Genomic DNA, 130,055 nt, shown 5'->3' with positions numbered 1-130,055 from the left:
GACTCGGAGAAATGCGGTGTGAGTCGAAGAGATCGGGAAGACGCGCTGTCTGTTCGCACGATCCTCTTCGTGAGTTCCTCGACACTTCGCGGCTGGATCCGGAGCGTGATTTGGCCTTCACGTGGATGCCTTTGCAGTCCGATCCTTTGGATTTCGCATGCATAGTTTTGCTTGCTTGGAGCAAAGGCACTGTTGCAATTTATATGCAATATAGAGCATCGTGCAACAAGGCAAGGTCAATTATATGACTGCTCACCAGGATGGCTCGGTTTCATCCCGCAGACGACGGCATCGTACGAGTGATGGTACGCAGCTTGAAGATGATCCGGCGAAAGGAATCGTCTGACAACCTGTCCATCAAGGTACTCAAATCGGCTGATAATTTGTAAGACCTAATATTGTCACTTATTTTTTTACCTCATTAATTATATCACATTGTTACAATGCAATTTCGTTCAAATTATAACACTCATTGTATCATAATTACCTACACTATATTATTTATTATAATACGTTAATGAGATTTATTCATTAAATGCATTAAGTGTATTAAATACCAATATATTTTCATCTGCGAATTTTATTAACAAATTAATTGTTATTATAACAAACGCATTTACATTAATCCTATATAGATCAAAACTGTAGATCATAATTAAAACTAAAAACAAAATTGTCATATTTTGCCAACAATTAATGTAGATATTACATTTTCTATATCTCTGCAAAAGTTGTAATAGTAAGATTAAAAATTACATAAAATACGAGAAATGACGAAGATAGATAAACATAAAAATAAAATTAAAATCAAATAATTGTAATTAATTCGGAACAAACAATTCATATACTTCGTCTGTACAGAAAGTTGATGTTAAGTTCATAAAATCGTCTTATTTTATAAATTTATAAATATGATTCATAAATTGAAAGCAGCACATTATAAGTGTTACGTCCTGATCAGACTTCACGATTCTTTTCTTTTTATTAAATACCAGACCTAGTAAACACGGGACCAACAAAAAACTCTTAAAGAATATTATAACGCCAGAGCTGTTTTTCTCACGAGACACCATGAGCTCGAACTTTCTCACAGAGAAAAATAGCAAGGGGAATAGATATTTGAAAATACCTTGGTCGGTCAGCATGTCTATCGTCGTCAGAAAAATCATAAAAGTCAAAACTTGCGGTAACCGGAGTCTTTAGTCGACTCCAGATGTTTAAAGTAAGAAATAAAAACTGGCACCAGCTAGCCATATACTTGGATTCCGCCTACGGGAACCCTAGTAGATAGGGTTTTACCGAGTGACGATCGAGCAATGACCACAGTCGCACGCCTAGAAGGCATGACACCTGATACGGTGCACGTGTTCAGTAGGTCTGGGAAACCGAGATGCATTAATCGTACTCTTCACGCGACCCCAGGGCCACGCGACAGTCGTAAACTGTCAAATTTATTAGATCAGTGACCCAAGGCCTCGCGAACTCATATACCGATTCTCAACCCTCCAATCCGAAAGCCGGGAATCGGGGCAAGCACTTCTATAGACCACCCTTTATTCCGTCGTACGGTCTAAAGACTACGCCCACTTAGATCTTAAGACACTGAGATGCACCCCACCTATACTAATTAACACTAACCGGGTTACGCCACCTCAAAAACCTACCCCCATCGCATATGGATCCGAAACGACGCTATTCCTTATTCGTTAGGGCCCCTTTCTTCCTACCTCCATTCCAAGTAACTTAATTACCTAAGCCTAATCCTATTAGCTAAAAATGACGCCACCCTCCCCCACATTAAAAATCTTCTTACAAGACTAATTCCTATTCGATCCCCGCTTCAAAAACCTAAGATTTTCCAAATAGATCCACCCCAAGGAAAGGGTATAAAAACCCATGTTTTGGTGGCTCCAAAGGCAATTATACACAATTAGTCACTCAGTTCATCAAGCAAGTTTTGTCAAGTCCTTCAGACAGTTTTTCGAGTAGTTCGGGCCGCGAAATAAAAAAAGTCGATACTTTGTCGCGACCAAGTGGTGCATCTCAAGTAGAGGGTCCATCACCCTGACGACACCATCCCGCAGCAGGGTGCCCGCACGTTTACAAAAGGGTCCACAACATCATCCCTCAACGGGGCGCCTGCTCAGAACCACCGAACATATTCAACCCGATCCGAAACTATCCTGCAACGAGTAAGTCGGTTCATTCCTCTTTATTTTATTATTTCTTCTTTCCTCCCTCCAGAAAAATGAAACATTCACACACACACACACACACACACACACACACACACACACACTATTGTAAAGAATACACAAATAAAATTACAAACACATGTGATTAAGAATTAAGTTTTGTATCCTAATTATAAATTCAATCAAATTAAAATGTCGTTTTTAGTAAATTAAACTTTTGTTCTTTTTCATTTATCCACACCCTCCTCGTTCGTCACCCCTTTACACCTTCCCTCTCAAATTGCGCACAAAGGTTCCGTCCCGGGTAAAAGGGATTCAATTCTTTGACCCAAAAAGGGAACCACGAGCGGTTGACCTGTCGACGGAATAAAAACGACTCTTCCAGTCGCTGACCCGTCGCAAGTCCTAAACCTGCCGCTCGGCTCGTGCGGTCAGGCCCGTTTACGTCGATCGCCGAGCCCAATGAAAAAATTCTACATCTATCAGGACGTAACATAAGTATATCTAATAAATTTTGAAAATGTTACTTTATATTTATAAATGATAGATTTATAAACGTATTTATAATTTTATAAACGTATAATTCTATGAATAAGGAAAGAATTGCGCAATAATATTATGTGTGCAATGTGTATGTGTGCAATAATGTCATGTGTGCAATGTGTATGTGCGAAATAATGTCATGTGTGCAATGTGAATGTGTGCAATAATGTCTTGTGTGTAAACGTACGTTTGTATTTTAAGTTTTTAAATGTGCGTAATAATGCTTGTAGGCAATCGCTCTGTAGGCAATCGGGAATGTCGGCAATTGAAGCTGTTGGCAAAATGTTGTGGGCAAACAAAGCTGTTGGCAAATGGGAATGTAGGCAGTTGAACCCCTCTCCTTTTTATAATTTTGTATTAATGAAGAAAAAAAAAAAGAAAAATACGTGAAGAGTAAGTTCCATTTTTTGAATGAGGTAAAAAAAAAGGAACGTGACATTAATAATGTCGTTTGGTGATTTTTTGCTCCCATGTCCATTGACTGAACGAACGAAGATCGGAGAGTGTGCGTGAGAGTGCTATTAAGTTTAATAAGGACTTTTAGAACTGACAAATCTCCGAATCGAAGTTTGTATTGATCATAATCTCGATCGTCTTGAAGATTTGCCACGGAAGCTTAGACCTAAGTTTATTTATGTCAAGTAAACTTCAGCGAAAAATTATACATTTAAGACCTTTATATATTCAGTCAAATATAATATACAATTCATGTTTTTCGTATACTACGGCTGCTCACTCTTTTTTGTTTTATAAAAATGTATCCAATAGCTGTAACACGATTAACATTTAACTATCTGTTTATTTTACGTGCACATTTTCCAGGAAGCTTTAAATGTTGCAGTAATAATTTGCATCTGACAGTTTTCCCGTTAAATATCAACATATAATAGCTGAGTTATCTTTTTATCGTTTCATCAATGTACTAACGGACAAAAAATGATGTTCGCAACGTGTAATCACCAGTTCATATGTTTCGTTTGCATTATGACATCACGCAAGGAATTATTGATGAAATGCTTTTGCATTACATTAGTTATGCCATGTGATAACGTATCGACACGCCATCGAGACGCCCAGCAGCCTGAATGGAAAAATAGTATGATTGCATTCTGCAAATCGTGATAACAACTAAAATTGATTTGCTACGAATAAACGACGCAGAAAACAATGTGTTGGAAGATGATCTTCGATTCGATCTACGTTATAGCCATTAAAAAACGGATATGTTGGAATGCATCTCTACGGCAATCCATAACAGGAATTTGCCTTCCATTAATAGGAAGGTTTTACGAATCAAAATTGTAAACAATTAATGGATATCATTCATTGATGTAATATTGGTGCTACACATTAGCATATATCAATTTTCTCAGCTAAATTAATACTTTAAGGAATAAGTCGGTATGTGCATAAGATTTTATATAGAGATTGCAAATGCTTTATCCTCTTATTTGTGTTAGCTCGAACAATACGCAATCAAAGATTTATGATAATTATTTCTCTACAAAAAAACTACATAAAAATAATATAAAAGTTATGAAAACGTGTAGAGACGTCTTTTTGAGATGATTGTTACTCCTGGCTACATTGTCATAGTCCAAGATGAATGGCGTGATTTCAAAGAAAATGCAAGGAACTTTTGTGCCAATTTAGAGTATACCGTTATATGCCATGATGCAATAAGAACGTTTTAGACAAAGTCGAGAACAGGAAACCCATAATTTTCAACTGCAAAACTTAACCTTAACATCTTTCGAGGTATGCTTTCATAAATCATACATATTCGATGTTTAGTCTCGAACATTCTTCGAGTTTATGCAATGTTTATATTTTTCGTTAAAATTAATTTGTTTAATTAATAACATGATAACTGCTCTTCAGAAATCGATAAGGGAAGATTTGAATATTCAAAGTAGTAGTATCGTATGCGTATATAATAATCCTAAATTAGCAATCTATTACGTATTTTAAATTTAAAGAAATAAATTAGCAAATAATTAAATAATAATTTTGTTGTGATTGCATATTTTTAGGAAAAAAATTTCCTCGAATTCTATGACAATGATACAAAAGCTTGCTTTCGCAATCGCTGAATTTTACGTAAAGTTGCATTGTTCAAATTGCTATTGTATTAGAAAATTAACTGTTGACAAAGATAAGAACATACAGTAATCAAAAAACACTTTTCTTATTTCTAGATTACAGCCAATCAGATCAAATACAAGCAGCCTGGGTTTACTGGAAAATCAGACTTATCGGCATGGGTTATTAAGCATAATTTTTCGTAATGAGACTACTGTAATACCAAAAGTCGAAACATACAGGGTGTCCGATAATTGCTGAATTATCTTTCGGGTGTAGGTAGAGCGGGTTAAACCGAGTAGAAAAATCTTTTACCATTTTGCGTTTTTCACAATAATTAATAGGGAATTAGTTAAAAAATGTCGGTCAATTCGCGCGAGTTTAAGTGCGCAGCGAGAAGAGAAACCCACTGTTACTGCCGATGTTTTAACGCTCGCAAAATAAACTGGGTGAAAACAGCAATCCTCGCTGTCGCGCTGCATTAAGATCGCTCCGAACCCTTGACTTGACGCGTCGGTATGCAGTTTGGTATCTGCATTCGGAGAATATATTCGCAATACGGGCTCACTACACAGAATCTCTTTTAGTCTATTAAACGCTTTTATTTCTTTATCGCTAAACAAAAAATGCACATTCTTTTTAATTAAATCAGTCAGGGGACGAGTAATCGTAGCATATCCCGACACAAATTTTCTAAAGTAGCCTGTAAGGCCTAAAAAGCTCTGCACTGATTTCACATCGTTCGGTATCGGATAATTTTTTATCACTTTAGTCTTATCTTCGCTAGGCGCGACAACACCACCTTCTATAACGTAGCCTAAATAATTAACTTTCGTCCGCAAAAAGTGACACTTTTTCCAATTTGCCGCTAATCCATATTCGCTCGCTACAGACAAGACCGTTTTCAGCCGCGCTAAACCTTCTTGACAATCACTTGAGGGTATTGTTAAGTCGTCCATATAAACTGAAACGATTCCTTTCGCTATTAACTCTCTAAATATGGCGTTTATATATCTTTGGAAATACGCGGGTGAAGTACTTAATCCAAACGGCATTCGCAATAATTCGTAATGCCCGTTGGGCACTATGAATGCTGTATATTTACGACTATCTTCCTCTACTGCAACGTGGAAAAATCCGTTTTCCAAATCTAGCGTCGTAAAAACTCGGGCACCATGAAGTCTGTCTATCTGGTCTTCAATTATGGGTAATGGATAGCGTACTTTCGTTATTTTATCATTCAACTTACGATAATCTACACACAATCGCGTTGTGCCATCTTTTTTCTTAACAAGTACAATGGGGCTAGCATAATTCGAACAAGACGACTGAATAATGCCTTGTTCTAACCATTCTTGTATCTGTGAGTCAACTATCTTTAGTTCCTGCGGCGCTAATCGCCGGGCGCGTTGAATCATCGGAACGTCATTCTTTACTACTATTTGCAACTTAATTCCTACGTCTTTGGTTTTTTCCGGCTTATAATCTAATATCATCTGTCGAAATTGTTTCTTGTAATCCGAATCTTTCACATGCTCGACTTCTACTTTGTTTGCTTCAGTTACAACATTGATTTTATTGACAAATAAAGACTCATTTGCTTCATTCTCAACTTTCGTAATACTTATTATTTTACCACCTCTTATTCGCATATCGACATTTTCTAAAAAGTCTGAACCAACAAGAACGTCATCATTCAAGAGCGCGTCTGCGACCACATGAAAGTCAATTTCGAAATACTCGCCGTTCGTCTCTATTTTCACATAAGTTCGTCCCAATGTGACGTTTTCAGCTGCACCCACGCCACAAAATTTAATCGTCTGCTTAACTAGACTCGGGGCTCCTATCTTAACATAAAATCCCGCACGCATGAGACTTATGTTGCTACCTGAATCAAACAAAGCGTTTACTTCATTATTATAAGTCTTAACAAGTTTATAAATTTTTTTAGACTTATCGCGTATTACCTTCAGATTGTTCTCTACCTTACTCTGAGCCGCGTTACAGTTTTTTTCCTTCGTGCTCTGTGTACAATTCGCTGCAATGTGTCCATGTCCGTTGCACTTGAAACACAGCACCCCCTTTTCCTTCAAAGGACATGCAGAACTAACATGACTTTTCCCACCACAGTTGTAACAGCGCTTGATTTTCGCATTTTCGTCCGTCTTACTAGCCTGCAACTGTCTTTTCCTAAAATCATCTGACCTAACCTTAACATTATTCGCGTTTTTATTTTTAGCTTTTATTAATTCATACGTGTCTAATCTCGCTTTTAATTGAGAAATAGTTTTAGCGCCATACAAAATTGTTTTACTTATCTCATCATCTACAATACCGTCAATTATATATTGTATTACCGCGGAAGTTTCCATATTTATCGGCGACACTATGTCTAACAATTTGTAACAATACTGATGGTATGTTTCGTCCGTCTTCTTCTTTCTTTTTTGCAGCTTCATATGCACCGCATGACTGTCTGTTTTGGGGGCGAACTCAGATTTCAATGCCGTCTTAATGTTCTTCCAAGTTCCCCCTCGTACCTCATGATTCACAAATAGTCGCGCCGATCCGATCAATAACCGTCTTGCATATATTGTTTGATGCACCGCCGACCACTCACATAGCTTCGCTAGCTCGTCGAATTCCTTTATCCATTGGTTAATATTTCTGCCGTCATCGCCGCTGAATTAGTCGATGGCGTCTTCAATGTCCTTGAAGGTTAAGATGCACCCTCTGCGCCTCATCGGTTTATCGTCGTCCTTGTCTTCGTCTCTCTCATTTGCGTTTATCACTGTTTCGTCAAATTCATCATTGCTTTCGTCGCTTTTATTGCTACTTTCAACGTCGTTATCGTCGTCTTCGTCGTATCGTCTTAATCGCCTTATCAGCTCGGCTTTTGCGCCTGACGTCTTTAACTTATGCGTCTTTAACTCACTTTTCAATTGTGGTATCGTCATATCGTCGTACGTCTTACTGCTCATTGCCGTCGTTATCGATGGGCCGTCTTGTCCTTTATTCGCCATCTTTTCTTACACACGCTTTTTCCTCTGATCCCGGACGCGAGCTCCCACTTGTAAGGTTTGGGATTACTGAATATAATAATCCGATCAGTTTTATTAAAGTTATGATGATAATGTATTTTTTTTAATACCGGAAATACAAATAAAAGAAAAAGGTGACTTGCAAGAAAAGAAAACACAAAAGGTATCACGTCTTTACGTCGCTTGTCGTGGTCTCGCACTGACTCGTCGCGTTTGCTCGCGTTTTTTGTTTGTTTATGCGTGCGCCGCTGCGCGTATTGTCTTTGCGTATGTTGCCTAATTCTATCTCGCGCGCTATTTGAAAGTCTTAACTGCACCGCATCCTACATAAATAATTATAATAATCACAATATTTATAATTTATTAATATGTAATTTATTAACTTAGATTTAAAATTTCCTGTTTCGAATATATTTGTTCTAATTTATAGGTAAGTTCTCAGGAAACTTTCGTACGAGTTAGAGGGGCAAAACGCAATATCGCTGTATCAACAGTCGAGGAAATGTTTAAAATGGCGTGTTCCACGAAAGGAAAACGTTACATTCTACTCCAAGGTGAAGATGAGTCTAAAGTAAGAGGAGATATTATATGCCGCCTGAGGTTGAAAGGCTCTACTTGCAAATGTGGATAGTTGCCGGCGTCGCAAAGAATTTCAAATATAAAAGAACCATTGATCTTGAGTAACAAAAATGTCGACAGGAATTATAATATAATCATGATAATTGATTACATATAAATAAATAATTTTCATGAATAAGATACTCAAATTGATGGAAGTTGGACTTTTGGATGCAGATAATAGAACGTCGGCTGCCACAGACAATGCAAAACGAAATTAATGTCAATAAAACGGAAGCGATCAGAATGGATCAAGTTTCTGTAGTAATTGAAGTGATGTGATGTGGAATAATAATAGCTTTCATTATTCTTGTAATCGAGAAAATCGTGTATGCTTATAAACTCAAGCAATCTTGACTACATTTTTACGCGATGTCTGAGATCGAGGATCGATTTATGGTATTGAACAGCTACTCGCTTCAATCTATGGGCAATTACATTCAGACCTGGATAACGTTTGCACTTAAGAAGGACTTTCGCTACAGAAAAACCATTGACTCAGCGTAAGTGTCGCGCATATAAAATAGTCATTATTTATATGTCCAATATTAAAAAAATTATTATATGAGTTAAATTTTGTTTTCACTGTTATTCTTTATTTTTCAAACTTATCAAGTTCAACGAAGTCGTATAATGAACGCTCTTAAGGATCGGTGGCTAAATATCAGGCTAGAGAATAAAGAACAGAACAAGTTCAAAACGATCGATTTGCATCAATTGCACTTGATTTTCCTAATACTCTGTTGCGGAACACTCATCTCATTTACAATACTCATTCTAGAGAATATAAAATATTATTATGATACGAAGAACGTTCGACGCAGACGTAGACGTTAAGAAATAAGCTTTGGATATATTTAGAGAAAACTGTACATGAATCTATATATGTAGAAAACCGAATAATAATTATTTTAGCGAATATCCCTCTCTGTTTCTTCACAATTTATTTCTATTGCCTTTCTAATATATACTAATTATTTTTCTATTATATACACAATTTATATTGCAGTTGTATCGAAAAATTATAGCACATGACCTTATAGAGTTGACCTTCACTATTCCAACGGATGCACTAGTTTTGCCATGACAATGTATCAATGTGCTATTAAAGCATAACATTTCGCAGATCGTGATAACAAATAAAATTAATTAATTTATAAATTTAAAACATAAGAACATAATAAAATTTATAATTATAGTTAATATATTAAAAAATAATTATGTTTACAATAAAATATAGATATATAGATACATAAATATACAGATATACATAGATATATAGATACATAGATTTATAATCATATTCATAATTTTATAACACAAAACAAATAATTATACGTCAGATCTATATTACTTTTCTTGGATATATCTTTTAGTAAACAAAAATAGTCAAAATTAAAACTGCCATTATTGCTGATTGGTACTTGGACGCCATTATCATCATACTCATTTCTATCATGTCATCTTCTGGGGGAGGATGAATCTATATAAACAATTATAACATTCACATGAGAAAAGAAATTGTCTAATTTTGTTGTGATCATTATATTGTATATTTTTAATAAATTAAACGCAATTTGAAAAGGGTGAAAAATTAATTATATATACTAATATTAAAAATAATATCAATAAAACTTACACAATTTTTTTCAGTTTATTTGGCTTGCCAAATGATGTTCATTTTTAATATGGTCATTGAAATGCGTTCTAATAGCAACAGAGATGCTTCTATGACAAATATTACATTTTACTTCAATCGTGACTTTTGGTATGTACCTTCGTATATAGTCAACTCTAAAATGTATGTTTTTTAATTGTTCTTTAGAATGCGAGCGTAAATAATCTTCTAAATTTTTAGATAAAAATAAAATGTTCTCATCACAAATAATGCATTTCGCGCAAATGAGTTGAAATATGAATATTTTTCAAGACTAAAATTTTTTATGTATTTTTTATATGTAAAGATTATAAGGTGGACATCTCTTTAACAATACGTAACAAACCTTTAGTGACATAAACGTTGTGTCCGTTTCATGTGATGAAATGCGATCTGATGAACCAACTAGGTCATGTGTTTTTTGCGTATTTTTTAATTTGTCCGAGTGCGTCTCATTTATATGAGAATCTAGACATTCCTGAATAGAAAGAGGTAAATTGTCGTAACAAATATTACACTTCACCACAAAATCATTTCTTTGTATCCAATATTTTTCTGTCCAACTTTGAAATGTATGGCTGTTCTGTTGTTCTTTAGAATGCAAATTCAAGTGATCTCCTACAAATTTAGATGTAGATAGAACTTTTGAATCACAGATAATACATTGTGAAAATAATTGGTTTGAATACTTGAAATACATTCATGACCGTTTTCTTAGTTTTCCCTCTACTTCGTATTTCCAAATTTCTTCATGGAGTTTTGCTATATGACGTATAAAGTTTCCATTATCTATATAATTGATTAATTAAACGAACTTACGTGAAGTTCGATTACAATTATGCTGTCTCGTCCGGATGGATAATCGTAGTAGCGTTCAGCTGCGCTATCCTCAGGTTTTTAACACCAAATTCAAAAAAGGCGCCGCTTTCTTACACTGAGGCGCGCCTATCTGCACTCACGGTTCTTCATCAGTTCAAAGCGAACAAATCTGAAAATATGGTGTGGGTGGGAGGGACTCTCCATCCGGACGAGACAGCATAATTGTAATCGAACTTCACGTAAGTTCGTTTAATTAATCAATTATGCAATGTCTCGTCCGGATGGATAATCGTAGATGTTTAAAGCTCAGATTTGTAAGGAGTCAAAAGTAAATAAAGTACAACTTTATTTGCCTTTTGAACGTTCTTATTCATTTTATCAGAAATAAACCTATAACCAAATCTACACATATAAGACCCGAACACCAAATAGTCAAATCTATATATATGTCCCGTTAACCGAGAGCTAATAAATAGGCTTACGAAATATTCGGGATTGTAGCCTGAAAAGAAGAGTCTGTAATTATTGGCCAATTATAAAATCAAGCAAAAACATCCAAAGACTTGCCCCAGCCAGCAGTCCGTCTAATTTTGACTAAACTACACTCCTACTTGCTGCGAGAGATGTCGAAGTATGGCGAGTAGAATGTACTGAAAAAATATTTATATCAACTCCCGATGCGTCTAGTTCTGTTTTGGCCCCACGATCTAGTGTCTGGGAAAAAACTGAATCGAGTGAAACACGACCAGCGAGAAAGAAAGAGTCGCGACTCCTCTGACGGAGGTCGCAAGTGATCTGAAGATAAAATTTTATCAAGGAAACAACACAGAATTCTGATTTGTCCAGGAAAGGTTTGAATGCGAATAAAGACTGAGCTTTCCCAACGTCGGAGGTTTTGAGTTTAGCCGGGATTTTTAAGATTACGGAATCTGATGTAATAATGTTCGATAGTTGTATAGCTGCAAGCGTTTGCATTTTTTGCGCAGTTGGAAAAGCGAGAGGTGTTATCAACTGCCGCAATATCAATTCCAGCCCGAGATCCTCCTGCGAATATAAAGTGGCTAAATGATTAATTACTGGAGATGGATCTAAGATGTAATCACAACTAGGGCGTTGTGGTTTTAAAATCGCAACACCCTTGAAACAACTTTTTACTAACAGGGTGCAATCCTCTTTCTTTTGAAGAAATAGGAGATATGGCCAAGCGATATGTATTTAAAGCATAAAAGCCTACATCTGAAAAGGAGGAAGATAAGGATTTTAGAAAAACAGGGACCGACGGGGCAAAACAGCTGATCCTTTCGTTTACAGAAAGACCACCATAATCTACGGGGTTCTAAATATTGCGCTATTGTAGCGTCCGACCTTGATACGAACAGTGCAGTCAGTGCTAAGGACTGTGTCCTCCTAAGCAAACAAGCTTGCCGGAAAATTTCGCGGCTACTAGGGAAATCTTGTTCTATTTTAATGGAAACGTATCAACTGTTTGTGCTAAGAAATCCGAATGCCAAGAGCCGAATCGCTGGCACTTATTATTAATTGATGTGGCAAACCATTCAGTATCAAAACGACCAAGATAAAAATTAATTCTGTCGAAATACTCCTGACCCAGGGCGCACTCTGTTTCTTCCAACACGAGCGAAAAATGTGGAACGCTTCACGATTTTGCGTGTCATCTTTGCGCAGGGGCCATGCTAATCTTCTCTGTATCGTTCCAATTTTAATATATGTACTGCCAAAGCAAGTACTGATTCAGTGCCTACCTCAATATTTTGAGCCGATGGAATATATGAGGCATAAACGAATATATCCCGTTCTGCGCACCAATACCAGATTTTACTGGCAAGTTCAGCTAACATAAAAAATTTTATCAAATCCACACAATTAATTAACAACGAAAGAGCTGTGGAATTATCTACCCTTAAAAGATTCTTGTAAGCAAGCCTCAACGCATCTCAGTGCGTGAAATACGCTAAAAGTTCCACTTAATTAATACAATGTTGTTTATAAATACAGCTTTCCACCATAGAAGGCCCTCTCCGAGCAAAGCTGGAAAGGACATCTGGAAGGGGCTTTGATGTTATCGTTTGTTGCCCTAAGAGTTATAAACTTTACTCTTTCGAGGATCTTAGTATGCAGCATACCATACCCCACGGCTGGGCAAACCGATATCAGAAACCATTCTAACCTGCCAAAAGACAAATCTTGCATTTATTTTTACTTAATATGATAACAGTCATTTGTAGGAGATTATCTCTTCTGTCTGGCGGAATCGAGACCGCCAAATCTTGGTTATTAAAAATAAAACCCAGCAATTCGGCAAGACTTCGTTGACATGAGTATACTCTTATCTTTGTTAATAATAAATCCTAAAGAGGATAAAAAACTCATCGTTGTAGCGACACCTTCCGCACATTGGTCCTATGTTGGTGCAATGGGGAGAAGGTCGTCCAAGTAAACCACCGAGAAGAGACCATTCTTACTAAAGTATAAGACTGATTGTAAGCTCTTCGTGAAGATATCAGGAGCTGATGCCAGTCCAAATGGTGAAACTTTAAACTGAAAAAGTTGATTTTAAAAACAAAAGCGCAAAAACTTCTTATCATCCTATATGGATTAGTAAAAGGAAGAATGCGTCCTCTAAATCAATTAAGTCAAAAGATTATTTATGGAGAGCAGGTGAATTACCGTTTTCTAGTCCTCTAGCTTGCACTGCGAAGCTATAATAAACTAATTGAGGCGATTTATATTAATCATAAATAACCCTCCTTCCGATTGATTTCTTAATAACCAAGAACGGAGATAAAAATTAGACCTTACAATCCGCTACAATCTTGATTGTTCCTCTATCGAGAAGTCTGGAAATCTCCTGGGAGCAGATCTGTTCCTCCAACTTGGATAAGTGTTATGTGACCGGTGGCCTATAGCCAGCAATAGGCTGAAAGATTATCCGGTCTGATATAATTTCCTTCCACCGGGAAGAAAATAAGACAACCTGCCAGCAATATTTACTTCCTCTCTGTCTAGTATCTCCTCGACTGGGATCTGGAGCGGTATGATGATCGGCGACTGTTGTTCGCTGCCCCTGTTGTCCTCGTTGCTAATCTCAAGTATCTCACAGGGGCGCGGGCGTTACCCGATCTAACGGGGGCTACTTACGATGGTTGCTTAATTGGTTGCTGAATCTTCCAAGATATTGTTAGCGGCGTTTTAATAATGTCCCCGGATGATTTCTCCATAGAGGCCGCTGTTCTCATCCGCTCTCTAAAGAAAGAGCCAAAAAGAAGGTTGTCAGCTGGAATGGCATCCACTGTATTTTTGGCGATCAATTTAAGGGCGGGTGTAATCTGCGCTCTTTTACTCAAAGAGAGTCGATAAAAAGGGCCACGAGAATCCTTGTTTCGTGTTCGGTCAACTCCGCGCGAGCGGAGAGACTCACACGAGCGTCCGAAGACGCCGTACTTTATCTAGCGACCGAATCGTCGCGCGTGTCCTTATTGCCGCCGGTATCTTTTGATCCGGTCAGCGACACTCGCTCCTTCGTTGACCTTTGTTACAGCCACTAGGGGATCCTGATGTCGATAATTGGGGAGGGGGGGGAAAGGGTTTTGACCTGCTTTAATGCATTCTTTATCAAGATTTTTGAAACAGATTTAGCAAAATTGCTTTTTGACTTGGAAGGGGGGGAGGTTTAACTCCAAGCCCTCCCTCAGGATCCTCCAATGGTTACAGCTATGCGAGCCTCAGGACCGAAAGTATTCTGCGTAGCTGGCCTGAGAAAATCCGAGATGGCTTCGCCTAAAGCGCACAGCACCATGCCCACCTGAGCCTGATTCAAGGTGGGGGCCTGAGAAATGTTACCTCAGGAAGGGAGAATTTTCTTAGTAAAAGCTCCCGTTGATCTGCGAGAAGCCCGTTACGCGTTAGATCACGCCACCTCTGTGTCACTAGCTCGTTCCAGGATAAGATTTTCTCTCCCTCCAGATCGGAACCAAACAATTGTTCAGTAAGAGAATCCGCAGTATCCTCTTTTAAGGCCAAGATTATGGACAAGGAGTCTTCTATTAGCGTGTTTCGCTTAGATGGTCTAGGGGACGTATCACCCTCGCCTAAGATCTCACCTGCCACTGCCAAGATCCATTGGATGTTCCGAGTATTCGGACAAAAAAGGTTGTGTCGTCATGCCGCCTGTATTTCGCAAATACAGATCCAGCAATATCATAGACACCTGAATTGCGGGTCCGTTGGTCTCACTTGTCTCGCAAGAAATACCAGAATATTCGAATCAGATCTCTGATAGATTCTGACTCGATACGTGACCCATGGTCCGCCTGTTGCACAGGGAAAAAAGACGCAGGCAAAGACGAAGGGGGGGGGGGGGAGGGGAAGGCGACTGGGCACCTAACCTAACTTTGCGTCAAAATGTCATTTAAGCGGGACATTTTCTTCCGAGCCCGCCAAACGTTTGTTGATGACGATCTCTTACTCTTCCTCGACCTATGAGGAAACCTACCCACACCTGAAAAAATTAAAAACCAAAAAATCAAAAGGAAAAACTACACCTAACGTGTTGAGGAATCGCACAACAGGAAAACAATGGAGAACCGTGAGTGCAGATAGGCGCGCCTCAGTGTAAGAGAGCGGCGCCTTTTTTGAATTTGGTGTTAAAAACCTGAGGATAGCGCAGCTGAACGCTACTACGATTATCCATCCGGACGAGACATTGCATAATTATATTTATTTTCACAAAACTTGCACTGTGCTTCAAAATCCATCAGCATTATATAATATTCCCATATATTTTGTTTAGTTGCAACATTTAGTGGCATAAAAGTTATATTCGTTTCAAGTGATGAAACACGTTCTGATGAATCAACTGGATCATGTGTTTCTTGCGTATATTTTAATTTGTCCGAATGTGTCTTTCTTATATGAGAATCCAGATGATGGTGAATATAAAAATTTATCTCGGCGTGACAAATATTACATTTCACCACAAAATCATTTTGTTGTGTCCAATATTTCATGTCCAACTAAAAAGTATATCATTTTTCCGTTCTTTTTAGAATGCGTTTTTAAGTGATCTTCTAAATCTTCAGATTTAGTTGTGGACAGAATATTTGCATCACAGATAATACAATATAAAAGTAATTGGTTTGAATACTTGAAATACATCCATGGCCATTTACTTAGTTTTCTCTCTTCTTCGTATTCCCAAATTTTTTCATGGTGCTGTTTTTACATGTTTTTTAAATCGTTTATCATCTATATAATTATATTTAATTTTACAATACTTGCACTGTGTTAGCGACGCTTTTAGTTCATAAACCGCGCTCGAAAACAAACGAGGATCGCGCGGACGTGTAACACGGAGTGTATGTGTGAACATGTACTGTAAGTAGGAGAGGAGTAAGTGTGAGAAGTATTATTAATAAAAGAAAGGTTTAACTTCATGCAAGTATCAATCATTATCAAATTAACATTGGTCCTTCGAGCCGGATCAGAGGATCTGGTGCACAAATTTATAAAATTTGCAAGATAATATAACGAGATACAAGTAACGATGTCAGAAATCGCAAATTTACGCAAAGCACGAGTCTACATAAAGGCAAAATTGACGAGGTTAACTTCACAAGTATCGCAAATAGTTAACGAAATTGACGTCGAGGTCAACAAAGAGCAAGTGGAGACGAGGCTAGAAAAACTAGAAGAAATATATCGAGATTTTGAGGTCAATCAAAGGAAATTGCTAGAGGCATTGGGCGATTTCACCTCAGAGGATGTAACGGAGGAAGAGCGCTTCGAGGAGAAATATTTCGAGGTAAAATCTTTATTAAAACAATTAATAAAGCAGACGTCCACGGATGGCACGGCATCGCGGAATACAGACGCGATTATGCAATTATTGCAACAGCAATCAGAAATAATACAACAAATAGGGCGTGGCAATCCAAGCGACGCTTCTACCGCCATGGCGCCACCATGGGCGGCGGGAGAGAACGAGACGTTAGCCGCAATTCTTTCTCGACAAACAGAAATTCTTGATCGCGTGGCTAATGCGTCAGGATCCAACAATATAGAGGCTAGAATTAAACTACCTACTATTAAGCTTCCGCAGTTCGATGGAAAAATAGAGGAGTGGAAATGCTTTTCGGACAGTTTTCGCTCTATTATACACAACAAACTACACTTATCTAATATCGAGAAATTCCAATATTTAGTTTCGTCGCTCGCAGGAGACGCCGCGAAGATTATCGAATCTATTGAGTTAACTGATCAAAATTATGTGGCGGCATGGGAATTATTGCAACAAAGATACGACGATCCTAGGTCACTTAAGAAAAAACATATTCAATGTCTATTTACAATGCCGACGGTGGTTAGAGAGTCTCCAAAGGCTCTCCGAGATTTGATTGACTATACTTTAAAACATTTGCGAATGTTAAAGGTTTTAGGTTTACCTACAGACACATGGGATGAACTTATCATGCACATGATGGAAACCAGATTCGATGTAAGAACTCTTCGAACATGGGAAGAGGAAATAGAAAGGAACAATGATGCAAAGTTGGTTGATATGTTGGAATTTCTGAAAAAAAGATGTCAAACTCTAGAGCGCATTGAGGCGAGATCCGCTGACAAAAATGAAAAATCTTATAAAGAAGGTGAATCTCGTGGTAAGGGATTCTCAGCAACAGGATCAAACCAGCATTTTATAGCAAAGGGTGCTACAAATCAAAGAACAGCTTCTTTAACCGCTTCTTTGAATTCAGGTAAGTGTTATTTCTGTAACGGAGATCACTACATATATTTTTGTGAGAAATTTCTAGCTCTGCCGATATCCAGCCGAATCAAAGAGGTGCAACGATTAAAGTTGTGCATAAATTGCCTAAAAAACGATCATTACGTGAGAGCATGCAAAATGGGCTCATGCAAGGAGTGTGCAGCAAGACACAATACGTTATGTCATCAATCAACAGATGGCAAAGTCTCAGCAAAATTAGAAGGCTCAGAACATCAGAATAAAGCTAACGACGTTCAGTCAAGCAGTAATGTAACGCTTTATCACGCATCAAATAATGTTAAGAGACGTCAAGTTCTTATGGCCACAGCAATTGTTGAAGCGACTCAGCGCAACGGTTCAAGTACACCGATTCGCGTGCTTCTTGATAGTGCGAGCGAAGCAAATTTTATTACGCAAGTGGCGCATAATAAGCTAGGTTTAAAGAGAGATAGAGCCACAGAAATAGTCACCGGTCTAAATGAAATAGAAAACAAAATTTACAATAGTTGCGATGTTCATGTCAAGTCAAAATGTTCCAATTTCGAGATTAACGCACAATGTTTGATCATACCCAAGATTACTAAAAATTTGCCAGCTGTAAAACTAGATTTTAATAAATTGCAAATACCAGGCAATCTTCAATTAGCCGATTCTGAGTTCTACAAGATAGGTCCAATAGACATGCTGATAGGCGCAGAATTTTTCTTTGACTTATTGGAAACAGGCAAAATTGAACTTAGCAAAAATCAATTAATTTTGCAAAATACTAAATTAGGATGGATAGTAGCAGGATCGATGCCGTCAATTGCTCTAGAAGGCTTAACTCACAAACAAGGTGCGATAAGTGCACTAGCAAGTTCACTGAAATCATGCGAAATATTAAATGACAACTTAGAAAGGTTCTGGAAATTGGAAAATTATGACAATGAAAAAGTACAAGCGCTATCAATAGATGAAAGAAAATGCGAGCAACATTTTGAGCGAACCACCACGCGTACCAGCGACGGTAGATTTGTAGTAAGATTACCGTTCCGCGAGAATAATTTGCCTATTGGAAATAATAAAGAAATAGCATTTAAAAGATTGATTCATTTGGAACGCACACTAAAGAGCAATGATATAATTCGTGATCGTTACATTAAATTTAGGCGCGAATACATTGAGTTAGGACATATGTCGATTGTAAACGAATCTATTAACAATTTTGCAAACGCGGTTTACCTACCACATCACGGAGTTCTCAAGGAGTCTAGCAGCAGTACTAAGCTGCGAGTCGTATTTGACGCTTCTGCTAAAAACAATCGTGGCGTGTCTTTGAACGATGCACTCCTTGTAGGGCCGGTATTGCAAGACAATTTAGTCGATATAATTGTACGCTTTCGATTTTGTAAGATTGCTTTGACGGCTGATTTACAGAAAATGTATCGTCAGGTGTTAGTTCAATCTGACGACTGTGATTTCCAACGCATTTTATGGCGATTTTCTTTCAATGAACCAATAAAGGAGTATCGTTTAAATACCGTCACATATGGACAAGCATGCGCTTTGTATTTAGCAGTCCGATGCTTGAGACAATTAGCAGTAGAAGGAAGTGAACGTTATCCGCAAGCAGCATACGCCTTATTAAATGATACCTATGTCGATGATATAATTTCTGGAGCGAATACAATAGAAGAAGCATGTATGCTACAAGAGCAACTATCTGATCTATTGCGTGAAGGAGGATTCAAGGCTCATAAATGGTGCTCGAATTCGAAGGATGCTTTAACGAAAGTGCCGATAGATCTGCGAGAATCAAATTCAAACTTGAACATTGATGCGAACGATATCATTAGAACACTAGGAATCGAATGGAATCCGATCTCAGACGAATTTCAGTTTAATGTACAAATAACTGCGCATGCATCTACTAAGCGTAAAATGTTATCAGCGATTAGCAAACTATTTGATCCTCTAGGATTAATAGGTCCTGTTCTAACGGTAGCCAAAATTTTAATGCAAGGGCTTTGGGAAACCAAAATTGACTGGGACGATCCACTTCCAGAAGCGATTTTAGACAATTGGAAGGATTTCCAAGAGAATTTGAAGGAAGTGAATACCTTTCAAATACCTCGATTAATTATTAGTTCACTAGAAGATAGTCGATTTTATATACAAGGTTTTTGCGATGCGTCCGAGAGCGCATATGGCGCGTGTCTCTACATACAATCGGTAAACAAGATTCATGGCGAGATAACGGTCAAACTATTATGTTCAAAGGCAAGAGAAGCCCCTCTAAAGAAGCAGTCAATACCCCGGCTAGAATTATGCAGTGCATTATTATTGGCAAGATTAATTGATAAGATTCGACAAGCGATTCATGTAAAAATTGAAGGAATATACGGGTGGACGGACTCCATGGTTGTATTGTACTGGCTTCGTGGAGACACTTCTCGATGGAAACCCTTTGTATCCCATCGCATAGCTGAAATTATCGAGATTTTGCCTGCCATTCATTGGAAGCATGTTAAGGGTTCTGAGAATCCTGCGGATTTAATATCAAGAGGAACTACGCCTTCTCGACTCAAGGATAGTCATTTGTGGTGGCAAGGCCCCGAGTGGTTAACCAATCCACACCTACTGGCAAGAAACAAAGAACTTTATTGGGAACTCACGGAAGATGAGCTTTCTGAAGCAGAAGTGGAAGTTAAAAAGGAATCACGAGTTTGCAATCTAAATATGTATCAACCATCTGCGATTAGAATGTTAAATGAGATAACTGAAAGTTTAACTAAGGATTGTTCCACATTAACAAAGATTGAGCGTTCTTTCGCTTATTGTCTTAGATTTATATCTAATATTTGCAAGAAGAAGAAGAATAGGATCTTAGGCAGATTATCATTGTTAGAACTAAATAAGGCCAGACAGGAGTTAATTAAATATTTTCAGCGCATATACTTCGGAGAGAAATTAAAGAGTTTGCAAGATAAACGTCAATTGAGTCAATCAAGCCAATTACATCAACTACAAGCATTTTTGGATGAAGATGGTATTCTCAGGGTGGGCGGCCGACTTCAAGAGGCACCATGGAAATTCGAAAGAAAGCACCCAAGTTACCTCTTGTTACCTGCACAATACAAAATTACACGTTTGCTGATTGAAAGAGAGCATCGTACTTTGTTACATGCCAGTCAACAATTGTTATTAGCTTCAATACGCCAACAATATTGGCCATTAAACGCGAGAAACTTGGTGCGACGGATTTGCCGTTCTTGTGTCTGGTGCATCAGAAACAATCCAAAGGGATTAACGCAAGCAATGGGATCTTTACCTGTCGACAGAATTAAGCCTACGCGAGCATTCACTATTACTAGAGTGGATTTTGCCGGTCCAATAGTCACACTTGTCAACAAGGGACGAGATCGGAGAACGTGTAAATCTTACATGGCATTATTTATATGCTTCTCCACAAGAGCTATTCATTTAGAAGCGACAAGTGAATTAACAACGGCAGCGTTTCTAGCTGCTTTGCGCAGATTCATAGGTCGTCGAGGTTTACCAAGCAAAATTTGCAGCGATAATGCTACAAATTTTATAGGCGCTAAGCGAGAGCTAAGTGAACTCTACGTATTCATACGTTCATCAATTAATGGAAGTGTTGGTGATGCCTTACAAGAAAGGGGTATAGAGTGGAGCTTCATCCCACCTTACTCACCTCATCTTGGTGGCTTATGGGAAGCAGGAGTAAAATCTTGCAAATATCATTTGAAACGAGTAATGGGCAACACTTTATTCACGTTCGAGGAATTAACTACGTCTCTAGTGCAAATTGAGGCATGCTTAAATTCAAGACCACTATCGCCTCTGTCTTCGGATCCATCAGATTTGCAACCTTTAACTCCGGGACATTTCCTCATAGGAGAGCCGTTGAATAGTCTTCCTGAGAACGACTTAATTGACGTTGGGATCAATTGCCTCGATAGATGGGAAAAAATTCAGCGTTCCGTCCAAGATTTTTGGAAACGGTGGGCGGCCGAGTACGTGTCCAATCTACAAAGTCGTGTTAAATGGAAATCAAGACAGGAAAATGTGAAGATCAACGATCTTGTTCTTCTGAAGGATGAAAATCTTCCGCCCTTAAAATGGAAAACGGGTCGCATAACCGAGCTTCATGCTGGCAAGGATAATTTAGTGCGAGTCGTGACCGTACGCACAGCAAATGGTATTTGTAAACGAGCTATAGCCAAACTTTGTAAACTACATGTAAGCGATGATACCGATAAAAAAGATTAGTAATCTAATCTTGGTGGGCGGTGTGTTAGCGACGCTTTTAGTTCATAAACCGCGCTCGAAAACAAACGAGGATCGCGCGGACGTGTAACACGGAGTGTGTGTGTGAACATGTACTGTAAGTAGGAAAGAAGTAAGTGTGAGAAGTATTATTAATAAAAGAAAGGTTTAACTTCATGCAAGTATCATTCATTAACAAAATAACACACTGTGCTTTAAAATCCGTTAGCTTTATATAGTGTTTCCACATATTTTTTTTAGTTGCAATATTTAGTGGCATAAAAGTTATGTTTGTTTCAAATGATGAAACACGTTCTGACGAATCAACTGGATCATGTGTTTCTTGCATATTTTTTAATTTGTCCGAATGTGTTTTTCTTATATGAAAATCCAGATAGTTTCGAATACAAAAACTTATCATGGCATGACAAATATTACATTCCACCACAAAATCATTTTGCTGTGTCCAATTTTGAAGAAAATGATTCTTTTGTTGTTGTCCAGAATGCGAATTCAAGTGATCTTCTAAATCTTCAGATTTAGATGTAGACAGAAATTTTGCATGACAGATAATACATTGTGAAAATAATTGGTTTAAATACTTGAAATACATCCATGGCCCTTTTATTAGTTTTTTTTCTTCTTCGTATTCTCGAATTTTTTCATGGTCTCTTTCAATGTGACGTTTAAAGTTTGTATCTTCTATATAATTATATTTAATTTCACAATACTTGCACTGTGCTTTAAAATCTGTCAGATTTATATAATATTCCCATGTATGTTCTTTAGTCATGAGTGACATTGTGTCCGTTTGAAGTGACTGGACGCGTATAATTGAATACGATACAAGAACCTTTCTGTCGAAAAGTAGAAAACAGGACGAAAAGAAGACGCATGATTTTTCATTTGAATGTAAATACTGATACGTCAGTCAAATCTAGCTAACAATTATGAAAACACGCGGTAACATCTCATGCCAAGTATGTATAGTAATAACATCTCAGCAAAAGAGACGTTACAGCATATACACGAATATACGGTTTTGTGAGAATAAATGCACAAATAATATATTATTTATGTATATAAAATAAAACTATTTTCAAATTATGGCTATATCAAGAAAAACGCGTATTTTTTCGAATTCTTTAACTGCGTTAAATGCAATTAATATGTTGATTGCAGAAATAAATAGATGTAATTGACTTAATTGATATGAGTGCATAAACAAATTATTATGTGTTTGCATTTATTTTGATTTATTTTTAATATTTTCAATATTTAAATGTTTTAAATAGGTGTTAATCATTTAAATATGTTTAAATATTTTTGTTAAAACGCATTTTGACACAGTTATTTGTCTGCGTACAAAAATAATTTCGGCGTTTCTACATAATGTAGGATATGTTGAGTAAAGATAAGGGTATTAATAAATTTCGATAGGCTTTGATAGAGAAATGGACTTCTTTTCTCTTAAGTAATTTTGTTAAACTAGGGACCAGGGTTGGCATGTTTTAAACAATATGTTTAAAACTGTATGATTAAAACTTGTTTAAAACAGTGGGCATTGTTTTAAACACTTTTGTTTTAAACAGTTTTAAATTACTGTTTAAAATTGTTTAAAACATTACTATTAATATTTGATAATTTGGAAAAGGCACTATAAAAAAAAACTAAAAACTTGGAGTATATGTTGCAGAAAAAGTTCTTGTTTTTATTTATATTGATATAACATAGATATAAAAATATAAATAAAATAGAATTAATGAGTTATATTATATATTTTAAATAAAAAAAAATATTTTCGGTTATTAATTTTTCAATTTTCAATTTTAATACACAAATAAAAATAAAATAACAAAAAATACACATAAAAACTATTTAATAAATATTGACTGGCATTTTAAATTAATAATACATAACACATAACTCATAGTTCTCATAACAGATCAGTAGTCTAGTTACAGTAGTCATAGTCTCTTTCTTTGGTTATTATTCTTATTAACAATAATGCTTAACTCTCAACATAAATTGTAAATTAAAAAAACTTTAATTTTTCTTTTATTTAAAAACTAAAAATTAAAAAAAAAGAAACATTGAATTTTAGCGCTCATTATAAATAATAAATAAAATATAATGCCAATCCTACAACTAAAAAATAAAAATTACAAAAAGTGGACGGTGACATATTGCAATTGCAATTATTGCATAAAGTTTTTAATATCTACTTTTAAATTTATTAATCAAAAATAAAATATTAAGAAAGAAATAGTTTTTTTTCTATTATTGAAAATACTTTTTAAAAGATTACAAAGACTACTCACAATCAGCCTCAATCTCATACTCAGTTTGATCAATTTCATTCTTTTTGTTGAGTGCCTTCAAAATTGTTACTAATTTTGCAGCTTTTTTTACACTTAATCTGTTTCTTAGTTTTGTGTGCACTAAACCAAAAGCTGAAAACAGCCTTTCTATGCCAGCAGAAGAAGCAACTGCTGTATGAAGTTGTGTTACTAAATCAAACGTTACAGTATTGACATTATTTTTTAACGCAAGCCACCATGTTATGGGCTTAATATTTTTAATGGATTCCTCAGAAAAAAGATAATTTTTAAACGGAGAAGTTCTTGCTCGGTAAAAAATAATGTCAGGTATAGCTGCAGGGTGGTACGAATTAACATATTCCATAGCTTCTTCTACTTGTTCTTGGTTTAATTGAAGTCCTCTAAATCGATGATCTAGTAAATTTGCTAAATAATGTGCAGGTGTCATTGCCATTTTGAAACGTTGCAAAACACAATTAAGATCAGACTCCAAGCAATTGTTTTCTTGAAGTTTAAAATGGTTTATTATTTCAATCCATATTTCTGTAGCTTCACCAATTGTACAGCAATCTCGTTGAACTTTGTCTAAAGCAACTAAAATTACTTTTAATTTTTCCAAATAATTAGTTGCACTGATTTTTAAGTTCATATCATTAACTTTGGATGAAATATCCGAATTTATTGCTACTCGATTATCAGTGCAAACTTTGGACAAAATATGCCAATTATCAATGTATGATTCCAGACAATCGGCCAAAGTATTCCATCGCACATCTTGTGGCATCACTAAAGCTTTTCCACCTGCTTGTTTATACTTAGCAGCGGCAAAATGCGTGTTTCGAAAGTATTTCATAATTTTTTTAATGTGATTTTTTATTCCTGGAATTTCAATGTCGTGCGCAAGAAGATTTAAAATATGTGCCGAGCATCCATAAGTAATAATATCAGGCATGCCAAGTTCTTCACACCTTGCTAATAGTTCTCTCATTTTATGCATGTTTGCTGCATTATCAGTCACAAAGCTTCTAACTTTACAACCATGTTTTTGACAGCTTTTGATTGAAGTTACTGCCAAATTTAGCAAGTATTCCGCGGTATGGCTATTGTCTTCAATATCAATAGTATTATGACTATAAACTCATGACTATAAACATGACTATAAACATTAATAGATTAAATTGGAGAAAAACTTAATAATAATACATTTTAACAGTTTAGCTTACCAATAATAAAATTTCATCACTTCCAATATTAATTCAGAAGAAATTTGTGTTATTGACGTACTTTTGTTTGTTAGTTATAATATAATTGATTATTAATTATTTATAATTATTAACTAAATTTATTTATTTATTTATTTCATTTAGAAAGAAATATAAGTAATTAACAAATTGACGTTATGAATGGAAATTCAGAAAATAGTTGAACAAAGATGCAGATACTTTGTTTCACATTCAAAATATGACATGAAGAAAATAGTTAACGGATAATTTGTTTATGTCTGATGTAAACACACATACTACACACACAATTATGAGCTGGTTGAAGTTTGGAACGTTCCTGGAACGATTTTTTAAAAATGATTTGTCGCTCTTGTCCTTTTGCAGGGAGAAAGTTTTGAGACCCACAAACAAAGTACAAAGAGACCGATCCGATACATGCGTCGAAAGACACCCTTATACCCGAAAAACAACCCCCAAAATCACTTAAACAATTCTAGCCAAGCTAAAAATGACTTGTCGCTCTTTTCCTTCTGCACAGAGAAAGTTCCGAGGCCCTCACACGACATGCAAAAAAGACCGATTTGACACATGCGTCGGAAGACACCCTTATACCCGAAAAACCACCCCCAAAATAACTTAAACCATTCTAGCCAAGCTAAAAATGACTTGTCGCTCTTTTTCTTCTGCATGGAGAAAGTTCCGAAGCCCTCACACGACATGCAAAAGAGACCGATTCGATACATGCGTCGGAAGACACCCTTATATTCAAAAAACTACCCCAGAGCGTCTAAAAAATCCTCGCCTAACAAAAAATAACTTGTCGCTCTTCTCCTTTAGCATAGAGAAAGTTCTGAGGCCCTCACATAACATATAAAACAGACCGATCCGATACATGCGTCGGAAGACACTTTTATACCCGAAAAACCACCCCCAAAATTACTTAAACAATTCTAGCCAAGCTAAAAATGACTTGTCGCTTTTTTCCTTCTGCACAGAGAAAGTTCCGAGGCCCTCACACGACATGCAAAAAAGACCGATTTGATACATGCGTCGGAAGACACCCTTATACCCAAAAAACCACCCCCAAAATCACTTAAACAATTCTAGCCAAGCTAAAAATGACTTGTCGCTCTTTTCCTTCTGCATGGAGAAAGTCCCGAAGCCCTCACACAACATGCAAAAAAGACCGATTCGATACATGCGTCGGAAGACATTTTTATACCCGAAAAACCACCCCCAAAATTACTTAAACAATTCTAGCCAAGCTAAAAATGACTTGTCGCTCTTCTCCTTTTGCATAGGGGAAGTTCTGAAGCCCTCACACGACATGCAAAAGAGGCCAAACTGATACATGCGTCGGAAGACACTCTTTTATCCGAAAAACCACTCCCAAAATCACTTAAACAATTCTAGCCATGTTAAAAATGATTTATCGCTCTTTTCCTTCTGCCCGGAAAAAGTTCCGAGGCCCTCACGCGACATGCAAAAGAGACCGATTTGATACATGCGTCGGAAACACCCTTACACTCAAAAAACCACTCCAAAGTCTAAAAAATTCTTGCTTAGCAAAAAATAACTTGTCGCTTAGAATGGTTTAAGTGATTTTGGGAGTGGTTTTTTGGGTATAAGGGTGTCTTTTGACGCATGTATCAAATCGGTCTTTTTTGCATGTCGTGTGAGGGCCTCGGAACTTTCTCCGTGCAGAAGGAAAAGAGCGACAAGTCATTTTTAGCTTGGCTAGAATGGTTTAAGTAATTTTGGGGGTGGTTTTTCGGGTATAAGGGTGTCTTCCGACGCATGTATCAAATCGGTCTTTTTTGCATGTCGTGTGAGGGCCTCGGAACTTTCTCCGTGCAGAAGGAAAAGAGCGACAAGTCATTTTTAGCTTGGCTAGAATTGTTTAAGTGATTTTGGGGGTGGTTTTTCGGGTATAAGAGTGTCTTCCGACGCATGTATCGGATCGGTCTTTTTTGCATGTCGTGTGAGGGCCTCGGAACTTTCTCCGTGCAGAAGGAAAAGAGCGACAAGTCATTTTTAGCTTGGCTAGAATTGTTTAAGTGATTTTGGGGGTGGTTTTTCGGGTATAAGGGTGTCTTCCGACGCACGTATCGGATCGGTCTCTTTTGTACTTTGTTTGTGGGTCTCAAAACTTCCTCCCTGCAAAAGGACAAGAGCGACAAATCATTTTTAAAAAATCGTTCCAGGAACGTTCCAAACTTCAACCAGCTCAATTATGTGATTACCACAAATTAGAGGCGTAAAACCCATAATCCAATATATGCATGGTATATGATTCATCGTTAGATTTTATATAATCTCTTTCTTTTTAAAAATAAAAAAATTAAGGTTAATTTTTCTTAATTTTTATTTACTTATTCTTAAAGCTATCATTATTGCAATGTTATTTGAAATCAACGATGAAGAAGTATTAAATTTATGCAAAGTAATAAAAGAGATTAATTTTTGTTTCTTTGTAAATAAGAAATCAATATAGCGCCGACTTGCGCGCAAAAGAAAAAATAAAATATTTTTGATATATGTATTAGTTGATACAAAAAATCGTATGGCTACTAACAGACGTTAAATGTTTCCATTAGTAATCTGTATTAATAACATTTTTCACATTAAATTTTACACATTAAATTAAATTATTTAATAACAGAATAAATGTGAAATTGTTTTATACACATTCGTTACACATATAATTCATAATTAATATTGCGAACAAAATTAAACATAATATTTATCCTTTTAGCACAGGATAGTTGGTTCCGAATCTTGTGAATAATAAATGTTTGTCAAATCTTATTCTGATGTACAAAGTGATATATTATTTAACAATACTTAATTTGGAACGATATGTAATAGTTGCCGTACAAATGATTGTGAATGGCGACGAGAGGATCGAAAGAAAGATATAAAATTCTAAAGAAATTCGACAGAATATGTTGTCATGTCGGCAGTGATTACAATATAAATTTATCAATTAACATAAAATATTCAAATATTGAAAATTCTCGACATTAATTAATAGCAAAGCCTTATTTACCCAATTTAATATAACAAGTATTAGCATTATAATATCACTATGTTTTCATCTTACCAGTTCCAAACTTTCGAACGTCTGTGTTTTCTGAACGATACCGTGACAATAAGGAGCAATCGGCTCATTACATACATATATATATATAATACTTGACTTTGATTTGTCCATTTGCGTCAAACTTATCGACTTTGGCCAATATATATATGTTTATCCTTATAGTTTCATGATTTTCATAATATCACATTATTAACTCACTTGTACTGTCTTTTTTGAGAGAAATCTTAAAGTAAAAGGTTTCTACGAATCTATTTCTTTCAATTATCAGATTCAGTTTGCAGATTTTTATGTAATTAAAGATTGTAAAATATAATACACAAAAAGATTTCCGTTCATGTGTAATTAGATGTAGCACATAACACTGTGTTTGTTATAAATGTTTTCATACTGATTGTTGAACTGGCCTATACAAAAGAAGACATTAAAAAAATTTATAATTTAAAGAAATATTTAAAAAATTTTAAATAAGCTTTTATATATATTTGTTTTATATCACGAACTTTTCGCATTGTAAGATTTTTTTTATTTAGTAATAATAGGGGATTAAAATTTAAATATTTAGTGGATTAAATTCCAAAAATTTTAGTTTTATAAAATTTTTAAAAACAATATTGTACGTTATATGATTTCTATAGGAAAGAATTACCTTTCGTGAAAGAAGATATCAAATTAGTAAGATAATTAAAAACAGATAAAAATTTATGAAATTATCTAAAAATAAATGAATTTAGTCACGCATGCGTGGAAAAATGGATGAGAATCGCAATTAAAATACGAAAAATTTGATTGGATGATATAAATTTTGGCCTTTTCTTATAGAGAACTTAAAATCATTAGAACTTAAAAAACCTAAAATCATAAAACTTTATTGAAAAATGTTATTTTTATTGAATGTATGAAATATTATAGTTTTAATTTTTATTTTACATTTATAAATAATATAATTGTATAAAAGAGGTTGAAATAAAGTATATCGCTATACTAGATCCAAATTCACGATATTTTTATATAAAATCGATGAGTTTGAACTGAATTAAATACTTATTATACAATACGCCCAACGCACAAACAAAAATTATTAAAATATAAGTAAATATAAATATAATATAGTATAAATGTACCTGGCTGTGAACTAAATATACTGCATGCGTAGCTGCATCTTTAAGGCCTAAATGGCAAAATATATACACATATTGTATGTATATATGTATTAATATAAAATATTTAAAAAATATTTATATATGCATATATATACACTTATTGCTCATATATTTATATATATAAATTTATATATATTATATGTCATGTATATATAATTTATCATGTGTTACATTTATATATATGATTATTATATTTATATATATGAATATGAAACTGCTTCTATAAAAGTAACTCCAATTTTTTCATTTTATGAACAGGCACATTCTATAGTAGAAACAGAAAATTTTCGCAAATGGAATGACTTCAATAATAAATATCTACGATTAAAATGTGTTCCAAAAATTTGTAACTTAATAAATCTATTTTTTAGCAAAATAAAATGCAAGATTTATTTAAAAGTATTTGAGTTTATATTTACATAATAAAAATATTTATTATTAAAGCCTTTTTCTCATTTATTTAGCTGTTACTTACAATATTAAAAGTAATATATGTATTAATTTTGTTTTAGTCTAATTATATAAGAAATTTTAAAATTGTTTTAATTATTTGTATAAAGATTATGGATATACTGTCATTTTTATAAAACATGGTTATAAAAAGTGAAAAATTATAAAAAAAGTAAAAAGTCGATATAAATGTGTGCTTCTTTTTAGAATTGGAGTCAACATTGTTTTTAATAAAGATTAATTTTTAAATCAGTTGCCACTGATTAAAAATTAAGTTATATGTGAGAAGGCTATTTAACATCTTTTATACAATGTTATTAAAATATTTTTTTTACAGTTAGTATTATCGATTACTATATTTTGAAAACTTTAGCAATTAAGAAATAATGCCAAATTTAATATTTTATCATATTATAAACAAGCTTAACTATTGCATGTTAGTCAGTCATTTTGTAATGCATATGATAATGGTCGGAGTTAATAAAATAATTAAATTAATTTTAATTAATAATTAAAATAGCAATTCAAACTTTATAATATTAATATAAAATATTAATTTTGACACTATATTTTTCAAAATTTACAAAAATTTTGTTGACATTAAATTTTTGTAGATTACTTAATTAATGGCTAAATTGTTACACTAATATAATATAGTAATCCGGTATACTTAAAATTAACACTCGAGGGATATAAAAATTTTATCCTGTTGTCATATTGATGATGTTCAGTAATCAATGTTAGATTCATTCAATTTTTTTTATCTTTGTTACGTCGTAAGTTTGTCAAATGTATTGTTTGACGCATAATTTAGGATGCAATATATTGCAACAAATGCACTGTCTAGATTGAATTACGTTCTCAGTCAAATTAAATACAGCTTTTGTTCATTCTACGAGTGTCACAAATAAATGAAATTATGCATTTTGAAGTAACGTTAAGAAAAAGTCAGAGAATTATCCATATGTATAATTTCCTCGTCATTCTCATTTTCTTCCTGAAAAAAGTAAACTGACCGTAATTTTCGAAAACAATATTTTTTTGTTTAAAAATTTAGATTATGCCTTTGTTACGTCCTGATCAGACTTCACGATTCTTTTCTTCTTATTAAATACCAGACCTAGTAAACACGGGACCAACAAAAACTCTTAAAGAATATTATAACGCCAGAGCTGTTTTTCTCACGAGACACCATGAGCTCGAACTTTCTCACAGAGAAAAATAGCAAGGGGGATAGATATTTGAAAATACTTTGGTCGGTCAGCGTGCCTATCGTCGTCAGAAAAATCATAAAAATCATCGGTAACCGGAGTCCTTAGTCGACTCCAGATGTTTAAAGTAAGAAATAAAAACTGGCACCAGCTAGCCATATATTTGGATTCCGCCTACGGGAACCCTAGTAGATAGGGTTTTACCGAGTGACGATCGGGCAATGACCACAGTCGCACGCCTAGAAGGCATGACACCTGATACGGTGCACGTGTTCAGTAGGTCTGGGAAACCAAGATGCATTAATCGCACTCTCCACGCGACTCCAGGGCCACGCGACAGTCGTAAACTGTCAAATTTATTAGATCAGTGACCCAAGGTCTCGCGAATTCATATACCGATTCTCAACCCTCCAATCCGAAAGCCTGGAATCGGGGCAAGCACCTCTATAGACCACCCTTCGTTCCGTCGTACGGTCTAAAGACTACGCCCACCTAGATCTTAAGACACTGAGATGCACCCCACTTATACTAATTAACACCAACCGGGTTACGCCACCTCAAAAACCTACCCCCATCGCTTATGGACCCGAAACGACGCTATTTCTTATTCGTTAAGGCCCCTTTCTTCCTACCCCCATTCCAAGTAACTTAATTACCTAAACCTAATCCTATTAGCTAAAAATGACGCCACCCTCCCCCACATTAAAAATCTTCTCACAAGACTAATTTCTATTCGATCCCCGCTTCAAAAACCTAAGATTTTCCAAATGGATCCACCCCAAGGAAAGGGTATAAAAACCCGTGTTTTGGTGGCTCCAACCGCAATTATACACAATTAGTCACTCAGTTCATCAAGCAAGTTTTGCCAAGTTCTTCAGACAGTTTTTCGAATAGTTCGGGCCGCGAATTAAACAAGTCGATACTTTGTCGCGACCAAGTGGTGCATCTCAAGTAGAGGGTCCATCACCCTGACGACACCATCCCGCAGCAGGGTGCCCACACGTTTACAAAAGAGTCCGACGCCTATACAACACCATCCCTCAACGGGGCGCCTGCTCAGAACCACCAAACATATTCAACCCGATCCAAAACTATCCTGCAACGAGTAAGTCAGTTCATTCCTCTTTATTTTATTATTTCTTCTGTCCTCCCTCCGGAAAAATGAAACACTCACACACACACACACACACACACACACACACACACACACACACACACACACACACACACACACATTATTGTAAAGAATACACAAATAAAATTATTAACATATGCGATTAAGAATTAAGTTTTTGTATCCTAATTATAAATTGAGTCAAATTAAAATGTTGTCTTTAGTAAATTAAACTTTTGTTCTTTTTCATTTAACCACACCCTCCTCGTTCGTCACCCCCTCACACCTCCCCTCTCAAATTGCGCACAAAGGTTCCGTCCCGGGTAATAGGGATTCAATTCCTTGACCCAAAAAGGGAACCACGAGCGGATGACTTGTTGACGGAGTAAAAACGACTCTTCCAGTCGCTGACCCGTCGCAAGTCCTAAACGTGCCGCTCGGCTCGTGCGGTCAAGCCCGTTTACGTCGATCGCCGAGCCCAACAAAAAAAAATTCTACATCTATCAGGACGTAACACCTTAATAATATAACAAATTCGTTATGTGCACCTATATGTATTAAAATGCTTATTTAGTCAATGATCAACTTGTTCTATAAAATATGTGATTATTCAATAATTATTTTATATTATAACGATTTTGTATTATAAGTTTTTATATTTGGTTTTGTCACTATTACAAAATGCGTATGAATAATAGCAATTTATTGAAAAAAATAAAAATGACTTTCGGGATTGCGGTGCAATCCGTGACAATTGTCATTTATTGTTCTATGCGAAATATCGTGCTGGTGCTTACTTGCCAATTGTGTGCTACACATTGGAACGCATCGGAGCTAACAAGGAGCTTGAAACTAGCTCCTCTTTTAATCTATAAATAATTTTAGTGATTTTTTTAACATGAAAATATGTAGAATTCAGAAAGAATTAAGATCGTTAGATTTCAATTTGATAGTTGGATCAGCTTGTTTCGGGCTTGTTGTTTATTGACTAGATACATGGAGAGAAATAGAGAGAGGGCAGTCAGGACGCTGAGCGAGGCAGTCTTAAAAGAAGCGCCGAGTGAGAACGACGAAACATTCTGTGACTAATTGTACCTTTTTATTTTAAATTTTAATATACTGAATTTATCAAAATCAAAAGACGTGAGCTTATCCTTTATAAACCCACAAATTTTGGGGGCTCGTCCGGGATATGCCAAAACGAGTTAAACGTTGTTGAAAAGTACTTGAGAAGAAGGTATTAAGAAGTGCCTAAACGAGGTTCGAAAAGACGAGAAAAACGACGAGTGAAAGAAGAACGACAGCGCTCGAGTATTCAAGAGCCATAAGGAAGAACGAAGACGGACGAACGACGTGTGAGCAAGAGCATTTAAGAACTGTAGCAGGAAGACAAAGTGGTGGACAAAATAATGGAAAAATTAGGACAAATACCCGTCATAAAACAAAAAATTGACGTAGCTTCTAGAGCGGTGATTGTGGCTATGCACAAACTTGTTTTTGAGGAAGACGGCGACAGGAACAATCGACGGCAACTGCGCGAGTTTCAAGGGTTCAAATTTAACGACGACTCGCCCGATTTTAGGGCCAAGCTTCAATATGCCGTAATGTTTCCCATTAGTGATTTAATATCAATTTGTAATATTCTCGGTATTACATACACAGGAAACGCTGAACAATTAAGAGAACGAATAGTGAGAGCTTTGATGGACGTAGAGGCTCTACGATCGATGCGTGACGAGGACGAGTACGATGATGACGAAAGAGATAACAAAAATGATGACGAAAGCGATGACGAGAATGCCGATGGTGACGAAGGGAATGAAAACATGAACCACTCAGAACCACAGGAGCGTAACAATCGACCGAAAGGAGGTAGGAAGCAAAGAGATACAAATAAAAACGCTAATCAATTCGTTTTAAATTATAGAGATATTGAAGATTCAGTTCGCGCATTCAATGGAACTGATTCATATCCAATTGAGCGATGGATTAACGATTTTGAAGAAGCCGCTGCTATGTTCGGCTGGAATAATTTACAAAAAGTAGTCCTTGCAAAAAAATCTCTGAAAGGCGTGGCAAATTATTTATACAAAGTGAATGAATTATCGGAACGTGGAAGAAGTTAAAAGACGTTTTGACGGAAGAATTCTCCAAAAAAATCACCAGTGCACAGTTGCACAGAATGTTAGAAAGACATAAGATGAAGAAAGAAGAGACTGTGCAAGAGTATTTTTTAGCAATGAGAGAGTTGGCGTCAAGGGACGCCGTGAAATCGGACGCGCTGTTCGATTATGTAATTAGTGTATCAACGATGAATCCAGTAGTAAAATGATTCTTTACGGAGCAAAAACAGTTTGTGAGTTTAAGGATAAGCTTGAGATCTATGAAAAAATGACAAAAACTCACTCGGAAAAAACGACAAAGCAAATGAGGAATCGAGAGGAACTGACGAGGAGCGCGGGAAGGAGATCCTCGTGTGGAGACACGAGAACGAGGACGACGAATAATCAGGAAGGCGGGGCGCAGATGCGTTGTTTTAATTGTGGCACGATCGGACATCACGCTAGGGATTGCGATAAAAAAGCATTAGGAAAAAAATGTTTTAATTGTAATAAGTATGGACACGAAGCGAGAAATTGCAATGAGAAAAGAGTAAACTCTGACGCGAGTAGAAAACGGGTGAATCTCGTGAGCGCATCACTGACTAGCGTGGTAAAGAATATTATTATTAATAATAAAAATTTGCAAGCGTTTATAGACACCGGTAGTCCAGCTAGTTTAATTCGAAAAGACGCATTCAAAAAGTTAAATAAATATGAGTTGGTACAGTCGACACGTGTTTTTTCCGGTTTCGGAGGCGGTAAATCAAAGGCTTTAGGCTATTTTCAAACTATTGTTTATACAAATGATGATGATTTTCCTTTCCGTTGTATGTCGTACCGTGCGAAACGGTAAACGTAGAAGTAGTTATCGGCAGAGATATTTTAAAGCAAGCTAATTTAAGTTTTAATGAACATGGCGTGACAATTTATAAAAAATTAACGACAGACTTTCTTGCGCATATTACTGTCGAAAAAGAACAGCAAATAGATATTGAAACTACGTCGGACGCAACAATAAAGAATAAAGTAGAAGAATTGATAGCTGCGTATAAGTCTAAAAAATGTAAAACGACAGGAGTTAAACTAAAAATAACACTTAAAGACAAAAAATTGATTTTCCAGAGACCGCGTAGATTAGCAATGCCAGAAAAGAAAATAGTTGAAAAGCAAGTAAGAGAATGGATACGAAAAGGCATAATAGAACCATGTTCTTCGGAATACGCAAGCCCAGTAGTAATAGTTAAAAAGAAAGATAGATTTCCTAGAGTATGCATTGATTATCGACCACTTAATCGCATTATAGATCGTGATAGGCATCCCTTGCCATTAATTGAAGATCAAATAAACAAATTAAAAGACGCACGAGTATTTAGCACACTCGATCTTAAGAATGGGTTCTTTCATGTAGAGGTAGATGAAGAAAGTCGTAAATATACTGCGTTTATCACACACAAAGGCCAGTATCAATCTTTAAAAGCGCCGTTTGGCTTGTCTAATTCTCCACCAGTATTCCAGAGATTTATAAGTCAAGTTTTTCGACCGCTAGTGAATGACGGAATAATGACGCTATACTTGCACGATGTAATAATTTTGGCGATTGATTGTAATCAAGCAATAGAAAGATTAGAAGTTGTATTAAGAGTAGCGAGCCAATATGGCTTAGAATTGAACATAAAAAAATGTAAATTTATGAAGACGCGTATAGAATATTTAGGACAGATAATAGAAAATGGGACGGTATCACCATCCCCAGAGAAAATAAGAGCTGTAATACGATTTCCAGAACCGACAACAGCTAAGCAGGTCCAAAGCTTTTTGGGCCTCACAGGATTTTTTCGCAAATTTATAGGTGGATATTCGATGACGGCGAAACCTTTAAGTGCTTGTTGCATAAAGATAGGGTATTCCGATTTGAGGAGGCAGAAAGAGAAGCTTTTAATAGATTAAAACAAATATTGAGCGAGGAGCCTGTGTTGTGTATCTTTGATCCGACACTAAAGACAGAACTACATACCGACGCTAGTCAGGACGGAATAGGCGCGATATTGTTGCAACGATCGCAAATAGACGATAAGTTACATCAGGCAATATATGAGTCGCAAATCGCGGCCAGTCAAAAAAAATTATTGAAGTTACGCATTAGAAGTGATAGCTATAATAGAGGCACTTGAGAAATTCCGTGTATATCTACTTGGAATAAAATTTAAGATAACGGATTGTGTGGCGTTCACGCAAACGATGCGTAAAAAGGAAGTTTCTCCGAAGATCTGGCGGTGGGCCAAAAAATTAGAAGAGTTTGAGTATATACTGGAACACAGATCAGGTACCCGAATGAAACATGTCGATGCATTAAGTAGGAACGCAGTTATGACGGTGGTAGAAAACGGTATAGTGGCAAGAGTAAAAGCGGCTCAAGCAGATGATTCCGAAATAAAAACGTTAATAGAGACAATGGAATTAAAGCTTGATGATGATTATACGTTGGTCGGAGGTGTGCTCTATAAATTTGTCGATGGCAGAGATTTTCTGATAGTTTCGGAGCGTATGTAGAACGAGATCATACAAGTGATTCACCATAAAGGTCATTTGGCAGCAAAAAGAACAGAAGATGCAATACGAAAAGAATCAAGAGACACGGTAGTGTCTCGCGCCAAGTTCACGCGCAGCGCGCAACGCAAGCGCAAGACCGACCGTGTCTTTTTACGCGAGCCCGAAAGTTGAGACAAGCCGAGATTATCGGATCTCAATAACGGCTGGGCCGATTGAGTTGATAATAGGCTCAATCGATAGCGCATACCCAAATTACATAAGAAAAGTATGCTTGTTTTTACTGTAGGTGCTGTAGAAAAAAAGTTATAATAATCCAAAGTCGAAATGTTGAAATAATTGTCGTTTTCCTAGGATGTCCAGCTAAAATGTCCAGTTTCCGATTTCTGACGTTAGATGCGCTGATGGCGCTGAGAAGCCGCACGGCGCGCGCTTACGATTTGACATTTTTACATAACCTTTCAGATCAGAAGGTGTTATAAAAAAGTAATAATAATGAATTCGGTCTAACAAATTTGGTCACTCGCACTACATTGCTTTGTTACCTTGGTGCACACTCAAGACTGCTTATTAATCCAGAGCAGTGTGGTGCAAGTGACCAAATTTGTTAGAAATTCGTATTAAATGAAATAAGTGATATGTTGGTGAATGTGAATGTCTTAGTAAGTATCTACTACACCTTTGAAAATTTTTTATTTTGCAAGTTATTATTTATACATGATTCGAGACTTTAGTGGATGATTTGTCTAAAATAAATAAAATTGAATAGCTCAAAGTTTAATATTTCTGTTCTGAATATCCTAGATTAGTTTCAACAATATTTATAATTCTCAGTCAATTTTATATTTAAAAAAATATAGCATAAGTCGCTTTCTGTAATCAACGCTATGGTTGACAACAAAATTATCCACATCACAATGTGGGCAGAGAATTAAGTGTAAGAAAATGTTTATATCATATTTTAGGTATATTACTAAATTTTATTTATCCATAAAAAAAAAGATTATAAACACAAACTAAACAAAAAATCTTGTAAAATCTTGTAAAAACACAAAATGAAATTGACTGGAAATGATAAATATTGTTAGAACTAATTTAGTATACATAGAACAGAAATATTAAACCTTGATATTTAATTTTATTTATTTTAGACAAATCATACACTAAAGTCTCGAATCATGTGCTTTTTTGACAGAATGTATGGTAAAATTAAAATTTATACAATCATACCAATTATTACTATGCCTTATGTGACAATTGTTTAGAGACTTTAGTGTATGATTTGTTTAAAATAAATAAAATTAATGAGCTTAAAGTTTAATATTTCTGTTTTATGTATACTAAATTAGTTCTAACAATATTTATCATTTCCAATCAATTTTATTTTGTGTATTACAAGATTTCTTGTCGAGTTTGTGTTTATTTTTCTATGGATAAATAAAATTTAATAATATATCTAAAATATGATCTAAACATTCTCTTACACTTAATTCTCTACCCACACTATGAAGTGAATAATTGTTGTCAACCATAGTGTTAACTACAGAAGGCGACTTATGCTATATTTTTATAAATATAAGATTGACTGGAAATTATAAATATTGTTGAAACTAATTTAGGATACTTAGAACAGAAATATTAAACTTTGAGCTATTTAATTTTATTTATTTTAGACAAATCATACACTAAAGTCTCGAAACATGTACTTTTTTGACAGAATGTATATGGTAAAATTTAAATTTATACAATCATACCATTTATCACTATGTCTTATGTGACAATTGCTTAGAGACTTTAGTGTATGATTTGTCTAAAATAAATAAAATTAAATAGCTCAAAGTTTAATATTTCTGTTCTATGTATACTAAATTAGTTCCAACAATATTTATAATTTTTAGTCAATTTTATTACAATCAAAACAACACAGTGTTTTATCTTTCAAAAAAATTGTATATATTAAATTTAAAAAAACTGTCGTATATATATTATTAAAAAAAAAAAAATATCTATCAAAAAATTACCTTTTTTAAAAAAAGGTAAAAAAAGGCGCCAAGTACACGCTCTTGTCATAACTAAAACAAAACAGTATTGTTTTATTTTTTAAAAAAATTGTCGTATATATTAAACCTTTCAAAAAAACCTGTCGTATATATTAAAATTTTCAAAAAAAGCTATTCTATATATTTCTTACAAAAAAATATGATATCAGGAAATGGAACCAAGTGGGACTAAAGAACTATGAAAAAACTTGTACACTATTTCTATAAAACTCTTCTATAAAACTCTTGTACATAAAGCTGTCGTATATATAATTAATTATATAATATACTATATTTTATCATATTTTACATATACTATACTATATATACTATATATATTATAAAAAAATAAAAAAAAATATTTAAAAAATAAAAATATTTATTAAAAAACGCAAAAAAACTTGGCGCTGCTACACCTCAAAGTAATAAAATTAACATGTAGTTTACTGTAGCAGCGCCAAGTTTTTTTGCGTTTTTTAATAAATATTTTTATTTTTTAAATATTTTTTTTATTTTTTTATAATATATATAGTATATATAGTATAGTATATGTAAAATATGATAAAATATAGTATATAATATAATTAATTATATATACGACAGCTTTATGTACAAGAGTTTTATAGAAGAGTTTTATAGAAATAGTGTACAAGTTTTTTCATAGTTCTTTAGTCCTATTTGGTTTCCATTTCCTAATATCATATTTTTTTTGTAAGAAATATATAGGATAGCTTTTTTTGAAAATTTTAATATATATGACAGGTTTTTTTGAAAGGTTTAATATATACGACAATTTTTTTGAAAAGTAAAACAATACTGTTTAGTAATGACAAGAGCGTGTACTTGGTGCCTTTTTTTTTACCTTTTTTTAAAAGGTAATTTTTTGATAGTATTTTATACCAGATTTAAAAAGAAAAGTCGAAGGATTTATAGCAAACTACATCCCATGCATACTTGCCAATCGAAAACAGGGTAAACAAAAGGGACAACTTCATCCGCTACCTAAGTATGACGTGCCTTCGCACACGTACCATATAGATCATTTAGACCCTTTGGAATCCACGAGCAAGAAGTACAAACACATTTTGGTCGTGATTGACAGCTTTACAAAATTCACTTGGTTATATCCAACGAAGAGCACGACATCGCAAGAAGTAATTAAGAAGTTAAAGCTGCAACAACAAATATTTGGCAATCCAGCGTGTATTATTTCCGATAGGGGCACGGCCTTTTCATCGAAGGAGTTTCAAGACTACTGCGAAAATGAAAGAATTAAACATATCTTGATTACCACCGGTTTGCCAAGAGCAAATAGACAAGTAGAAAAAATAAATCGGACAATAATTCCAATACTTACTAAATTATCATTAAAAGATCCTACTAAATGGTATTGTTATGTGAGACAGTTGCAAAACATCTTAAATTCCATTTACCAAAGAAGCATTAACACGAGCTCATTCGAACTACTGACGGGAGTAAAAATGCGATGCAAAGAGGACTTACGCCTAAAACAGATCTTAGAGCAAGAACTACGAGAGTAGTTCAATGAAACACGTTCCACTCTTAGGGTGAAAGCCAAGGAGCAAATATTAAAGACGCAACGAGAGAACTGCAAGACATTTAATAAACACCGGAAGGCACCACAAAAATATAAAATTGGAGAGCTAGTTGCGATCAAACGCACGCAAATGTGTCCGGGGCGAAAGCTGCGCGCAAAGTATTTAGGGCCGTACCGCGTAACAAAAATAAAGTGTAATGATACATATGATGTAAAGCGAGTGAATCCAGGAGAAGGTCCGAATAGTACTAGTACATGCGCCAAATTTATGAAGCCTTGGTTCAATATGTAGCAATCATTCGAGGCGAATAATTGGTCAGGTAGGCCAAATGTAGGATTTAGAAAGAATTAAGAGTTAGATTTCAATTTGATAGTTGGATCAGCTTGTTTCGGGCTTGTTGTGTTTATTGACTAGATCAGCGCTCGGAATTAGTTACACATTTTGGGCCGATTTCCGAGACGACGCCTCCTGTTCCCCCACTACCGCCCAGCCGCTGGCGGCCGAGCCGCCGATAGCTCTGGCTCAGGAACGTTTTATATTAGAAATAGGCTGGATTGTTTAGGCATCTTTCAGGAAATCGTAATATTTTCTTCACTACATAAATAATGTTTCTTTTTATTAATACATAATATATATATATTTAATTATTAATGAAAATAAACATTATTTATGTAGCAAAGAAAATATTACTATTTTCTGAGAGGTGCCTCAACAACCCAGCCTATTTCTTATATAAAACGCTCCTGAGCCAGAGCTATCGGCGGCTCGGCCGCCAGCGGCCGGGCGGTAGTGAGGGAACAGGAGGCGTCGTCTCGGAAATCGGCCAGAAATGTGCAACTAATTCCGAGCGCTGGACTAGATACATGGAGAGAAACAGAGAGAGGGCAGTGAGGACACTGAGCGAGGCAGTCTTAAGCGAGACTTCTTAAAAGAAGCGCCGAGTGAGAACAACGAAACATTCCGTGATTAATTGTACCTTTTTATTTTAAATTTTAATATACTGAACTTATCAAAATCAAAAGACGTGAGCTTATCCTTTATAAACCCACAAATATATTCCAGAAACTGATAATTATAAATTTTGTCGTTACCGTGTGCTCCTCGATCGACGGCATTCTCTTCGTTCGTTTCTCTTCATTCACACAAGATCCGCAAGATTTTTTGTCCGCTAGTGATCCGATAGAATCGTTTGAATTTTGTCGTCTAAATGTAGGTTTAATGGTGTCCGGAATTGGATTAACGCTCCTCAGCTGATCCTGGGAAGGTGTCGCTGACATGCTATTGGCTTCGCTCTTTAAAGGAAGAATCTGCTGTTGGAATTTCATGGCAGTGTTCTCGCGATTCATCTCCGCCTAATGAATAATGTTAACGATTAACATTATTTAGCGATCAAGCTAATTTCGTATGGAAGCAGTTGTTTTCTTTTATTTGTCCATTTTATTTTAATAAACGACAGATATTTTTATGTTTGCAACGATTCTAAGCCGTTTTCTAAATATTGTTGTTAGATACTGACTAACTACTGTTTCTATAATATTCTCTCATGTTATAAATACCATGGAAATTACTTATAATAATGATTTGCATGAAATAGCTTCAATAAAAGGCTAATTTGACGCTCTCTTTTAGAGCGATGCGTTTTACGCATAGCACACAGTTCACGGCGAATGAGCGACAGCGTAATATTTCGCGTGGAGCTACAAACAATAAAATGTAATTAATTGTCTCGGATTTTCAATGCCATTCCGAACATGATTTTTAAATCTCGGAAATAACTTTATTGAACAAAAAAATATATTGCATTATATACAAGTCTACTTATTATAATACAATAATTTGAAAAATATCGAGAATATTATAGAATATTATAGAATAGAATAGTTATTGGATTACCCTATGAATTCCATCACGTATATTTGACTGGATATTTTACTTACATCGCCTGCTTCAAATATGACGCCGCGAGACTGCCCGTTTTCGTGCTCCCTTATTTCAGGCCGTCTGATTATGTTGTATCTTTTCCTACATTAATAATTGCTAAGAATTATTTTTATTCTAATTGAGCGCAATGAATTATTTATATGCATTTATAATACATATGTATATAATCTGCTGACTTGAACATACTGTAATACAACAATGGTTTTTAAATAATTAACACAAAAAAGGACTATCTGTTATCTTTGATATCAATATAAAAAGACAATAGGCATTTGCAATCTAATATTTATTCGTGCACTTTAAAAAGATTAATATCGTTTTATGAAATTTTACTAAAATTACCATGTTGTATTTTAATTTATAAGATTATTTATTTTTATAACAATTATAAACATTATTTAGTTTTCTAATGTAATAAAATTCATTAGCAAGAAATGTACAGAATAAGTAGTTAGTATTATTTTGTCAAAATTCTAATTTTTTTATGAAATATATTTATGACTTGTTTAAGTAATTGTTATGAAAGTAAATAAAAAAAAAATAGATGTAAAATTATTTGTATATATACTATACATATATACAGGATGATTCTCGTACACGTACTCATTGAATATTTTGGAAAGGACGCACTATTTGTTTCGAGGAGAAAATATATACAGTGTATATCGATACCGTAGATAATGATAAAACTATGTTCAATCTCCAAAAATTGCCTCTTGGGTTTTTTTTATAAGGTGCTATTCCTATCTCGATATTTTTAAATGGGAAGAGTATATTTTGACTTAAGATTTAAATTTTACGCAAAAAATAAGGCTTTTTTGCTCGTGTTAAGTTTTTCCGATATTTTTAGTTATAGAGGGTTTCTCCAAATGTTGAGTTTCACAAAATGCGGTGTAGCTCCAGCACAAACTGAGATAATTAAATTCTGAAAAAAGATTCAAAAAGTGCATGTGAAGAGCTTTCTAATGGTGGATCACAACAGTCAATTACGCCAAAATGGGAGAGAAGCGTTTACATTTTTAAAGTCTTGACGGAAGCCTGTAGTTCCAAGTTTTCCTTAGTTAGTGAAACACATTCAAACTATGACTTGATAATGGAAAATGGTCTGTTGTGACCAATCATTAGAAAGCTCTTAACATGCGCCTTTTGAATTTTTTTTCAGAATTTAATTTTCTCAATTAGTGCCCGAATTACATTGCATTTTGTGAAGTTCATAATTTGGGAAAAACTGTATCTAAAAAATTTGGGGAAATTAAAAAAATGATAAGAATAAAAAAGTCTTATTTTTTGCATAGAATTTGAATCCTAAGTCAAAACATACACTTCCCAGTTGAAAATATCGAAATAGAGGTAGCATGCCCCCCAGAAAACCCGCAAAGGGCAATTTTTGGAGGTTAAAAATATTTTCATCGTAATCTACGGTATCTATGTACATAGTGTAATTTTTTTGCCCTGAAGCAAAATAATGCATTCTTTCCGAGATATTCAATGAGTACGTTTACGACAATCACTTTGTATATTAAAAAAAAGTGAACTTACATAACTCAAATTATAGCAACAGTCACAAATATTGACATTAAAAAGATAAGTATTTGATATATTTCGATTTTTATGTCGATTTTTCCTTCTGTGTTTAATGAGTTCGATGTAATTTTCTGAGTGTGTCCTGAATATATATTTTCATCGTATGTTTCATTTTGTATATGGGCTAACATATATTGCATTACAATACCTGAAAAAATAAATTGAATAAATAATCAATTATTTTATTTATATCTAATAGATAGTTCGTTAACACAAATTTTTTCTGAATTAATATTGGAAATAACAAAATTTTAGAAAGAACTTTTTTTACGTGATAGAAAGAATCACATTGTTATTTGAATAAAGTGAGCTTCTAAATTATTAAAATATATTTTTATTAAGTTTCTTCCTAATTAGGTCTATTAATATTTAAAGTCAGTATTAGTGAATCATTTAGAAAGAAATATAAGTAATTAACAAATGTATGTTTTGAATAGAAACACAGAAAATAATTCAACAAAAATGTAGATATTATATTTCACACTTAAAATATGTGACATGGAGAAAATAATTAACGTATAATTTGCTTATGTATGATGTAAACACACAATGTGTGATGTACATTATATCATATACAATCGCGTCATTACCAGCAATTATATATGAAAAGATCCATATTAATTCCATATTAATTGTAGGAAGCATTGTGAAATCCTATATGGTCTTTTCCTGCTAAAAAAAAAAAAATTTAATCTACAATTTTTTTAATTCTTCTTTATTTATACTTAGAATTATCATTATTGCAATACTTTATTGATTGTTTAAAATCAGTGATGTAGATATGTTAAATTTATGTAAAATAATGAGAAAGATTAATTTTTGTTTCGTCGCAAGTAAGAAATTTAGCGTCGAAATGCACGCAAAAGGAAAAATAAAGAATTTATAATATATATATGTATATACATATATGTTAATTAAGAAAACAAAATCGCGTGACCACCAACAAACGTTAATTGTTTCCATTAGTAATTTGTTATTAGTAACACTTCCATTAGTTATTAGTAACACTTTTCACGTTAAATTTTATTACACATTAAATTTAATTATTTAATAACGGGAACAATGTGAAATAGTTTTATATATATACGTTACACATATGATTCATAATTAATATTGTACACAAAATAAAACAGTACGTTTACCCTCTAGCAAAGGATAACTCTTTCCAGTATTAATCTTAATAATAAATGTCTTTTAAATTTTATTCTAATATACAAAGTGACATGATATTATTTAACATTACTTAATTTGAAACAATATGTAATAATTATCATATAAATGCTTGTTAATGTCGACGCGAGAGGATCGAAAGAAAGGTATAAAATTCTAAAGAAATTCGACAGAATATATTGTCATGTCGGCAGTGATTGCAATATAAATTTATCAATTAACATAATATATTCCAATATTGAAAACTCTCGACATAAATTAATAGCAAAGCCTTATTTAACCAATTTAATATAACAAGTATTAGCATTATAATATTACTATGTTCATCTTACCAGTTGTAAACTTTCGAACGTCTGTGTTTTCTGAAAGACAGCGTGACAATGAGAAGCAATCAGCTCATTACGTGCATACATATAATACTTGACTTTGATTTGTCCATTCACGTCAATCTTATTGGCTTCGGCAACAAATACGTTTCTCGTCATTCGCTATGTCTCTATAGCTCGCCGTATCTTCGTCGTTCACCTGTCTCGTTGCTTTATTCGCTTGACCACCATGTGTGCAAACGTTTTGCAATCTCATCTTTAATTGGGATTTATTGCCGGTAGTCGGGCCATCTTCCCGCCCTACGTCATCTTTATCGTTATGCTGCGACCCGTATTCAGACATCTTCGCCTTTGCAACTGTTCAACTTTTAATCCGCTATTGACAACTAAACTGTAACACTCACAATCTCGCGATTTCGACAACTGTTCAACTGTTCAACTTAACTACTTTGCTTCGCGGATTCGGAAATAGCAAGATTATGTACACGTGTCGATCCGGCTTACTTCGTATAATTTGCAGATAACTGTTTCGCCGATCCCGGCTGAGCCTCCAAAAAGTTCTGTAGGGTCATTGATGGAAACGCTATCATGCAATTAAAGAATACTTTATTATAAAAAATGAAATAAACATAAGGCGCGTTCTTTTACCGCGAGATCTCACACGAGATCTTATTACTACTACTACGACAAAGACTAAACTAAACTAACTTATCGTTATTATAATCGCTGCTAGGCGCGGGCGCGCAGCGTGCGCACGGCAACCGGATTTCCGATTCCTACATACATTTAAGACCTTTATATATTCAGTCAAATATAATATACAATTCATGTTTTTCGTATACTACGGCTGCTCACTCTTTTTTGTTTTATAAAAATGTATCTAATAGCTGTAACACGATCAACATTTAACTATCTGTTTATTTTACGTGCACATTTTCCAGGAAGCTTTAAATATTGCAATAATAATTTGCATCTGACAGTTTTCCCGTTAAATATCAACATATAATAGCTGAGTTATCTTTTTATCGTTTCATCAATGTACTAACGGATAAAAGATGATGTTCGCAACGTGTAATCACCAGTTCATATGTTTCGTTTGCATTATGAAATCACGCAAGGAATTATTGATGAAATGCTTTTGCACTACATTAGTTTTGCCATGTGATAACGTATCGACACGCCATCGAGACGCCCAGCAGCTTGAATGGAAAAATAGTATGATTGCATTCTGCAAATCGTGATAACGACTAGAATTGATTTGCTACGAATAATCGACGTAGAAAAAAATGTGTTGGAAGATGATCTTCGATTCGATCTACGTTAAAACCATTAAAAAACGGATATGCTGGAATGCATCTCTACGGCAGACCATAACAGGTATTTGCCTTCTATTAATAGGAAGGTTTTACGAATCAAAATTATAAATAATTGATGGACATTATTCATTGATATAATATTGGTGCTACACATTAGCATGTATTAATTTTCTCAGCTAAATTAATACTTTAAGGAATAAGTCGGTATGTGCATAAGATTTTATAAAGAGATTGCAAATGCTTTGTCTATTTATTTGCGTTATCTCGAACAATACGCAATCAGAGATTCATGATAATTATTTCTCTACAAAAAAACTACAAAAAAAATAGTATAAAAGTTATGAAAACGTGTAGAGATGTCTTTTTGGAGTGATTGTTATTCCTGGCTATATTGTCACAGTCCAAGATGAATGGCGTGATTTGGAAGAAAATGCAAGGAACTTTTGTGCCAATTTCGAGTATACCGATATATGCCATGATGCAACAAGAACGTTTTAGACAAAGTCGAGAACAGGAAACTCATAATTTTCAACTGCAAAACTTGACTTTAACATCTTTCGAGGTATGCTTCCATAAATCATACATATCCGATGTTTAGTCTCGAACATTTTTCGAGTTTACGCAATGTTCATATTTTTCGTTAAAATTAATTTGTTTAATTAATAACATGATAACTGCTTTTCAGAAATCGATAAGAGAAGATTTGAATATTTAAAGTAGTATTATCGTATGCGTATATAATAATCCTAAATTAGCAATCTATTACGTATTTTACGTATTTTAAATTCAAAAAAATAAATCGGCAAAAAATTAAATAATAATTTTGTTGTGATTGCATATTTTTAGGAAAAGAATTTCCTCGAATTCTATGACAATGATACAAAAGTAACAGGACTCTGCGATGATTTATGAACCTTGCTTTCGCTATTGCTGAATTTTACGTAAAGTTGCATTGATTAAATTGCTATTGTATTAGAAAATTAACTGTTGACAAAGATAAGAACATACAGTAATCAAAAAACACTTTTCTTATTTCTAGATTACAGCCAATTAGATCAATTAAAAGCAGCTTGGGTTTACTGAAAAATTAGAATTATCAGCATGGGTTATTAAGCATAATTTTTTGTAATGAGACTACTGTAAAGGTCCGTTTATACATATCCGTACTGTATCCGTACCGTGTCCGTACCGTACCGGCAAGATTCGATATGAGTATTTACACATATCCGGCTCGCATCCGTGAATATTTTGAAACATCAGTCTTGAGACATACATCTGAACTGTGAACATGGCAGAGCTATCGATAAACGAATTAGCGGTAATAATATTAATTTTAGACGAAGAGAAATCTTAAAAAAAAAAAAAAAAAACGGATTTTATGGGTTGATAAAGCATGGACAAAACGAAAAACGAAAGGTGAATTTTTTACATTTTACATATAAAGAATTGGTTGATGATGCAACTAAATTTTATCAATATTTTAGAATGTCAGAACATGCTTTTAATGTGTTACTCAATTTAATTGATAATAAAATACGAAAACAATATACAAAATGGAGAGAACCGGCTAGCGAAAACACGTTCCTACATATGTATAAATTTTTGAAGATAATTGTGTATTTTTTTTTCAAATAAAATAATGTTTAATGAATATAAAAATTTATTTGTAAAATAATATTTATCATGAGTAAAATTACCTGGTTGGTCAAGTTCTTGAGAAATACTCTGCCACAGTTTTTCTTTATAAATTCCATCAAGATATTTTGGATGGGAAAGATTGTATAATTCGATGTGTTGTTGCACTAATTCTATCAATTTTGTTGAAATAATTTTATCTTAATCCATTTCTTAATTTTAAAAGAATGCTCTCGATATCGCAGATTGATACAAAATGAGACTCAAAAATCTGAATGCTACACTGAAGCCTATTTACATTTGTCAGTACGTTCAGTGCCGTCCGATCCGTGAAAATATCGTCGTCAACGACATCTGCGGTGCCGGTACGGACACGGACGGCACGAATACGGAATAGTGTAAATACTTACATTTAATCATATGGAATCGAATCTAGCATCCGTGCACGGACGTGTACGGTACGGACACGGTACGGATACGGTACGGATATGTATAAACGGACCTTAATACCAAAAGTCGAAACATACAGTGCGCGACTTGTAGCTGTTGATTTTTCAATGCTTTTGTGGATGAACAGGTATATTTAAGTACTTAATTTTACGAACACATTTCTATCTTTTGAAACAATAAATAGAGAAAAAAATATGTAAATTTCTCAAAAGAGGGACATTTTATAAAATTTATTCTTGGCGACTCAATAAAAATTTAACTATGCTAAAAATTGCCATAATGATCTTGAATTTCGCAGCCAGCGATTGTAAATTCGTTAAGAAGGGATACACGATAGCACATGGATAGCAAAAGTGTTCTCTTGGCAAATATGGTGCATTATATTAACTATACATGTGTTGCTGAGTGTGTGCAGCTTTTGCTAACAAATTGTCATTGCACGACTCGAAGATAAATGTAAAAGCACAACTTTCGGCGATCACTTCTTCTATAACTTTGGAATGCTCTGCAAACAAAGCATGAATCATAAGTTTGGACATTTTATTCCCATTCATCAAGCTTATGTGTAATTTTCTTACGTGTATCTTTTTCTGAAGATTTATTAAGTTTCGAATCGCGTACGTTTTAGAACTCAGATTTTAATTATTACCAATACATATAATAATAATATCATTTTGGAAATACATAAAAACAACACATTGCTTGCCATTATCGAAACTTGTTTCCGCAGAAAATAGTATTTTACCATAATGAAAGATTCTAGTTTGAGTAATAATTATAATAGGCTACATTCCCGGCATTCTTGAGAAAAGATCAAGGATATTAGAAACCTCGCTGGGCCTTTTTTGTTCTGTATTGCACATGGCGTTTGGTGCTGTGCTGTTTATTTATATGGCAAAACGTATTTTTATACCACCATTCGATTGTCTCAATTCTATGGTAACTTATTCTAAATACAGTGTTGTGAATCTAAAGGGTTCAATTGCAGATATTGCGCTTTAGGTAAATAATAATTATAATTATTGATATATAATTATAATAATCACAATATTTATAATTCATTAATATATAATTTATTAACTTAGATTTCAAATTTTCTTCGAATATATTTGTTCTAATTTATAGGTAAGTACTCACGAAACTTTCGTACGAGTTAGAGGGGCAAAACGAGATATCGCTGTATCAACAGTCAAGGCAATGTTTAAATGTTCCACGAAAGGAGAATGTAACATTTTACTTCAAAGTGAAAAAATGAGTCTGAAGTAAGAGGAGATATGCCGTCTGACTCTGGTTGGAAGGCCCTACTTGCAAATGTGGATAGCTGCCAGTGTCGCAAAGAATTTCAAATATAAAAGAACTATTAATCTTGGATAACAAAAATGTCGACAGGAATTATAATATAATCATGATAATTGATTACATATGAATAAATGATTTTCATGAATAGGATACTTGAATTGATGGAAGTTGGATTTTTGAATGCATTGATAGAACGTCGGCTGCCAGTGCAAAACAGACAGTGCAAAACGATATTAATGTCTATAAAACGGAAGCGATCAGAATGGATCAAGTTTCTTTCGTAATTGAAGTGATGTGCTGTGGAATAATGATAGCTTTCATTATTCTCGTAATCAAAAAATCGTGTATGCTTATAAACTCAAGCAATCTTGACTACATTTTTACGCGTTGTTTAAGATCAAGGATCGATTTTTGGCATTGAACAGGTACCTACGGCTGCTCGCTTCAATCTATGGGCAATTATTGCACATTCAGACTTGGATAACGTTTGCACTTAAGAAGGACTTCCGCTACAGGAAAACTATTGACTCAGCGTAAGTGTCGCGCAAATAAATTAGTCATTATTTATATGTCCAATATTAAAAAAATTATTATATGAGTTAAATTTTGTTTTTACTGTTATTCTTCATTTTTCAAACATATCAAGTTCAACAAAATCGTATAATGGACGCTTTAAGGATCGTTGGCTAAATATCAGGCTAGAGAATAAAGAACAGGACAAGTTTAAAACGATCGATCTGCATCAAGTGCACTTGATTTTCCTAATACTCTGTTGCGGAACACTCATCTCATTTACAAAACTCATTCTAGAGAATATAAAATATTATTATGATACAAAGAATATAATTATGATTCGAAAATATTATTATGATTCGACGCAGATGTAGACGTTAAGAAATAAGCTTTGGATATATTTAGAGAAAACTGTACATGAAACTGAGAGAGGTTCAACTGCCTACATTTCCATTTGCCAACAGCTTCGTTTGCCCACAACATTTTGCCGACAGCTTCAATTGCCGACATTCCCGATTGCCTAGAGAGCGATTGCCTATAAGCATTATTGCGTACATTTAAAAATTAAAAATACAAACGTACGTTTGCACACAAGACATTATTGCACACATACACATTGCGCACATGACATTATCGTGCACATGACATTATTGCGCTTTGTGTAGAAACTCGTAAACCCATGTTGAACCTCGCTTTGTTTGAAATTTCACGCGTAGGCGGCGGAGGACTTTGCCCCTACGGGGCGAAGCCTCTCCCCCGCGTAAAACAAATTCGAAACATAATAAAATCATATATGGTTGAATTCAGCGTAAAAAATGCTACAACTTTTGTCATTACAAAAATTTTGAAATTTGAAAAAATAATAACAAGGGGTGGGGGTAAATTAAAAAAAATTTCATTTTTTGAAAATTTAACTACACAGTTATAAAGTCCATTACAAGCCATACAACTTCTATTTGAAATATTTTTTTATCTCCTACGGTTTTGGCGATAGTTACACACAAAGAAAAAAATCGTTTTTTTTTCAAAGGAGTGTTTGATCCCTTAAATTTGAGTTAGGGCCGCTATAAAAAAATACGTGTCTCCTCAAATTGTATGTTTTACAACATATTTCAAGGAAAATCAAATCGGGGGAGGGGACACTTGTGAACGTTCCCTTGTTAGTATTCTGTAGTTAGTGGACAGAAAGTGTACTTTGTGCACATTGGTGGAATCGGCAGGTATGTAATGTTTATAGAGAAGAAATGTCTAACACTTGGATTGAAGCTGACGATACGCTAATTAAAAAAAGACAATGGCCTAGAGGTGCTAAAGATGTTTTTGTCATTCTTACAGAAATTTGATCAAAAGTAATCTGTTTTTATATATGAAAAAACGCAATAACTTAGAAATACAAATGGTTTTTTATACCCTTTTTATGATCACTAATAATTTTCTTATAAAACATGTTGTAAAATATAAAAAAAAATTATTAGGTTTGTATATAAATTAAGATTTCTATAATCAAAAAGAGGATTGTCGTATTGAAAATATGACGGGAGTGATGGTGGGATATTATTACCATTATTTTTACTAAAAAAAAAGAATCATATTTATTAAAATTATTTTTACTAAAAAAAAGAAATGATATCTCACAAAAAAACCTTTTTTTTTAAAAAAGGTAAAAAAAGGGCGTCAAGTACACGCCTTGTTATATTAAAAAAAAGTTTTCCTCATAAAAAAACCTTTCCAAAAAATTGTTTTTTTTTTAAAAAGTTTTCCTCATAAAAAACCTTTTCAAAGAACTGTACTTTCAAAAATATATTATATTAAAAAAAAGTTTTTCTCACAAAAAACCTTTCCAAAAAAAGTTGTATATATCATAAAAAACTTTTCAAAAAGATTGTATTTCCAAAAATATATTATAAAAAAATCTTTTTAAACAAATTATATATATTTATTATAAAAAACCTTTCCAAAAAAATTGTACTTTTAAAAAAAGTTGTATATATTAAATAAAAAATTAAAATAAAAATAAATAAAAATAAAAATATATATTAAATAAAAATTTGCTACATATTCTATCTATAAAAGAGGTGATATCAGAAAATGACGCCAAGTTTAAATAAAGAACCTTTCAAAAAAAGTTGCATGTATATCTAATTATTTATTTAAAAATGATATTTATGTTTATATCTAGTTAATTCTTTTTAAGTATACTTTTTAAAATAATTGCATTTGTATCTAGTTATTTTTTTTATATCTGTATCTAGTTAAATAAAAAAATTTTTCAAATTTAATCAAAATAAAAAAATATTACAAAATTTCGCAAAAAACTTGGCGCTGCTATAAAATAGCCTTCATTGCTCTATAATATTTTAAGATGTATAATAATATTTTAAGGCTATTTTATAGCAGCGCCAAGTTTTTTGCGAAATTTTGTAATATTTTTTTATTTTGATTAAATTTAAAAAATTTTTTTATTTAACTAGATACAGATATAAAAAAAATAACTAGATACAAATGCAATTATTTTAAAAAGTATACTTAAAAAGAATTAACTAGATATAAACATAAATATCATTTTTAAATAAATAATTAGATATACATGCAACTTTTTTTGAAAGGTTCTTTATTTAAACTTGGCGTCATTTTCTGATATCACCTCTTTTATAGATAGAATATGTAGCAAATTTTTATTTAATATATACAACTTTTTTTAAAAGTACAATTTTTTTGGAAAGGTTTTTTATAATAAATATATATAATTTGTTTAAAAAGATTTTTTTATAATATATTTTTGGAAATACAATCTTTTTGAAAAGTTTTTTATGATATATACAACTTTTTTTGGAAAGGTTTTTTGTGAGAAAAACTTTTTTTTAATATAATATATTTTTGAAAGTACAGTTCTTTGAAAAGGTTTTTTATGAGGAAAACTTTTTAAAAAAAAAACAATTTTTTGGAAAGGTTTTTTTATGAGGAAAACTTTTTTTTAATATAACAAGGCGTGTACTTGGCGCCCTTTTTTTACCTTTTTTAAAAAAAAAGGTTTTTTTGTGAGATATCATTTCTTTTTTTTAGTAAAAATAATTTTAATAAATATGATTCTTTTTTTTTAGTAAAAATAATGGTAATAATATCCCACCATCACTCCCGTCATATTTTCAATACGACAATCCTCTTTTTGATTATAGAAATCTTAATTTATACAAACCTAATAATTTTTTTTTATATTTTACAACATGTTTTATAAGAAAATTATTAGTGATCATAAAAAGGGTATAAAAAACCATTTGTATTTCTAAGTTATTGCGTTTTTTCATATATAAAAACAGATTACTTTTGATCAAATTTCTGTAAGAATGACAAAAACATCTTTAGCACCTCTAGGCCATTGTCTTTTTTTAATTAGCGTATCGTCAGCTTCAATCCAAGTGTTAGACATTTCTTCTCTATAAACATTACATACCTGCCGATTCCACCAATGTGCACAAAGTACACTTTCTGTCCACTAACTACAGAATACTAACAAGGGAACGTTCACAAGTGTCCCCTCCCCCGATTTGATTTTCCTTGAAATATGTTGTAAAACATACAATTTGAGGAGACACGTATTTTTTTATAGCGGCCCTAACTCAAATTTAAGGGATCAAACACTCCTTTGAAAAAAAAACGATTTTTTTCTTTGTGTGTAACTATCGCCAAAACCGTAGGAGATAAAAAAATATTTCAAATAGAAGTTGTATGGCTTGTAATGGACTTTATAACTGTGTAGTTAAATTTTCAAAAAATGAAATTTTTTTTAATTTACCCCCACCCCTTGTTATTATTTTTTCAAATTTCAAAATTTTTGTAATGACAAAAGTTGTAGCATTTTTTACGCTGAATTCAACCATATATGATTTTATTATGTTTCGAAATCACATCTTTCAAAAATGAGTCATCAGTATCACATTATATGCGTCGCGCTGCATGACCGTTTATACCGCACTTGTGTTGTGCATAGTCGCAAAACAAATATAAAAATGACATGTTATTATATATTTGAGAAAGAAAAGTTAACTAAAATTGTTGCTAAAGCATCTCTTTCACATTACACTCTTATAGATAATCGCTGCATTTCGTGCGCAGCGCGTTGTCATATGCAAGTTAGCTATCAGCGCATATTACACTTTGAAGTTTTGCTTGCAGTGACCACGGGAAAATAATTTATGAAACGAAAACAGTGAATGAATCAATCTATTCAACATATATCTACCCTGACTCTACCTTCTTGGCCCGACTTGACTGAGAATGAAATAAAATATAAAATTCTGTACAGTTTACTCTTTTTCAATAATTTTAATATACTGTGATTCTACATGCTATTACATTCCACTAAATTACTACGATTTTTTTAAACTATGGTATATAAAATGTATATTATAAGTATAATTATAATATATATAAATAAGCTTATATATATATAAAAGCTTATTTATTGTATCAATATATTATAATTATACTTATAATATACATTTTATATTTCAAGATTTTATATACCATAGTTTAAAAAAATCGTAATAATTTAATAGAATGTAATAGTATGTAGAATATATCGCAGTATATTAAAATTATTGAAAAAGAGTATGTACAGAATTTTATTCATTGTCAGTCAAGTCGGGCCAAGAGAGTAGAGTCAGGGTGGATATATGTTGAATAGATTGATTCATTCACTGTTTTCGTTTCATAAATTATTTTCCCGTGGTCACTGCAAGCAAAACTTCAAAGTGTAATATGCGCTGATAGCTAACTTGTATATGACAACGCGCTGCATACGAAATGCAGCGATTATCTATAAGAGTGTAATGTGGAAGGGATGCTTTAGCAACAATTTTAGTTAACTTTTCTTCCTTAAATATATGATAACATGTCATTTTTATATTTATTTAACGACTATTGCGCAACACAAGTGCGGTATAAACAATGCGTCATGCAGCGCGACGCATATAATATGATACTGATGACTTATTTTTGAAAGATGCGATTTCGGAACATAATAAAATCATATATGGTTGAATTTAGCGTAAAAAATGCTACAACTTTTGTCATTACAAAAATTTTGAAATTCGAAAAAATAATACCAAGGGGTAAGAGTAAATTAAAAAAAATTACATTTTTGAAAATCCAACTACACAGTTATAAAGCTCATTACAAGCCATACAACTTCTACTTGAAACATTTTTTTATATCTCCTACGGTTTTGGCGATAGTTACACACAAAGAAAAAACTCGTTTTTTTCAAAAGGGTGTTTCACCCTTTAAATTTGAGTTAGGGCCGCTATAAAAAAATACGTGTCTTCTCAAATTGTATGTTTTACAACATATTTCAAGGAGAATCAAATCGGGAGGGGACACTTGTGAACGTTCCCTTTAAGAGTGTTGTCAGCATGTGTGTTGCTACACTTCTGCACTTCAAGACGAGAAAAATTTTTTTTATAAAGAATACTATTATTTTGATATACACTATCTCTATTTGTCTCCACAACACGTTACATATACATTTTACGACCGATATTAATTATATCAATGTGATTAGTGTCATCAAAGCTGCGAGCTGACAGGTCTGAGCGCCGCCATGTTGAAAAAGGATAGACATCTTTTAGAAAAAGAAAGGAAAGAAAAAAGACGCTCTTATGCGGGAATTGACATTTCACGGGATGTAGAAAAGGACAACCATGTCGCATTTTGATGCTTCTAGTTGACAAAGGAAAAACTTATATATTAGAGAAGGATGACGAACAGACGACGACGACCAAGACTTACATAGATTTCGGCATATTTTGACTTTGGCAAACTTTGGCAAACTTTGGCAATTAATATAGTTTTTTAGAAAGCATGTACAAAAAAAGTAAAGATACTTTTATTATGTAAATCGCATGTGCTCTATCGATTGAGCCTATTATAAATTCGATCGGTCCACGCATTATTGAGATATGAAAATCTCGACTCCTATCAGCTCATGTGCTCGCGTAAAGATACACGGTCGGTCTTGCGCTGCGCGTGAACTTGGCGCGAGACACTACCGTGTCTCTTGATAAATAAATGCAAATGCCAACGAAAGCGCGCGCCGCGCGGCTTCTCAGCGCCATCAGCGCACCTAACGTCAGAAATCGGAACATGGACATTTTAGCTGGACATTTTTATCGTACTATTTTAGACATTTCGACTTTGGACTATTATAACTTTTTTTCTACAGCACCTACAGTAAAAACAAGCATACTTTTCTTATGTAATTTGGGTATGCGCTATCGATTGAGCCTAACAACAACTCAATCGGCCCAGCCGTTATTGAGATCCGATAATCTCGGCTCGTCTCAACTTTCGGGCTCGCGTAAAGATACACGGTCGGTCTTGCGCTGCGCGTGAACTTGGCGCGAGACACTACCGTGTCTCTTGATAACAAATCTCTTGATAACAAATCCTACTCAGGTTATACCTAACAAGGTAAATCTAACAAGGTTAACCAAGATTCACAAACAAAGTTATAAACCCATGTTGAACCTCGTTTTGCATGGAAAAATATGCGCAATAATATTACGTGTGCAATGTGTATGTGTCAATAATGTCTTGTGTGCAAACGTACGTTTGTATTTTTAATTTTTAAATGTGCGCAATAATGCTTGTAGGCAATCGCTCTGTAGGCAATCGGGAATGTCGGCAATTGAAGCTGTCGGCAAAATGTTGTGGGCAAAAAAAGCTGTTGGCAAATGGGAATGTAGGCAGTTGAGACCCTCCCCATGAAACTATATATGTAGAAAACCGAATATTAATTTTTTTAGCGAATTTCTTTCTCTGTTTCTTCATAATTTATTTCGAGAGGGGTTCAACTGCCTACATTCCCATTTGCCAACAGCTTCGTTTGCCCACAACATTTTGCCGACAGCTTCAATTGCCGACATTCCCGATTGCCTACAGAGCGATTGCCTACAAGCATTATTGCGCACATTTAAAAATTAAAAATACAAACGTACGTTTGCACACAAGACATTATTGCACACATACACATTGCACACATGATATTATTGCGCACATACACATTGCACACATGACATTATTGCGCACATACACATTGCACACATGACATTATTGCGCACATACACATTGCACACATAATATTATTGCGCACATTTAAAAATTAAAAATACAAATGTACGTTTGCACACAAGACATTATTGCACACATACACATTGCGCACATGACATTATTGCGTTTTGTGTAGAAACTCGTAAACCCATGTTGAACCTCGCTTTGTTTGAAATTTCACGCGTAGGCGGCGGAGGACTTCGCCCCTACGGGGCGAAGCCTCTCCCCCGTGTAAAACAAATAACAAATCCTACTCAGGTTATACCTAACAAGGTAAACCTAACAAGGTTAACCAAGGTTCACAAACAAAGTTGTAAACCCATGTTGAACCTCGTTTCGCATGAAAAGAATATGCGCAATAATATTATGTGTGCAATGTGTATGTGCGCAATAATGTCATTTGTGCAATGTGTATGTGTGCAATAATGTCTTGTGTGAAACGTACGTTTGTATTTTTAATTTTTAAATGTGCGCAATAATATTATGTGTGCAATGTGTATGTGCGCAATAATATTATGTGTGCAATGTGTATGTGCGCAATAATGTCATGTGTGCAATGTGTATGTGCGCAATAATGTCATGTGTGCAATGTGTATGTGCGCAATAATGTCATGTGTGCAATGTGTATGTGTGCAATAATGTCTTGTGTGCAAACGTACGTTTGTATTTTTAATTTTTAAATGTGCGCAATAATGCTTGTAGGCAATCGGGAATGTCGGCAATTGAAGCTGTCGGCAAAATGTTGTGGGCAAACGAAGCTGTTGGCAAATGGGAATGTAGGCAGTTGAGACCCTCCCATTTATTTCTATTTCCTTTTTAATATATACTAATTATTTTTCTATTAGATACACAATTTATATTACAGTTGTATCGAAAAATTGTAGCACATAACCTTATAGAATTGACCTTCACTATTCCAACGCACGCATTAGTTTTGCCATGACAATGTATCAATGTGCTATTAAATCATGACATTTCGCAGATCGTGATAACAAATAAAAGTAATTAGTTTATAAATTTAAAACATAAGAACATAATAAAATTTATAATTATAGTGAATATGTTAAAAAATGTAATTTTGTTTACTATAAAATATAGATAATAGATACATAAATATATATAATAGATACATGAATGAATAGATATACATAGATATATAGATATGTATATAGATACATAGATTTATAATCATATTCATAATTTTATAACACAAAACAAATAATTATACGTCAGATCTATATTACGCCACTTTTCTTGGATATATCTTTTAGTAAACTAAAATAGTCAAAATTAAGACTGCCATTATTGTTGATTGGTACTTGAACGCCATTATCATCATACTCATTTCTATCATGTCACCTTCTGGGGGAGGATGAATCTATATAAACAATTATAACATTCACATGAGAAAAGAAATTGTCTAGTTTTGCTGTGATCATTATATTGTATATTTTTAATAAATTAAACGCAATTTGAAAACGGTGAAAAATTAATTATATATACTAATACTAAAAATAATATCAATAAAACTTACACTATTTTTTTCAGTTTAGTTGACTTGTCAAATGATGTTCATCTTTAATATGGTCATTGAAATACGTTCTAATAGCAACAGAAATGCTTCGATGACAAATTTTACATTTTACTTCAATCGTGACTTTTGGTATGTTTCTTGGTACATAGTCAACTCTAAAATGTATGTTTTTAATTGTTTTTTAGAATGCGAGCGTAAATAATCTTCTAAATTTTTAAATAAAAATAAAACATTCTTATCATAAATAATGCATTTCACGCAAATGAGTTAAAATATGAATATTTTTCTTCAAAAATAAAATTTTTTTGTATTTTTTATATGTAAAGATTATAAGGTGGACATCTCTTTAACAATACGTAACAATCTTTTAGTGACACAAACGTTGTGACAGTTTCAAGCGATAAAATGCGATCTGATGAACCAACTGGGTCATGTGTTTCTTGCGTATTTTTTAATTTGTCGGAGTGTGTCTTTCTTATATGAACATCCAGATACTTCTAAATAGAAAGAAGAAAGTTGTCGTGACAAATATTACACTCCACCACAAAATCATTTCGTTGTGTCCAATATTTCCGTGCCCAACTATGAAGTATATGATTTTTCAATTCTTCTTTAGAATGCGAATTTAAGTGATCTTTTAAATTTTCACATTTAGATGTTGACAAAAATTTTGCATGACAGATTATACTGTTGCGTCCTCGCCGTTTTGATTTTCATCGCCCGATATTGCGTTTGACAGCTGATAGAACCGCGATCAATATATTGATTTGCGGAGTTAATAAAAGAGGATAGTTGCTAAGAAATAGTAAATGTTTAACAGTTACTAGGATATTGTAAATAAACAAGTTGTTGCTAAGAGAATGTAAACAAGGAGACAGATGTCAGATTTTCGGGAGCTGCAGAAAAGTGCGGACGTGTTTCTGCTAGCTCAGCGGTGTACCATTTTAACGAGCTTGTTCTGTGTTTTACCCTTCAGTGGTTGAGTGAAATAAAGTTCTGTTGTGTTCGTAAAAGTGTTCTTTCTTTCGTGCGTGCCGTTTGTAACGGAAAGACCGTTCGCGGGCGCAACAATACATTGTAAAAATAATTGGTCTGAATACTTGAAATACATCTATGGCCATTTTTTTAGTTTTCTCTCTTCTTCGTGATTCCAAATTTTTTTATGCAGTTGTTCTATATGACGTTTAAAGCTTCCATTATTTACATAATAATATTTAATTTCACAAAACTTGCACTGTGCTTCAAAATCCGTCAATTTTATATAATATTCCCATATATGTTTTTTAGTTGCAATATCTAGTGGCATAAAAGTTATGTTTGTTTCAAGTGATGAAACACGTTCTGACGAATCAACAGGGTCATGTGTTTCTTGCATATTTGTCAATTTGTCCAAATGTTTCTTTCTTATATGAGAATCGAGATATCTTCGAATAGCAAGAGACACGTTGTTGTTACAAATATTACACTCCACCATAAAATCATTTCGTTGTGTCCAATATTTCCATGTCCAATTTTGAAGTATATGATTCTTCCGTTGTTCTTCACACTGTAAAAAATTGCCTAAAAATTCAGACATATTTTTGTCTGAATTTTCAGATCTGGGTGCCTGAAAGTAATTTCAGATAATTTGTCTTAATTATCAGAGTAGTTTCTCTGAAAGTTCAGAATAGTGGCGCGTCTGTCCGAAAAATTTAGAATTAGTGTCCAAAAAATTAGACAACATATTTGAAAGCAGCATCTGTCTAAAATTTCAGACATGCTGTGGTTTTATAACCCGATGCGTGGATGTTCGCGCAGTAGCGAAGACGCAGTAGCAGTGTAACAAATGCAGTTGAAGCAGTCTCAACTGACATCGCGTCGTGGAATCCATTACGGAATATTAGTTAGGTTGATAGCAGAGAACGAGATGTAAGTCGTAGTCGTGGACGTATGGTAAGGCAGAGAAAAACGTAAGTCGTGAAAAGTTATTGTGTGGATACGTTTCACGACTTACGTTTTTCTCTGCCTTACCATACATCATCCACGACTACGACTTACATCTCGTTTTCTGTCATTAGTCTTACATCCGAAAAGTTTTATGATTACGTGGTGTTTGTGTTTTTTAATGAAATATATGTATACCAGTAAGAAACAAGTTTGAATAAGTATGATTTTTTTAAAATACTAACAATATATTTTGGTTTAAAGTATACTCAATGATGCTATGTTTCCTACCGAGCTCCCGACTCCCGAGCCCCACGCAAGCGAGAACATGTACGCGCTTCTCGCTTGCGTGGGGCTCGGGAGTCGGGAGCTCGGTAGGAAACATAGCATCATTGAGTATACTTTAAACCAAAATATATTGTTAGTATTTTAAAAAAACCACATCTAAATTCTGACAAAAGTGTTTGAATATTCAGGCATTGAGATCAGAAATATTCAGACAACTGTAGCTAGAAATTCAGACAACTGTAGCTAGAAATTTAGACAACTGTAGCTAGAAATTCAGACAACTGTGATCAGAAATTCAGACAATTGTGGCTAAAAATTCAGACAACTGTGGCTAGAAATTTAGACAACTGTGACTAGAAATTCAGACAACTGTGGCTAGAAATTCAGACAATATTTTGTCCGAAAATTCAGACAATGTGACTGTAAGAAAACTTCAAACACTTTTGTCTGAATTGTCAGTCAGTAATTTTTTACAGTGCAGAATGCGAATTCAAGTGATCTTCTAAATCTTCAGATTTCGATGTAGACGGAACATTTGCATCACAGATAATACATTGTGAAAATAATTGATTTGAATACTTGAAATACATTCATGGCCGTTTTATTAGTTTTCTCTTTTCTTCGTATTCCCGAATTTTTTCATGATGTTTTTTTATATGTTTTTTAAAGTTTGCATCTTCCACATACATAAATTTAGTTTTACAAAACTTGCACTGTGCTTCAAAATCTGTCAACTTTATATAATATTATTCCCATATATGTTTCTTAGTTGCAATATCTAGTGGCTGAAATATTACGTTCGTTTCAAGTGATGAAACACGTTCTGACGAATCAACTGGGTTATGTGTTTCTTGCATATTTTTCAATTTGTCCAAATGTTTATTTGTTATATGAAACGTCAGATATTTTACAATAAAAAGAGTTACTTTGGCGTGACAAATATTACACTGTACCACAAAATCATTTTTTTGTGCCAAATATTTCCGTTTCCAATTTTGAAATATATGATTCTTCCGTTGTTCTTCAGAATGCGAATTCAAGTAATTTTCTAAAACTTCAGATTTAGATGTAGACAAATAATTTTGATTACAGATAATACATTGTGAAAATAATTGGTTTGAATATTTGAAATACATCCATGGCCATTTTTTTAATTTTCTCTCTACTTCGTATTTCCAAATTTTTTCATGGTGTTTTTCTTTATGATGTTTAAACCTTGTATCCATTATATAAATATATTTTATTTCACAAAACTTGCACTGTGCTTCAAAATCCGTCAGTTTTATATAATATTCCCATATATGTTTCTTAGTTGCAATGTCTACACTGTAAAAAATTACTGACTGAAAATTCAGACAAAAGTGTTTGAAGTTTTTTTACAGTCACATTGTCTAAATTTTCAGACAGAATATTGTCTTAATTTCTAGCCACAGTTGTCTGAATTTCTGGCCACAGTTGTCTGAATTTCTAGCCACAGTTGTCTAAATTTTTGGCCACAGTTGTCTGAATTTATAGCCACAGTTGTCTAAATTTTTGGCCATGCTTGTCTGAATTTCTGGACACAGTTGTCTAAATTTTTGACCACAGTTGTCTGAATTTATAGCCACAGTTGTCTAAATTTTTGGCCATGGTTGTCTGAATTTTTGGACACAGTTGTCTGAATTTCTAGCCACAGTTGTCTGAATTTCTGGACACAGTTGTGTGAATTTCTAGCCACAGTTGTCTGAATTTCTAGCCACAGTTGTCTGAATTTCTAGCCACAATTGTCTGAATATTTCTGATCTCAATGCCTGAATATTCAGACAATTTTGTCATAATTTTTAACCAGTTGTCTGAATATTTTAAATTTTAATATCTGAACATTTAAACACTTTTGTCTGAATTTCTAACCAGTTGTATAAATATTTCTTGATCTCGTCTATATATTTAGTTATTTTTGTCTTAATTTCTAGTTAATAGTCTAAATATATCTGTTTTAAATGTCTAAATATTTAAATTTGAATTTCTATCCACCTGTTATTGGGTCTGACTTTTTATTGCTAAACTGCTGCACTAGTTCAAACGTTCAGAGTTTATTTTTTTTCCTTTGTGGAGGAAAAAAGATAAACTTTAAACTAGTGCAGCCAGTTCAGCAATAAGAAACAGATTTAATGACAAGTAGACAAAAATTCAAATTTAAGTGTCCGAATATTTAAACATTTAAAACAGATATATTTAGACTATTAACTAGAAATTAAGACAAAAATAACTAAATATATAGACAAGATAAAGAAATATTTATACAACTGGTTAGAAATTCAGACAAAAGTGTTTAAATGTTCAAATATTAAAATTAGAAATATTCAGATTTAATGACAGGTGGATAAAAATTCAAATTTAAGTGTCCGAATATTTAAACATTTAAAAACAGATATATTTTGATTACTAACTAGATCTATAATCTTAAGATAAGTGCTAAGTTACAGCTGCCTAAATTTTGCTTATTTTTTTAAGAAAAATTAAGTGTTTCTTTAATCTTTGTAAATAGCATATATATTTAGATTTGAAACATATATATTAATAACACAGTGTATTTACAGTAGAGCCCATATATATATTAATAACATATATATTAATAACACAGTGTAATTACAGTAGAGCCCATCTGGAACGCCGCGATTCATAAACCTGGAGCGCATTGGATAATTTAACAGCTTTATTATTAATTCCATTGTTTTTCCTGGTGGATTCCATTGCTTTACTCCCTTTCTGAGGGTTTATGCCAAGGAAACATCTGAAATACAAATATCACACATGCCTATGTCATTCAAGATACATAAACACTAATACAGTGAAATATTTATTCACTGAGAAAAATGGTTTTATTATATTAACAAAATTCTTCTGGTTGACCGTATTTTAGTCAAACAAAACAAAATTTCTGGTTATCGTCACAAAATTTTACATCTTATATCAACACCGTTTGGTTAACTTTATTATAATGATCTGAATAAGTGTTTTCTTGATGGATCTACAAAACTTCTTGTTATATTTACATAAATCGTAGCGCTCTGCAACAGTTTCGTCATCACTCACTAAACGATTGATCAACTGTTCGCCGCATTCATTTGTTACACTACTACTGCGCCCTGTTACGTGCCGCAACTTATAGTTTCTTATATTACTCTTTTTTATTCGAACCTTTGAACCTTTTTTATCTTTACTCCTTCTTGATCCTAAACACATGACCCTTCGATGACTGCAATAAACATAAACGCTGTCCCTATGCCTAACGCATATTTTCCTTTTGACAAAACCGCTTCCTTCCAATAAACATTCCGCCGCTACGATTTTCCTACAGCATCTTAAACGAAGATCATTCTCGCCAGTTCAGTTCTCGATCAAAGCTCAAACCAGCAACATCAAATAAAGACTTTTTCCACAAACGTGTCCCGACTTATTCTAAATAATCTATTACGTAGCTATACGCTCGTAACAATTGGTGGCAGCGGTGGGATTGTTTGTGTGTAAAAGTGCGGAAATTTTTACTATAATTGAGCTGATTGCTGTTAATTAATATTAAGTGAAAGAAAGTTAAAGACCCGGAATTCGAGAAAACTTCGTAGCCAAGCAAGACTATCAAGTAGAAGAACCGAGGTCAATCATAACTTGGTGCTATCCTGACGAAATTAACGGGAGCACATTTCGATCAACCTGCTGAGATCCTGTCTGTTAGCCGATAAAACCACGACGTGTAGTTTACAACCTACCCCGAGGAAAAAGGCATCAGGACGCTCCTGGACGAGCACAGCAGCTAACGAAGGAAAAGGACAGCAACAACGAGACTCCGTGGACGGCCAGCACGAAAAAAGGTCAACCCTCATCATCATCTCATCTACGTCATCATCATCAATTCATCTATATCTACCAGCGGCGTGAAACCATCTCGTCATAGATATGCTGCGCATCGTACTTCTGTAAGTCTATGAATTTTGTAAACTTTAGAGACACTAAAGCGCATTATAATACAGACAGTTCGGAAAGTAGTTCGTCGATTAGTTATATTAGCGATAATAATTCTAAACATAATCACGTAATCTCAAATCTAGAAACAATCAATATGAACGATCGAACAGAAACGGTAGAGTCAGCGCAAGGCGTAGATCATTTTGGCACAAATCTAGAAAGTAGAAGATCCTCGACGAGTAACAGTAGCTATTTTCCCGTCCGTAATAGTTTATCGCTCATACCTGTTTTTAATGGAAAAAATATTCCAGTGACGCAATTTACAGCAGATTGTAAAGGAGTTAATGACTTAGTCGAGCCAGACGATAGGTTATTTTTCTTTAGATCGGTCTTACAAGTTAAATTAACGGGAGATGCCGCGTTAGTGAGAACAATCTATACAATAAATAATCTTGATGATTTATGCAAAGCATTAGAAAAGGAATTTGGAAATTCCAAAAGTTTTGACCATTGGGAAGTGGAAATTAATAAACTTCAGCAAAAAAGAAATGAATCCATTGAAGATTATGCTACTAGAACCAGAAAATTAAACTCTGAAATGATCCTTGCAATTTCTAATTACCCTGATCCAACAGCAAGAGCAGGACTAAGAATCTTTGCAATGAATAAATTAATTACTCATTTCTTAGGCGGATTACACAATCAAACGGCACAACTTCTTTTATCACAAAAATTTAACACGTTAGAAGACGCAATAGAAAGTGCAACTAGGTACATTACAACATCTAATTATCATTCAGAAAGATTTAGACAAAATAGATTCAACGATACATCGAGAATAACTTGTAATTACTGCAGAAAAATAGGACACACAGAAAACGAATGTAGGAAAAAACGTTACGATTCACAAAATGCCTCTCGTGAAAATCAAAATTCTTGGCAAAATAACCAATATAATAACGTCAGACGCGAGCAAAATTTTTCGCGGAATAATAACCCGAACGGAAGCAGATTTAACAGTAACCAAAATTTTTCTAACACTAACTATCAATCCAACCGGTTTAACCAACCCAATCAATATAATCAAGCGAATTATCAACGTAATAATAATTTATCTAACAACCTACCTAATAATTCAACTAATAATTCACATTTAAACTACCATGGCCAAGCGAAAAGCGCGCAACGTCAAGGCCAAATATCGAGTCGCGCACATCCGATTCAATCACTAGAACAAGAGCAAGAACATATACAATCAGAACAACCTCAAGAAATCTTATATCAATCCCATTCGAAGAGCTTAGAAATTCAGGAGACAGATTCTTGTTAGATACAGGCGCTGATATTAACATCATTAAAGCTAACGCATTAGAGCGCGATACACTTGTGTATGTCGATGAAAAAGTAGAAATTCAAGGCATAACCGAAGAAAAGCAACAAACTCTCGGAACTGCATACTTACATTCAAATACGGGAGTTCACGAATTTCATGTAGTGTCCAGTAAATTCCCTTTGAAGGAACAAGGAATTATAGGTTCTACATATCTGCGTCAAGAAAACGCGAAAATTGACTTCAAAACGCGAACGGTAACAATTAGTAATAATCAAAGATACCCATTAGAATTTAGTAATCGAATAACGTTACCGAGTAGAAGTATTTGCCCTGTGATGTTACAAACGAAACATTATAACATTGATAATGCATTCATAGATCACAAAGAGTTAGAACGTGGTGTTTTTCTAATGAATAGCATAGTAAAAGTGAATCACGCGGGAGAAACGTATACATACGTGACAAACACGACTGAAAAAGAAGTAGAACTAGAGTTACCTGAGATCGATGTAGAGCCAGTGGATATTACCACGAGCCCGAGGGACAGCCCTACATATAAGATAGACTCGGTAATCTCAAATAATGTAACAAAAAGATTAAAATTATTAAAACAGAATTTAAGATTAGATCATTTAAATGAAGAAGAAAAACAGTCAATACAACCTATAATCGAAAATTTTAATGATATATTCTATTTACCGGGAGATCAATTAAAAGGTACTAATAAAATTACACACTCTATAAATACGACAGATAACATCCCTATAAACGTAAAACAATATAGATATCCACCGATCCATAAAAACGAAATTAAAAATCAGGTAAATAAATTATTAGATCAGGATATTATTCAACCGTCTGTTTCACCGTATAACTCACCGTTATGGGTAGTGCCGAAAAAACCCGACGTTGATGGTAACAAACGATGGCGGTTAGTAATAGATTTCCGTAAACTAAATGAAAAAACAGTTGGAGATGCATACCCTTTACCTAACATATCAGATATCTTAGATCAATTAGGCAAAGCCAGGTATTTTTCGTGTTTCGATTTAGCCTCAGGCTTTCATCAAATTCCCATGGATCCGCAAGACACCGTAAAAACAGCCTTTAACACGCCTAACGGTCATTTCGAGTATAAAAAAATGCCATTCGGTTTAAAGAACGCCCCCGCGACGTTTCAACGCCTGATGGATAACGTTTTAACCGGACTACAAGGAAATGTTTGCTTTGTTTATTTAGACGATATCGTTATATACGCACAAACTTTAGAAGAACATAAACAAAAATTACACCAAATTTTTGAACGAATCAAAGAAGCTGGTCTTAGCTTACAGCCAGACAAGTGTGAATTTTTCAAGCGCGAATTAACATATTTAGGCCATATAATATCAGATAAGGGAGTTAAACCTAACCCAGAAAAAATAAAAGCAATCGAGCAATATCCAGTCCCTAAAAATCATAAACAAGTAAAACAATTTTTAGGACTTGTAGGGTACTATCGTAGGTTTATTAAAAATTTCAGCAAAATTACAGAACCATTTACCTCGCTCCTCAGAAAAAATGTACCATTTAAATGGGAAATGAGGCAACAAATTAATTATGAAAAACTAAAACAGTTACTATCGAGAGAACCTATTTTACAATATCCAGATTTTGATAAAGAATTTTTATTAACTACTGATGCAAGCGATGAAGGAATCGGTGCAATCTTATCACAAGGTGAAATAGGCAGCGATCTTCCCATTGGTTACGCTTCACGAACATTAAATAAAGCAGAAAAAAATTACGATACAACAGAAAAAGAACTTTTAGCTATTGTCTGGGCAGTGAAACATTTTCGACCTTACTTGTACGGTAAACCATTTAAAATTATCACGGATCACAAGCCGTTAACTTGGCTCTTTAATGTTAAAGATCCATCATCCCGACTAATGCGCTGGCGATTAAAATTAGAAGAATATAATTATAAAGTCGTATACAAAGAAGGAAAACTAAATACAAATGCAGATGCACTCTCTAGAAATCCGCAAATAATGACCTTTCAGATACAAGCTTCAGGTAGTAGCGATGCGAATTTGAGCTATAGCTTATTTTTACAACACGCACTAAATGATTCATTGTGGGAAACAGATAATATAATCCCTCAAATTTCAGGTAGCATAAAAGGTCTTTTAGTGAAAGAAATAAACTCTTCTCCTAAAATTAAAATTTCTCTTTCTAAAAACGGTAATAAAGCAGAAGACATAACGCTCGCACCGGGAAATATTAAAATTAAGAAAAAGAAGCATCTAACTGAAATAAATCTCGTTACACGCGAAAATAAAAATACCCCAATAAATATGGAAGATATTTTTAATTGCTTAATTAAACTAAAAGAATATGTAATTGCACATAACCAAACGATAATTTCGATAGCACCTATAGGAGACGCTAACAATAAAATAAAAATAACTCAAATGATAAAATATATATTTAAAGATACACCAATTAAAGTATATCTATTAGAATCGTTAACACAAGAAATTGTTGATCCAATAATAAAACAAAATATTTTAACAGAACTACATAATTCAGCGATCGGAGGTCACAAAGGCGTAACAAAAACTTTAAAACGAATACAACAATACTTCTCATGGGATGGTATGAAACAAGACGTAAAAAATTATATAAAAGCTTGCCATGATTGTCAAAAACGAAAATTAGTTAGAGTAAAAACAAGAGCACCCATGTTAATTACTGACACTCCAAGTGAGGCATTTGAAAAGGTAGCGATCGACATTGTGGGTCCCTTGCCGGAAACAGAGGAAGGACATAAATACATCTTAACCACACAGGATCAATTAACGAAATTCTGCACGGCTTATCCATTGCTAGACACAAACAGTACGACTATAGCTGATAAAATCGTCAATAAATATATTTATACCTATGGTTCACCTAAAGAATTGTTGTCCGATCAAGGTAGTAACATTTCAGGAGAGTTAATGAAAGGAATTGCAAAGATCTTTAAAATCAAACAGGTAAAAACAAGCGTTTACCACCCTCAGTCAAATGGAGCATTAGAGCGCTCACATCACGTATTAGCTGAATACCTTAAACCATATATTAATCAAAATCAAAATAATTGGGATTCATTTCTAGATGCCGCTATGTTCTCTTATAATACCGCTTATCACGAAGGAACAAAAATATCTCCGTACGAACTAGTATTTGGACGAAAACCGCGACTTCCTTCCGTACTTGTAGAACCGAGACAAGGAATCACTCACGAGGAATTTCTCGCAGATTTAACGAATAGATTGAATTACTTAAGAAAAAACGCTAAGAATAATTTACAAAAGGCTAAAGAGTCAGCAAAAGAATATTACGATAAGAAAATGAAACCATTAGTTTTAGATCCGGGAGAATACGTTTATGTATTACACGAAACGGTCAGAACAGGCAGTAAAAAATTGTCTGATCAATACGACGGACCATTCCAAATTACACGTAGACTGAACGATGTAAATTATGAAATTAAAAGAGGCAAACGCAATCAAATCTTGCATGTCAATAAATTAAAACGCGCATATTTTCCTTTACAGAATGTTGATGTCGATGATGACTAGTTCAGAGTCTTTTGAGGCCTTTACTAACCAACCACTAACGAGACTGGCAGGAGTCTATTTTGAAAACTTAGGCGACCTTCTTATTTTTAGAGACCACTGGAAGTTTATTAGTTATGTAAATCTTGCGCCATTGGAAGAAAAAGAAAAAATATTGAAATTTTACGCGGAGAAAATCGAAATCTTATGTTACAGCAGATACCATATGTACGGAAACAATATAACATGTTCAGGACTACAAGAATTAGAACGTATTAAACGAAGATTAATAACATTAAAAACAGAGCGAGAAACTATCAACGACATGGTAGGACGATTCGATGACGAAATCCGTTTCAACAACCGCGGAGCGAGAGTCAAACGTGGTGTATTTGACTTTGTAGGACAAATTTCGAAAATTTTATTTGGCACACTAGATTCATCCGATGCTAATTACTATAATGAACAAATAGATCTCGTCTATAACAATTCAAAACAGCTAACAGAATTATACAAAAAACAAATCAGCATTATGCGATCCACGATTAATCAGTTTAGTCTTGCCTTTGCAGAAAATAAACATAAATTTGAGGAAATTGATTTTAATTTGTATAAACTTAACGACGAAATTTACAAAAACACGGGAAAATTAAACGCATTACAATTAAACACCGAAACAAATTCATATTTGTTAGAATGTGCCGAATTGATGTTAGAATATGAACTAGATTTAACAATACTTACCGATGCTATATTACTAGCGCGCCGAGGATTACTCCATCCGAAAATACTTACACCTAGAGAATTATTTAATAATTTAAAAGATTCACATTATATGACAAACAACAAAAGATTACCTGTAACTTTAGACCCTAGCCAACTTAATAACCTAATCGATGCTAGCGATTTAAGTATATTTTATAAAAATCATAGGTTAGTTTACATTTTCGAAATTTCATTAATCGAACAAAATGATTTCATATTATACCATATGATTCCATTACCGATCAAACAGAACGAAGAAAACGTTTACGCATTCATAAACCCGCTACACTCGTACATAGGACTCAGAACTGACAAACAATTGTATACACACTTAACCGATCGAGATATCACAAAATGTAAAAAGATTAACGACGCAATGATTTGCAAACAAACGGACCTATTGTACCAGATTTCGACCGTCCATACTTGCGAATCGGAACTACTGAAATCCGCTAGATTAGAAAACATATTGAAAGAATGCGATATCCGTGTAATGAAAATTCATAATACTGTCTGGTATCAATTACAATCTGCAAACTCGTGGCTTTATACTGCGCCGCGGGAGGAGACCCTTCACATTTTATGTAAAGACGACAAGCCGCGTCAAACACAACTACTTTTAACTGGTTTAGTTAAACTATCCCCGGAATGTGATGCCATTTCGGATAATGTATTATTACATACCCAAACTATAAGTATAATCGATACCATTGACAAAGATTTTATTCCTAACGTTAATCTTAGTACAAACAAATTATGCGAAGATATCAAAGAAAGTAATGTTAATATTTCAGAGCTTCAATTGTTAAACATTGGTAAAACACCTCACTTAGATATTAATTTGTTAAAAACAGCTAGTTCTAGTTTGGACGAATTATATAAAGAAGCAAATGAGATAGGCAAACATCACCGAACTAAAACCTTATATGAAAAAACCTTGAGTTGGTTTTATTATATATTATATACTATGATAGGATTAGTTATTATCTATATAACGGTAAAATGTTCATTGATTAGTAAGTTCGTTCATATTTTTAAATTATGTTGTATACCTAAGGAAGGCTGCGTTCAGTATTTTAACAACTGTTTTAATAATAATATAACCACTCGTAGTGCTCATCCGACAGCTACGCAACGCGAAGTTACCTTTATATCTGTACCGACCGACAGCGAAGAATCCCTTCGTATCGAAAGAGAGGGACATGGAACAAATAACGAGATCCGACGTTCTCGCTCTCGTAATAATCGATTGTCAAGACTTGAACGCGTGTGAGACAAAGCACAACTATTGTATCGTTTTAAGGAAATTTAACATTGCGAATTAATGACATAGTATAAGAGCCTATACATGTGTATGTTAGAGTATAAGACTACGTTATACCTCATTGTTTAGAACATCGTTGAATATTAATTTTTCTGATCATTGTAATACTAGATTAAGTTACTGCGTTAATTTAGAAATAAGATCTTAAATGTATTTTTCTACTTCGAGAAAGATCTTCATTCCTAAGGGGGGAGATGTTACGTGCCGCAACTTATAGTTTCTTATATTACTCTTTTTTATTCGAACCTTTGAACCTTTTTTATCTTTACTCCTTCTTGATCCTAAACACATGACCCTTCGATGACTGCAATAAACATAAACGCTGTCCCTATGCCTAACGCATATTTTCCTTTTGACAAAACCGCTTCCTTCCAATAAACATTCCGCCGCTACGATTTTCCTACAGCATCTTAAACGAAGATCATTCTCGCCAGTTCAGTTCTCGATCAAAGCTCAAACCAGCAACATCAAATAAAGACTTTTTCCACAAACGTGTCCCGACTTATTCTAAATAATCTATTACGTAGCTATACGCTCGTAACAGCCCTCGCTACTCGCGGCGTGAATCGCACGCATTAGATCTTTCGCGAAGCAATAGCGCTGAGCAGTCAGAACAGTCTCAATTGAGCTTGCTAAAGTTTTATGTCGCGTAGATCCATCACGGAATATTAGTTAGGCTGATGGCAGAGAACGAGAAGTAAATAATTTAAGGTAATTATACAGTATCGCTACCTCCACTCCGATTTTGATCCATTTACGCTTATTCGATGCGTTTTTGCGTTAAATGAAATTTTTCTATTTGGAAAAAGTGTCGCTCTGCCCCGCGAAGCGAGATATTAGTCGTTAAAGTTGACCACTTTTCAGGTTACGAAACCTGTCATACCGACAAAATATGGTGACATGGGTATGCGCAGCGGTTACGCGCGCATGTTCTGCGACCACATACGCATGCGTTGTAGTAACTTTAAATTACTGTACACAAAATTTAAAGAAATGAAGTGCGCTAATACAATTGTGTATTAGCGCACTTCATTGTATTAAAATCCTAAACAACAGAGCAATGCTGAGCTTACTAGAGTTTGCTCATTTAACATATTCGAAGGAAAGATTAGTAGATTTTTTAATTCAACACGGTATTTTAGCATGTATAATTACGTGTAGTAAATGTGGTAATAATGTTAATATTGATAAAGAAACATTATCGTATCAATGTAGAAAACGATACTTCGTAAAGAATGTACACAAGAAATGTGTCCGTGAACAGTGCCAATTCTATAAAAGTGCAAAATGTGGTACTTGATTCGACAAAACTAATCTTGACGTGGGCACCGTTTGTAAAATCGTTGCATGTTTTTTAATGCTACGATACCCACGTCAAGATGACACGCAGGATGAAAATGGTGTATCATCACCGAACACGATTGTTGACTGGTTCAGTTTTTGCCGAGAGGTAATTATTTTAATATTAATATTTTCGATGATGTACAAGGGTAAATATTCACATAGATCAGCGCGTTCAAAGTCAATGATCTTGACATATGCTATGAAGAACACATCCCCGAGAAATAATCAAAAGATTTTAGCCGTCGCTCGTTGTTTATAAAAAAGTTATTAAAAAAAATTTATTAAACTATACACATATGTGTAGAATTTTGCGGCAAAATTCAATCCGCACCCTATGTGTATAGTTTAATAAATTTTTTAAAATAATTTTTTTATAAACAACGAACGACGGCTAAAATCTTTTAATTATTTCTCGGGGATGTGTTCTTCATAGCATATGTCAAGGTCATTGACTTTTGAACGCGCTGACCTATGTGAATATTTACGAAATAAAATATGTGCTATTAAATATTACACACTAATATATACAAAATGTTAATAATACTATTTCTAATTACAGGTCTGTGTGTTCTGGGCTGATAAGCATAGTCAAAAGCTTGGTGGTTCAGGACGCACAGTCGAAATCGATGAAGCAAAAATTGGCCGACGAAAATACAATCGTGGACGGCTGATAAAAGGTCAGTGGATTTTTGGAGAATACGAGCGAGACTCAAAAAAAGATGTTCATCGTTCCAGTAGAGGATCGTACGGAAGAAACACTCCTGGCATGTATCAAGGAGTGGATCTTGCCAGGAACAACAGTGATATCAGATTGTTGGAAGTCTTATAATTGTTTGAACAATGAAGGCTTCCAACATCTGACAGTAAATCACTCCTACAACTTTGTCAATCCTCAAACAGGTAAGAAGTGTTTAAAATTAATACATACTTTTTAATGTTCCACTGTATTATGTTGCAATATATATACATTTTTTTAATTTACAGGTGCGCACACACAGCACATAGAGCGTGTTTGGAGAGAGGTTCGGGGAAATATTCCACGATATGAAAGAATATCCAATCATATGATTGGATATTTATCCAAATTTCTCTTCAAACACGCCTATACCCGACTGAAACGTATTGAAATCTTTTTTGATGTCATCGCTGAAATGTATCCTCCAATGTCTACATCCGAAGACCAACCAGTAACATCCTGCAACGAACCGAGCACGAGCGCTACTTAGACACGTTTCTTGCGTACATTCTGTACAGTCTATACACTATTTTGTCAATATTAACATTATTAACACTTACTACACTTAATTATATAGGCTAAAACACCGTGTTAAATTAAAAAGTCTAATAATCCTTCCTTCGAATATGTATTAATCTTTTGTGAAATATATAGTTATATAAATGTACATATTTTGTAATATATAATATAATATAGTAATATACACTCACCCGAAAAAAAAGCGGTACACTGAAAATGTGGGAAAAATTCATCAAATTTCAACTGACGATAACTTCGTAAATAATAAAGATAGAAAGTTCTATAAAATATGGAAATGAAGCTAAAAATCTCTACTTTAAGAATCAATTTATTTCAATGTTGCAAAATAAATTTATTGAAAATGGCGGATGACAAAGCGCGAGCATGCAAAATTGAAAAATAATGGTTCGAGTTTGCGACGGTGCACGGTATAAACAAAAAATTGTAGCTTATTGGGATCAAAAGCGTACGAAAGTACAGAGTCTCCTCTTTAAAATGCTTTTTTATGCATCTCGATACGATGATTTTTCGCCGAGAGATTCGCATTTGAAGAAAAAGGCAGATTCTTACTTCAAATGCGAATCTCTCAGCGAAAAATCATCGTATCGAGATGCATAAAAAAGCATTTTAAAGAGGAGACTCTGTACTTTCGTACGCTTTTGATCCCAATAAGCTACAATTTTTTGTTTATACCGTGCACCGTCGCAAACTCGAACCATTATTTTTCAATCAATTGTTTTGCATCCGAAGGAGATGTCTGCAGATCTTTTGTGATTTCTCCGCCCTGACTTTTTGTTTATGCTCGACCGCACATTGCGAGAAGAGTGCTTGATTTCTCTTGATCTTTTTCTTTCGAGACGCGTTACTTATTCGTACGACTTCGTCAAAGTAAACAATAATTAATCTTTTCGCATTGAAATTATTGGTCAATTATGGCGACGATAAGTCCTGAAAAAGCTGCTCAAGTTGTAGCGTTAATTGAAGATGGGAGAAGTCGAAGGTACGTTGCTGAGGCACTTGATTTATCAGTGTCAACCGTGCAACGTGCTTATGCTAGGTACTTGGAGACTAATTCTGTCCAAAGAAGACCTGGTTCGGGACGTCCTCGTTGTACGAATGAAAACGATGACCGATTTATTGTTTTAAATTCATTAAGAGACAGACATCGAACGGCTGTTCAAATTCGAAACAATTTAAGAGATGTCCGCGAATGTAATGTATCCGTTGACACTATTCGAAACAGATTAGCGGAACACGGTCTTTTTCCGCGCAGGCCAGCAAATGTACCTTCGCTTATGCGTCGCCATCGCGTAACTCGACTCAATTTTGCTGTCGAGCATGCAGGCTGGACATATGCAGAATGGAGTACCGTTCTTTTTAGCGACGAATCTCGTTTTTGTCTGTATTCTTCAGACGGACGAGAACGAGTATACCGTCGCGTTGGAGAACGATTTGCAGACTGTACTGTAAGTGAGAGGCCTAGCTACAATGGTGGCTCTGTAATGGTTTGGGCAGGAATTTCTGCGAATGCTCACACAGATCTCCACTTTTTTGACGCAAACATGAACGCAGATGTATACGTGGAAGACGTACTCATACCGTACGTTGTTCCGTATGCGCACTTCATCGGAGAGGACTTTTTGTTTATGCAAGACAATGCTCGACCGCACGTTGCGAGAAAAGTGCTTGATTTCTGCGATGAAGTTGGCATAAATCGACTCGAATGGCCAGCAATGAGTCCAGATTTAAATCCCATTGAACACCTATGGGACAATATTAACAGAAAAGTACGAAATCATATACCTGCTCCTCAGTCATTGTCAGAACTTCGAAGAGTTCTTGAAATAGAGTGGAATGACATTACGCAGACTGAAATTAGAACACTAATAAGAAGTATGCCTCGTCGCATGAATGAGGTAATACGCGCACGAGGAGGTCATACCCATTATTAATATACGCGCGCGCACACACAATTGTACACGCACCACCGGGAGAGTTTGGAGTCGTAAAATATCGTGGATCTAACGAGCCATGAGGTCCTTATCCCAGTGGTGCACGCGCACACACACGCATGCACGCGCGCGCACGCACGCACGCACGCGCACGCACACACACATACACACACACGGACGCACGGACACACGCACGCACACACACACACACACACACATACACACGTGCCAACATGTGCACACGGGATCAGATTTCTGCCACGTCCACGCCGTTGATCCTGGGTAACGCCAAGAGCAGAATTGACACTTATAACCGTAAGGAGAGTTTGGAGTTTTAAAATACCGCGGAGCTGATAACCACAGAATTCTTATTCTTGCAATTCGGTCTGGTTCAAAATTGAATATCTCGGCACGTAATACAGCTAGCAGGATTTTTTAAAAACCATTTTAAAAGTTTGGATGTCTAGTGTTCGAAAATTCATAACGCAATAATGTGTGATAACTTTCTCCAAAATGGCGGATGACAAAGCAAAAGCATGCGAAATTGAAAAATAATGGTTCGAGTTTGCGACGGTGCACGGTATAAACAAAAAATTGTAGCTTATTGGGATCAAAAGCGTACGAAAGTACAGAGTCTCCTCTTTAAAATGCTTTTTTATGCATCTTGATACGATGATTTTTCGCCGAGAGATTCGCATTTGAAGTAAGAATCTGCCTTTTTCTTCAAATGCGAATCTCTCGGCGAAAAATCATCGTATCAAGATGCATAAAAAAGCATTTTAAAGAGGAGACTCTGTACTTTCGTACGCTTTTGATCCCAATAAGCTACAATTTTTTGTTTATACCGTGCACCGTCGCAAACTCGAACCATTATTTTTCAATTTTGCATGCTCGCGCTTTGTCATCCGCCATTTTCAATAAATTTATTTTGCAACATTGAAATAAATTGATTCTTAAAGTAGAGATTTTTAGCTTCATTTCCATATTTTATAGAACTTTCTATCTTTATTATTTACGAAGTTATCGTCAGTTGAAATTTGATGAATTTTTCCCACATTTTCAGTGTACCGCTTTTTTTTCGGGTGAGTGTATATTTTTAAACATACTATTTTTAATGATTTGGCATCCCATTTTTTTTCAATCATTAATATGTTTGTTAAAAAAATAATGTATATTTTATAGTTCGTACGCATTTTTATTGACAACGCATGCGCGCGTGACCGCAGCGCATACTCAGTATCGCTACACTTCGTCGGTATGACAGGTTTCGTAACCTGAAAACTGGTCAACTTTAACGATTAATATCTCGCTTCGCGAGGCAGAGCGACACTTTTTCCAAATAGAAAAGTTTTATTTAACGCAAAAACGTATCGAATAAGCGTGGTTGGATCAAAATCGGAGTGGAGGTAGCGATACTGTATAATTACCTGGAATTTAACTGAATTTTTTGGTAATTCCAACAACAAATTTGTTTCGTCTATTTTTGAACAAACGTACCAGTAGAATCAATCAGAATTTCTTATAATACAATAAAATTTTTTCCAGTGTTGGTTTTCTAAATTACTGCACATACCTCTGCATAAACTGCAAGGTGGCATCAATGGATTTAGGATAGCGGAATCCAAAAACATAATAACATAGGAAGACCGTTAGGAATCCCTCCAAAATATTTGCCACTTTGATTTGAAATTCTTCTCGAATCACAACATCACACTTAGCGGCATAATCAAATAAGGATTGACTTGCAGGAGGAATGCAAGAGGAATGCAGAGGAATGCAGAACAATTAATAAAAGTGGACAAAATTATGTATGTAAAAACACTATCACTCTTTACCTCTTATAATCATGATACAGCCCATGCAGTATTCTTGGGCAGCCTCCAAGACCTCGTTTTCAGAGCATATCTTCTGCAAAATATAAAGTAACTATCAAAAAATGTTTTTCAATATATTAATCATGCTCAAAAATTATTTTAAGTAAAGTTGCTAAATAAAATTTTAAGAGTTTACGTACATTCAATAGAACAAACAGATCAGTGGACTTCTCTTTTATGTACATTACGAGAAGAGGAACTACTGCTTTTGCACTTGGTTCATTGGAACGCTCAGTTTGTGCTGCAATATTCATTTCTTCTAACAAATTCTGCATTTGCATATACTGAGAGCCTTTTGATGGTTTTTTTTCTCATCAGCGCAGTACGAGGCCATGAATTCTACAAAGAAATTGGCGCCTTCAAGTGCCTTAAACCATACTGAATGTACATTTTTTCCAAGGAGCAGCGAAGCATGCTCATAAACAAATAAGGTAGTGAGCATAACTGGCCATGAAGTAAAAAAATCAGTCCACTGTTCCTTGGTCTTTGTTCTATTAATGGAGTGTCTCTGTAAAGCGTAGATATCACGGAGTAGAGTCTTGACTTGCTCTGCCATTTTATCAATGATGTAATGCTCCATAATAGTTTTCTTCTTCTCTTCTTGACTAATAGGATTCTCTATTTCAGGCTCCCACATGCCTTGCGCATACCCATACTCATCAAAGAGCATGAGAGGATCGTCAACAGTAGCATCATCTCTCACAAGTTTTCTTCTATTGGCTGCTGCCTGTTTTTTTTTGTCCTTCTCAGTGTTATCCTTCTTGTAATTAATCATGTTATATACTGATTTGACAAAAGCATTAAAATTGTCTCCAGCAACATTTCCTCCCATGCACACTTGAAAGGCGTATTCATTCACCTTGTCACGAATAGAGCAGTAATATCGTCGAATAATCCCAGTGTCGATTTGCTTATTATTATAGCGTGTTGCCAATAATTTACAAACAGCCAACTTTGATTTAGCTAGCTGCTTGATCTTCTTTGCTTTATCATCACATTTGAGGGCATCATCGATCATGGTGGCAAGCCTTGTGATAGGAGGCTGGACTCTCTGAGACATATCTAGACTGAGTTCTGAACAGTTAAAAGTAAATGCAGTGATAAGCAAGGAAATACATAATTGAGGATATCTAGATACATAATCATTTGCATACGTACTACGTAAGAGAGAGCTGAAAAGAGAAAGTAATACTGTAAATCTCACCTAAAGTTGTTTGCTGATGGTCGATTTCTTGACTATTTGGGGTAACAGGAAACCTAACCACTTGTCGAAGACTGACTGTTGATCACAGTTGAAGGACCAGCATCAATTCTGGTTTTCTCAGGCCACTCACTTCCTAGTGGGAGTACCATCACACATAAGTACGTGCCTACTGGTGTATTGTTTGTTATGTCCAGCAGCACATCATCGTCATCAATTTCAGCCCCATCTGTGTCATCGTAAATCTGAGGCGTGATGAACACATGATACAATTTGTACAATTAATTTCTTTTGACAATGCATAAGTTAAAAATTACTATAACTAACACTCACAGATGTCAATTCAGGAACTTCCTCCAAAAGCAGTTTAAGTATAGCTTTTTCTTTTAATTCAAACACATTGTTAGCTGAGATAGTGTATCGCTGTGTGCTATCTTTGGTCACTAACTTGAAAATGGGCATACTATTAAAATAAAGAATGAAAATAGATAGGATGGGTTCTAAATCCTCTTCTATTAATAAGCAATCTTTATCTATCTAAATACCAGTTCTTGCGGAAAGCACTTTAATATGGTTAGATTAGATTAGGTGGTATATATATTCAGATGATATAAATTACCTGATATTTGTGAAATTTATTGATGAAACCCTTTGTAACTCGTAAATTCTTCGTTCACTTTCACTCATGTCACATCATCGGCAAGGAAACAAATCGCTACACGTTCAGCGTTTCACGAAAACATTAACTAGTCCATGGAAAAACAAAAAACTAACAATATAGCTGTCAATGTGTGAGAAGGAAAGCCAATGTCACTATCACTTTATTTCCGTATTGTACAGGGTGTCGCATATACATATTGGGCAGTACGACGGGTTGCGCGGCATACTTTGCAGGGATAGGCGAAGTTCAATGGGTAATGACAGCATATATACGTACCATCATAACATATTGATCGAATTGATTGCGCACATTTTTACTAATTTTGAGTTTACAGCGTTTCAATTATGACGGACTTGAATAATCGTTGCGATTATTACTAGAGAAGCTAAAACACATTAAAGATGAAAAATTAAATTTTAGAAAGTTAACACGTTAAAAGAAACAAATATGATACAACAAAATTTCTTTCTTTACCGCTCTATCAAAATTTACAACGCTAACAGTAAAGAAAAATAAAGCGGTAAAGAAAGAAATTTTGTTGTATCATATTTGTTTCTTTTAACGTGTTAACTTCCTAAAATTCAATTTTTTATCTTTAATGTGTTTTAGCTTCTTTAGTAATAATCGCAACGATTATTCAAGTCCGGTATAATTGAAACGCTGTAAACTCAAAATTAGTAAAAATGCGCACGATGATCAATTCGATCAATAAGTTATGATGCTACGTATATATGCTGTCATTACCCACTAAACCGCGCCTATCCCTGCAAAGTATGCCGCGCAACCCGTCGTACTGCCCAATATGTATATGCAACACCCTGTACCTACGCGAGAACTGATTAAAATATACGAATCGCGTTAAATATAAAATATGAAGAAATGAATTATGAAAATATTTACATATTCCACTGCATGCACGTCACATCATAATATTACAACTCACAGCTTTGTGCATACGAAGCCATGTTTTATCCTCACAAATATTTTTAAATTTATAGTATATACATGGAGAGGGTAGTAACTCAGAAGTTTAATGAAATACATTCATATCCTGTAGGTTGACTCAACTCATATGCTCTTATATGTGGTCGGAATTTTGTTTCTACAGTTTCAACTACAAAGTATATGTTTTGTTTAGTATCACAAAGCATAATTCTTATTTGACCCATGATCACATTTTGTTGGTAGCTATCTTGCCGTACAGCCACAACATTCCTTTTTTTATATAACGTTCCTTTCACAGTTGCTGTTACACATTCCTGCATATTAGCTTCAAGATGTGCTCTTAATACTGCATATTGCAAACTCTTTGAGTACATGTGCGCAAGGAAGTCTGTCATTTCAGATGTATTAACAACATTCCTCAGGCCACATCCTGATCTACAGAGACACTACAGAAATTCGTGCTTTGTGCTGAGCGTGTAGGTTATATTCTTGAAATTACGACATGATTTCAAGGCACGCTTGAAAAATGTATGTTTGCTCTCAAATCTCATCGTCCATACTTTTATAAGTGGTCCATAAATAGTAATAAGTTCTGGATAGTGTGACATGTAGTGATGCTTAGGACGGAGTGGTACATCAGGGAAAAGTTCCCTTCTCGTTATGAGATAGTTTTGAATTAATGTCTGCAAATATGGTAAATGTGAGACATGTAAAACTGGTGCACATACAATTTCAACGATCTCTGTCAATAGAAGTAGGCATTGCCACACTTCGTTGTCCTTATCTTCTATATGATTAATTATTATCAAAGGAAACAATCTCAGAAATGTCCAGATCTGCCATGCACCACCCCTTACTTTTTCAGCATTTGATTTCAAGTGGGGTGGTTTATCCCTTCGATCTTCACTTGAGTACGGGAAGTTGTCAATCAATTCATTTAACTCACTGAGTGTAAACCAACCATGATTAATCAAGTAGTTAATAAAAAGTGCTACATCATATGTGATTACACCTTCCATCAAATCATGTCCTAAGCAAGGTGGGAGACCAGCATTACATACGTGGTAGTATAGCAGATCATTAAAGACAGAATTGAATTTAATACCATGGTAGAGGGTAATTTCCTTCGTTTCAGCATTAACTTTTACTTTTGTTAGACAGTTTCTGTACGAATCAACCGTCCTCCTTTCAAAAGTTTTGCATTCACCATCTTCATCAAAAAATGCATATCTGTTCAAATCACAGTATCGGCAGAAGTAAATTGATCTACTAAAGTTGTCGACAAACCCGCCTAATGTGTGACTTCCTAAGTTGTCTCCTGTAATAAAGACAAGTAAACCCTTGACAGTGTCATGGCCAGGAACATTTATCCCAACACTCTCAATTATTTTTAAATCCTCCACTATTTCACCATATACAGCTTGATGATCAAAATTTTTCTTTTTGCACAATGCCACAAGGTAGATGGAATTCTTTTGAAATCGAACATAATCAGAAAGGTTTCCAATGGCAAGATACACACCTACAAGTTTGTGATGGCCCTTTGCAGGCCCAATAGGTGTCACAACTTCAAAGCCATCTTGATATAGTATTAGACGCAATCCATTTGGATTCTCTTTGAAAAATTTACTAGTTCTAAAAGCACTACCATCTGTAAAGTCTTTGAACAGACCATCCTCATATTGTACAGGTGCACTAATATTGAAATCCAGAGACTTATCATGAAATAATGCCTTTAAAGTCTCTGAAATAGGCACAAAATGGAAGAATTCACCTTTTGATAGGGACTTCTTCTTAGGCCACACAAAATAAAAATGTGACTTGTAAAACTCTTTTCGCGAGTAAATAGTTTGCAGTTCTTTAAAGTTAGTAGAGCATGAATTGTCTGAAAAAACATCTTTTAGAATTTTATTCACCTGTGAGAAAGATATGCCTTCCTTTTGCAAATGCTTTTTTAATCTCCTCTTAACCCTTTCCTGCTCATGTACAGTTAGAGTCTTCAGCTCCTCAACAATATATTAAATAGTACTTTCCGAAATAAAATATTCACATTCAAGTTTGAGATAGAAGATAGCCAAAGAGTTAATGAATGAATCGCGATTATCATAATCTTCATCATTATCATCCTCATCGCTAATATTTTTGGTTCTTGTAAAATCTTCATCTTTCTCTCTATAATCTATGTTTTCAGAATTTACTTCTAACCTATCGTCAATGTTCATGTTGTGACGTGACGCTTTTCGAGCGCCGTCACAAGGGCGATAGCCCGGCCGAGGGAGCAAAGAGTCCTGGTGTTGCTCCTCGCGTGGAGAGAGCAACCCGCGAGACTCCACAATCTTTGCGCGTTGTTTATATTGTCATTCCCGTTTTATATCGTTAATATTGTTTAAGTTGTAAGACGAGACCCCGTGCGGGCGGCGTTGCGTATTTTGTGCCTCAGGGCGAAAATTCGGCATCGCCATGGAGACCGGACGCCGGAGGATCATCGACGGGTGTCACGCGTTAGTGACCCCACAGCAAAAGGTCAAGTACTGCGATTCCGTCGCCTCCGCCATCCAAGCCCTATCGACTAACTCCGCTTTGGTTTTAGCCACAAACTCAAAGAAGCGCAGAGAAACGCAGCAGCGGACCTCGCCCGGCTGCAGACGGCTTCGAGAACTCCGAAGATGCTGCACCCGGAAGGACCGGAGTATGGCCCGGCCAGCCTAACCAGTCTCTTCCGGGAACATCGACTCATTAACACATTATCGGCCGAAGGATTTGAGGAAACCACAGAAAGCGGGGAGGGGGGGGGGGCGCCCTGGATGAACTATGGGCGGTTCTCAGGGGCCCCCTTTTTGGAAAATCGGCAGGATGCGCAGGAAGGCGACGCGAGATGAGAGGAACCTACGTGCAAAGCCGAGGATTGTCACTGTTCGGTGTGCCGCAAGTGCGTGAGGACGAACACGAGGACTCAGCCCAACGATGCCGAAGACGCCGAAGACGTCAGCTCGATGTAAGCCGCCTCTCGGGTAGCCGTAGAGTTCCGTCCGGTTATGGCTGGTAGCGTGAGTCTGTTTTGTATTTAGTGTCTCTCACACAACTAACCGAGATTTTTGATACCGTGAGCGCGTATTGACGCTCAATTACCGCATGTCCAGCCGGCTCCGGATATCGCGTAAAAGTCTCTCCGTCTTGCGTGAATTAAGCGCCGACAGTCTCTTCTCGTTGCCGTTTCGTTTGCCGTTCGTTTTGTTACCGTACCGTCTTTCCGTTACCGTTTCTTTTTGAAGATACCGATTGCTACCGTCTTTCCGTTACCGTTTCTTTTGAAGATACCGATTGCTACCGTCTTTCTTGCGATACCGTTTGGTTACCATTTTGTCGCGTTATCACCGTACCGGAAATACCGTGGGTGAATATCCGCGAGCGGATTTTGGTTCGGGAACGTTCTCCGCGAGATTGCTGTTACCGCAAAGTTAGCGTCTCGGCGAGAAACGTAAAAGCCCGCGAAAAATAGCCGTTCCGCGACATCTCATTTCTGGCCGTTAGGCTACCGTCGTTCAAAGAGTATTTATTTGGCCTTCATCGGCCGCGTCGGATGGTTGTAAGATAAGTTATTTGTTTTGCTGGATATCGTCGGATCAGCTGCGAATTATCGTGATCGCGTTTCCGAGATTTCATGTAGTTATCGAACTTTATTCTTGTTACCGATTGATTGGGCGAATGGTCTTACTACCGTGTCAAACTATTTCCGCAGTATCGGCTCAGGCCGAACGATATACGCATCTTTAACCTTGTAACCGAATCACTGAAATACATCATTGTTAAATTCTAATTATTGAGTTGTCCTTGTGTTCGCCTCTCACTCCAGATATCTAACGTTAAATCAAAGAACTGCGCCCCTCTGCCATATACTGAGCGGGGAGCGGCCGAGCATTTTAGAGAACTGTTGAAGTTACCGATACCGCGGTGCGATTACTCGCACCTGGCGCCCATTTCCGGTTACTGATATCGCGTGAGTTACCTTGCTCCCGAATTTTGTGGAGTACCGCGAGTTACCGAATCGTGCAGTTATTGCCGATTTCGCGAGTTATCTTGCTTCCGACGAGCGTGGAGTACCGCGAGTTACCGAATCGTGCAGTTATTGCCGATTTCGCGAGTTACCTTGCTCCCGACGAGCGTGGAGTACCGCGAGTTACCGAATCGAGCATTTATTTCCGATACCGTGAGTTACCGAATCGAGCATTTATCGCCGATACCGCGAGTTACCGAGTCGTGCATTTACTGCCGACGCCGCGTAAGTTACCTAACTCCCGAAGATCGTGGAGTACCGCGGTTATCGATTTCCATTGCGCGTGCTCCCTCGCATCTGGCGTGATTCCGAGGCTAGTTCACGTCGCAACACTCATCTCATTTACAATACTCATTCTAGAGAATATAAAATATTAATATGATACGAAGAACGTTCGACGTAAATGTAGACGTTAAAAAATAAGCTTTGGATATATTTAGAGAAAACTGTACATGAATTTATATACGTAAAAAACGGAATAATAATTATTTTAGCGAATATCCCTCTCTGTTTCTTCACAATTTATTTCTATTACCTTTCTAATATATACTAATTAATTTTCTATTAAATACATAATTTATATTGCAGTTGTATCGAAAAATTATAGCACATGACCTTATAGAGTTGACCTTCACTATTCTAACGGACGCACTAGTTTTGCCATGACAATGTATCAATGTGCTATTAAAGCATAACATTTCGCAGATCGTGATAACGAATAAAACTGATTAGTTTATAAATTTAAAACATAAGAACATAATAAAATTCAATATTATAGTAAATATATTAAAAAATGTAATCTTGTTTACTATAAAATATAGATATATAGATACATAAATACAGGGTGTCTGGCAATAATCGCCCCACCGGTCATATACAGGTAGAGGAGGTCAAATCGAGTAGAAAAGTCCTTTACCATTTTTTAATTTTCATAATAAGTACTGAGTAATTAACGAAAAAAGATCGGCGAATCCGCGCGAGTAAAGCGCGCGCGGTGAGAAGGACGTCCCACTGCTACGCGATCACTAGGACACAAGGATCTAGCGTTACGCGCCGCTCGTATGTTGCCATTGTCATTTGTAGAGTGCTCCTCCCAACGCTTCATCGCGCGCCTAGTGATCGCATAGCAGTGGGATGTCCTTCTCGCTGCGCGCGCTTTACTTGCACGGATTCACCAATCTTTTTTCGTTAATTACTTAGTACTTATTACAAAAATCAAAAAATGGTAAAGGACTTTTCTACTCGATTTGACCTCCTCTACCTGTATATGACCGGTGGGGCGATTATTGCCAGACACCCTGTATATCTATAGATATATAGATACATAGATTTATAATCATATTTATAATTTTATAACATGAAACAAATAATTATACGTCAGATCTATATTACGCCACTTTTCTTAAATATATCTTTTAGTAAACTAAAATAGTCAAAATCAAGACTGCCATTATTGCTGATTGGTACTTGGACGCCGTTATCATCATATGCATTTCTATCATGTCACCTTCTAGGGAAGGATGAATCTATATAAACAATTATAACATTCACATGAGAAAAAAAGTTGTCTAGTTTTGCTGTGATCAATATATTGTATATTTCTAATACATTAAACGCAATTTGAAAACGGTGAAAAATTAATTATATATACTAATATTAAAAATAATATCAATAAAACTTACACAATTTTTTTCAGTTTAGTTGGCTTGCCAAATGACGTTCATCTTTAATATGGTCATTGAAATGCGTTCTAATAGCAACAGAGATGCTTCTATGACAAATATTACATTTTACTTCAATCGTGAATTTGGTATGTACCTTCGTATATAGTCAACTCTGAAATGTATGTTTTTTAATTGTTCTTTAGAATGCGAGCGTAAATAATCTTCTAAATTTTTAGATAAAAATAAAATGTTCTCATCACAAATAATGCATTTCGCGCTAATGAGTTGAAATATGAATCAATAAATTTGAAAGGAGCGTAAAGAGCCAACAGCCAGATATTCGTGCGAAGGTTATCGTGTATTAATTTATAACCATTGAACAATACATTAAAAAACAAACGTTTCAGCCTGTCATCAGGCCTTTATCAATGTTATTACAAAAATCAATCAATACGCAACGCAAAAATTAAATACAAAAAACGAAGTAAGTTGACATAATTAATCGAAGAGTAGTTAAAACCACGTTAAACTGTAATAAAAAAAAGCCAAATGAGAAATTCCCGTTACAAATTGAGCGCAAACAGAAAAAAGAAACAATTTTTACATACTTGTGTTAAACATAGTAGAAAGCTCATCCACACAAGATAGAACGAGGTAGAAGAAAAATCTTAGAACCATATAAAATGATGGTTGAAACCTCAATGTACATGATAGAATAACGACAAATTCAAGCGATGAAAGATTAGTGAGAGGGCGGTGGAGAAGGGGGGACGGAAAGAAAAAGGAGTATGGAGGGGAGGGTATAAGTATCTAGGAGGGGAAGACAGGAATTAATATATGAAAAGAAAAGCGATACAATTATAACGGAAGGAAACAAATTAATAATGGGGAGATAAGAGTCCGGTAATCGTTCTGTGTCATTTTGATTGTTCAAGCCTGCACGTTGTCTTTTAATAAACACCATTTCAGATATCAATCTCTTTCCATAAGAAGGTTCTCCGTCCAGAATTCTCACATTGTCTCAGTCAAAATCGTGAGAAAAATCCAATTTATGTTTGGATATAACAGAAGGGGAACAGCTCTTTTTTATGTCATTCTTGTGTTCTTTAATTCTAGTATTAAGCTGTCTTTTTGTCTGACCCACGTAAGTTTTCTTACAATCTCGACATGATATCATGTATACAACCTGACAATGTGAAAATTTATTCAAACTGTCTTTGCCCGTCCGTATGAATTGTGTTAGATTGTTAGGAATTGAACATGATAATTTTAAATTGAAGCTTCTGGCTATGGAGTTAAAATCTTTGTAAACCGAAGGAATGTAAGGAATAGTAAAAAAAGTCTTGAAGTCATTATTGTCTATGGGGACGATTTTCAAATTATTTCCTTAGATGTTGTATCCATGTTTACGAACATCCCCATAGAATTAGCTATTGACAGCATTTCTAACAGATGGGTTTCAATTTCCCCAAATACTTCCATCCCTCTTAATGAATTTCTGAAGGGCATCCGCTTGATATTGAGCTTCACTTTTTTTAATTTTAACAACAAAATTTACAAACAAACTTATGGCACCCCCATGGGCTCTCCTTTATTTCCATTGATTGCTGACTTGGTACTACAGGACCTTGAAGTCAGTGCGTTAGATAGACTACCTTTTAGGTTACCTTTTTATTACCGTTATGTGGACGATATCATTTTAACTGCACCTAACAATTCCATAAATTTTATCAGTGACGTTTTTAATTTCTACCATGAGAGACTAAAGTTTACTGTGGAAGTTGGTTTGGACAATCGCATTAATTTCCTCGATTTAACTCTGATTGTGAAAAATAACACTATCACATTTGACTGGTTCCAGAAACCTTCTTCTTCAGGTAGACTATTAAATTATCATTCCCACCATCCGATATCGCACAAAAAAGGGACCATTATAAGTTTAACGGACAGGATTTTTTTACTTTCTCATCCTGAATTTCATAACAAAAATTTTACAATGGCAATCAATATCGTACTTAATAACTGTTTTCCTATCAATTTTATTTTTTCGACTATACATAATAGGCTTAAGTTTTTAATTCATAAAAAATCTAGTGACATTAATTTAATTAGTAATTGTTCAAACAATATTGATGACAATAATGACTTCAAAACTTTTTTTACTATTCCTTACATTCCTTCGGTTTACAAAGATTTTAACTCCATAGCCAGAAGCTTCAATTTAAAATTATCATGTTCAATTCCTAACAATCTAACACAATTCATACGGACGGGCAAAGACAGTTTGAATAAATTTTCACATTGTCAGGTTGTATACATGATATCATGTCGAGATTGTGAGAAAACTTACGTGGGTCAGACAAAAAGACAGCTTAATACTAGAATTAAAGAACACAAGAATGACATAAAAAAGAGCTGTTCCCTCTCTGTTATATCCAAACATAAATTGGATTTTTCTCACGATTTTGACTGGGACAATGTGAGAATTCTGGACGGAGAACCTTCTTATGGAAAGAGATTGATATCCGAAATGGTGTTTATTAAAAGACAACGTGCAGGCTTGAACAATCAAAATGACACAGAACGATTACCGGACTCTTATCTCCCCATTATTAATTTGTTTCCCCCGTTATAATTGTATCGTTTTTCTTTTCATATATTAATTCCTGTCTTCCCCTCCTAGATACTTATACTCTCCCCTCCATACTCCTTTTTCTTTCCGTCCCCCCTTCTCCACCGCCCTCTCACTAATCTTTCATCGCTTGAATTTGTCATTATTCTATCATGTACATTGAGGTTTCAACCATCATTTTATATGGTTCTAAGATTTTTCTTCTACCTCGTTCCATCTTGTGTGGATGAGCTTTCTACTATGTTTAACACAAGTATGTAAAAATTGTTTCTTTTTTCTGTTTGCGCTCAATTTGTAACGGGAATTTCTCATTTGGCTTTTTTTTATTACAGTTTAACGTGGTTTTAACTACTCTTCGATTAATTATGTCAACTTACTTCGTTTTTTGTATTTAATTTTTGCGTTGCGTATTGATTGATTTTTGTAATAACATTGATAAAGGCCTGATGACAGGCTGAAACGTTTGTTTTTTAATGTATTGTTCAATGGTTATAAATTAATACACGATAACCTTCGCACGAATATCTGGCTGTTGGCTCTTTACGCTCCTTTCAAATTTATTGATTTTAACAATCATCAGAGCCTGATACATCTATAATTTTTGAAATATGAATATTTTTCTTCAAGACTAAAATTTTTTATGTATTTTTTATATGTAAAGATTATAAGGTGGACATCTCTTTAACAATACGTAACAATCCTTTAGTGACATAAACGTTGTGTCCGTTTTATGTAATGAAATGCGATCTGATGAACCAACTCGGTCATGTGTTTCTTGCGTATTTTTTAATTTGTCTGAATGCGTCTCTTTTATACGAGAATCTAGACATTTTTGAATAGAAAGAGGTAAATTGTCGTAACAAATATTACACTCCACCACAAAATCATTTCTTTGTATCCAATATTTTTCTGTCCAACTTTGAAATGTATGGCTGTTCTGTTGTTCTTTAGAATGCAAATTCAAATGATCTCCTACAAATTTAGATGTGGATAGAACTTTTGAATCACAGATAATACATTGTGAAAATAATTGGTTTGAATACTTGAAATACATCCAGGCCGTTTTTTTAGTTTTCCCCCTACTTCGTATTTCCAAATTTCTTCATGGAGTTTTGCTATATGACGTATAAAGTTTCCATTATCTATATAATTATATTTATTTTCACAAAACTTGCACTGTGCTTCAAAATCCGTCAGCATTATATGTATAATATTCCCATATATTTTGTTTAGTTGCAATATTTAGTGGCATAAAAGTTATATTTGTTTCAAGTAATGAAACACGTTCTGATGAATCAACTGGGTCATGTGTTTCTTGCGTATTTTTTAATTTGTCCGAATGTGTCTTTCTTATATGAGAATCCAGATGATAATGAATATAAAAATTTATTTTGACGTGACAAATATTACATTTCACCACAAAATCATTTTGTTGTGTCCAATTTTTCCATGTCCAACTAAAAAGTATATGATTCTTCCATTCTTTTTTAGAATGCGTTTTTAAGTGATCTTCTAAATCTTCAGATTTAGTTGTGGACAGAATATTTGCATCACAGATAATACAATATAAAAGTAATTGATTTGAATACTTGAAGTTCATCCATGGCCATTTACTTAGTTTTCTCTCTTCTTTGTATTCCCAAATTTTGTCATGGTGCTTTTTTACATGTTTTTTAAATCGTTTATCATCTATATAATTATATTTAATTTCACAATATTTGCACTGTGCTTTAAAATTTGTCAGATTTATATAATATTCCCATATATGTTCTTTAGTTATGAGTGACATTGTGTTCGTTTGAAGTGACTGGACGCGTATAACTAAATACGATACAAGAACCTTTCTGTCAAAAAGTAGAATACAGGACGAAAAGAAGACGCATGATTTTTTATTTTAATGTAAATATTGATACGTCAGTCAAATCTTGCTAACAATTATTAAAACACGCGGTAATATCTCATGCCTAGTATGTATCAAGAGACACGGTAGTGTCTCGCGCCAAGTTCACGCGTAGCGCAAGACCGACCGTGTATCTTTACGCGAGCCCGAAAGTTGAGACGAGCCGAGATTATCGGATCTCGATAACGGCTGGGCCGATTGAGTTGGCAATAGGCTCAATCGATAGCGCATACCCAAATTACATAAGAAAAGTCTGCTTGTTTTTGCTCTGTGTGCTTTATAAAAATAAATATACGCATTCAAAGTCGAGAAATCTAGAAAATCATCTCGCTAGGATGTATGTCGCGTTGAGATGTATGTCGCTCGTGTCTTATTGGTCAGCGTCATCAACATTTTCTAACATGGCGGCGCTCAGACCTGTCAGCTCGCAGTTTTGATGTATATATTAATTACATTTATATATTAGCATCGGTCGTAAAATGTATATATAACGTGTTGTGGAGACGAATAAAGATAGTGTATATAAAAAATAATAGTATTCTTCATAAAAAAAATTTTTTTCGATCTTAAAGTGCAGAAGTGTACACTCTCAGTATTCTGTAGTTAGTTAATTAGTGGACAGAAAGTGTACTTTGTGCAGATGGTGGAATCTGCAAGTTTCTGACGTTAGGTGCGCTGATCAGTGCAGAAAGTGTTAAAATAAAAAAAAGTAATTATAGTGAATTCGGTCTAACAAATTTGGCCATTTGCACTATGCATACTTAAGAGTACTTATCCAGAGCAGTGTAGTGCGAGTGACTAAATTTGTTAGAAATTCGTATTAAGTGAAATAAGTGTATAAGTGTATATATATATATTACGAACTTCGTAATACGAGATACTAATTTTGTTACATGGTATCCTATGATTAAAGTTTTCGAATCTTTTACTTGTATGTTTCCACTTGAATATGGTAATTTGATAATGGTAGGTAATGACAGATTTCCATAAAAAAAAGTTACATTTTACATACTAAATAAAATAAAATATATTAAATAAACGAAAATAAACAGTGTTAAATTGAAGTTTAACGATTTTTAGGAAACAATGAAAAACAGAATAGATGGACTTCTTACAAAAATAGGATACTTTGACGAATGGACAGACCATACTCTCACTATATATTTAAGACAAGAAGCTGTAAAATGGGCATGTATTCTTGGTATTTCTGAGTGCCGAAGAAATGCTGCTTCGAAATTATTAGAAGAGTTTAAATATTCTGAAGACAACTCGTAAGCTACTTTATAAGTATAATATTTATTTCATCAGAATGTTGTTGCATTTTTGTATCATGCTGAATAAATTATTTTATAATTAAAATTTCAAAATGTAAGCAAATTTGTAGCAATAAGATATTTTTTTGTAATGCAGAAATTCGATGGAGATGAAACGAACATACTGTCATAATTTAATACCAATGAACCACGCTATTTGGAACGAGATATGGAAGAAATGGAATGCAACGTTTGATGAAAGATTTTTAGAATACCTATCTTGCTCTGAAGATCTTGCTATCATTCGCCATTATTTAACGGAATTAATACAGCGCAGAGCTCAGCCCGAATATGTTAATGCATTTTTTTTTAGTGTTGCAAAACATGCAAAACAAGTTGAACTGTATAATTTTGTTTTCAGTATTGTTGAAAAAGTTACTTTCGATTCAAATAGGTAATAACATTTTTCTTTAAATATACGTCTCTGTATATATTTCTTAATCATTTAAATATATTATAATAATTATTTATTAATATTTGTCACAACTATTAAATTTATCAGTTTTTTAGTTTTTCTCTGTTTTTGTAGAAGAAATGACTTAATTGCAACATTCATTGTAATTATTACACATGTGCACGAGCAAAAGCACATGAGCGAGGTATACTTTCTGCACTTTACACTAACATACCCATTTCCTGGTATCTAAATATAAAGCTTTATGTCTACATATATTTATTACATATATGACATATTTGATGTGAATTATATATACAATACTATGCACTGTACTCTATCAAATTGCAATGTAGAGATCTGTATGTATTGATATTATTCAAAAAATTTGTTTTAGATAACCAAATATTCATCGAAAAAGCGATATCAAATAGCAAGAGATGTTGAAAAAAAAATAAAGAAACGAAAATTGGAATACGTAAGACTTGTCAACAACTACGGGTATTACTTAAGTATCAGTAAATATAATAAATAGCGAAACATTTAAGTCAGTGGAAGACTTACTTCACTGTTTCTCAGCCATAATCATGTATCGGTAATTGTTGTAATTCTCTTTCTTCGATTTTATTAAATAATATCTAAGTATTTATAATTATTTAATTTTTGTTTTTAATTATTTTTAATACCCTTATATTATTGCTATTTCTAATACTATAAATTTTGAATAACGCAGATATTTGCATTCTTTGATGAGTAATGAAAAAGGATTACGTTAGTGACAAAAACAATTATCATTTAAAATACGTATACAAAGGACATGGACGGACATCTGACAATGATAAAATAGCCCATTTTCATTAGAATTTAATTTTATAATACATAATGTATTTGTATTATATTGTAAAAACTAAGACTATCTACGCTCTCAGTCAATAAAGAAATTGAATAAATTAAATTTTTTTGTCATGAATGATTAATTTTATTATATACACAAAACGTTAATTTTATTTGAAAATATTATATATTCAATATCACAATTGCGTGGCAATTTAATTTTTGTACTTTACGTATATATGTTCATTATATTTTTTAATTTTTATTCTCATCCATCGATAAGTAGCGTCATGCTCAGTGTGAGCTTCTTAACGCTGTTTACATGGCATAAAGTGTGTATGTCACCGATATCTTCCTCAGTGTTCGATAATTGTTTGATATGGAAATATCGCGAATAGGTTTATATGTCTCTTGACGTTCCCAATTGGAAGCGGTATTAGGCGTATTATTCTTACAAATTTGCGCATTGCAACAAACACTTCTATTTTAATTAATATATATAGGTGAGTAACCAACAACAAATAATTTTTTGTTCTATATTTCTTCTATATTTCACTTTTAAAATATAGAAGAATACATATAAATTACGCGTATAGTTTTAGTTTCTCGAAAGCACATATTTCAAATTTACCGACATTGATATTTCTCTTAACATTTGTCCTCTTATCCTTACATTGCATGACAAGATACACAACGATTAATTGTATTCGTCGAAGAAATTATTTTAACATTTATCATAAATTTATTAGGAATGCATTAGTTCGATATTTCTAAAATCAACAGTTATATTTTTCAATTTCAAAAAATTTGGATAATATTTTGCATACTTTAAGTATATTCCTGAGAAAAACAAACAAACTACAAAAAATTTAAAAGCTATGAATTTCTCATGTTAATCAAATATATAGGTACGTGCCACATATATGATAATTACGTCCAGCTTAAAGAAACAATTTAAAAAAAATTGAGTCTATCTCATTCGTCTAACAAGGAAAGGGACCCAAGTGTCCCCCTCCGATTTTGACGAGCTTTAAATATGTTGTAAAGTAGCTCAAAATAAGAGACACGTATTTTTTTTTATGTGCTTTCTCGCACGTTTAGGGTTGAAACAACCCCTACAAGCTAAAACGGTTTTTTTGGTTTTGACTGAATATCGTCAAAACTGTAAGAGATATCAAAAAATGTTTCGAATAAAAGTTGCATGGTCTTTTATGAGCTTTATAACCGCGTAGCTCGATTTTTAAAAAATTTTATATTTTTTAATTTACCCTCACCCCTTCTTATTATTTTTACAAATTTCAAAATTTTTATTATGACAAAAGTTGTAGCATTTTTTACGCTGAATACAACCATATATAATTTTATTATATTTCGAAATCGCATTTTTCAGAAATGAGCTGTCAATGTCGCACTACATGCGTCACGCTGCGATATATGCATATATGTATATGCATAACGCATCGTTTGTGCCGCTTGTGTAATCGATGTTTGTCGTGCATGTGTAATTGATAAGACAAATAAAATTAGAAATAAAGATTAGCATGTTATGAAACATTCGGAAAAATGTTCTGATCAAAGAACAAAGTTCACTAAAGTTGTTGCCAAAACATCCCCTCTATTTTACACTTTTATAGTCGCATTTCGAGTGCATTTATAGCGCAACGCGTTGTCATATTCCGTCAGTGCATATTACGCTTTAAAGTTGTGCGCTTGTTAGTGATTACGAAAAAACAATATATAAAACAGCATCAAAAAAAGAACAGCAAATTCACTATAAAGTAAGTATTATTTTTTTGTACACAAATAAGGAGAAATATTTAATTGTTATATTTTTTAGAATGATTTAATTAAATTCATTTAACGTAATAATGTTAGTATACGTAACTTTTTCGGCCCTTAATCTATCAACAAGTCCGATAACATCTGAAGAACGAGAAATGGCACATAAAATAGAATCTATGCTGAAAGAAATGCGCGATGAGAGATACAAAATGGAAGTAGAAGAATTTTTAGATTATGAAAACGATAACAATATTCCAACAGCAGAGCAATTCGAACTAGGAGATAAAGAGGAAGAAGGTGAGCTATGGACGCAAATCCTAAAGTTATATGTACTACAGATGGACGTATTCCGTATGAATATAAAAAAAATGCAGTCGAATTTTGAAAAAGCAGTACAACAAGGCCAAGAACATTAGAAGGAGTAAAACAAAGATTTCGGAAAGTATATTCATTACGTCAATTACGACGATGGGAAATTCAAGTGAATCAAGGTGGCAGTAGATTCAAAAAATTAAAACAAATTTCGGAATATACATTAAATAATTTTCATACAGCTCTTGAAAATAGAATTATTGTTCACGACGCTGATTTAGCTCGATGGGCTATTCGGGCACAGGAAAATTTAAATGTACCAGAATTTACAGCTTCATCGCGATAGATAGGAAAATTTAAAATAATACATAATATTGTATCTCGTAAAATAACAAAATTTATAAGAAAAACATCTATAATGTCTAACGTCGATTTTGAAGAAAAATGTAACACATTTATTGAAAACGTTAAATATCAAATAATAGAATATGGAGTTGAAAATATTTACAACAGTGATCAAAGCGGATTCCAATTAACTTGGCGTGATTTTGGGGGTGGTTTTTCGGGTATAAGGGTGTTTTCCGACGCATGTATCGAATCGGTCTTTTTTGCATGTCGTGTGAGGGCCTCGGAACTTTTTCCGTGCAAAAGGAAAAGAGCGACAAGTCATTTTTAGCTTGGCTAGAATGGTTTAAGTGATTTTGGGGGTGATTTTTTGGGTATAAGGGTGTCTTCCGATGCATGTATCGAATCGGTTTTTTTTGCATGTCGTGTGAGGGCCTCGGAACTTTCTCCGTGCAAAAGGAAAAGAGCGACAAGTCATTTTTAGCTTGGCTAGAATGGTTTAAGTGATTTTGGGGGTGGTTTTTCGGGTATAAGGGTGTCTTTCGACGCATGTATCAAATCGGTCTTTTTTGCATGTCGTGTGAGGGTTTTGGAACTTTTTCCGTACAGAAAGAAAAGAGCGACAAGTCATTTTTAGCTTGGCTAAAATTGTTTAAGTGATTTTGGGGGTGGTTTTTTGGGTATAAGGGTGTCTTCCGACGCATGTATTGGATCGGTCTATTATGTATGTTATGTGAGGGCCTCAGAACTTTCTCTATGCTAAAGGAGAAGAGCGACAAGTTATTTTTTGTTATGCGAGGATTTTTTAGACGCTCTGGGGTGGTTTTTTGAGTATAAGGGTGTCTTCCGACGCATGTATCGAATCGGTCTCTTTTGCATGTTGTGTGAGGGCTTCGGAACTTTCTCCATGCAGAAGGAAAAGAGCGACAAGTCATTTTTAGCTTGGCTAGAATTGTTTAAGTGATTTTGGGGGAGGTTTTTTGGGTATAAGGGTGTCTTCCGACGCATGTATCGAATCGGTCTCTTTTGCATGTCGTGTGAGGGCTTCGGAACTTTCTCCATGCAGAAGGAAAAGAGCGACAAGTCATTTTTAGCTTGGCTAGAATGGTTTAAGTGATTTTGGGGGTGGTTTTTCGGGTATAAGGGTGCCTTCCGACGCATGTATCAAATCGGTCTTTTTTGCATGTCGTGTGAGGGCCTCGGAACTTTCTCTGTGCAGAAGGAAAAGAGCGACAAGTCATTTTTAGCTTGGCTAGAATTGTTTAAGTGATTTTGGGGGTTGTTTTTCGGGTATAAGGGTGTCTTCCGACGCATGTATCGGATCGGTCTCTTTTGTTCTTTGTTTGTGGGTCTCAAAACTTTCTCCCTGCAAAAGGACAAGAGCGACAAATCATTTTTAAAAAATCGTTCCAGGAACGTTCCAAACTTCAACCAGCTCAAAAAAGATTGAATCTGCAGTACAATCCGTATCGGCAACTACGCATAGCTATACTATATAACCTACTGTTTCAGCCGATGGTAGATTTCTATTGCCTCTTTTTATTGTACTGAAAGAAGTTAGTGGAACATTTGGTCCCAGAGTGCAAGAAACAATGTTTAAGGCACCTAATATTTTTGTTACGGCTTCGAAATCCGGAAAATTAACAGCGCATCATTTTAAAATTTGGTTGCAAGACGTACTTTTTCCAAATGTAGGTCCAAAATCTGTTTTACTACTAGATTCATGGACTAAACTTTGGTCATTGTCCAAATATTATTCAAGAATCTAAACCAGAATCTACAGAAGATATTTTGTTGACTATACCAGCTGGAACAACAGGAAAAATACAACCATTGGATGTATATAGTTTTCGTTTGTGGAAGAATTTTATTAGACACTTTTCTGATACTGTAATGCTTTTAGGTCTGGAAGTCAATCTGCATGCAAGAAACACCATTTTAAAATTACAGTCATTGACTCATAATCAATTTTCATCGCCAAGATTCAGAAATTTATTAAAATACGCATGGTATAAAAGCGGGTACGTAATAAATAAGCCCGAAGAATTCGAAACACCAGTGGAATTTTGTTTCCATAAACAGTCAAAATCAACATGCGATATTTGTGGCGCACCTGCAATAATTACTTGCGCATGGTGCAAAAAGTCACTTTATATAAATCACTTTTTTCACGAACATCACCTTTGTGATACGTTTGTTCCATAAATTCATCTGTTTTTAATATATGTATGTTAATATATGTAGTATATTCAATATATGTAGTATGTTATTGTTGAAGGTAAAGTTGTAATTGTTTCGACATATATTATTATAAAAGAAATAAAATAATAAACAAACAAATGTTTCTAGTATTGATTAATAGAAAAACCTGAAATTAATTGGAATTTTTTGCATTACCATTGAAAAACAATAAATTGCATTTTAATTGGAAGATTTTTATTTATTTATTTCTCTTTCGATATAATCCACTCTTAAAAAAGGCATGAAAGATCGATACTCGAATGTATCGAAAGTATTGTTGACGCTTATCCGTGACGCTAATTGGTTATCTCGATTATTCTGACAGTTTGATAGTTTAAGAGCAAAGATTATTTTAACGGTTATTTAAAATTTTAAAAATTTTATTAAAATATTTAGATTTCATAATTATTAAATTATTATAATAAGTGCACGGGCGCAGCGCGCGCTTGTATTGTTCTAGTATAACTATAAAAGTGTAATATAGAGGAGATGCCTTGGCAACAACTTTAGTGAACTTTGTTCTTTGATCAGAACATTTTTCCGAATACTTCATAACATGCTAATCTTTATTTCTAATTTTATTCATCTTATCAATTACACATGCGCGACAAACATCGATTACACAAGCGGCACAAACGATGCGTTATGCATATATATGCATATATCGCAGCGCGACGCATATAGTGCGACATTGACAACTCATTTCTGAAAAATGCGATTTTGAAACATAATAAAATCATATATGGTTGTATTCAGCGTAAAAAATGCTACAACTTTTGTCATAACAAAAATTTTGAAATTCGTAAAAATAATAAGAAGGGGTGAGGGTAAATTAAAAAATATAAAATTTTTTAAAAATCGAGCTACGCGGTTATAAAGCTCATAAAAGACCATGCAACTTTTATTCGAAACATTTTTTGATATCTCTTACAGTTTTGACAATATTCGGTCAAAACCAAAAAAACCGTTTTAGCTTGTAGGGGTTGTTTCAACCCTAAACGTGCGAGAAAGCACATAAAAAAAAATACGTGTCTCTTACTTTGAGCTACTTTACAACATATTTAAAGCTCGTTAAAATCGGAGGGGGACACTTGGGTCCCTTTCCTTGTAAGAAAATATATGCGTGTGAAGCCTTGTTGTCTGTAAAACATATTTTATTTAAAAAAAAATTAAAATTACATTTATTATATTTATATTCGAAAATTATGTATATTTTATATATTCCACGTTCTCTATTTTTATGTTTAAAAAAAAGTTTTCAGTGTGTATTATGTTCCTTACATAATTTTTTGATAAAATTTTTTACGGCATGAATAAGTGCAATTTTTTTCAATATTTATCTTTTCTTGTTTTATAAAAATTAAGGACTAAATGTTACATATGTCTTTCTTTTCTACAAACTACAATGTTTTTCTTACAGATCAGAATTCAAAATTACATTAATATGGTACTCCGAAAACTTTTATTAAATGGTGAATTAGTGTTAATCGCTATGAGAATTATTACTCTTTCAAATGCTAACAATACAGAATATGGACAAATTGCTAATAATACACAACATACACAATATAAACTAGTTGATAACAATACGTTGGAACATGTATGGATTGCTACAATACCGAATAGAAACAATACAGAACCAAAAAAAATATTGCTACGAATTTCTCAAAATACAGAACATAAAATAATTCCTAATAATACAGAGTATGACCAAGTTGCTAACAATACAAAAGATGAACGGATTGCTAACAATACAGAATATCAACGGATTGCTAACAATACGCAATATGAACAAATTGCTAATAATACACAACATACACAATATAAACTAGTTGATAACAATACGTTGGAACATGTATGGTATTGTTTTACTTTTCAATGTTATGTTAAATATTACATATTAAAAATAAATGTGCGTCCACCGCGCTTTTTGTAAGAATTTTTATTACTGCGTTGACCCCTACCACCTCTGTTCCATCTTGGTCCTATAAATAGTTTGTTATTAATATTTTATTTATTTTATTATTTGTTATTTATTTAATATTATATTTATGTATTACTCACTTGTGAATCTATTTTCCATTTTACTCTTTTCTTCTTCCTTTTTTTTTCATCTTCGTTTTCCTTCTTTCCTTTTTCTTCGTTTTCCTTCTTTCCTTTTTCTTCATTTTCCTTTTTCTTTGCTACTGTAAATTTTGAAAAAATTATTTAATTAGTTATATATACATATATATATATAGTCTTGCGCAACGCGCAATTATTCGACAATCCTTCTTAATTAATATCTCAATTATTATTTTGAAAATTACAGAATAGCAAATGTAAAAATATAATAATAAATAATCATTTGCTATTCTGTAATTTTAAAAATAATAATTGAGATATTAATTAATGATTGTCGAATAATTGCGTGTTGCGCAAGACTAGATCATTGTGTATTAATCCTGATATTTTTCGTTATTTAACTCAACAGCAAAAAGTAAAAAATCTGTAGTTAAATAAAATGCGTTCAAACATTTGTATTAATATGTGTAATGTATTTACCTATTTTTTTTAAAGATTCTAACTCTTCTTCAAGTTTTTTGATTTTTTCAGCTGCATCTTGCAGCTGAATGTCTTGTTTCACCATGTCTACGTCTTTCAATAGGTCGTCTTCCAATAACTCTTTATCCGGATTTATTTCCAGTTTTGACATTCTGAAAAATAAAGATGTACATAATGTTGTATTATAAAATGTTGTATTATAAAAGTTGTATTGTAAAATAATATTATTATTTTACTTACTTTTTTCTTATTCCTCCCTTATTAATTTTTGAGCTGGTGGCTTGTGCGCTTTCCATGTTGATTAACAATGTTTGTTATTTTACTATGACAACATTTACTATGACAACAAATCGATAATAAACAAAATTGTTTTCGCGGACATTGATTATTCTGCTCCCTGACAATATATATTTGTCACGTCAGATTTGACACTTATTGGAGTAATTGGAGTATCGAAAACAATTTCCATTGTGTCTAAGTTACGGAATTACTGTTCATAAAAGCCAAAGTTTGCCTGAGTTTGCAGAATGCTTTTATGGACATAGGTAATTCTGTATTTAGTCACGGCCAAGTTTATGTTGCATTGTCACGAGTAACATCTTCAGATGGATTGCATTTGATCAATTTTGACCCTTCATCTATAGAAGCTAGTGAAGAAGCTATTGTTGAATATAATCGATTAAAACGAATACACAAATCCAAAACAGATATAATTTCTGTTTCAAAAGAAAAGTATCGTAAAATAAAAGATATTTTATGGGTACAACCCAAAATAATTAGTTCTGTTCAAGAATCACATAAAAAAGTTCGAAAAAATATTACTTGGGTCACACATGGTTTTCAAAATATAGATAAGGGTTCGTGTTATGCAAATGCAGTATTGCAATGCTTTTTACATTTAAATGTTATTAGAAAACTAATATTTGAGTATGATAAATTAAGTATTTTAGGTATTTTAATAAATCAATATGAAAACAAACTGCCTAACTTGAATACATATGTAATACGACAAAGTTTAGGAGAATTTTTCTCCAAAAATGTTAAACGAGATGCATGTGAATTTCTTATAGCTCTTTGCACGAAATACGATTATATAAAAAATTTAGTTGAGCATCAAGTCACTTTCATTAAACGATGTAAAAATTGTCATAATACGACGACTATTGTTAATAAAAATATCCTTCTTTCAATTCCTGTTAATAAACGGAAGAAAAAAAGTTTTGATCTTAATGAATTATTAAATGTAACATTTTCTCATTGGTGTCAATTACACAACGAATCATGTAAAAATTGTACAGGAAATGACATATTATGTAAAAGTGAATTAATATTAACCGGAGATATAATTGTCATGCATTTAATAGCAATTCAAGACGGTATATCAACAAAAACAGATAAGTTTACTTTACGTGCTGTCCCAACAACTAATATAAATATTGCTGGACAATTCTACAAAGTTATGAGTGCTATATTCCATCATGGATAATGTATCGAAAATGGTCATTACACAAGTATATGTAGAGAAGAAATGTCTAATACTTGGATTGAAGCTGACGATGCGCAAATTAGAAAAAAACAATGGCCTAGAGGCGCTAAAGATATCTGTATCATTTTCTTACAGAAAATTGATAAGTAATTGGTGGTATTATTTGATCATATCTTTTGATAATAAATGGTAAAAAGAATTGTCATATATAATCAAATATTTTATTAAAATATGTTCACTGATGACGAAAATCTTTATGGATAATCAAATATATGTAAAAAAAAAGAAAATAAAGAAAGTTAAGCCAATGACGCTTAAATTAGACAAATACAATGGCCTAGAAACGATTTGTTTGATATTTACATAATTATATATAACTTTATATTATTACAACATTAATCAAAGAGGACCGTTTTATATGACGGGGGTGGTGGTGGGACTCTTTAGCAAAATCTAATTAATTATTTCACAATTGTTATTTCACTCTGAAATATCAATATAAAGTTAATATATTTAGTAATATTTTTACTGAAAAAAAGAAATAATATCCATCAATCAACAAATTACCTTTTTAAAAAAAGGTAAAAAAAAGGCGCCAAGTACACGCAAACCTTCCAAAAAAAAGTTGTTGTATACACGCAAACCTTCCAAAAAAAGTTGTTGTATATATAAACACGCAAACCTTACAAAAAAGTTGTATATTTTATATTAACGAATTACCTTTTTAAAAAAAGGTAAAGAAAAGGCGCCAAGTACACGCAAATCTTCCAAAAAAAAGTTGTATACACGCAAACCTCCCAAAAAAAGTTGTTGTATATATAAACACGCAAACCTTACAAAAAAGTTGTGTATTTTACCTAACAAAAAAGTTGTTGTATATTTGAAAATCAACAAATTACCTTTTTAAAAAAAGGTAAAGAAAAGGCGCCAAGTGCACGCAAATCTTCCAAAAAAAAGTTGTTGTATACACGCAAACCTTCCAAAAAAAGTTATTGTATACCAAAAAAAAGTTGTTGTATACACGTAAACCTTCCAAAAAAAGTTGTTGTATATATAAACCTTTCAAAAAAAAGCTGTCGTATATATTAATCCCAAAAAAAGTTGTTGTATATATAAATGTATTTTACCTAACAAAAAAGTTGTTGTATATTTGAAAATCAACAAATTACCTTTTTAAAAAAAGGTAAAGAAAAGGCGCCAAGTGCACGCAAATCTTCCAAAAAAAAGTTGTTGTATACACGCAAACCTTCCAAAAAAAGTTATTGTATACCAAAAAAAAGTTGTTGTATACACGTAAACCTTCCAAAAAAAGTTGTTGTATATATAAACCTTTCAAAAAAAAGCTGTCGTATATATTAACCTTCCAAAAAAATTAATCTTCCAAAAATAAATGTCGTATATATATTAACAAACCTTCCAAAAAAAAGTTGTTTATATAAACACGCAAATCTTCCAAAAAAAGTTGTTGTATATATAAACCTTTCAAAAAAAGCTGTCGTATATATTATTTCAAAAAAAGTTGTTGTATATATAAACCTTTCAAAAAAAAAGCTGTCGTATATATTAACCTTCCAAAAAAATTAATCTTCCAAAAATAAATGTATATATATTAACAAATAACAAACCTTTCAAAAAAAGTTGTTGTATATATAACCAAATGAAAATTTGCTATATATTCTGCTTATAAAAGAGGTGATATCTGAAAATGACGCCAAGTTTAAATAAAAAACCTTTCAAAAAAAGTTGTATGTATATATTTAAAAAAAAGTTGTATATACCAAATAAAAATTCGCTATATATTCTGCCTATAAAAAAGGTGATATCAGATCAGAAAATGACGCCAAGTTTAAATAAAAAACCTTTCAAAAAAACTTGTATGTATATATTTTAAAAAAAGTTGTATATACCAAATAAAAATTTGCTATATATTCTGCCTATAAAAGAGGTGATATCAGAAAATGACGCCAAGTTTAAATAAAAAATCTTTCAAAAAAACTTGTATGTATATATTTAAAAAAAAGTTGTATATACCAAATAAAAATTCGCTATATATTCTGCCTATAAAAGAGGTGATATCAGGAAATGACGCCAAGTTTAAATAAAAAACCTTTAAAAAAACTTGTATGTATATATATTACGAAAAAGGATTATATTTATTGCGCTTATTGCGCTTACAGCTTTTTAACCAATAAGCATCGATAAGATTGTATTTAGTTATTTTTGCATCTTTATCTAGTTATTTATTTAAAAATTATATTCATATCTACAATTAGTTAATTTTTTTTCAAATATACATTTTAAAATAATTGCATCTGTATCTAGTTACTTTTGCTTCTATATCTAGTTATTTAAATTTAAAAATGATATTTGTGTTTATATCTATCTAGTTAATTTTTCTTAAGTATACTTTTTAAAATAATTGCATCTGTATCTAGTTATTTTTTTTATATCTGTATCTAGTTAAATAAAATAATTTTTTAAATAAAAGTATTTAATTCAAAAATAAAAAAATTTTTCAAATTTAATCAAAATAAAAAAATATTACAAAATTTCGCAAAAAACTTGGCGCTGCTGTACTAAACTATTAACTTACATAAGATTCGCATCGTAATACTTTAACATGCTCCTAATCATTCCAACATACTTTAATCTATAGTATATGTGACGTAATACTATAGTTTAGTTTGGAGTATTAGAGCGAGTAGGAGCATGTTAGAGCAAGCGATGCAAACAAATTTCGGCTCAAACAGGACTTGTTTGTTTTAGCTGCTGGGGCAGCTCTGGGTCTGCTCTAAACAAGATAATACAAAACAAACTATTTATCTGTCCTGTATTGTCCTGTGTAGAGCAGACCCAGAGCAGCCCCAGTGTAGCTAAAACGAACAAGCCCACAGACTAGAGCGACGAAGCGGCAAATGGCGATGCTATAGCCAATCAACTTACAATTTTACCGTAAGAACAAGAGTTTAATTGGCTATCGCGTCGTCGTTTGCCGCTCTGGTCAGTTTGAGTCATTATAACACTTAATCATGTAAATTGTAAAATTATTGCTCATTTTTATTCTTTATAATATTTTAAGATGTATTTAACATGTAGTTCAGTACAGCAGCGCCAAGTTTTTTGCGAAATTTTGTAATATTTTTTTATTTTGATTAAATTTGAAAAATTTTTTTATTTTTGAATTAAATACTTTTATTTAAAAAATTATTTTATTTAACTAGATACAGATATAAAAAAAATAACTAGATACAGATGCAATTATTTTAAAAAGTATGCTTAAGAAAAATTAACTAGATAGATATAAACACAAATATCATTTTTAAATTTAAATAACTAGATATAGAAGCAAAAGTAAATAGATACAGATGCAATTATTTTAAAATGTATATTTGAAAAAAAATTAACTAATTGTAGATATGAATATAATTTTTAAATAAATAACTAGATAAAGATGCAAAAATAACTAAATACAATCTTATCGATGCTTATTGGTTAAAAAGCTGTAAGCGCAATAAGCGCAATAAATATAATCCTTTTTCGTAATATATATACATACAAGTTTTTTTAAAGGTTTTTTATTTAAACTTGGCGTCATTTCCTGATATCACCTCTTTTATAGGCAGAATATATAGCAAATTTTTATTTGGTATATACAACTTTTTTTTAAATATATACATACAAGTTTTTTTGAAAGATTTTTTATTTAAACTTGGCGTCATTTTCTGATATCACCTCTTTTATAGGCAGAATATATAGCGAATTTTTATTTGGTATATACAACTTTTTTTAAAATATATACATACAAGTTTTTTTGAAAGGTTTTTTATTTAAACTTGGCGTCATTTTCTGATCTGATATCACCTTTTTTATAGGCAGAATATATAGCGAATTTTTATTTGGTATATACAATTTTTTTTAAATATATACATACAACTTTTTTTGAAAGGTTTGTTATTTGTTAATATATATACATTTTTTTGTGGAAGATAAATTTTTTGGAAGGTTAATATATAATATATACGACAGCTTTTTTTGAAAGGTTTATATATACAACAACTTTTTTTGGAAGATTTGCGTGTTTATATAAACAACTTTTTTTTGGAAGGTTTGTTAATATATATACGACATTTATTTTTGGAAGATTAATTTTTTTGGAACGTTAATATATACGACAGCTTTTTTTTTGAAAGGTTTATATATACAACAACTTTTTTTGAAATAATATATACGACAGCTTTTTTTGAAAGGTTTATATATACAACAACTTTTTTTGGAAGATTTGCGTGTTTATATAAATAACTTTTTTTTGGAAGGTTTGTTAATATATATACGACATTTATTTTTGGAAGATTAATTTTTTTGGAAGGTTAATATATACGACAGCTTTTTTTTGAAAGGTTTATATATACAACAACTTTTTTTGGAATAATATATACGACAGCTTTTTTTGAAAGGTTTATATATACAAAACAACTTTTTTTGGAAGATTTGCGTGTTTATATAAACAACTTTTTTTTGGAAGGTTTGTTAATATATATACGACATTTATTTTTGGAAGATTAATTTTTTTGGAAGGTTAATATATACGACAGCTTTTTTTTGAAAGGTTTATATATACAACAACTTTTTTTGGAAGGTTTACGTGTATACAACAACTTTTTTTTGGTATACAATAACTTTTTTTGGAAGGTTTGCGTGTATACAACAACTTTTTTTTGGAAGATTTGCGTGCACTTGGCGCCTTTTCTTTACCTTTTTTTAAAAAGGTAATTTGTTGATTTTCAAATATACAACAACTTTTTTGTTAGGTAAAATACACAACAACTTTTTTGTAAGGTTTGCGTGTTTATATATACAACAACTTTTTTTGGGAGGTTTGCGTGTATACAACTTTTTTTTGGAAGATTTGCGTGTACTTGGCGCCTTTTCTTTACCTTTTTTTAAAAAGGTAATTTGTTGATATAAAATATACAACTTTTTTGTAAGGTTTGCGTGTTTATATATACAACAATTTCTTTTGGAAGGTTTGCGTGTATACAACAACTTTTTTTTGGAAGGTTTGCGTGTACTTGGCGCCTTTTTTTTACCTTTTTTTAAAATATATATAACGTGTTGTGGAGACGAATAAAGATAGTGTATATAAAAAATAATAGTATTCTTCATGAAAAAAATTTTTTTCGATCTTAAAGTGCAGAAGTGTACACTCTCAGTATTCTGTAGTTAGTTAATTAGTGGACAGAAAGTGTATTTTGTGCAGATGGTGGAATCTGCAAGTTTCTGACGTTAGGTGCGCTGATGGCGCTGAGAAACCGCGCGGCGCGCTTACGTTTGTTTGGCTATTTGCTCATTTAAATTTTTAGATGTTACATAGAAAAATATTAAAATTTTATAGTTATTTGAGTTATTAATTACTAAAGATGTCCGAATAAGCGCGTATCAATCCAGCCTGCCGCCGAATGCAAGCGCGCGAAGAGATACAACCGCTCAGCGATTATGATCGCTTTCAAGCGTTTCAAAAATCCTCCTCTCTAAGTGATAAAAATATCGAAGTTGTTTTAATAGGTTTGCCATATGATTAAAATGTTTATAATCAGTACAGCAGCGTTACAAACTTTTGTCCTAGGTTTCCACGCACACAATCGAGGGACCATGTTCATGTGCTGCGCAGAACGCTTTACGCAGCACATGAACATGGTCTTTTGATTGTTGCGTGGTAACCCAAGCCAAGAATTGGTAACGCTGGAATACAGACTAATGCAGGCAGAAAATTATTAAAATTTTATAGAAAGAAAATTTAAGCATTTGTTATTGGCATTTAAAAATGTAATAACTATACAAAAATGAGTTAAAGATTTTTGGAATTTTAAAACAATCTATTTCTCTTATTTCATATAAAACACTAAATAAATTTTTACTATACGAACAATTACAATATCATTAACATTAATTTAACTTTTTTAATAAAAAAAATTTCCAATTAATGCATCTCAATATAATATTTATTTATTAAAACATCTTTTATTTACTATCTGCATTGAGTTTACATTTTATAAAGTACAAACATTGTTTTTTTATCTAAATAAATTTCCATTAAGTTTTATGAATACTATAAATATTACATTGGAAGATAGTTTTTCATTTACATTATACTCGTGCACAAAAATAAACTATAATATTACAAATAGAGAACATGAACTTTAAGGTATATCTAAATATGATTTAAAACAATTCATGCAATTGCGCATATTGGTTTCCAATTTCAATAACAGTTCCTGATCTGTTTTTACATCAGATATTGTTGTACCATCACCTAATATGTCTAAAAGTGCTGAATAAAATATAATAATATAATAATTTAACTGAATAAAATATTACATGTTAAAAATAAATGTGCGTCCGCCGCCGCGCTTTTTGTAAAAATTCTTATTACGTTGACCCCTACCACCTCTGTTCCATCTTGGTCCTATAAAAAGTTCGTTATTAATATTTTATTTATTTTATTATTTGTTATTTATTTAATATTATATTTATGTATTACTCACTTGTGAATCTATTTTCCATCTTACTCTTTTCTTCTTCCTTTTTTTTTTCATCTTCGTTTTTCTTCTTTTCTTTTTCTTCGTTTTCCTTCTTTCCTTTTTCTTTATTTTCCTTTTTCTTTGCTACTGTAAATTTTGAAAAAATTATTTAATTAGTTATATATACATATATATATAGTCTTGCGCAACGCGCAATTATTCGACAATCCTTCTTAATTAATATCTCAATTATTATTTTGAAAATTACAGAATAGCAAATGTAAAAATATAATAATAAATAATCATTTGCTATTCTGTAATTTTAAAAATAATAATTGAGATATTAATTAATGATTGTCGAATAATTGCGTGTTGCGCAAGACTAGATCATTGTGTATTAATCGAGATATTTTTCGTTATTTAACTCAACAGCAAAAAGTAAAAAATCTGTAGTTAAATAAAATGCGTTCAAACATTTGTATTAATATGTGTAATGTATTTACCTATTTTTTTTTAAGATTCTAACTCTTCTTCAAACTTTTTGATTTTTTCAGCTGCATCTTGCAGCTGAATGTCTTGTTCCACCATGTCTACGTCTTTTAATAGGTCGTCTTCCAATAACTCTTTATCCGGATTTATCCCCAGTTTTGACATTCTGAAAAATAAAGATGTACATAATGTTGTATTATAAAATGTTGTATTATAAAAGTTGTATTGTAAAATAATATTATTATTTTACTTACTTTTTTCTTATTCCTCCCTTATTAATTTTCGAGCTGGTGGCTTGTGCGCTTTCCATGTTGATTAACAATGTTTGTTGTATTTTACCATGACAACAAATCGATAATAAACAAAATTGTTTTCGCGGACATTATTTATTCTGCTCTCTGACAATATATATTTGTCACGTCAGATTTGACACTTATTGGAGTAATTGGAGTATATATATTATATTATATATATATAATAATAATGTGATAAAACTACAGATAAACCAGTGAAAGAATTAATAGGCTGTTTAATGTATTTAATGTTAGGTTCACGTCCGGATTTAAATTTTGCCGTAAACTACTTTAGTAGATATCAGGATAAATATCCGAATGCCGTGTGGCAACATCTCAAAAGAATATTAAGATATCTCAAAGGGACAAAGGATTTAAGTTTAGTTTATATTAGAAAAGAAGAGAAGCATCCATTAGTGTGTTATGTAGATGCAGATTGGGGAGGAGATGTACATGATCGGAAATCAGTGTCTGGATACTTAATTAAAGTGTTTGGTAATATAGTATCTTGGACCACTAAGAAACAAAATTGTATTGCGTTATCAACGACTGAAGCTGAACTTATAGCGTTATGTAATTCTGTTGTGGATGGACTTTGGTTTGTTATTAAAATGTTATTATTAGATTTTAGTATAAAGACTGATAAGATTACAATATTTGAGGACAATCAAGCATGTATATTCTTAGTTAAGAATCCGGAAAATAATCGAAGAGTTAAACATATAGATCTGAAATATAAGTTTGTTTGTGAGAACTTTAAAAATGGAACTATACAATTGGAGTATATTAATGGTAAAGATCAACAAGCAGATATATTAACTAAAGGCTTAACAAGTGCTTTATTTTGTAAGAATCGTAAAAGTTTAAGTTTAGATAGTTAGAGAGGGCATATTATGAAGCATTATAAATTATCAGTAGATTAGAAGTTATTTTAAGTTGAACAATGCAATACTATGTAAGTTGTGTTATTTTGTGAAATGTTATTTTAAATCTTAAGTTGATTTTAGAGAATGACATTAAGAGAGGGTGTTAAGAATAATGTCATTCCATTACTATGTTTTATGTTTTCTATGACTCTAGATCGCTTTTGTTTTTCTCTCTCTCTCTGGTTATTGTTGTTGGATATAGAGAAAGTAAACCGCGTGCAAGTATGTAAAAGTATTTAATAAGTTTGATTCAAATATACTTAATTTGCTCAAGCACTACACGTATAGTTTGTTTAACTGCATCCTAAATAAATAATTCTCATATTTATTCAAGAACAGATAATACATTGTGAAAATAATTGGTTTGAATACTTGAAATACAACCACGGCCCTCTTATTAGTTTTTTCTCTTCTTTGTATTCCAAAATTTTTTTATGGTTTTTTTCAATGTGACGTTTAAAGTTTGTATCTTTTATATAATTATATTTAATTTTACAATACTTGCATTGTGCCTTAAAATCCGTCAGCTTCATATAATACTCCCATATATTTTTTTTAGTTGCAGTATCTAGTGGCATAAAAGTTATGTTCGTTTCAAGTGATGAAATACGTTCTGACGAATCAACAGGGTCATGTGTTTCTTGCATATTTTTCAATTTGTCCGAATGTGTCTTTCTTATATGAAAATCCAGATGATAGTGAATACAAAGATTTAACTTGGCGTGACAAATATTACATTCCACCACGAAATCATTTTGCTGTGTCCAATATTTTCGTCTGCAATTTTGAAGTATATGATTCCTCCGTTGTTCTTCAGAATGCGAATTCAAGTGATCTTCTAAATTCTCAGATTTAGATGTAGACAGAATATCTGCATCACAGATAATACATTGTGAATATAATTCATTTGAATACTTGAAATACATCCATAGCCATTTTATTAGTTTTCTTTTTTTTTCGTATTCCAAAATTTTTTTATGGTTTCTTTCAATGTGACGTTTAAAGTTCGTATCTTCTATATAATTATATTTAATTTCACAATACTTGCACTGTGCTTTAAAATCTGTCAAATTTTAAGAATGTTCCCATATATTTTCTTTAGTTATAAGTGACATTGTGTCCGTTTGAAGTGACTGGACACGTATAACTGAATACGATACAAGAACCTTTCTGTCGAAAAGTCGAAAACAAGACGAAAAGAAGACGCATGATTTTTCATTTCAATGTAAATATTGATACGTCAGTCAAATCTAGCTAACAATTATAAAAAAACGCGGTAACATCTCATGCCTAGTATGTATAGTAATAACATCTCAGCGAAAGAGACGTTACATCAAATACACGAATATACGGTTTTGTGAGAAATAATGCACAAATAATATATTATTTATGTATATAAAATTATTTATGTATAAAATTATTTATGTATGTTGTGAGAAATATCTAAACTAAAGAATAAAAAATTTAAAATAATAACTTATAGCTCTGTTTTTGTATTTAGCAAAGACGGGATTAAGAAATGAGACACAGTTATTAAATAATATAAATAATCTTTATCTAATAAAAGTTTTTGATACTAAATAATTAAAATTAATATATTGATAATGTGAATATTGAATAAACCCTGAAAAATAAAATAAAGATAAAGAATAGAACAAATAATAAAGATAATCTTTAAAACACTTGTCTTGTAGGCTCGAACGAATATTTTCTCATTTCTCAGAATGAAACCTTACAAGGACAAAGTGCTTGATTTGAGAAATTAACAAAAAACAAAACCTGAAAAGAAAGTAAGCTAAAAGCTTCGATTTATTATTAAGAGAATCGTAGATAACGTATGGTGTTTGTCAAATCAATTCTGTAGACGTAGTCTAACAGAATGAGAGTTAACCATGATTTGCAAACGAACTCAAACCTGTAAGAATTAAGAAAACGTACGGTGTTTGTCAAATCAATTCTGTAGACGTAATCTAACAGAATGAGAGTTAACCATGATTTGCAAACGAACTCAAACCTTAAACGGTTAGACCTTCCTTATGGTCTTTTGTATGAATGAGATATGCGTAATTCCTACGCAATGGCGGAAAGAGAGATGCAGGTACTGCGCAGTTTGATAGAAGGCCTTCAATCAGAAATTGAACTTGAGAAAGGATCCTTTGAGACTTTCTAGAGTGTTTCTTGCTTAGTATAAGCCAAGAAACGAAAAGAGGATTTCTTCCTGCCGATCAGAACACACCGAGAGAGATTACTTATAGCGTTTTCGAATAAACGGGGTTTGAACGATCTAAGGTTGATCAATCACTATTTTACTATAAATGCAAGTCTTTCATTGGTGGAGAGGTTGCAATGACGTCATTAACCAATCTTGGGTCGTTCAAATCCTGTATAATCGAAAACGCTATTAGAGAATTCACTAGAGATCAGAGAGAACGTGTCTTTTCGGCGGAAGCGAACAAAACTTACTAATGGCCGCGCAAGAAGAAGGCTAGCAGCGCCTCTGTTCAAGCGCCCTCTCGCGTTTTTGGTCCGACAACGGTCCACTTTTTTAACAATGTATAAAAAACTAGTTTCAAATTATGGATATATCAAGAAAAACGCGTATTTTTTCGAATTATTTAATTTCGTTAAATGCAATTAATATGTTAATTGCAGAAATAAATGTAATTGACTTAATTGATATGAGTGCATAAATAAATTATTATGTGATTGCATTTATTTTGATTTGTTTTCAGATATGGCATTATCATCGATTTTTTTTTTACAAAGTGCCCCGACTTATTGGTTTAAATTTCGTATCGTTATTTTATTTTTATTTGCTCAATAATAATAGTTTTTAATGCTTTAAGCTTAAATTTAAATACTCGTGTTTAAATGAAGAATATTTAATTTTCAACATTTTTGATATTTAAATGTTTTAAATAATTGTTAATTTTTTAAATATGTTTAAATATTTTTGTTAAAACGTATTTTGACATAGTTATTCGTTTGCGTATAAAAATAATTTCGGCGTTTCTGAATAATGTAGGATATGTTGAGTAAAGATAAGGGTATTGATGAATTTCGATATGTTTTTATAGAGAAATGGACTTTTTTTCTCTTAAGTAATTTTATTAAACTAGGGACACAAGCGTGCATTGTGCGCGCTATCAGGAGACGCGGTAGTGTCTCCGGCCAAGTTCAAAAACGACACTACTAAGTCAGGAAAAGAATCTCTGGCAAAGTTCAGAAAATGACACTACTAAGTCTCTTATCCTGCGCGCACAAAGTCGACTTTTCGGGGGTTTGTAGCAACTAAAATATAAAAAATTTTATAAAAACACGTAGTATATCCTTAAAGGCGGCATCGCCACGACTAATTTGAGCCAAAAAAAATTTAAATTGGTTCAGCCGTCGTCTTCTTATTCTTCTCCTCTGTCCACAGGGGCGGATGAAGAATTTACGGGGCCCAGAGTATTATCATTATCATTAAAATTTACGGGAATTTCTCGCACCAGGTGCCAAGAGTCGACGATTTCGACTTCCCCGAGTTGCGCTACGGGAATTCCTCGCACCAGGTGTCAAGGGTCGACGAATTCGACTTTCGCGAGTTGCGCTACAGGAATTTTTCGCACTAGGTGCAAAGGGTCGACGAATTCGACTTCTCCGAGTTGCGCTACGGGAATTCCTTGCACCAGGTGTCAAGGTTCGACGAATTCGACTTTTGCGAGTTGCGCTACGAGAATTTTTCGCTTCTGGTGCCAAGGGTCGTCGAATTCAATTTCCCCGAGTTGCGCTACGGGAATTCTTCGCACCAGATGTCAAGGGTCGACGAATTCGATTTTCGGGAGTTGCGCTACGGGAATTCCTCGCACTAGGTGCAAAGGGTCGACAAATTCGACTTCCCCGAGTTGCGCTACGGGAATTCCTCGCACCAGGTGTCAAGGGTCGACGAATTCGACTACCCCGAGTTGCGCTACGGGAATTCCTTGCACCAGGTGCCAAGGGTCGACGAATTCGACTTTCGCGAGTTGCGCTACGAGAATTTTTCGCACTAGGTGCCAAGAGTTGTCGAATTCGATTACCCCGAGTTGCGCTACGGGAATTCTTTGCACCAGATGTCAAGGGTCGACGAATTTGATTTTCGGGAGTTGCGCTACGGGAATTCCTCGCATCAGGTCCCAAGAGTTGACGAACTCGAGTACCCCGAGTTGCGCTACGTGCATTTCTTGCACCAGGTGCCAGGGGTCAATGAATTCGACTTCCCCAAGTTGCACTACGACAATTTCGCAAACATGAAAAAGAGAGAGAGAGAGATATGACATATTTTGATGTAAAATCTAAAATTTTTTAAAATATTTAGTTATCGATAATCTTACCGTAATATTTTTATGCGCAGAATAATAAAATGAATCAATACGTGTAAAAAAACCCATTGTTATTTTGAAAAAAAGGTATGTAATTTATAATGTACTTTTTTTAACAATTATGCGTTTTCTTTACTACTTCTCATTATTCTAAGCCAAACCGAAGACATGTTACAACGAAAAATAGTTTAGTTTGAATATTCGAAATAAAACATTTGTTTCACAGAATGTAAATGTGATACAAAATACTTGTGTTAGAATGTAAGATAATTTAGTTAATATACAACTAACTTAATATAAATGTTACATTCAAAATGTGCAAAAATAATTGAAAAATAATTTCAATTCTGTCACATAATTAATTTTGTACATTTATATTAACTTAATTACATATTAACTAAAATATTTCACATTATAACACAAGTATTTTGTTTATATGGCACTTATGTTTTGTTAAACAGATGTTTTATTGGTAATATTACAAAATAACTAATAATAACATAAGTATTGCGTTTGATATCACAGTTACGCTAGATGAAACATAATAAGTGTCATTTTGAATGTTTTAACTAAATTATTTTATGTTTAACATGTCTTTGATTTGATATTATAATTTTATTCGTATATTTTGTAAAAAATTTTAACAAAACTGTAATATCAAACCAAAGATATTTTATATCAGCTATCCATGGCTTTATATCAATAGGGCGGTTAAACCGAAGACATGTTACAACAAAAAATAGTTTAGTTTGAATATTCGAAATAAAACATTTGTTTCACAAAATGTAAGTGTAATACAAAATACTTGTGTTAAAATGTAAGATAATTTAGTTAATATACAATTGACTTAATATAAATGTTACATCCGAAATGTGCAAAACTTATTGAAAAATAATCTCAATTCTGTCACATAATTAATTTTGTACAATTATAAAAAAGTAGGTGATATAGCACAAAAATTCATAAATGATAAGGTCTGGCCAAGTTCCAAAAAAGACATTCCAATATGTTTATATTTTAATAATTATCTAAATTTTTAATATATCACCAACATGAAAAGTAACTAATGTTATTCAAGGTGCAAATTCAAAATAAACATACATAAAATATTCATAAAATGTATAAATAAAACTGATCAAAATTTGATTAAAAAAAATTTAATTAAAATAACAAAATATTTATTAAAAAATACAAAAAAACTTGGCGCTGCCAACGGGCTTCACCCATCCCCCCCTCCCCTAGCGCAATCCTTTCACGCCATTTTCCTCTTTCCTCCTTCCCCCCCCCCCGTCAAGAGGCTCCACCACCCCTCCACCCCTTTACATCTTTACACTTATCGTATTATGAAACAACGAAAATGAGTAATAATGTAATAATAGCATGATTAATTGACATTATTTTTTTTTTTTTTTTTTTTTGACGCAGGGAAATCGATTACGAATACTCGCGGCCCTCGGGGGAGGAACCACGGGTTATGTGGGACTCTCCCCGGTCAACCGACCGGGGCCTACCCACTAAAACCCTGCGAGTGGCCTACACCGGCATGATGCAGGGACCCGGGGAACTGCCCGAGGGTATAACGTCCCGGGCCCCCGCTGCCTGACGCTCTAAGAGCGGCGCTCCTCATCCCAACCCTCCCGAGGGAGAGTTAGGACCTGCTGGGAGGACCACTACCCCCTCCCAGCATCATTTCGCGTAATTCGGGGGGTGGAGTCGGTGCCAGGGCCCCCGCCCCGTACACCGGCCCCCCGCAGACGCCCGGCCGGCAGGACGAGCAGGAGGGATGATGTCCTCAGAGAGGACCCCCGCCCGGCCCCCGGCCGAAACCTGTTAGGGAGGGAGCGGATGGAACCGCCCCCCCCGCAGGTGCGCAGGTGGCCGTCGCCGACGGCCAACCAGCCGCCGACGGGGAGCCCCCGCGCCGTTCGCGTGAGGACCATCCGGGGGGTGGGCTTCCCCCCGTCTGATCCTCTCGGCCTCCTTCTTCTGCGAGATAACTTTCTCGCAGAAGGTGGAGACCGCCCTCCAGTTTTCCTCCCTCTTCAGCATTCTCCCAACGAGAGTGGGAAGGGAGAGGTCACTGCCCACCACCGCGAGCAGGACATGGCGCTCGGCATCTCAAGCCGGACACACTTCTAGAGTGTGCTGCGCCGTGTCCCGCCCGGCCGTACAGTGGTGGCACTTGGTCGTGCGCTCCCGCCCAATACGACACAGGTACTCACCGAAGCAACCATGCCCGGTGAGCACCTGTGTCATCCTAAAGGACAGCCCGCCCCTCCTCCGTCCCAGCCACTGCCGGAGACGAGGGAGGATGGCCTCGGCGACCCTACGGCCCGGGAGGTATTCCACCCGAACCACCCGCTCCAGGAATTGCTCCCAAGAGCGGACGGCCCGAGCGCGGGCCCGCCGTCTCATACGGTCGACCGCGCCGGGAGGGATATCCCCCTCTCTGCGGAGCTCCCTAAGGCCATTGTAGGCCTCCCGGTATTGTTCCGCGAGGAACTCCACCAAGGGGAGCTTCACTAGCGCGGTCGACGTCGTATACGATACCGTTTTGTACGAGCGGACGACTCTGATGGCGGTCAACTGCAGCGCCCTGTGCATACAGGCTTGTATGCGGGCGTTGGTCGCCATTTCGCCCGCCCACACCGGTGATCCGTAGAGGGCCACCGACAGGACGGTATTGGCGTAAAGCTTACGCGTCTTTACGCCTGGGCCGCCTATGTTCGGCAGGAGTCGGGAGAGAGCGTTCCCTATCCTGCCGACCTTGGGGGCTAGAGTCGCAAAGTGCTCCTCGAACCCCCAAAAGCCATCCAGGGTGAGGCCAAGATATTTCATTCTCTGCCCTACCCTGACACGGACTGTCTCCACCGTTACGTCGGCCTGCGGTAGCTCCCCCAGAGACCCGTCATAGAAAAAGAGGGCCTCTGTCTTCTGGGGAGACACCCGCAGACCGATTTCCTCGATGGCACGCACGACCATATGCGTGGCGAGATTGGCGTTCGCCACCGCCTCGTCCCATGTCCTCCCCTCGGACAGCACTAGGGTGTCGTCCGCGTAGCAGACCACATGGCTGCCCGAGGTAAGGGCCACTCGAAGGACCTGGTCGTACCCGAGGTGCCATAGCAGGGGGCCGAGAATCGACCCCTGCGGGACCCCGCAGTACATTGACCGGGTCACCGGCCTCTCTGCCCGATCCACATAGTGGATCGATCTCTCCCGGAAATAATCCCAGATGATCAGCCGGAGATAATCGGGGAGGTCGAAAAATTTGAGAGCCTCCCCAACCTTGTCCCACGGGAGGGTATTGAACGCGTTGGCGATGTCCAAAGACACCGCCAACATCACACCCCCCCGGGACACCGCCCCTTCTGCAAGGGAACAGACCCGAAGGACCGCGTCCACCGTGGACCGTCCCTCGCGGAATCCGAACTGATCATCGGAGAGGTTTCTACCCTCTCCGGAGAGATACTGAACAATCTGGGCAGCGATGACGCGCTCAAAGAGCTTGCCCGTCTCGTCCAGCAAGCAGATCGGCCGGTAGGCCGACGCCTGCCCCGGTGGTTTGCCTGCCTTCGGCAAAAGGACAAGGCTCGCCATCTTCCACTGGCGGGGGAAGGTGCCGGTACGGAGGCAGTCGGTGAATAACCGCCTCACTCGGCACCCGTGTCGCGCCAGTGTCTCGGCCAGGACCTGGCCGTGGATCCCGTCAGGACCGGGGGCCTTGCGGCCTTTCTCGAGTCGCTGACTGACCTCGGTCAGCTCCGCAGCGGACACCTCGTACTCCCCGCTCCACATCGCGGGAGAAAGCCCCCCCCCCCCGCAGAGGGACAGACCGCCCCCTCACCGGAAACAATGAGTTGACGATCCCCGCGAGGAACACGGGGTCCAAGCTGCTCGTGGCTGGAGGACCCCCGGACCGGAGCCTGTTAAGGACTATCCGGTATGGGGTCCCCCACGGATCCTGGTCGAGCGTCGCTAGGAGCTCTTCCCAGGCCCTGGCCTTCGCCGCCCCGATGGTGTCGCGCAGAGAGTTCCGTGCGGCCCGAAACTCCTCATACGCTGCTTTCGTCCTGGCCTCGTCTCCCCTGGGCCTTTCGGCCTGGAAAGCGCGTCTGGCTCTGATAGAGGAGCGCCGGAACTCGGCTATCTCCTCCGTCCACCAGTACGCCGCCCTCCGCGGGGAGAAACGGGCACGCGGCATGGAGGTATCGGAGGCTTCCTCCAGCATGTCCTCCAGCCACGCCAGCTCATCCCCGATGTCACCCGTACGCTGGGTGCACCAGGACCTTGCTCGCAGGACTGCCACCAGGGCATCGACGTCCAGTTTTTCGAGGGACCATCGTTTAAGGCGTTTCTGTGCCTCACGGCGACGGCTCAGCACCTTGCGCGGAGTTAGCCTGGCGGTCATCTTGATCGCCAGGTGGTCCGACGCCAGATCAGCGCCTTCAACCACACTCCACGCCGTGATTAAGCGCGCGGCAGGGGGATTGGCCCAAGTAAGGTCAATAATGCTTTCCTCCTGCGCGCTCACGAAGGTGCTGCTCGACCCCCGGTTCAGGACACCGAGGTCGAGTGCCGCCGCCCACTCCTCAAGGATCCGCCCCTGCAGGTCCGTCACCGGGGACCCCCACAAGCGAGCGTGGGAGTTGAAGTCCCCGGCGACAACCACAGGGCGGGGGAGGTGTCTGCGGACACACCCCCAAGCCGGTCCAAGACCCGCTCAAAGCAAGTCCTGATTCGACTCATCCTCGGTGGGATATAGACTCCCACCAGAGTGATGGTCCCCCACTGGACTGCGACGAAACCGTCCCCGCGCTCCAGAAGGGAGCACGGGGGAGAATTCGTCGCCCTCCTCCAATGGACCGCGACAAGGGGCGGGACATGAGTGTCGACCACCCACGTGTCGCGGTCCGGGACCCTATACGGGTCCGCAATGACTCCGACGCTGCACTCCAGCTCGGCCATCAGATGGACGAAGCCATCCTGGGTCGAGCCGGAATGATTAACGTTGGCCTGGAGAAGGCTGGACGCCATTACTGATCGTCACAGACCACCCCCTCCAGGCCAGCGCCCGTCATCGCGCCCCCCTCTAACTCCGAGGGGGGAAGGGGGAAGGAGGGGTGGTGTCCATTCCCTCCTCTTCCCCTTGTGTTCCTTGCAAAACCGCAAAGCGGTTGTCTGCTCCTGCAATTCCAGGCAGGGGGGAGGGGCCCTGAACCCCTTTCCCCCCGCTCTTCTTCTTGTGGGGAGAAGCCTGAGGGTTCCTCCTCTTGCGCGGCGGCGCCTTACAGGCCGAACCACCCACACGGTGGTCCGCCTTCCGGCCCGCCACCTTACAGAGTGGGCACTCTGCCGGGGCGGAGCACCCACTCGCTATGTGGCCCGGTTTACCGCAGCGGTAACATACCCCGCTGCGGTCTGTCGTATTTGGGCACCTCCCCCGCGTATGCCCCCTCTCTAAATATAAGTAACAGAGAAGGGGGCGCGGGGGCAGGAGGGTCACCCGGGCCATGACCCAACCCACCTGTAAACGGGCCTTTGTCGCCAGGCGGTTAGCCACCGCAGCCGGACACTGGACCCAAACCGCCCCCAACCCACCAGGGCCAGGGCGGATGGGGCCCACCTTAAGCTGCTCCGGGAGACAGGTCCCAAAGTCAGCTTCCACCATTGCCGCCGCCACAACCTCGGTGGTGGCAGCATCATCTAGTCCGGTTATCCGGATCTCCTTTTAGTCGGGCGGGAGATCCGGATACCCGGCTCCTCCTTGAACAAATTGTTGAACGCCCTGTAAAGGGCGTCAGCCTTGTTCTCTCTATCTGCACCGGGGATCTCAAAGACGAGACCCCCGGTGATAGCACGGCGGATGTGCTTGAATGGGGGGATCCCCAGTTCTTGCAGAGAGATCCCCTCCACTGCACGGGCCATAATTTCGGCGTAGTTGCCCCGCTCACTGGTGAGCAGGACCGCCGAGGTGACCGGCACCCGTCATTTCGCCTTTCCGGAGGGCGCCGTTGCTCCGGAGGGGGAAGAGCCTCCTCCTTTGCCGGTGGGTACCCTCTTTTGGGCGGAGGCACGGCCCGAGCCCGAGGGCTGTATCCCAGCTCGCGCCTCCGCCCGTTTCTTCTTCCGGTCCGCCACCACTGCCCACGTGTCCCCTTCTTTGACGGGGGGGGGGTCCAGGCTGACGGGCGGGACCCGAAGGAGGAGGAGGAGGAGCCCCACTCCCCGGTACCCTGGGAGGGGGTGAAAGTCCCCCACCCCTCACCCTCCCCACCCCAGTAGGAGGAGGCGGAGCGCGAGGAGCTCCCCCCGTACCACCCTTTTTGGCTCCTTTCTTGGGCCTTCCTCCAACCGCAGCTGGAGGGCCCATAGGGGCCTTCGTGCTCAGGGGGGGGAACCCCAGAGGTCCCCCCAGTTGCGCCATGGGCCACAGGCCCCCTTCCCGGGGCAGCGTGACCAAGGCGGGCAAGCGCCTCCGCCACCGCGGCAGCCACCGCCCCGGAAATTAGGGGCATGACCGTCTCCAGCGTGAGGGGGAGGGGGTCTGCGTCTCGCCGCGGAGGGGTCCGCTGCGGACGTTCCTGCAGCTCCTCCGCATCTAAACGTTTCGACCACCCGCGGATGGGCGGTCGAAGGGCCGGAAAGTCCTTGTCATAAGGCGCACTTGCCGGCTTCATCACCAGGGAGGAAGGCCCAGGTGGAGAGGAGGGAGGGGAAGCCACACCCCCATTCCCCCCAACCCCGGTTCTAGATCCTTCTCCTCCTTCTCTCCGAAGGCAGACTCGCCCTTCTGGCTCTGCGTAGCCCTCCTCCTCCCCCCACTCGACACCTCGTGGTAGCCAAACGGGGGGAAGGGGGGGCAGTCCGTAGCCGAGCCACCTCCTCCTTGAGGGCCCACAGCTCCCGTGAGAGGTCATCCTTCTCCCTCTGGAGCCGCGAGATCTCTATTCTCCTCAGCTCCTCCTCATCCAGGGAGGAGCTGGGGAGGAGACCCTCCCTCTTTTGTGCCCGGCGGCTAAGAATGGCCGAGGACGCCCGAATCTCCGCTGCAGCTGCCCAAAGGCGGCCCTTCAGCTCGCCTTTTATTCGGGCGGAGGAGGCCGCAACCTTCATTATGGTTTCCACCTTTTCGATCACGCGTGCGGCGAGATCGACGGTGGGGGCCTCTGAAAGCTGCTCCTCCATCAGGAGAGCTTGGTCGCGTACGCGCCTCGCTTTATCTCCTGTGGCCTTGGTGTCATCATCCGCCGCCAGGCGAGCCACCTCGGCCTCCTTCTCATCCTCTGCCTCGAGGCGCCTCACCGCGCGGGCCTCTTTGGTAAAGCGGCCGATGTGCTCAGGATTTAGAGCAGGTCTACCCCTTTTCCTTTTCGGATGGGGTGGTGGAGACTTTCCAGTCTTGGAAGCTCCCTTTCCTTCCTCATCCTCGTTTTCGTCGCACCAACTCATGGTTCTCTCCTGGAGGGAACGCTTACGAGAGCCTGCCCCTGAGCTCACGCTCATGCGGGAGGCCCCGCCGACGCTGACGGTGTCGTCAGCTGACTCGTCGGAGACGTAAATAGTCTCCAACGAGTTCTCCCTATCCAGCCTGAGCTTAGGAGGGGTCAGGATTGACCCATCCAAGCGCTGGATGCGTATTTGGGGCACGAGGGTCTCGAGGTCGTGTGTCACGACCCCCGAACTCTCCGCACCGGCTAACGCTCTCGGCTATTCCGAGAGCGTTATCTCCGGCCTAAGGGCTAAAGCAGTCTTCGCAGACGTAGATTCCTTCACGCCGCCTGCGGTGCACGGCGTGGATGGCCCATCATCAGATGACGAAGCTAGGGGGGCTGGGACAACACCCCCCGTAGCGCCGGCAGCTGTGGATCCGACTCACTGCTGCGATAAGATTTCCTCCTGGTGCGACATCAATTCTATTAAATGTTATTTGTTTTCGGAGTTGTCTTCTCCGGGTTTTTTGTTCGTGGTATCCTTCCACTAGAGCGGTTGTCTGACCCGACTGACGAACCCGCCCTGCCCGAGTTTTTACCGAGGTGCTCTCCTCGCTCCGCCGTCCGGCCTCGACCTCGGAATAAGTCCGAGCGGCCCGGAACGGCCCAGTCCAGTGGGCCCGGTAGATTCCGGGATCCCACTGGCCCGTCTCTCCCCGTCACGCCCGCGTACGACAGGACCACGTCCTGCCGCCGTGTGAGCGGAGAGGGGGAACCTCCAATGTAGGACGCCGCTCCCCCCCATGCCAGGAGGCACGCCCCAAAAGGGACATCCTCCCCAGACATGAGGGGGCGGCACCCACATCCCACCCTTCGGGCACAGCGGCCAAGGCCGCCTACCCAGGCCTCGTCTGCCAGGAGCAGGAGCCCCTGGTCAGAAGAAGCCTCCACCCCAGACGGGAGCACCCGTCGACCGGCCGCCCCACTGGGCTAACGAGCCCGGCCGCCCGTTGCATGGAGGGGAGATAGAAATCTCCCCCTAACGGTGCCGTGCCACCGGGGGTTTAAAGTTAGAGTCCCCGTCTCCTACCGGCGGATGGGAAAAGTCTTTTAGGGAGCCGCCGGACTCCCTGTTCCCCCCAGCGGAGGAACTGTGCGCTCTTAGCACCGCAGAAACACCTTTTCAGGTATTCCCACGGTGAGCCCCCTCACCACGACAAGGTGGCGCACAACGAGGAGGGATTAATTGACATCATGTAATTAATTGACATTATGTAAGTTAACATGTTGTTCGGTGTGGCAGCGCCAAGTGTTTTTGTATTTTTTAATAAATATTTTGTTATTTTAATTAAATTTTTTTTTTAATTAAATTTTGATCAGTTTTATTTATACATTTTATGAATATTTTATGTATGTTTATTTTGAATTTGCATCTTGAATAACATATCAGTTACTTTTCATGTTGGTAATATATTAAAAATTTAGATAATTGTTAAAATATAAACATATTGCAATGTCTTTTTTGAAACTTGGCCAGACCTTATCATTTATGAATTTTTGTGCTATACAGACTATCCTAAGTTTTAACATTACGATTCATATTTTTTGTTATGGAAATGATTACGATTATGATAAAATATAAATAGATGAAAATTTCAGTAGTTTAAATATGTATGATATTTATCAATGTCATTGTTAGAAATAATACTAGCGCATTATTGATCAGATATTGCACGAACTGTGTCAGTGCTGTATATGTTTTTTTGCTTCAACGAGATATTGATAAGTCGTTTTTTACAACAAACAGTAACATTTTTTTATGCAAAATATAGCGTATAAACATTACATAACTTAACAAATTTTTAATGACAAGACTAACATCTACATATTTTTTCTAAGGTACATTTATTCATTAATATGTCTACTTGTTTCTAAAAAGAATTTTATAGGTAATTTTAAAAAACTTATAAGAATTTAGACAACAAAGAAAATTCTGAAAAATTTTTAATTAATTATTGTCAAAACTGTAACCATCGATGTAAGTCGATAAGTACGAATCTAAACAATCGATAAACAATAAAATAAATTCTAAAAAAATCGGCGATTATTTCATAGAGTAATGAAAAAATGACTGATATTGAGGTAGTGAAGTCGGAGTAGAAAAGATAGTACAAATTTTATAGAGAAAGAATGCTACAGAAAGAAATCGAGTATTAGATTAGCGAAAAACTACAGATCGAAAAATACGAATCAACGAAGGTGTAATCAAAGAGATGTTTTACTCAATGAATAAAATATGAAGTAGTTGACGAGAGATTTTCGCATGTGGAATAATAATTTGTTTTTTTATTTGTGACTTTTAAATAGATCGAATAAACTGTGTTTAATAAATTTTACCTTTAAATTCAGTTTTGATTTAATGGATTTACACTGAAGCAGATCAATCAAACCCAATGTGTCAAAACGTTCTTTGTTTGAAAATGTAAATTATTTGCACGAAAATCTAGCGTTGGCATTTAGCTCTTCCGTTATTTGAGAAATAAGAAAGTCTAGTTTGCATTATTGCTTTTTGTTTTAATTGTAACTTATGTAAGCATGAAAAAAATTATACCTATAAATTTTACTTTTTAATTTTTGTTTCTACGCAATTTGAACGAGATAATAATTAGTAATTCCATACTTAAAAATACTTAAAAAAAATTTTTTTTATTTGTTGAATACATTAATTTAATCTATTCTAAACGAAAAGTGCTGTAGTGCCCGGCTGGAATACAGTTGCCTCGGTACGTAAACTTGAGATTCATTGTATTTTTTTGAAAGTCAATGAAAATTAAGTAATTAAAAGTAATTGACATTATATCTAAAAGAATCGGAAAAGAAAAGAAGTAAAAAATCTTGGAGTATTTTTCAAATATTGGTTGTTATAACAACATTATATAAGAACTAACAATCGAGCATATACATATATACACATAAATGTTTAATACTGTTATGTTTATTATAAAACAGTACGAGCAAAAAGAACCAAACCGCTAAATTTCAGTGCGATCAAACTTGTATTGTATTATAAAAACCATTAATATACATAGTATACAAACGTTTCAACCTGTCATCAGGCTATCCTCAGCGTTAAATAAATAAATTAAATATGAAAACGCACGCTGATCATTTACAATAAGATATGGTTTCAAACCAAATATAATTTTTACGCAGAATTTGTTGCAGGATCAATGAAAAATGTTAACGTATTAAAACTGAGAAAAATTGAGGAACACAATTGTTATATTGATATTTCCTTTTCGCGGAATAAAAAATAATATCAATAGTACATACCTGACTTCCTTAACAACTTCCATGATGATGCTCGTCGATTTACTAAAAAGGAAATAGAAGAGAACAAAAAGTAAGTTACTGGCTTAAGAGTCAGATTGTTAATATCAGCACTATGAAATGAACATCAGAAGCAACGGGGAATTAAAGAAGAATAAGGAGGGGGAAAAGGTAGTAGGAGATGAGAGCGATAAGGAGAAGAAATTTAAGTTAGAGGGGAGCCAATAGGTTTAAAATCAGAAGATAAGACTCTGATAAAAAGTCAGTAATTTTAACTGTTTAATCTTATGTTTTGACGCATAATAAAGATCATTTCTGAAATCTTTTGTTATAAAAGGGCTTTTCCAAAATTATGTTTATGTTCGTTATCTTTGGTTTATCCACGAGATGTACAAAACGTATTAAATATGGATTATATGTAGACTTATTAAATACATTGACGTCACTGATAATCTAAGTTTTAAGCCAGAAGTATAATGTGCCAGAACAACACTTTTTTTAATCGATTTTTTATATTAATTTTCCTAATTATTACAATTTTATTTTTTGATATTGCTAATATACATATATAATCATATTATATATACAGGGTGTCTGGCAATAATCGCCCCACCGGTCATATACAGGTAGAGGAGGTCAAATCGAGTAGAAAAGTCCTTTACCATTTTTTAATTTTCATAATAAGTACTGAGTAATTAACGAAAAAAGATCGGCGAATCCGCGCGAGTAAAGCGCGCGCGGTGAGAAGGACGTCCCACTGCTACGCGATCACTAGGACACAAGGATCTAGCGTTACGCGCCGCTCGTATGTTGCCATTGTCATTTGTAGAGCGCTCCTCCCAACGCTTCATCGCGCGCCTAGTGATCGCATAGCAGTGGGATGTCCTTCTCGCTGCGCGCGCTTTACTTGCACGGATTCACCAATCTTTTTTCGTTAATTACTTAGTACATATTACAAAAATAAAAAAATGGTAAAGGACTTTTCTACTCGATTTGACCTCCTCTACCTGTATATGACCGGTGGGGCGATTATTGCCAGACACCCTGTATATATATATATATATATATATACCTATATATATATATTTATTCACTTATTAATTATTTAATAATAATGACGAAATTGTCGAATTCGGAAATTTTCTTTTATCAACATCCTAAGTCTAATATTAAATTAACAATATTAAATTAACATAATTATATTAACGTATAATGAGATTGTCTAGTGCAGTGCTCGGAATTAGTCTGAACATTTCAGCCGATTTCCGTGGTATACGCCTCCTTTCCTCTCCTTACCGCGCGCGCCGCAGCCGCTTGGGCCAGCGCCGCCGAGCGTTAGGAGCGACACTATCTGATTATGAGTGGGTTCTTCTCCCTATTTATTAAAATTTAAAAAAATGTATTAAAATTTATTAAAAATAAATTTTTTATTTTTAAATTTATTAAGTGGAAATATTTCAATAGATTTCCACGTCACCCATGAGATACTAATGCTGAAGCGTTTTTTTTTAAAGTGGTTTCCCCCGTAGACCTATTCCACTAAAGATAAAAATAAATTTTTAATTTAAAAAAAAATATATAAAAGAGATTTTCTTAATTAGATTTTCTTGGCCTTTTATGAGAATGAACAATAATGTAGCATTGATGCAATAATGTAGATAGAAACCACTTTTTGAAAAACGTGTCAGTATTAGTACCTCATGGGTGACGTAGAAATCTATTGAAATATTTCCACTTAATAAATTTAAAAATAAAAATTTATTTTTAATAAATTTTAATAAATTTTTTTAAATTTTAATAAATAGGGAGAAGAACCTACTCACAGAACCTAATCAGATAGTGCCGCTCCTAACGCTCGGCGGCGCTGGCCCTAGCGGCTGCGGCGCGCGCGGTAAGGAGAGGAAAGGAGGCGTATACCACAGAAATCGGCTAAAATGTTCAGACCAGTGATGCAAACTCGAGCCGGCCAGCACCCGAGCACCGCGGTAGGGGAAGCACGCACACAAACGAGAATCGTGACGTCACACGTACGTGTGCGCTTCGTCGTTCAGTTTGTAGAAGCGAGTGGACATACGTGTTCCGTCTCCTTTTTATCAAAGCGACGTTGCGCGCTTGTTGCGTATGACAACGTGAAATGCTTTTTCGAGATTTATGTGATCTTGTAAAAAGTAAATAATATTGATATTAATAAAATATCAGAACATTAAATGTTTATGAATTATTAATATGCGTTAATTGCGATAGTTAATACTTTAGAGTTTAATATTATGTTATACAGGGTGTCTCATAACTACCGCTTAATACTTTAATAGTATCTTTTGGAGATAAAATAGAGTAAAGAATCTTAATACAAAAATATCAAGGCTACAATAGTTTTTAAGTTATAAACGATCAAAGATGCTAATGATGTCGCGTAGGACGCTCGCCTGGCACGCTCAGGTCCGCAATTACACGTACACGCGTACCGATCTGTCAACTGCTATTGATTTTTACAAGTCAGGTGATATTGATTTTTACTGCACAGCTGATTTTTCACGGACGTGAAATGCATGTGGATTTTCGTTACTCCAAATGTGAAAGTTGTGGCTGTTAACTACTCCTTCACGAGTAAAACGTGACTCGTCTGTAAATAAAATTTTATGGACAAAATCAGAATCTTTATTTTCATTTTCCAATAATCATGTTGAAAATGATGGGAGATTATACATGAACATTACGATATACTTATTGTATTTTCTGTATCAGATTAAAACGCTTACAATAAATACAATGTAACGCATCTTTATCGAAAACATTTTCATCTAGAAGAATCTAATTTTATACATTGTTATTAGAGAATTAAAATAGAGATTCTGATTTGGTCATTAAAATGTTATTTACGGACGAGTCATGTTTTACTGGTGAAGGAGTATTTAACAGTCACAACTCCCATATTTCGAGTGACGAAAATCCACATGCATTTTGCGTCCGTGGAAAATCAGCTGTGCAGTAAAAATCAATATCACCTGACTTGTAAAAATCAATAACAGTTGACAGATCGGTACGCGTGTAGTTACGGACCTAAACGCGCCGGTTCTACACGATATCATTGGCAATCTTTGATCGATTACAAGCCT

General features: G+C 35.1%; 4 protein-coding genes, 1 long non-coding RNA gene, 1 other non-coding gene and 2 pseudogenes across 12 annotated transcripts; 4 read left to right on the top strand and 4 right to left on the bottom strand.

Annotated features, from left to right (window-relative positions):
- Positions 1–9,665: 9,665 nt before the first annotated feature.
- On the bottom strand, positions 9,666–47,581 carry LOC105677875 (uncharacterized). 4 transcript variants are annotated; one of them, XR_010889444.1, is made up of 8 exons: positions 45,865–47,578; positions 44,953–45,034; positions 44,318–44,510; positions 42,775–42,859; positions 41,929–42,189; positions 10,483–10,614; positions 10,119–10,273; positions 9,666–9,962 (listed from the first exon to the last, which is right to left on the bottom strand). XR_010889444.1 is itself a non-coding variant. In XM_067352312.1 (8 exons), coding segments are annotated over exons 4-8 (591 nt in total). In that variant the 5' UTR covers positions 44,320–44,510; positions 44,953–45,034; positions 45,865–46,441; positions 46,567–47,581; the 3' UTR covers positions 9,666–9,851. The 4 variants fall into 4 exon arrangements, 3 of the variants coding, with proteins under 3 accessions (XP_067208413.1, XP_067208414.1, XP_067208415.1); XM_067352312.1 differs by lacking the exon at positions 10,119–10,273 and having other exon boundaries at positions 45,865–46,441; positions 46,567–47,581; XM_067352313.1 differs by lacking the exons at positions 10,119–10,273; positions 10,483–10,614 and having other exon boundaries at positions 45,865–47,577.
- On the bottom strand, positions 12,597–12,703 carry LOC136999177 (U6 spliceosomal RNA). The gene has a single exon (XR_010889578.1). It is a non-coding gene; the product is annotated as a U6 spliceosomal RNA (small nuclear RNA).
- On the top strand, positions 47,365–50,930 carry LOC105669358 (uncharacterized; annotated as a pseudogene).
- A 14,128-nt stretch (positions 50,931–65,058) lies between these two features.
- On the top strand, positions 65,059–73,601 carry LOC136998539 (uncharacterized). Its single transcript, XM_067351316.1, has 2 exons — positions 65,059–65,879; positions 70,786–73,601. Exons 1-2 carry the CDS (start codon positions 65,860–65,862, stop codon positions 72,821–72,823), a joined length of 2,058 nt encoding a protein of 685 aa, XP_067207417.1. The 5' UTR covers positions 65,059–65,859; the 3' UTR covers positions 72,824–73,601.
- Positions 73,602–73,853: 252 nt separating this feature from the next.
- Positions 73,854–76,285, top strand: LOC105680022 (uncharacterized; annotated as a pseudogene).
- Positions 76,286–82,552: 6,267 nt separating this feature from the next.
- On the bottom strand, positions 82,553–84,328 carry LOC136999027 (uncharacterized). Its single transcript, XM_067352423.1, has 2 exons — positions 84,157–84,328; positions 82,553–83,991 (listed from the first exon to the last, which is right to left on the bottom strand). The coding sequence occupies exons 1-2, from the start codon at positions 84,326–84,328 to the stop codon at positions 82,553–82,555; spliced, it is 1,611 nt and encodes a 536-aa protein (XP_067208524.1).
- An 8,602-nt stretch (positions 84,329–92,930) lies between these two features.
- LOC136998486 (uncharacterized) lies at positions 92,931–94,952 on the top strand. Of its 4 annotated transcripts, none has more exons than XR_010889068.1 (3): positions 92,942–93,322; positions 93,437–94,268; positions 94,461–94,952. It is a non-coding gene; the product is annotated as an uncharacterized lncRNA (long non-coding RNA). The 4 variants fall into 4 exon arrangements; XR_010889069.1 differs by having other exon boundaries at positions 92,945–93,322; positions 93,437–94,063; positions 94,199–94,952; XR_010889067.1 differs by having other exon boundaries at positions 92,965–93,322; positions 93,437–93,627; positions 93,767–94,952.
- Positions 94,953–101,033: 6,081 nt separating this feature from the next.
- LOC136998485 (uncharacterized) lies at positions 101,034–102,362 on the bottom strand. Its single transcript, XM_067351157.1, has 3 exons — positions 102,122–102,362; positions 101,642–101,763; positions 101,034–101,562 (listed from the first exon to the last, which is right to left on the bottom strand). Exons 1-3 carry the CDS (start codon positions 102,270–102,272, stop codon positions 101,464–101,466), a joined length of 372 nt encoding a protein of 123 aa, XP_067207258.1. The 5' UTR covers positions 102,273–102,362; the 3' UTR covers positions 101,034–101,463.
- Between the last annotated feature and the right edge of the window lie 27,693 nt (positions 102,363–130,055).

Source organism: Linepithema humile, chromosome 3, assembly GCF_040581485.1.
Source record: "Linepithema humile isolate Giens D197 chromosome 3, Lhum_UNIL_v1.0, whole genome shotgun sequence".
Lineage (NCBI taxonomy): Eukaryota > Metazoa > Arthropoda > Insecta > Hymenoptera > Formicidae > Linepithema > Linepithema humile.
Note: the sequence above shows the minus strand (reverse complement) of the source record. Positions and strands in the feature narration are given on the sequence as shown.

Coding starts and splice junctions, on each gene's coding strand:
- LOC105677875 (XM_067352312.1), bottom strand. Junction 10,615..41,928: donor CGTCGATCGAGGAGCACACG/GTAACGACAAAA, acceptor CTTTCTATTCAG/GAATGTCTAGATTCTCATAT. Junction 9,963..10,482: donor CAACGTTTATGTCACTAAAG/GTTTGTTACGTA, acceptor TTGTTTATATAG/ATTCATCCTCCCCCAGAAGA.
- LOC136998539 (XM_067351316.1), top strand. CDS start 65,860: ATGCTGCGCATCGTACTTCT. Junction 65,880..70,785: donor ATGCTGCGCATCGTACTTCT/GTAAGTCTATGA, acceptor TTTCCTTTACAG/AATGTTGATGTCGATGATGA.
- LOC136999027 (XM_067352423.1), bottom strand. CDS start 84,328: ATGAACATTGACGATAGGTTAGAAGTAAATTCTGAAAACATAGATTAT. Junction 83,992..84,156: donor CTTCTATCTCAAACTTGAAT/GTGAATATTTTA, acceptor ATGTTTTTTCAG/ACAATTCATGCTCTACTAAC.
- LOC136998485 (XM_067351157.1), bottom strand. CDS start 102,272: ATGTCAAAACTGGAAATAAATCCGGATAAAGAGTTATTGGAAGACGAC. Junction 101,764..102,121: donor AGAATCTTTAAAAAAAATAG/GTAAATACATTA, acceptor CAAAATTTACAG/TAGCAAAGAAAAAGGAAAAT. Junction 101,563..101,641: donor AATGGAAAATAGATTCACAA/GTGAGTAATACA, acceptor AACTATTTATAG/GACCAAGATGGAACAGAGGT.